General features: G+C 37.2%; 1 protein-coding gene and 1 long non-coding RNA gene across 4 annotated transcripts; both read right to left on the reverse strand.

The window, feature by feature from the left end:
- Window positions 1–8,468: 8,468 nt before the first annotated feature.
- ALB (albumin) lies at window positions 8,469–105,466 on the reverse strand. Of its 3 annotated transcripts, XM_036414129.2 has the most exons (15): window positions 24,791–24,944; window positions 24,118–24,175; window positions 23,140–23,272; window positions 22,444–22,655; window positions 21,500–21,632; window positions 20,203–20,300; window positions 18,154–18,283; window positions 17,269–17,483; window positions 15,998–16,130; window positions 14,800–14,897; window positions 12,935–13,073; window positions 11,917–12,140; window positions 10,426–10,558; window positions 9,728–9,795; window positions 8,469–8,502 (listed from the first exon to the last, which is right to left on the reverse strand). In XM_036414129.2, exons 1-14 carry the CDS (start codon window positions 24,867–24,869, stop codon window positions 9,754–9,756), a joined length of 1,827 nt encoding a protein of 608 aa, XP_036270022.1. In that variant the 5' UTR covers window positions 24,870–24,944; the 3' UTR covers window positions 8,469–8,502; window positions 9,728–9,753. The 3 variants fall into 3 exon arrangements, with proteins under 3 accessions (XP_036270022.1, XP_045427758.1, XP_045427760.1); XM_045571802.1 differs by lacking the exons at window positions 24,118–24,175; window positions 24,791–24,944 and adding an exon at window positions 105,390–105,466; XM_045571804.1 differs by lacking the exons at window positions 15,998–16,130; window positions 17,269–17,483 and having other exon boundaries at window positions 18,223–18,283; window positions 24,791–24,943.
- Window positions 82,995–84,431, reverse strand: LOC123651230. The gene is made up of 2 exons (XR_006739789.1): window positions 84,360–84,431; window positions 82,995–83,144 (listed from the first exon to the last, which is right to left on the reverse strand). It is a non-coding gene; the product is annotated as an uncharacterized LOC123651230 (long non-coding RNA).
- Window positions 105,467–144,179: the final 38,713 nt, after the last annotated feature.

The following is a 144,179-nucleotide window of genomic DNA, read 5'->3' on the forward strand; positions in this document are numbered from 1 at the left end:
TTAATTCCTTTCAAATTGAAAAAATGAATGAGATTATAAAAAAAGAGACTAGATTTTGTATGAAATTCAACTAAATCCATCAATTCATTAAAAAATATTAATTGAATGCCTATCACATGCCATGCTCTGGACACAATGACCAGCTCAGGCTTTCTCAAGAATCCATTGATTAATTATTATGTTGCTGTTTCGCTCAAAAATCCTTTTCACCTGATTCATATGCCAATAAGGTCCATTTTTAAGTATTTGGACAAAATAAATCAGAATCTTTTGGCATTGGGACCTAGTATTTTCTAAAACTTCACAGTTGATTCATTATTCTATAGTTAATATTTAAAAATCAAATCAGCTTTGGTAGGGAATAAGTAGGATACATTCATAAGATGGAATAATATGCAGCCAAAAATACTTTTGTGGAATAATATTCAATGATATGGAAATATGCTCAAGGCTGGATAATCCAATTTCATCATTCATCAAAAGATTTGAGGGGACTGCTGTCTGCTGGTATGCTGAAGCGTCCTCTAGAGGAAATAATGAACAACACAAACAAACCCAGAGAAAGAGAACCCGCGATCAGACTCTCAAACCTCAGAGGGAAAATAAGGGGGGATGGGGGTAAGGGGAAGAGATCAACCAAAGGACTTGTGTGCATACATATGGGCCTAGCCAGTGGCCATGGACAATGGGGGGGGGGGATGTGGGGGGCATATCTAGGGAGGGGTTTGGGATAGGACAATTATGTGAGACCATAATCAATTAAAAAAAAAGGAATATAAAAATAAATAAATAAATAAATAAATAAATAAATAAATAAAAAGGGTCTCATTGGGTTAAAAAAAAGATTTGAGGGGAGATACTTAAAAAGCTTGGCAAATAATATGAATTTATAAAATTTTTATTATTTCAATATTATAGATATAGATATAAATAGACACATAATTATAAATATTATGTGCACATTAAGCTAGAGGTGTATTGTAACAGTCACCAGTATCATTCATCAGGATGCTAATAAGACTAAACCAGGAATAACAGCTTTACTGTCAGTCCAGGTTTGTTTGGTTTTCTTGGATCTTTCCTCTGATATTGTGCTGGTCTTGTGTCTTCCTTTAATCTCCTTCCATGTTCTCACTCACCAAGCTGACCTCTGCCATTTTTCACCATATGACCAGAATGGCAGTGCAGTGCCATGGTTAAACATGTGGGCTCAGAACCAGGTCTGAATTACCATGTCACTTATTGCTGCATGACTTTGGATGAGTTATTTAAATTTCTCTGGGTTTATTTTATCATCTATAAAATAAGGACAGTAATGGACCTCCTTCATAAAGGACTGAGGATTAAATAAATTAATAATCATAAGTGGCTCAGAAGAGGGCCTTGCGCAGAGTAGCACATCGTAGATGGGAGCTTCACTTATTCATTCAACAAGAGCATGACGTCTGCACACCCAGCACTGAAATTTGATTAGAATCATCAGTAACAAGAAGCAGGCACCATCACACTCTTGCTACATTTAGCATCTCATGGGAGAAACAGATAGTATATCAGCAGTTATAAAACAGTGTGATGGATGCAATGATAAGAAGAGTGAAAAAAAGAAACACCTGACATTTTCAGAGCGTGTCAGGTAAGTCTTCCTGGAGTAAGTAACATTGTCCTGGACATCAGAACAAAAGGGAGGGAAACATGTCCAGGCAAATGTAGAAAATCGTGGAAATATCCCCTTGTGAGGGCAAGCCTGGTGTATATAAAGAACTGAAAACATGTATTTTCAATTAAGTACAAAGTTTAAAGATGAGGAAATTTATTCCATAAAGGGCATTTTCTGTAAAGCTGGCAGGGGCCACATCTCGAAGACCTTTTAAATCAAATTTACACCTAATCCTAAGATAATAGAATACCACAAAAGGAAGCCAATAAAAAAATCACATGTGTGCTTTAAGGCCATCTCTTTTGATATAGAGGGGCACAAGATTGTGCTAAGGATATAAGTTAGGAAGTTTTTGCTATAATGATCCAGTAAGTGGCCTGGATGAGAGTAGTGCTAATGGGAAATGAGGTCTGTGGATGAAGTTAAGTGGTATGAATGAGATAAAATCAAAAGAACTTACTGAATACGTGCTGTTTTGGATATAGGTATTGAACGCAAGATAGAGTGACCATATTACTCAAACAGAACTGGTTTGTGTCTATTGACTTAGAGTAATTATTAAGCAGAACATCCTGGTTTGTGTGTTGAAGTATCCTGAAGACCTTGAAGTTGAGAAGGTGACCAGCAGTTAAGTAGTGATTCTTACCCTCTCTCCCAAGATTGAGGCTGGAGATGGAGGTTCAGGAATCATCATCTTGGAGAAGGTTATTACAGCCATGTGATTAAGAAGAGAGAGTGATTGTAGAGAACGTGGTCACCCGAAGGATCACCAAATTTTAAGAGATGGCAATTTTAAAAGAAGAGCTTCGAACCAGAGTTTTTCTACTAACTGCAAACAAACTTTGATCTATATATCATTGCTCAAAGTTCGATCTAAGTACATAGTGCACATCAAATGTTTTTCCATTGCCTGAATTCTGAGTCTGTTTATTTTTTCTTAAATACATGCAACTGCTCAGAAGCAGCAAAGCATAGTAAACTGGACTTTGGTGTCAGACAGATTCTAATTCTGGCTTTGTCAATTATTATTCATTTAACATTAGGCAAATAATTTAATCACTCTGATTCTTAGTTTTCTCATATATATAATGAAAATGATATTTCACCTAAAGTTGTTTTTTTTTTTTTTATGTATAGATGAAGTGATCCCTTTAAAGTATCTGCTACTTAGGAGACAATTTAAAAATATAACGCTTGCTTTCGTGATTAGCATTGTATTCATGATAAATATTATATCTACTCTTCTTCACAGCAAGTAAGCTATGCATGTGACTGCTAGAAAATGACTTCTCTTCAAACAATATTGAACTACATATTCTTTCTGGGATCCATTTTGTTAGTTGTTTGTTGGCTTGAATGGTTGGTTGTTTTTCCATGGTACTTCTCATTTAGCCTTACCTCGGTCATTTGCAAGCTTATGCAATTCTTCCTAGATAGGTGACTTGTTGGATTCAAGGATTCATCTTTGTGAGTCCCGTGGTACCTAGCACAATGTCTGGCACAAAGAAGAACCTTTATCATAGAAAATGAATAGATTGTTGTGGTCAGGATCACTAATTGTGCCACTAATTCATATTATACAAATACCCTATTCACCACAGAGCATTATTGAAATCTTTTTTCCTCCTCTGCATTTATAATTTTCTCTGACATTCAGGGTATAGAGGCCCTGGGACAGATCTCAGAAGAGGACAGTGGTGGAAGAAGTCTTGTCACAAGTTGTAGAGCTTGAAACAAACTCTATCAATTAGATATAATTCACATTCTAGTAGGATGAAAGTACCCAGAGTTTTCCAGCCCAATAGGGTCTTCTTGACCCTTTAGATTTAGTACCTTTTCCTCCATCCTGATCCCATATATGAAGAACAACTAGAATTACCACCACCATCCTCCCTAGATTTCTAAGAATTCAAGAGTCATGGAGGACTGCTTGCCTTTATCCTTGATAACTCTGGCTCTTATTTCCTGGTACTGCTAAAGTTTATCTTTACCTATGCTTTATAGTCCCTCCTATACATACATACTCCTTCTTCTTTGTCCTGAACCGTTCATTGGTTACCTCTCAATCGCTTTTTCAAAGAACCCCAACACTAGTTTGTAGCAAGGAACTTGAAATCAGACATGAAAAGGCTTTCATTTTACATCAACACCACCTGATTTTTCTTCTCATGTTGAGCCCTAACCAACCTCCTTTCTTTATCTCTCCCCCTCCTTCTTTCTTACCTTTTCTCATCTAGCCTTGGCTTCTACATTCCCTTTCTACATTAATGATGTCCTCGGAATTTATGCAACACCAGTATGGGCCAATATGAATTACACCAATTTGGTAATTAAGATTTTGAATAATGAGTAGAGAAGCAACAATTACTTGTTTATTGTCCAATGTGTGCACATGAAGATTCTTCCTATGGCACCATATCTTCCTGTTCAGGTTCAGATACTATCTGAAGTTGGTACTACCTTCTTTATTGTCAAGTGCATCTCATTCCTGGCTAATTTTAAATATGCTATCTCAAGAAAAAGGTAGCAATGCTATCATTCCTTGAAGATTGTTTGCATTGAAACAAATAAATATTCTTGCCTCAATAGTACTCTTTTACTATATATTTAATACCTGTTTCATCATTATTCATAATGATACATCCTCCCTCACATCAGCATGAATTCTAGCTCCCAAGAACTCCTTTAATGATCACTGTGTTTCATTGATGATAACCACAAATGCAAAGTCATCTTAAATTTACTATTATGCCTTTCTTAGCACAAATACATCTTCCAACACTTATTTCTTCCTGAACTCTTAGACCATAATGACTTCATTTTTAGAATGTGATCTCTGTCCATGTTAACTGCATCCCAAACTTCCATATACAGGGAAGATATGTGAGGGGCTGTGGTTAAGCAAGAAGAGTGACCCATTCCTATGAGGCATGTTTGGAAGAGCTCAATACCAACCCAGCACAAAATAACTACACTGACAAAGGAGAGAGAGGACTTCAACTGGAAGGGCCCAGGGGCATTACAGAGCAATGCTCTCCAAAGCCCTCAAAAGTAATAGACATGCCACCATGAAAACTGCATGACACTTGATGTGAACTTTGTGAAGGACTTGCAGTATCCATCCTGGTTGCCAATAAGCAGCGTGCACCCAGGGAGCACACTGGGTAAAGATACCTGCCACCTTTGTGTACTGTAGACAGAGACTATACCACTGATACAGACAGGAAAGAGCTGCCCACACACTCAGATCATCCCAAAGTTCAGTCAACAGCACAGAATCCAAGCTCACCTTGTGTCCAATGTGAATGATTTATCCAAAACTCACTGGTCTAAATCTCATCCAAGAAGAGGAAATATTGGGCTGCCCCAAGAAACTTTGAAAAATGATCTTTTGTTTTGACTGGAAAATATAATGCTAAAGATAAAAGGAAGTATACATAAATACTGTGCTCTAGTTATAAATTTGTTTCTCATAGAGGTATGAGTCAACAGTTCTGAAATTCCTTCACTTGTATCTTGGAGTTGAACAATAAGGAAATGGATGGTAGATAGGGGAGCCAAGTTTTTCACTGTCAGAGGAAGTTATAAATAAACCAAAAGAGAAGACAAATAAACTCTGTGATTCTGGAGCAGAGTCAGAGATATCAGTATGCATTCATATTTATCAAGATTGATAGTCAGACAGATGTAGACGTAAAAAAATATATAAGTATGTGTACATGCATGGGTTAGTGTACAAACCTACATTTTTAGCTGTCCCCTGAAACAGTCTAGAAGCAATGTTAACCCATTAGCAATGACTATACCCCGTGCTCAAAACTTTGTTCCTAATACCACTCTGTAGTAAACAGAATCAAAGCTCCCTGAAGAAATGGCAGTCTGAAGGAGGGAAAATGCAAGATGAGCCTGGAGATTTTTGTAGTGCCAGAAAGTTAAGATGTGTTCAAAAATAAAGTTCAGGGGCACATCAAAGGGACACAAGGAGCCTATTTGATAACCCCCAAAAGCCAAAGCTAGAATAATTTAAGTCACAAAATTCAATAATATAGTATTGTATTATAACCTAAAGTGTAAAATAAATACAATTGAGTTCATGGTAGTATAAAAAAGTGAATAAATAAATATAAGAAGTGACCATTTTTTTTACAAAAGAATTTTGAATATATATGTCAATATTTATCCTTCCAAGAGCTTCATGTTCTCTCCCACTCTCTTCTACTGTGACTAAATTTAGTGACTTGCTTCCAAAAATAGATATGGAAAGGGAAAAGTAATAATTGTACAGTGTAGAAAACTGGCAATCTCTACTGTAACAAAGTGCTCAATCTTAAAATTCCTGGTGATAAATCTTGTGGATATTATGTACCTCCTGTTGAGAAATGAGAACAATTCACACACACACACACATACACACACACACACACACAGAATCATATCTGAGTGTCTGCACTATCTGGTTGCCCAATCTCCCATATCGTGTAGCAAAAGACATACAGTGAGAGCCAGACAGCAGATGATGCACTTTCCAAGTTGCTGTCTCAGAACCAGGGAAGGCACTGGGCTCCTGGACCACTCTTAGGCTCCAGTGTTTAGGAAATTTGGGGAATTTGCCTGACCATGAATAAATTGGGGGAAGCTGGGCTCCAGGAGTCCACACTTTGGAATGTTTTTTCCAAAAGTTTTAAATACCCATTTGGTGACTGGACTGCAAGACATCCAGGTAAGAGTGCTGAGACCTAGTCCTGTATGGGTCCAGTTATGTGGAAACACCTTCCTCAAAATCTTCTATGTCTGCCTCTGAGACCCTAAACAAGCCACTCCATCTCCATTTCTCCCCTCCCAGGCTCTCTTCCCCCTTTGAGATGATTCTAACAGATGGGGAAATTATTTGATACAATCAGTATGAGGCCAAAGTGGAGTTGGGTGTGAATGGGGGAAGGTGTGGATTGTAACATTCCAGATAAACAAGGAGCTTTTCATTTTAACTTGGTACCAAAATCATTTGCAAAAATCATACTTAAACTAAAACTATAAGTATTATTATTAAGGACAAAATAAATAAGTTGTGGAGTAGCATGTACAGTATGAAAAGAATTCTATAAAAATAAAAACTATACAAAGTAACAAGACTATAAAGGACTTTTAAGTATGTAAATTTGTAGACAACAGTCTGATATTCTTGACTATTTCTTGGACCAGGGAAAAGGAGCCCAATATTGAATATAACATCTTGATTTAAAATATATATATGTTTACTCTGGTTTCTCTTCAGATTGCATAAATCTTTCGCCTTTTAAAATATATATATACTTGAGTAATATGCAAATTAACCACCATTCCGCTCAAACCATGCCCACCAGCCAATCAGAGCGAGTATGCAAATTAATCCCAACCAAGATGGCTGTAGCCACAGAGAGCAGTTGAGAGGCTTGGGTTTCAATAGAGGAAGCCAAGCTTTCCACACACTCTGGCCAGCCTAGGCCTCCACTCAAGGCTACAAAGTTTCAATTATAGAAGGTAAATAAATTCCAGATACCAGAGTCTCTGCTTGGGTCACTGGGAGCATGGCCAGCATGCAAACCACCACAGGCCCCTCACCCAGGCCACCTCACACCACAAGGGAACCCCCACCCTGATCCGGGACACCCTTCAGGGCAAACCAGCTGGCCCTCATCCATGTACCAGGCCTCTTTCCTATCTAATAAAAGAGTAATATGCAGATTGACCATCACTCCAACACACAATATGGCTGCCCCCATGTGGTCAAAGATCCTGCCCCTATGTGGACACAAGATGGCCACGACAAAATGGCCAGCAGGGGAGGGCAGTTGGAAGGCACCAGGCCTGCAAGGGAGGGCAGTTGAGAGGGACCAGGTATGTAAGGGATGGCAGTTGGAGGTGATCAACCCTGTAGGGGAGGGCAGTTAGGGGTGGCCAGGCTGGCAGAGGAGGGAAGTTGGAGGCAAACAGGCTAGTAGGGGAGTGGTTAGAGGTGATCAGGCTGGCAGTCAGAAGTGGTTAGGGGCAATCAGGAAGGCAGGCAGGTGAGTAGTTGGGAGTCAGCAGTCCTGGATTGTGAGAGGGATATCCGGTGGGATCAGGTCTAAACGGGCAGTTTAACATCCCTCGAGGAGTCCCAGATTGGAGAGGGTGCAGGCTGGGCTGAGAGACACCCCCCCCCCCAATACTTCTTCAATTAGTATTCCTTAATCACATCACATGCACTTTTCTCCAGATCTCCTAATTCCCTCTTCCACTAATGCTTCTACAAACTTGTTAAGTTTCTTATACTCTTTATGTATTCTCATCCTAGGCTGTTACATTTATTTTAGGGTCAGGGTTTATTTCCCAAATAAATTAACTATTTTTACAATGATCTGTAGCTTTATTGCCTCACATTGCTTAGAGGGCTCTAGTAGTAAGGGAATGCCATGTTTCATATATCATACTGGACCACAATCTTTACTCTTTTATTCAAAATTATAATAATGCTAAGATATTACTTTCAATGTTCATAATCCTTAACTAAGAAGAGTATTAATGTTCCCTTTAACTAATTAACTCCTTAGGAATTGGAAGTCCTCCTATGAAGTGGGGGACACAGAGGAGATTTTCACGGAACCCACAAAATGTTCAAGATGGCAACTATTCTTCGAAAAATAACAGTCCTGAGCCATTGTATTAAGTTTTTTTTTATTTTTGTTAATTGCATCACAGAGAAGGAGGAAAAATATTTAAAGACATGTATGTACTTTAGATAGACTGTTGGTTTTATACCAAAGGAAAGGAAAAAACAGATGAATAAGCTTTGGGTCTTCGTTTCTCTTTCTTTCTCTTAGGATAAGCTGAAAAATAAAAGGACAATATAAATACCGTTTGTAAAATGGCTTGTGTTTTTCAAATCTATCTCAATAAATATCAAATAGCTTAATTTCCAATTTTCACCAACGAAAATAAGTCAAGCTTGCCCTCAACCCATGGCAGCTGAATTCTTCTGCTGAGCTAGGGGAGCAGACACCCCACCAGGTATTGTAAAGTCCTCTCTTCATCACTGATGACTTCATACTTATTCAAAGTCACAAACTTTCATAATCCTCCATCCTTTACCTAACAGCTGTTTCTTACCTACACTAATTACAAACACACAAGGTGTCTTCTCCAAGTTAATTGCCATTTGGGACTGAAACAAACCACATTTTGAAACAACCAAATTTGCAGAGACAGGAAGGTCTTCCTTGTCTGAATGCACAATATGTAGGTTTTATCATGTGGCAAAGAGTAAGTTAAAGTCCAATTAGTGGAATAAGCATCAAGGTCAGTTTGGAAAATATAGAAGGAATTAATGCTCAGAAAAATGTTGCACAACTTGTTTTTCATGTAAAAGAGAAGTTTTATATATAATTTCTTTTAATTTTCCTCAACATATTACAACCAAAATTGGATAAAACATGTTTATGGTCAAACATCTAAATTTTAAAGTGGGCCTTTTTGTCCTAAGAAGAGAAAGTCTATTAAAACTCAGCATGTTGACACATGGAAACTTAGTAGCAGATTATGTACTATTAAGTAGGAATTCACATAACAGATTTCTCATATTCTCCAATGACATGAATTTGCTATTGAGCTATTAAGTTGAACTTTGTGAAATCATTGTCATTCAACTTTTTTTAACCTTCAAAAATGCATGTCATCTTGCCTAATAGCTGAAGTCATCCACTCTGAGTCATTGCTGAGTTGAATGGCTCTGTCTACTGTGTCACACTAGGTCAGAACAGGACAGTGATTAACTGTCAAGCTCTGGTTTCAATTTTTAATTGTAGCTCCACCTCTCAGAGGCTGGGTGATCCATGAGTTAACTACTTAGTCTATGCTTTGATCTGTAATTTCATTTTGCCATCTGAAATATTGGAATTATAATGGAACTCAATCCAGAAAACTATTGTGAGAATTAAATAAGTTAATATATACAAAGGCCTTAAAACAGTGATTGGCACTAGTCCATACGGCTCTTAGCTATTATAATATTAACTATTATAATTAATTTTTTAAAGAAAATCCAGAGAATATTACCTGAGATGTTTGTGAGTGTGTTGTTTTTAGGCCAAGGCAGCTTGACTTGAAGCAACAAGTTTTGGACCCTGAATACAGAGAAATGAGAGGTTTGGGGGAAGTATTAGCATCACTATTAAGATAAATGAATATTTATACAGCCATTGATGATTACAAAATAATTTTCCATGTTTCATACCCTTTAATACCAACTTAGTACTAGAATCTCTAGGAGAAAACTATGAACACTCATTGTACCCAAAGCAATAAAAACATTACACTCAAGTTGTAAAGAAAAAATAGTAAGTGACTCAGACATTTAAATATAAACTTTCCACCCGCCTGAGAAATCAAGCACTCAGATTCAACCCAATTGCAAACCAATACTTTTAAAGAAAATGCTTAAACGAAGGTTTTGTTTTAACTACGTCTTTACCCAAAAGATTTCAAAACTTCTGAATATTTCTATTTGAATTCATATGTGACCCAACTTTGGAAACAGAACAAATGCTATAAATATCTAATAATATGCTTCAAGTTAGCAGGAGATTTTTTTAAAAGAATTAATTTAAGTCATTTTTTTTCCAGACAACTGTATATAGAAGAAAAATTTGGAGCCCCAATGTATATGTGTCTTCAGATGCAGTCTCCTGAGCCCTAGCCTGACCAAGCAGCAATAAAGGGCACTGTGCATATTAAAATGAAGACGACTTCCGCACCTCCTCTGCAAAGCAGGCTTCTTTGTCAGCAGCTGTACAGCACTTCTGGAAGAAGGTTGTGAATTCTCCCATAACAGTCTTCAGTTGTTCATCAGTTGCTTTGGGTTTGTGTTTCAACAGCTCCACAAGTGCACTGCATTTAAACAAAATGAAAACAGAACAGGGAAATGGTTACTCACATGAGAAAAATGTAGATGCTGAAGACATTAGTACTGTTGTTTGAGATCATAAGTCTTAAAGCCAGGCAACTCTGAGCTTGAGGCCCAGGCTTATCACTATAAAAATTCAATATTCTCATTTCCACAAGGAGAAGAACAAAATCTACTTTTATGGTGTTGATGCTAGGTTCAAATAAAATCATCAAAGTAAATTGTTTAACATCTGTTGTATCAATAAATCTCTTTTCAGTTAAATCTCTAGAAATGATTATGTTATTACATTTAGAAAGTATTCAGATTTTTAAATGTGTGCCGTGTTGAAGTTTATAGCAATTTAAGAGCTAAAAACGATCCTTCAAAGCTTAATTATTTGGACTCCATTTAAAAGTTTTTAATCAAAACCTGGCCAGCATGGCCCAGTGGTTGGAGCATCAACCCATGGTTCGATTCCTGGCCAGGGCACATGCCTGTTGTGGGCTTGATTCCCAATGTGGGGTGTGCAGGGGCAGCTGATCAATGACTCTCTCACCATTGTTGTTCTTGTCTCCCTATCTCTTCCTCTCTGAAATCAACTTAAAATTTTTAATAAGTTTTTAATTCAAGAATCTATCATTTTGGTCTTTAATTGGCCCATTCAAAATGAATATGCAGAGGCCATGGGAAACAAGACTATCCAATTCATTGAAGCTGGTGGTTCTCTTTCATTGACGTCTGCAGAGATAATAGTACTAGAGAATCGTGTGAGCACAAGTTTTGCAATATTCCTCTTAAGTCTGTGGCCATGATCAGAACCCACCAGACATGACAGCAACTGTGCTTTGCCTATCTAACCCCTAGTGACAGAAGCAGAGTCATGCTTCAGAACTCGCATTTCTAGATGTCTTTCACCTAAATTCCATTCTCAAAAGTCACATGTTGGAGGTTTACCTTGCCTGTGGGTTGCCATAGAACAAACTTCAAATAATCACTTATGCCTAGAAATAAATTCTTCTAAGACTTCTACTAACTAATTTGCTATCTTCACAATGAATCAATTAATTGTTCAGCTTTTTCTACTGGACTTGTCCTAAGATGTTAATCTTATTACTTGGGCAGCCTTTTTCCACATAACTATTCTGAATGATTTCTACAGAAATTTATAATATAATTTTGTTGTTATTGTTTACTTTGGTAAGAGAACAAAAACCTATCCATTTTAATTTTGACAGTTTTATCACCTTAAGAAGGCAAATACTTAAGTTCTTTTTTCTAAGGAATTTAATACTACTTAAGAATATTTTGCAGTTTCCCCTATTAAGATTACAAGCACGTGTAGGAATGAAATGTTTCTCACGTTTGTTTCTTGACTTGTTGCTCAGGCTCGGGAAGTGCGCATACATTGGCATGGAAGGTGAATGTTTCAGCGTTAAATTCTTTGGGAGTAAAGGTTTCATCAGCTTCCAGTGCAGAAAAGCATGGCCGTCTGCCCACCAATGACTCTGTGCAGCATTTGGTTACTTTGTCACTCACTGGTGCTTTCTCGTGTGACACGCACAACCAGTTCAAGACCACGGACAGCTGAAGAACAGGGAGTAGAGCAGAAATTCAAAAGGAGCATAATGAAAAGTTTTCCATGAACTCCTACTTTCCAATAGACCAAAAGAAGTGTTGTATTTTAACTAGCAACACTGAATGCAAGATTCATCTCACTTGGAATATAATGAATAAAATAATCTGATGATCAAAATAGATCTTCTAGGGAACAGACTGATGAATCTCAGAGGCAAATCGGGGAAAGAGGACCAGGAAGAGATTTGCATAACCTATGGACACAGAGAATAGTGAGGTGAAGGCCTGGGGAGGGGGCAGAAGTAGAAAGGAGGGGGTGAGTGGGGGAAGCAGGGAAACATCTGTAATATTTTCAGCAATAAGGATAATTTTTTAATAAAGTCTTTTCTCTTTTAGATGTCTACATTTGCAGAATAATCCATGACTACATTTGAGAAAATAATTCATTAAAATAATTTGAGGTGATTCCTAAGACATGTGCAGGAGTGGGAGAAAGCAGTCTTATACTGATACATTAAAGGGAAGACCTCCCAAAAGTAAAAATTTTTAAATGCTAGGATGAAGCATTAAATACTCATGGATTTTTTTTTTCAGAATAATTTATCATCTTCAGGATCTTGTCTCAATCCTCATTCTGATGGTCAGGATGATATAGAGAACCAAGTTCTACTCACACAGACACACACAGACACACACACACACACACACACACACACACATTAGTTCACTCCTGCTTCTGAAAGTTAACGTTATAAAGGCAAAATTCATCATTATTGACTTATTATATATTTTAAAGGACTCACATAGTCTTCAGCACAACCCATTCTTTTCACTTCTGGAAGCTTGCAGCAGTGACTGCCCACTCTGCCTAGTTTTCTTGAGACATCCACAAGAGTTGGAGTTGACACTTGGGGTAATTTCTTCGTGTAACGAACTAAGAGCCTGTAACAAAAGACTGTGTTTTCAACCAGGCAAGAAGCTATTTTTCCTAACATAGTAGGTGAAGCAAAGAACAATTAGACAAAATCAATTACAATTATTTTCCATTCATAAAATCATCTCTATCTTTTGTTTTGTGAAGTAGAATGGGGGGAAGACCTTGTTCTAAGCAACTAGGCAAGCCTAACTTTGAATTCCAGCTGTGCTGCTTAATTTTAGGAAAGTCACTTAGCTTACTAAAATTCAGTGACATTAATTCGTTTATTAATTGCTTCTTTCTTCCAATGAAATCTACTGAGAGTTTAATATGCAGGGGTGGGCTGAAGTAGATTTATAGTTGCTCATATAGAAAAAGACATGCATGCCGAAACCGGTTTGGCTCAGTGGTAGAGAGTCAGTCTGAGGACTGAAAGGTCCCAGGTTAGATTCCAGTCAAGGGCATTTACCTTGGTTGCAGGCACATACCCAGTAGGGGGTGTGCAAGAGGCAGCTGATCGATGTTTCTCTCTCATCGACGTTTCTAGCTCTCTAACTCTCTCCCTTCCTCTCTGAAAAAAATCAATAAAATATATATATTTTTTAAAAAGACATGCAGGTTAGGATTATTACTACAGCTTTATTAACTCTGTGTTTAGCTTACTCACAACTGTCATGCTACTTTGAATAGCAGCACTGTGCTAAATTAGAAAGATATGGATGAGTTCTCTCGTCTATAAAAAAGAGGATATGTGCCTGACTCAGTAGGAATGGTGCAAGGATTAAAAGACATAAAGTATGCCATCAACCTGGCGTAAGATCTAGCAGGTAACAACCATTTATTAGGAATTCCAACTACCATTGAAAGGCAATGTATGGCTGTAATCTACTCAAGGGAAGAGACTTGTTAATTATTGCTATCCCTAGCATCCACAGTTAGAAGAGTGTTGACAATGATCAGTAAATATCTAGCTAATAGTGTGTTCCTGTTTGTCTTTAGCTCCACAAGTAAGGCTCTATTAGATCAGGATATTATTCATCAACTTATATATTACAATACTTCTTGAGTCACTGCTATTCAAGTCCAACTATTTGCTATTCTGGAAAAGCATTGCAGTTGTTGTTTTGTTTTGTTCTGTTTTTTGTCCATAAATTCTTCCTTAACTTTCAGAGGGCATCCTCAGTTCCTATAGCAAAATATTTAGTATTTTCCTTCCCAGTCTCAAGAGGCTAATTTTTTAAACTGAACTCAAATATAGGTCTCTTCAACCCACCAACTATTTTATCTCTCACTCTCCAGTCTTTCTTTATGGAGAGGAGTTATAAATATATACTGTATTTTCATGGTTATGAGTTCTATGACAGGTGAGATATATATATAGTCTTAAAAATTATAAATTGATCTCACTTATATGTGGAGTCTAGTAAACAAAATAAACTGATGAATAAAATAGATCCAGAGACCTGGAAACATGGAACAGACTAACGAATCACAGAGGGCATGGGTGGGGGGCAAGAAGTGATTAACCAAAGAACATATATTCATATATGCATAACCCATAAACACAGACAATAGTGTGGTGAAGGCCTTGGGAGAGGGGAGTGATTCGAAGGGGTAAAATGGGGGTGAGGGGAAGGAAGAGGGGACAACTCTAAGACTCAACAATAAAGATAAATTTTTATAAAATAAATAAAAATTTAAAAACCTACAAATTGATCAAGAATGACATAAGTCAAAAACAAAAATACATACGCATTTTGGAAGCCATACTCTCCAAGGTTTTCAAAGAGTTCACAATTTTTTGTGACTAATTCCTTTGGCTCATCCACAAGTGGCTTCAGTTCATCAAACTAAAAAATAAAAGAATTGTGTTTAAAGGTTTCACCAATGGACCAGATGCAGGATGTTTTTTGCCCCTATAGGTAGACTGAGAGGTTTTTTGAATGTTTCTTCCCAAAGTCATGTAAATAAACCTTTGATACCAAACCTGTTACAGTATATCCACACTACATAGTATAGGTGATTAAGAATATTCAAGCTCTGGAGTGAGACTGCTGGTTTTTTAAGCAAGGTCATCTGACTCCTTTTCTAGTTGTGGAACTTTACTTCTAATCACCAAGTTTTAGGAACCTCACCTCTAAAATGGGGATGAAGATGGTACCAACCCAGAGAATGCTCTATAAAAACCACCTGAGCTAATGAAATTGCAATAGTTCTTGGAACATAGTAGAAGCTCAATAAATTATAGCTATGATTATAAGCACTATTATTTTTAAGCCATCTCTCCAGTTGGACCCTAAGCTCTCTGAAATAAGAGATTTTATCTTGGGCATGGAATCCAGCCATGGTGCCTGGCATATAGCAGGTTCTTGGTAAAGGAAAAAAAAAATTGGGAACCACTCCACATGTTGAAAATGCTAAATATTCTAAACCTGCTAAAAATCCCATGTTAGCATAGCAAAATATATTAAAAGTCCTCGAGAACTGATTTTCTCAACTTACTAAATTTCTTGTAAGGCCATTCCTAAACCTTCTCAAAAAGATTTTAAAATATTCTAACTGAATAGATTTCACAATCTTCCTTAAGATACTAATTTTTAATACTAGATAAATCTTGAAATCAAGTTAATTATCTTTATATCTAAGTTATATCACTTTAAATTAACATTTACATTTCCTTTATCTTATTTTGTTCTATGAAAAAGAGAAAAGATGTGGTCAATATTTTTGACATTAGAGCTTGCTCTTTTCTGAGCCTTGTTTTTATATAAATAGACTACTCTAGTTTTTATTAACTAGTCTATTGAGGCCATTTCCCCTAAAATGCTTAAGAGCACAAAATTGAAATTATCTCCAGAGAATATCTCAATTGCATTATAAAATATATTGCTTTCTGGCATTATTTTTCTCTCTTATTATTGGAATCGCCAAAGAACTTTGAGAAACCTACCACTTTGGAAAGGCATGTATGAGAATCATCGGTGGCACAGCACTTCTCCAATGTAGCTTCATATCCCTTGACAAGTCTCAGTATCAATGAGACAGCATAGTCAGGATGCCTTTTTGAGTACTCATTCAAAAACCTAATTAAGATGAAAATAAAATAGACTTAGTTGAACAAATATGCAAGAAAAATCACCTAACTAACAAGCATTACTCATACCCCAAAGGTTCAATTTGACCAAACCCATCAATAAAGCTTGGCGGCTAGGGGCTAGGGTTCAGACTTACATTCAAATCCTTACTCTAACACTTATTTTACTATATCACCTTCGGCAACTGATTAAAACTTTCAGAACCTTAGTTCCCTCTTCTTTAGAATGGAGATAATAATAGGACATATCTCAGAAGGTGGATTGTGAGAAACACAGGTCATAATGTGTGCATAATACACACTGGTGCATATGAAATGTTTGATCAATGATACCTGTTATTATGTTTCTTTTGTTTACTTTGGACTTCATCTCAGAAAGGTTCAAATAGATGATAGATAGATAGATAGATAGATAGATAGATAGATAGATAGATATTCTTAAATTTTTAGTTTCCTCTATGTAGGAGTGAAATCTTGAAGGGCACATAATTTTGTAAAATATTATTTAGTACACAGAATGCTATTGTAATCCAACAATAAAATTCAAAAGTTTATCACCACTTACTGACTATAAATAATCATTTATTTTATCATTTAATTGTATGCTGCCTTGCCATCTACTGAACATCTGGTCTTTACTCGCAAATTAAAGTGCCTCTTAGCAGACTCCATACTTCTTTTTATACACCTATTCTGCTGAAAGGTAGATACAGAGCTATGAAGATGTATGACTTGTATTTATCCATATATGTCATGCTAAAGTTCAAGAAATACTCTTTAAATAAATAAGCTAATACTATGTATATAATTTATATATACACAAAATGTTTCTACAGTTATTGCCAGAAATATTCATAAGGAGCAAAGAATGGGGGAGGGTGTGGTAATAGAAAATTTTACTTTCTCCTCTTTTCTATTGATTGAAATTTTTGCCATGAGCAGATATTATTTTATGAATATTTTAAAAACCAATTGATTTTTTCCAAAACTTTTAAAGACTCAGAGAAGGAAGGATAAAGTAGCACTGCAGGCAACAATTGTAACAACTCCAAAGAAAAGCCTAGAACTGTTTTCTAAATCCTCAGAGCCTATAAAAGCTATGAAAGGATCCTTCTTTATCCACTTACGTGCCCAGGAAGACATCTTTGTTATCCTTATAATTTTTGCAAAGTTCCTTATCTTCAACAAAATCAGCATTTAATGGGGCCAAGTCATCAGGCAATTTATCATTTTCCATATCAGCAATGCATTGGGATTTGTCCAACACAGGTTTATCACAGCATGCGTTCAGGTTTTTGGAGAATAAATTTTTGTTTTCACACATATACGTGGCAAGATTTGCCTATAAGCAAGTTGATGAAAATTGTTCAAATTAAATTGACATCCCTATGCTTCCTCTCCAGACTTTTATTATGTTGGGAGAACATGTCCACCGTATTCTAAGGCCATGTACATACCAACCTGCCTTCTATGAACATTTTCAGTCTATGCTCAGAAATCTGGAGACTCAGAACTACGAAAATATTTCCACTTGTTTAAAAGCTAGTCAATAACAATATTTATTAAATCTATATTTCTACTGTTAAGGCACTTAAGTTTCAAAATTAAAACCCAATAGTAGAGGGCTGGGTGAAAAATATGTAGAGATGAAGAAATACAAATTTCTTCAGTTACAGAATAGTCACATGTCCCAAAAATTTTTCTTTGTAAACTACTTTTGCAGCTGTGCTACTTCAGTTTAAACTTTTGTTCTCAGAATATGACTGAAAGGAATTAGAAATTACTGAATGTATTTATCAGATCATTTTGTGAGTGGGATAGCCATGTATATAAATAAATAAATAAATAAATAAATAAATAAATAAATAACATGCCACAAGGCAGGAAAAGAATTGAGCATATTAGACATAGAAGATAATTTCAGTTTATTGTTAGTGATCAACAATTATACTAAGCAAATTCATTGTACCCACTGACGCATGTTACTAAAGAGAATGCTGAGGATTTCTTACCCTGTCATCTGCACATTCAAGCATGTCACCTGCGCAGCATTCCTTGTGGACTTTGGTAAGATCAGACACCACTTTGGAAAGGTCCATAAAATCAGCACCGGGAAATTTCTGGCTCAGGCGAGCAACGGACCTAAAAAGAAAATTCACCCATCACAATTTATTAAAGTCCAATATTTTATGTGAAAGCACTACGAAAATAGTACTTTTAAGAAAAAAATTTAGGACAAAATGAAATATAGAAATAATTTATAAAATTCATTCATTCTCATTTTAGTGCTATTTCTAAATCAAATTGTTATCTTAGGGCAAAATGTTTCTTTAGGGCAGAATTCTCTACTCTAAATAAGTTTGTGTGGTGGGCAGAAAAATGTCAGCGATTCATAAAATCAGAAATCAAAGAGGCATCCTGAAAGAGGTGACATATGAGAGCATCAGGTTTGGAGCCCATATCTGACTTCCAGGTCTAACTATATTGCTTAATATCAGTGTGATCCTCAAGTAGTTACTTAGATTCTCTGAGCTTTAGCCCTGAAGAGACACACAGCATGCTGCATCAGAGGATTGTGGTGAGAATTAGATTAGATGATGAATAGGAAAGCATTTTATAAACTGGAAAGGGTCACACAAACTCCAGTTGTCTTTGTTACCAATAAAAAGCCTTCTTGCTGAGTTCCAAAGTACACAGAGAAAAGAAAGGTTAATTTTCAAGATTAGAGAGTCTAACGTATTTTTACCAAGAAATTGATCCAGCACAGTCTCTAAGCCTGATGACAAGATGTGAAATGGCTAATAACCACAAGCTTTCACAAATCATTTCAGACTTGCCTAAATCTGATAAAAGATACTTCGCCAAAACCAGTCACAGCCTGTTTAATTGTGCATTGTTTCACATTGGATGATTTTGTTTAATTATTGTAGATGATAGAGGTGACAAGCAAAGATAGTACAAATTATGGTTTCTAAAAACCTTGCAAAATGTCTGTTATTCTATCTTCTGTTCATGTTGATTAGCTGTTGATAGGCAAACTAGGAATTGGGATGAGAGTAGGAAGGGGGTTCTTGGCTTTTAGAATCAGCTAAGTAATATAAAAATAGAAGTCCAGGCAAAAGCAATAAATTAAGTATGGAGCTAAAACTATAAGAAAATGAGAAGTGATCTTGTGGCTGAATTAATTATCACAACTTAAAAAACAAGCAGATAGTTTCAGATAATTGCAAGGGGCTAGAGGAGACAAAATTAAACAACAACCCTGACTATGACAGTATAAAAATCATGGACCATTAGAATAAAATCCCTATTAAAAATGTGAAGGGATTAAGTACAAAATGGTAGTATCAAAATAATCATGGGGACATAAAGTACAGTTTAGGGAATATAGTCAACAATATTCTAATAACTAAAGATGGGTACAAGTTTTATTGGGATGGTCACTTACTTAAGTTATAATATCTAATCACTGGAGTACATATAAAACTAATATAATATTGTATTAGTATGAACTATAATTGAAAAGTAAAAATTATTTTTTAAAAAGAGTAAGACCTCTTGTCTTTAGAAGTAAATGGGAGTTTAAATAACTATCATAGAATTACCCAAAAAAATCATCTAATTTTTTTTACTACTTTGAAAACATATAACAAAAATAATGATGAATTGTCAATTATGCTCTGATTTTTCACTTCTGTTAAATTTCTGACTTTTAGATAACAAGAAGGATATACATGAAAGTACTGCGTAAAAACTTATACAAATGTTCCCTGGCTCAGTTAGTTGGAGCATTATCCCATGCCCCAAAGATTTTCTGATTACTGATCAGGTCACATAACTAGGTAGCAGGTGTCTTCTCTGATTGGGAAAGCACTGATCTAAGTTTCTCTCTAACATCGATCTCTCTCTCTCTCTCTCCCTCTCTTGCTTAAAAAAAAAATCAATAAAAACATATCCTCACGTGAAGATTAAGGAAAAAAACTCATATGAAAGTACAATTTTGTCAACTGAACCATCATCATTTACATCATTACAAAATGCAAAAACTAAATTTTAAATACCATGCTTTGAAAGCTCTGTCACCGAATTTCTGAAGACTGGAGCACTTTAGTCTCTGTCGGGCACCTGAAACCACTACTTTTTCCTTCAAGGCATCCAACTACAAAAAGAAATAATTTTGGAAATATATTTTAAAACTCTATATAAAGCACCCCTTCATAAGTTCAGATAAGACTTTAACAAATTAAGTTTTAAAGACATATTGTACGCTTAAACTCCCAAGTATTCACCATTGGCAAATAATTAATTTGCTGTGCGGTGAGAGGAAAAATCAGTCCAGTCATAATGGATGCCCCTAGGTAGTGAACAACCCACTTGGGGGCATGCCCAGAGAAAAGGGAACTGAAGAGAATGGTAGAAGAACAAAGTATACTAACATCCCAGGGAATATGATTTTATTGATTTCTTAATTTTGCATAAATCCATTTCAATCCCTCTTTCACCAACTCTCACATCAATAAACTGCCTAGAAAAGATGATGAGCACATAATAAAAATTTATGGAATGAATGAAACAAGCCAAGCTTGTAGAAGCAGTGAAATTCTCCACTTTGAATTCCCTCTACAATAGGAAAGACTCATGAAAAGATAAACAGAAACTGTGGCCCTTTGCTGTGCAATTTTACAAATGAGTTTATCCTATATAATAAAAGGCTAATATGCAAATTGACCGAACAGCAGAATGACTGGTCACTATGACCCACACTGACCACCAGGAGAGTAGATGCTCAACGCAGGAGCTGCCCCTGGTGTTCATTGCTCTCCCACAGGAGGAGCACCGCTCAGCCTGAAGTTGGGCCCCAGGATGGCAAGTGCAACAGCAGTAGCGTGGCGGGGAAACTCTCCTGCCTCTGCTACAGCACTAAGGATGTCTGACTGCTGGCTTAAGCCCACTTCCCATGGGGAGTGGGCCTAAGCTGTCAGTTGGGCATCCCCCAAAGGCTCTTGGACTGCAAGAGGGCACGTCCCAATGGACACCCTCCCCTTCCCCAACCCCAAAGTGCATGAATTTCATGCACCAGACCTCTAGTTTCACTATAAAAAGAAGAGGGTATTTAGACACATACACAGTGGTTCTCTATGAGATCTGCTGGGTAAAACTTAGAAGGAGGAATGAGAATGTCATCAACCTTCAATGCGGGTGAAAAATCTTTGGGGTGAATAAAGTAAGGAAGGCTTTCTTTTTTTTAACCAAGAAAAGAAGGTTATATCAGAGACTTAGGTACCCTTCATCTAGCCATAAAGTGTCCCAAATCTGAGGTTTGAGTCTTAACTGGCTCTTCTGTTCTGCTGTGCATACCTCTGGTCCCAGGCAGGCAGCTTTATCAGCCTTTGAGCAGCAGCCTTTCAAAACTTCTTTGTATTCTTTAGCAAAGTAAAGGAGCTCTGGGCCATAGAAGAAAGGATGTCTCCTGGCAACTTCATATAAGTACCTATAATTTTAAAGAAGAAGAAAAGGCAGTCATTTTTTCTGTAGCAGACAGTATTACAGGGGCAATTATTATCAACAATTTCCCTAGAAATTCCAAAACTCAAAGACATCTAACATCAATTAAACCAATTTGCCTTTGTCATAATTTAAGTCAATAAAAAGATTAAACTTATATGCACATGTATAAAGTAAAATTAAGTTAATTCAGACAATAAGCAAAGTTAATTCTGGCAATAACTAAATGAAGTTAGTTCATAATTTTTAATGTGGACACCCCTAAGTAATGAACAACCATCATGCGGGCATTGCCAGGGAAAAGGGAACTGTTAATGTTTTCCATACAGATCATATCCTGTTTCAATTAATTCCAATAGATAATTGATCAAATTTTTTATTGTGTAGAATTTTGTAGCAGTAAGTAGTATTTCTTTGAATTTGTCATTAGAACAAAAGCTTCTAAGTCTTAATATTGAAATTATTTTTATAGTAGTTGTTATAAGGAGACTTGACCTATTTTATAATTTTTAATGTTGAAGCACAAATATCTGATTCCTGCCCTGGGTGGGTGGCCCAGTTGGTTGGAGCATCCTCTCCTACACCAAAGTTGGAGGGGGAGGGCGGGGGGAGAAGGGAAGGGGCGGAAACACGTTTTGATTCTGTAGGCAACCAATCAATGTCTCTCTCTTTCTCCCTTTCTCTCTCTCTCTCTCTCTCTCTCTCTCTCTCTCTCTCTCTCTCTCTCTCTCTCTCTCTCTCTCCCTAATCAATAAAAATATACCCTCTGATAAGGATTAAAAAATCTGATTACTTACTTTCCCAAAAACATCTGTTCGTTTTGCTCATAGGCGGTGCACATTGCTTCGGGATCTGGTCTCTCCAATGCAGACAGGTTCAGGTTATCATCTTTGTGTTTCAGGAAGCATTCGTTTCTCTCAGGTTCTTGTTTCTCACAGCAGTCAGCCATGTCACCATAGGTGCCCCGAAGAGATGCGACCGTACACAATTTATCTCCGAAAAGCGTGTGCTAAATGGAAGAGAGAGGCTTCAAATTGCTAGGCAGTGTTTTCTTTTCTTTACACCCAAAGAACAGTATTAAAAATGTTATATTCTGGTAAATCTTGGTGAGGATATGATATTACAACTCACTTTTTTCCTCAGGTATAGAGAGGTTCCCCTGACTTAATAATCTATGTGTAATTTTTTAAGAAGTAATTATCACACTGTTAGTTACAGTGGATAAAATAGAAGGGACATTAGAGAAGAAAGTGTATTTAAATCCATTATAATCACTGTGTGTGACCTCAATAAAGAAAAGCTTTAGAACTATAGGCATAGCTAGGATGTCTCTCTCATAGAAGAAATGATGGCTCTATCCATTTGTGAGTGTTGCTTGCAAATATGGTCATTTAATAATAATAGAGAAAGCCAAAATGGGGTGTTTTCCCTTTGTAGTGCTCAGGGTTACTTAAAATAAGAAGAAATAATACTCAAAACTACAATGTACTTACCAGGGACTTGCCACAATTTTCAGCTGACTCATCGGCAACACAAGTTTTTGCAAACGCGGTTACTTCATTTGCTAACTTTACATGCTCTTCAAATGGGCATTTCTGGAGATACTGGGCAAAGGTGACCAGCACCCTGAAACATAGGACATAAAAAAATTGGTATAATAAAACTTTAATATAAAATAGGTTGCTAGGCTAGAGAACAAATGTGCTATATTTTTTGCCTCTTCCTATTATCCTGAGAGACTATTCACATCAGCAATCATCTGAGGTCTAAACTGGTATATGTGGTTTTTTAAGCAAAGAAGATATGTGTTTCCACCATATTTAAGTATATAAGTGAGCAGATGACCACATACAGAGCAAGCAAGCAACATGCATTCTAAATAGGTATAATTGTTAAGATGAGGGGCATTGCATAGGCCCTTGTACTATTTAAAACAAAAAGCAAAAATCATACATACATCTCCTTTAATCAGGCTATAGAATGAAATTGGCCTTTAAAAAATAAACTATTTTCTCGTTCTTTACTAGATTAAAAACATATTAAAATGCTCTCTAGAAATGACATCTATTTGCTAGGTAAAGGAATCTGAGAGTGTTCTGGGAAAGGAACCATATTTTAAAGTCTTTCCCCTCAATCAAGCTTATGTAAGAGTTCCAGAGCTACTACACTTCCCCATACAGTAGCCACCAGCCATGTGTAACTATATAGTTAAATTAATTAAAATTGCATACAACTAAAACTTTTGATTCTCAGTTGCACTTGCCAAGTTCAAAGTTCTCAACAACAATGTGTGACCAGTGGCTAGCACATTGGTCAATACTGATATGGAATATCGTCATGAATGCAGAAAATTCTACTAAACAGTACTGTTCGAGCATCTGGACTCTGATGACAGGGGAATGTAAAAACTTCAGAATAATAACCAATCCTATTAGACACATTAAATTTGGCTCTTCAATATTATAACTTACAGGCCTCTGAAATTTTCTTCTCCTAAATCCTTGAACCGATGAGCAACTTCACTCTTGTCTGTGGGGGGGGGGGGGGAGATTTGTTTAAATACTGAAGAAAACAACTGGTTATGATATGACTTTTTATGTTTCTCTCCATTTGACTTAGTATTCATTTGCTCGAAAATATTGGGATGACAGTGAACTATTTCTTCTGCTTTTAAATAAGAGATGTTCAATCGCCAATGATACTATTTGAAAAATCATTAAATATTTATAGCTTTATATTCAAAGTTGGATAAGATATAATGCTACTGAGAGGACCGTATGAAGGAAAAAATATAAACACAAATTTTATTCATGAGGCTATCAACACAGGTTGTGTTGTTTTAATGCATTAAGGTGCAATAATAAAGGCTTTGACAATTTCGAGTTATGAATTCTATCTTCAACTGAAGTTTAAGTCCCTCCATGTCCCATCGTATGCAAAGGGAAAAGACAGTCACTAAACAATCCCCACCTTTTTCACTTAGGATAACTTTCTAAAAGTTCACAAATGCAAAATATCGTCACAATCTAGAAATTAGTGCTAAAGGAAAGCTTACTTCTTTATAGATGCAAAGTTTCCCGAAACTTTCTTTTACTGGTAAAATGAAATAAATTTGAACAATGAAAAAAAAAATAGAATTCTTACGTGCATCTCGACGAAACACACCCCTGGAGTAGGCAGAGCTGAAAAGAAAGAGAACACAAATGAAGGTTATCCCCTTCATTGTGCCAAAGGCTTGTGGGGTTGAAGGGAAAGGTAGGATGAATGGAGAGAAATTAGCACTAATATACTTCTTTAACCGATCATTGTAGATTATTAACTAGACTCATCTTTGTATTTCATTGGCTCCCAACTGATTACAAAATTCATAATGTTCTTGCCAAAAAATTGTTTGACTAAATCCCTTGCGTATGTTTGCCATCTGGACCTGTTTGCTCCACAAAGACCTTGTCAGTTCATTCAAGTTATGTAAAATATCTTATCAAATTTTACCTAAGAGTTTAAACAATCTGTACCTGTCATTCATGACCATGTTCTTTGTCTGTGATTTACCATTTGAACATTTTAGTTTTTAATATTTGCAAAAATTTAGCCAAACCAATGACTCAGTATGGGAATAAGACATACTAAAAGAGCTAAGCTCTGAACCATATATATTACAAATTCATTATTCATTTTCATAATGAATAATGGAAACAGACTTGCCCTTTATGTCACAGATGAATGGAAATAAAAGAATGTCTGCCTATGAACTTATTTCCATTGGAGAAATCTTAAATTAGAATAGAAAACTATTCTAATTTTCTAAATAGAGAAAATGATTCCTTTTGGAGGATAAATTATGCCAGCTTTTCTTTAGCTTTTGAGAAAGAGTAAGTACCTTTGACTTGAAGTTGATGTCAAAAATAGTGTTATTTTTTAATGCATTTCCAGGAAAGACTTGATCAAACAGGAAATTCTTATAATTCAGTATAATCCTATTAATAAAGATGGAATTTGCAAATTGACCATCAATTCTCTACAAAGATGGCAGCTCCCACAGCCAATAAAGAGGGAATATGCAAATTGGCACAACAAAGATGGCAGTGGTCAGGATGGGACACTTGTGTCATCGCCATGGTGACAATGCAGGTGTTCCATCCCACCCCTGCTGTGCTGGGCCTCTGGGCAGCACACAGGGAGCTACAGGAGCTGCAGGGCCAGAGCAATGCAGAAGACAGCAGTCAGAGCAAAATCTCAGGTCCTGGGTGCCAGAGGGAAACCAGTGCCTGCAGCCAGGGGAAGGAAGCCCTATTCTTGCATTGGGCCTCTAGTTGTATTACTAATGCTCAAAATTAGCCTTTGTCATGCACACCTATACTTTGTACATATGTTTCATTTAATAAATTAAAAGAATAATATTTGTTTCTCCACCTACTTTGCACTGTAATATCATATTGTATTACAATAATAAAGAGGGGAAATCAGGCCCTAACTGGTTTGGCTCAGTGAATAGAGGATCAGCCTGTGGACTGAAGGGTCCCAGGTACAATTCCAGTCAAGGGCAGATACCTTGGTTGTGAGCACATCCCCATTATGGAGGTGTGCAGGAGGCAGTTGATCGATGTTTCTCTCTCATCAATGTTTCCAACTCTCTCCCTCTCCCTTCCTCTCTGTAAAAAAATCAATAAAATATATATTTTTAAAAAGAGGAAAAACCAAAAAAAAGTCATTCATGATTTTAGAAGCTGATGATGGATTTTCCTATGTTCCGTGAAGATCCCATAGTTCTCAAACATAAAAATCAAAACTCTTGAATCTTTCCCTGCATACCAATAAGGTGTATTCCTTGTGCATATCATTATTAAAGATTAATAAATGGTTATAAAGTTAAAATGTTTTATTCTTAATACTATCTTCATGCTTAAAAATCTATCTTAATTAATAAGAAATGCTTTAACATTTGCATTTTGTGAACTTCTAAAGTAAGAATTCAAACATTTTTTCTACTGGGCAAATGTATTCTATACTGAGAAGAATAAAAAAATAAATGTTAGTGATTTATAGATACACTGTTCTTCAAGCTTTTGATTTTTATAAAGTATTACATATAGTAGTACATATATCTCCTTTTGTTTTCCCCTTTGACCTTCCTCCTGTCGCCCCTACCCACTGTCGCATGCCCTCATTCCACACCCCCAGTGTCTTGTGTCCATTGGTGTGCTTATATGCATGCATACAAGTCCTTTAGTTGATCTCTCTCCCCCACCCCCGCAACACTCCCAGGCCTTCCTGCTATAAATTGACAGTCTGTTCAGTGCTTTACTGCCTCTGTATCTATATTTTTATTCATTAGGTTATAATGTTCTTTATTTTCCAAAAATGAGTGAGATCATGTAGTATTTTTCTTTCATTGCCTGGCTTATTTTACTTAACGTAATGCTCTCCAGGTCCATCCATGCTGCTGCAAATGGTAATAATTCATTCTTTTTTATATTAGTGTAGTATTCCATTGTGTAGATGTACCATAGTTTTCTAATCCACTCATCTGTTGATGGGCATTTAGGCTATTTCCAAATCTTAGCTACAGTGAATTGTGATGCTCTGAACATAGGGGTGCATATATCCTTTCTGATTAGTGTTTCTAGTTCCTTGGGATATATTCCTAGAAGTGGGATCACTGGGACAAATGGGAGTTCCATTTTTAGGTTTTTGAGGAAACTCCATGCTGTTCTCCACAGTGGCTGCACCAGTCTGCATTCCCACCAGCAGTGCATGGGGGTTCCTTTTTCTCAGCATCCTGGCCCACACTTGTGGTTTGTTGATTTGTTGATAATAGCCATTCTGACAGGTGTGAGATGGTACCACATTGTTGTTTTGATTTGCAACTCTCAGATAATTAGTGACTTTGAGTATGTTTCCATATGTCTCTTGGTCTTCCTTCTCTCTTCTTTTAAAAAGATTATATTTAGGTCCGTTGCCCATTTTTTTATTGGATCATTTATCTTCCTTTTATTGAGTTGTATAAATTCCCTGTAGATGTTGGAGATTAAACCTGTTCTTCAAGCTTTTAAATTCTTATGTTAACCAAGGACTCTGGCATGAGAATAAATGCATATATTTTAACCAAGAGTTATAAACATGGCTTACAGAATCTAGTTTTTAAGTAAGTAGGAAATGAGCTCCAGTGATTTTTAAATGTTTTCCATTTTATGGGAAAATAGTTAAGAAAATTGCTTCTTATGGAAAGAATAGTAGTGCACTGATCATTTAGAAGAGAAAAAAAATGCCTAATTGAAATATAAATATAACTTGGAATTAAACCTGAGTTTTTAACCCTTTGTCCTTTGTTTTCCATTCATTTTGACAGGATGAAATTGGCATAGTATTGAAGCAGATGAAATATCTCTTTGGACCAGTCCCCCACTTCTTTGTATTGCGAATCATAACCTTAAACCTGCACTCTCCTACTACCATGGGATTCCTGAAGCTTCTCAGCAAGTCCTTCAAACCAGGTTCCTCTCCAACTGGCCATCTTCTTGGTTCAGCCTTTATGTGGTCCCCTTCTATGATAGACTACTACTTCTGAGTCACCTTCTCTTAGGAAAAAGTGAAACATATGCATAGAATGTGACAGCAATATCTAGCAATAGCTAGTGTTTTAATAGACAACCTCTCAACTCAAAAGTCTTTAGAAAATAGCAGAAACTGGTTTGGCTCAATGGATAGAGTGTTGGCTTGGGGACTGAAGGGACCTGGGTTTGATTCTGGTCAAGGGCATGTACCTTGGTTGTGGGCATATCCCCAGTAGGGGGTGTGCAAGAGGCAGCTGATCGATGACTCTCTCTCATTGATGCTTCTCTCTATCTCTCTCCCTTACTCTCTATACAAAATCAATATATTTTTTAAAAAGTCTTTAGGAAATAGGGGAAATTTGATTTCATTTGGCGAGAAAAATAAAAACATGGAAATCTTTCCTTAACATTCTCCCTACTGTACTATAGATATATGCAGATCTTACCTATCCATGAAGGGCCTGGGCTGTTTAAAAAAAAAAAAAAAAAAAAAAACAGAAGGTAGAAAAACAAAAAACTATTAAGCATTAAACTAACCAATTGAACATGGTAAGAGATTTAATATTTACTTGTGAAAATACATTTCTCATTAAAAAAAAAAAAAGTTTAAAAATGAATTGTTCAGCCGAGACCGGTTTGGCTCAGCGGTAGAGCATCGGTCTGCAGACTGACGGGTCCCAGGTTCGATTCCGGTCAGGGGCATGTACGTTGGTTATGGGCACATCCCCAGTGTGGGGTGTGCAGGAGGCAGCTGGTCGATGTTTCTCTCTCATCGACGTTTCTGGCTCTCTATCTCTCTACCTTCCTCTCTGTAAAAAATCAATAAAATATATTTTTTTAAATGAATTGTTCAAAATGTATGGAATGTGCATAAACATATCTCATGCAAATTAAAAATTATGATGTAATCTAAATATCAATGTTTCTCTCATCACCCTCCATAAGTCATCCCCCATCCCAATATTTCTTGCATTAGTAAGAAATAAAAAATATGCTGAAGATCTGAATATCCCCTAGCAGGAGGCTCCCATTTCTGCCTTTTCTCATGTTCACTGGGCCTCTGGGATTTACATCTAACTCCTCTCAAATATATTAACCATTTACTTCAAATTTATCTCAGCTCTTAATCTGCAGCTTAATGCAACTCCATGTCAATTTCTAGCTCCAAACTCAAACATGCAGATCTGTATATACCTCCACAGCAATAGTATATTTTTAAGTATATTTTTACCGATTTCAGAGAGAAAGGGGTGGGGAGAGAGAGAGAAATAAACATCATTGATGAGAGAGAATCATTGATCGGCTACCTCCTGCACACCCCCTACTGGGGATGGAGCCTGCAACCAGAGCTTGTGCCCTTGACTTGAATCCAACCTGGGACCGCTCAGTCTGCAGACAGATGTGCTAGCCACTTGCCAAACCGGCTAGGAATGAATTGAATTATTTGTAAGGATTTTCTATCTTGAACAGCCTATGCTTCCCTATTCCCATGTTACAGTCTTTTGAAATGAGAAAAGGACCTGGCTGGTAGAATAACTATAAAGATACCCCCTGCTTTTCAACAGTTCACATTTCCCCACTTGGCTCTTACAAAAACAAAACAAAAAAACAAACAAACAAACAAAAAAACTACGTTAGTACCTGGTTTGTTTGTTTGTTTGTTTTTCATTATTATTTTAACATATCACTCTGATATGTTTTCATTGATTTTAGAGAGAGAGGGAAGGAAAAAGAGAGAGAGAAAATAATCAGTTGCCTCCTGTATGCACCCGATCTCGGGTATAGAACCTGCAACTTAGGTATGAGCCTTAATCAGGAATCGAACCCACAACCTTTATATGTAGGGGAAGATGCTCCAACCAACTGAGCAACCCGAGCAGGGCAGTATCTGGGGTTTATAACAAAAAGAAATCTTTAAAGGATTTTTACTTTTACAACAAAAATTATGAAAACTGAAACGGCGGTCAGCATGTTTTGCAGGGAGCCCTTATACAGGTAGCACATACCCCAGCAAAGAGAGGGGCCCTTCAGCTCCTTCCTCAGGAACTGCACTCAGCATCTCAGCATCAAGTCTCACCACTTTGAACTGTGTCTGTGAGCATCTGTGCTTTATCCAGACTTATTTTGTGCATCCGTTAGCAAGATGTGTCCTAAGGTAACAGAAAAGCCTAAGAGAGCTAATAGGGGTGTTTTGTTTAGCTTACAACTGAGTATAATTAAGCATTTCAATCCTAGTGAGCAAAGTAAATACTGCATGTGTTGAATTTGGGGTCTGAGATCACTCAAGAATTTCTTCCATACAAATTATGGTAATTGCTTCTTTGCTTTACACTATTTCAGCTTACAAAAGATTTTGTAAGAAATATTTACTTCTGAATAGCAAGGAGAAACCTGTATCAAGTCAGGGAATTGATAACCAAATTTGAGAATTTGTTCATTGCTGAGCTGCCCAATGGATCCTTAGGCATTATTCTCTACCTAGTTCAGGTTAACATTTTTTTTTAATAAAAAAGTAATTTAAACTTCTAAACTACATAAACAAAATGGCACTTTCCCAAATTCTTTCATTGTTTTTCCAATAAAAAATATGACTAATGCCCAGAATCCATGCTTTATATAAGTTAACAGAAAAAACAGCATATTCTATAAACATATAAATTGAAATTAATGCTAGTAACTCCTTTCCATAATGATAGCTACAGATCAAAGATAAATATACTTCTGAGAATTTAATAGTTCTTAGTTTATTCTTTTTCAATATTTTCCTGAATATAATTAAATAGACTTATTACCTTAAATGAGTTTAATTTAAAGTTACAAAATTTAACTTTTAAAACCTCTTGTCAAATAATAAAAGTTGCCTGCCAGCGTGGCTCAGTGGTTGAACATTGACCTATGGTCACGATTTGATTCCCTGTCTGAGGTGCATGTTAGAGGCAGCCAATCAATGATTCTCCCTCATTATTGATATTTCTATCTGTCTCTCCCTCTCTCTTCCTCTCTGAAATCAATTAAAAATATATTTAAAAGCAATAAAAGTTGTGTAGCTAAAATATCCCTCTGTTAAACTTCAGTGGAACTAGTTTAGAAAGTTTTCATTAGAAGATAATATTTTTTCTCCTGATGTCTTCTAAATTAAAATTTACTTGATATTTTTTAATCTTCCAGTGCCAGTCTTCAGCTGAAAATTCTCTGTCCTGCCACCCAGCTGAGCCTTGGAATGTAATTCTTAAAATTCCTGTCAGTTTTTCAGGAACCTATGTAGGGGCTAACATCAAGAAATGAATTATTTTATTCAAAAAATTTATAACTTCAAGAAATATATCAAATAAATAATTGACTTGTGTTTTGTGTTTTTAAAATTCACCTCTAGCAAAATTATGATAAGCTATATAAGTAAATATTTTCAAAATAATTTTTAAATATTATTACTTCATATATGAGCATTAAGTTTTTAAATTAGTTTTCCATTATATAGACATTGAAAAGAACAAAATTCTATTAGAGTAATATTTATAGCTTTGAAGGTTTTGTTGGCAAAAAAAAAGCTCATTTAATAATGTGATGCCAAAATAATGAATTCAAACAACAGAAAGAAGTCATTTCAATGGCATGATGTTAATAATGGCACTCTCTTTCCAAATGCTTCTGATTCACAATTGTGAGATATTCAGTGTATTTAACAACAATAGTTTAAATTACTAGATTAAATATACAAAATTGCTATTTCTCTTCCATTTTTATTATTATATTTACATTAGACAGTTATGCATCCATTAAAATTATATAAATTCCTCTTCACTATTTAAAAGTAAATAATGGTTATTGATGAGTCCAAATGTCTCTCGGCTGTCACATGGGAAAATAGTCAAAAATACATATCAAGAATGATGAGATCCAAAAGCAAATATTGTCTTGGCATCAACAAACTCACTATTTATTTAAGAACACCGGTGTTCTTGCTGACAAGGCACAATCCAGCAAACAGTGTTTTATGTTTATTTTAAGTAGCACCATGTAGTTTTCATTCATGCTCAAAGTTTATTGAGTTCCCACTAAATGCCAACCATTTGCTAGGCTGTGAGGAGTACAAAAGTTTAATGAGACACAGTCTCTGACTTCAGTGAGCCAACAATCTATTAAGAAGATGGACAGATAAAATGATAATTCTAATGCAATAAAATAAGTTACCATGCATGTAGAATACAAGGTTTCCTGGAGTGGTAAAGAAGTAATAGTGGAGAAGCTCTAAATCCAAGGGCAATCTAATGCATAAATAAAATATGTAGGCTCTAAACTCTGTAGTTACCTATGCAATTCAACCAATGGTAAAACTTCAAATTTGCATTCTTTATATTCATTTTTGCTTGTGAAGGAACATTGACTGAAGAAGTGGTATGAATAGGGGAAGTACACATATGACCATGTGTAATTTCTAAATATTTGACAAAAGACCAAAAACAGAAAGGAAAAAGGCCTCATTTAAAAGACAATGGGGAGATCCAAGATGGCTGCGCCCAGGTGAACACCTAGCCGCAGCCGCACACAACAATTTCAATAAAATACAACTAAAATATAAAACGGACATTGCGCAGAACTACGGGAAGGTTGACTGACTGGAAATTCTACAGCGAGAAGCAAGGAGAAAACCAGAAGGAGGTGCGGAGGAGCTGGAAAAGCCCAAGGTACGGAGACGTGGTGTGCGGAGAGGACGGAGCCGGAGAGGAGGGAGGCAGAGTGCCTGGCGGGCGTTCCCTAGCGGAAAGGAGATAAAACTCCGACTGTGCTGGGCCCCTGACTGCTCTGAACCCAAGTTCTAGGCCAGACCCCGGGGACTCAGGCTCAGCCATAGGGAGCCGGGCTGTAAGGCGGAACCCCGGGGAAAGGCGAAAGGAGGTCCCGGAGGCGCGCACACTGCGCAGAGAAGGGACGGTCAGCTGTGCCGCGGGATTGCCCTGTCGGGAAGGAGACTGGGGCTCCAGACTGCTCTGAACGCCACCTCCAACTCCACTTCCAACTGAACTAAACCCCAATTCCGGGCTCATTGTGGGAGAGCATAGACTGTTTGGCAGCAGGCAAAAATCGAGGGCACCTTTCTCTCAGAGGCGCCGGCAGAGAGCACTGAAGGACCCACATAGGGCAGGGCTGACGGAAGCCAAAGCTGCAGGCTCCACCCTGAAACCCCGTCCCATCTGTAACTGTGAAATGCGACAACAAAATAGATCACAAACAAAAGAAATGGAGGACAAAAAGCGTCTGGATATAGAGTTCAAATCTACGCTTATAAGGTTTTTCAAGAATTTCCTAGAAAAGATGGATAAGACCTATGAGGACATGAAAAGAGATCAACTAGAATTAATAAGGAGTCAACAAGAAATGATAAGGGATCAACAAGAAATGATAAGGGATCAATAAGAAATGATAAGAGATCAACAAGAAATAAAGAATACATTGTCTGAAATAAAAAAATATTTTACTGAGTCCTAAAAACAGAAGGGAAGATCGCAAGAATCAAGTCAAAGATTTGGAACATAAAGAGCCAGAAGACACTCCTCCACAGAAGCTAGAAGGCAAGAGAATCCAGAAAATTGAAGATAATGTAAGAAACCTCTGGGACAACTTCAAGCGAACCAACATCAGAATTATGGGGGTCCCAGAAGATGAGAGAGCAAGATATCGAAAACATACTGAAAGAAATAGTGACAGAAAACTTCCCCCACCTGGTGAAAAAATTAGACTTACAAGTCCAGGAAGCACACAGAACTCCAAACAAAAGGAATCCAAATAGGACCACACCGAGACACATCATTATTAAAATTCCAAGAGCAAAAGACAAAGAGAGAATATTAAAAGAAGCAAGAGCAAAGAAGGTTGTAACCTATAAAGAAGCACCTATACGATTGTCAGCTGACTTCTCAACAGAAACCATGCAGGCCAGAAGGGAATGGCAAGAAATATTCAAGGTGATGAATAGCAAGAACCTACAGCCAAAAATAATCTACCCAGCAAAGCTATCACTCAGAATCGAAGGCCAGATAAAGAGCTTCACTAATAAAAAAAAAAAGCTAAAGGAGTTCATCACCGCCAAACCAGAATTATATGAATTGCTGAAGGGGGTTCTTTCAGAAGAGAAAGTAAACAAAGATAAAAATTATGAACAACAAATACGTAACTATCAACAAGTGAATCTAAAAACCAAGGAAATTAAAAAAATCTGATGAACAATATTAACTGTTGAATATAATAGAATCAGAGGTATGGAAGGGGAGTGAACTGATAATTCTTGAGGAAAAGGGGAGAGGGGGGTGTGGGAAGAGACTGAACATAAACTGTGCACCTATGGATGAGGACAATGGGGAGAGGGGAAAGGGCAGAGGATGGGGTGGGAACCTGGTGGAGGAGAGCAATGGTGGGGGGGGAGGGGAAGGAACATTTGTAATAATATGAACAATAAAAACTTATTAAAAAAATAATAAATAAATAAAGCTGACCCCCCCCCCAAAAAAAAAAAGACAATGGTACTTCCTGTAGGAGTAAGAAATAAAGCTGGCAGGCAGAAAAGAAAAGCAAAATGTTCAGTTATTTATATTTTTAGGCAAAGCTAAGAATGGGGATTGTCATTTTAATATTACAAGCCCCAAAGAAAGATATTTGCCCTTGTAGAAAACTACCAAATTTCCATAGGGCTTATCTAAGGTGATTGACCAAGCTGGTAGATCACTCAGTTATACTAGTAAGTGATGAAACAGTATTCCTGATTTAGGCTGCATTTCTTTGTAATACTGTGGTCTTAGTAGTCTGAAAATGCTTCCTGGTTACATGACTTTTAAACTGAGAATTTTTTAAATGGGCATGAGTAATGAGGGAAGAGAATAGCCTTCCTGTCACAGGGGACAACATGTACAAATGCTTAAAGTAAGAAAAAGCATTAAAAAGAAATATTAGACAAAGAGATGAAGGGAAGAAGAGCATGACATGAAACATGATAATAATAAATAAATGGCATTGCACATCATCTTAGCTATATTAAATATTTTGGTCTTTATTCTAAAAACAATGTGAAGTTCAATGTCTTTAATTAGCTCAATAATATCTGATTTGGGGTTCAGAAAGTTATCTGGCTCCAATGTGGTGAAGAGATTTTATAGGGCCAGAGTATATATAGGAAGATTAGATAGAGTAGGGGTGTCGAACTCCATCAGAGAAGGAGCCAAAATCTAAAATCCAGCCTAAATCGCGGCCCGAATGGTTTACTGAACAGTCATAAACTGTCATTGTGATGGAAACGCAGTGGAGTGCAGTGATGACAGCGTTGTGCGGGCCACATTGCAAGGCCTGGTGGGACGGATTTGGCCCGCGGGCCTTGTGTTTGACACATGTGAGATAGAGCACTAATGCAATAGTTCTAGCAAGAGATGGTGAAATTTTGAGCTACATCGATGGTGTAGAAAAGAAGAGAAATGGACAGATTGGAGAGATACTAGGAATGGTACCAAACATAGACCCAGACAAGAGAGCAGAGCTTCTTCCCATGCTTTACAAGGCACTCTCTGGCATCTTCCAGGTATGCTCTATCCCAGAGGGCAAAAAGTCCACAAATACAAGGGTATATGCCCACTAAAACTTGTCTTCCTCCTTTTCTTGACCATGATTCAGGCACCGTGATCCTGGAAGTTCCTGTTCAAATAGCCTTTAAATTTCTTCTTGGGCCTGATAAGCACGCCTTCCATGTGCAGGCCATATCACTGATATATGTACCCCTAGGCCTGAGAAGAGACCAAGAGGCAACTGTTTGGAAGAGCTAGGACACGAGAGATTGTTTCCACATACACCTAAAGGAGGCCCTTTCATAGTACATGATGGAGCCCATGGTAACCAGAGAGACGAGATGGGCCAGGGGTGGGGGCTGGATCTCCCCCATGAAATAAAATTAGTAGTACTCGATGGGCTAAAAAATGGGTGCTAAGAAAAGTAGAGATGATTTCTAGCCTTCTGCCTTGTATAATTCAATGGTTGTGGTATGACAAAAACCAGAGCTACATAGAAAGATCATTAGCATGATTTAGACATGTTTGCTTGTAAGAATCTTTGACACCTTTGAGACATCTAAGAAGAAATGTCATATTGTTAGTTATAGACACACAATCTAGAGGTCAGAGGTAAAGCCAAAGAATATTATCTATTATCTCTTCCAAGAAATTTGATGAGCATGGGGCAACTGAAGGGAGTTTAGAATCAATGAACACTTTTCCTTGTGAGCAGATAGAAGGAAGTATGAAGGGTTCTACTAATGGTGGCTTCTATGTTCTCTGTAAAGTGTATGATGGAACACTAAGAAAGAAGACTTGGAGTTGAATGTTTGAGGAAACTGGAAAAAAATAAATATTTACTTGCAAAGTGAGGGCAAGCAGTGAGCAGAGACATTGTCATGGGCTAAACTAAAAAGTCAGAAAACACTCTCTGTGGCACTCACCTTCTTCTCCAGCCTTTCACTGCCCTCAGCATACCTCAAACCCACATCTTAGACTCACCCCAGCACTATTCTTCTCTCAGGTGCCCCAAGCTCACCACTAGGACCTGCTTTAATTCTATGTGCTCCTCTCTGCACACCCCGTGCCAGAACTGTCATTTCTAAATTTGCAGGCAAAGACAAGTAGGTGTTACTCTGTTTCCTACAGAAACAACACCTAACCTCCATAGAAAAAGGGGCAATTTAGAAAGGACTGCTGATCTGACAGTGAATCCCTAATGAGTGGGATCTCAGACATAAGAAACTGAAGAGAAAAATCGGAGGCATTTGTTCTAAGGTTCTTCAATCTCACCAAGTAGGTCGCTGGGGCAGAGGTTAAAGACCCTTGTAAATAACCATTAGGGCCTGAACTTTGATGCTTGAACCTTGTAATCTCTATTTGATTGGTAAGGAACATTTTCTCTCTTCTTTTTTTGGATCATTGTGGTTGTTAGATAAATGTTTACTCTGAAATGTTACAATTTATGTCCCACATCCTCAAAATAATAATATTCTTGAAGATATAAACCATTCTTTCACTAGATCCATTGAATGGCTTGGATATAGGAGCCATTCTAAACTTCAATTGACTGCCAGCTTAGTTTGACTGATCAAGAGGTAACTACGGCCATGAGCAACTTGATATTGTGTGTCCTTCCATATTTTTCTTTTCTCATTAAAATGAAGTCTGGGAATTCGTTTAGTTAGAAAAATAAAGTGGAGGTAAGGGGACTAACAGAAACTGACTTCCTTCAATCCTGACCAACTAAAGAGACTAGAAAGCATTCTAGCCTTTGGGCATTTGCGGTTTACAATGCTATGTATCCCAACAGCCACATCCATTGCCCAAAATTGCCCAAAATGCTGCTCAGTTCTTAGCAAGGGCCATATGGCTGGCACTTCTTTGCTCTCCCCATCTCAATTCAAGTCCCAAACCAATATTAATTCCTATTTATATTCTTTTATATTCAGGTTGAGTGAGTAAGCAAAAGAAGTGTTTAAAGAGATAAAACATGAAAATTTTTTCAATGACTCAACCACTTAAGTGAAGCACATTCACCTGTAGAGAAAATTACTCATGGCCACTAACCACGTAGGTACAATTTCTTCCTCTTCAGCCAAATCAAACTGGCAACTACAATAGCCTAAATCAGTCCATTTAAAGGTTATTATTTGGTTCATTCTGAGTATACTTTAAAACTATGAGCATATTCCTAGGAAGTATCCAATATGGAATGTGTCTTCAGAGATGGGAAGGAGAGAGTATGGTTAACATTACTTTACTCAATAGGAAAAATCTGGTGAAAATATACATCAACACAGACATCCTTATTTTCAAACTAAAACGTGTTTTTATAGGAAAAAATAATTATTAGATTACATGCTATTTCTTTCTAATGGTTTCCATACCCTGGAGTATGTCTAGTTTATTCATGTGTTGGAATCTCTCTGTAGCTATGATCATCTAGAAAAAGTTTCTATATCCTGTTAATATAAACTTATTTTCTTATGCCATATGACACAATCTAAAATATATATTAGCCTTGACTCTTATTTTCAGAAATCTCAAGCTCTTTATTTATAGAAATTTCTAAAACAAGCTCCTTGTTTCCAAAAAATCTCTAAAGCACACCTACAACAGTAAGATCCCAATTTTCAAGTATTTTTTATCAGTTTTTAATCAGTATCATGAAATAAATTTAGTGTCTTATGACAAGTACATTTTTATTAGCAAAATAAAATGAATAGAATTGATCAGAGCACATTGAGTATAATAGTGTAAGTATCACCCTGGCCAGTTTGGCTCAGTTGAATGGGTGTTGTCTCATGCACAAAAGGTTGCTGGTCTGATTCCTGGTTAGGGCACAAGCCCTGGTTGCAGATTTGATCTTTGGAAGGGGCATGCAGAAGGCAGTTGGTCAAAGTCTCTCTCTATATATAGATAGATAGATAGATAGATAGATAGATAGATAGATAGAATGTAAAAATAAATGCAGGAATGGTCTCAATAGCAAAACCTTCTTTCTCATTCACATAAAAGTTCCCTTCATTAAGTGGGTAATATTCATGGTGAGACTTTTGAAAATTTCCAAAATATAAGACAACACTAAAGGTGAGAAGACTCTACATGATACTATAAGGCCATCTCCATGTTTCTCAGCATGCCAAGTTCATTTCCAAAACAAAAGTCTCTCTTTATTAGGTTGTCTCCTACCATGAAGACTCCCTCCTATTTTCAACCTATCTAAACCCTCCTCTTCTTCGGAACACACCTCAGAATCTTCTCTCGCCCAGGCTTACCTTCTCCTCACTCACTTCCAATATCTCTGCTACTTTGTTTTAGTTCTTCGTCAGATCTCTTGGATTTTAGGGTTGTAAAGTACCCAGCTCTGTCAAATTTAGGATTATTGTAAGGGATCTTACACATTCCTGCAATATAGTAGGAGCTCCATAAATGTAAGTTGAATAGACAAGTGAATGAATAAACAAACAGATCAACAGTATCCAGCCTGGAGTTCATCAACTCCTTGATAGCCATGAAAGCATAATGAAAGTCTGTGAGCTTATTGTTAATATTTCAAAAATAATAACCATAGAAATTTTTCATTTAGTCATGATGAGGCTATTAACACTCAAGTGCCTTTATATTAGCTTAGAACTATATCAACTCTACTAGGTGTGTCAGGAGGAAAATGACAAACATTTATAAAGTTATTTAATAAACATTTATAAAGTACTTAAATGTGTCAATCCCTGTTCTCAGCAGTGCTCTGCATTAGCTCATTTACTCCTCAAAACAACCTTATGGGGGCAGCACTGTTATTATCTCTATTTTACAACTGAGGAAACTGAGGTTAAGGTAAAGTAACTGAAATTATAATTTGGCCAAGGTCAGTAGTGAGCAATAAAGCAACAATTAAGAACTCAGGCAGCAATTTCCTTATATTAAAATATATATATTAGCATTGTCAGTGGAAATATTTTTTCTTGTATTTGAGCTGCAGAACATAACATGAGGATGGACCCTCTTTGTCTTATGCTTTATTCTTTGTTCTCCTGAAGTAATATCTCCAAGTGTCCTAGAGACCTTGCTTTTTCCCTCCCTGTAACAATCCAGAGGCTACAGCAGCAAGAGAGATAGTTGGTAGAGATGGCAGTACAAGCTGGAGAGGAAAATAGACACTGGCAGCCAGGTTAGGAATGAGGCACTAAAACATCCATGAATATTTCAAATTTCACATAATCTGACAATAAATGAAATCAGAATCCACTCATTTACATTATTTTTTCTAGTGTTTAAAGGAGTCAAAGTTTTAAAATATTTTAACTGTCAATGGTTTACTTTGCCACGTCTAGAAGACATGTAGCAAGCACACTCTTTCATAACTTTAAAAGCAAAGTCCTTCTAAGGCACACAAAGACCTGCTGTTCCTCGGAAGATGTGGTGTGAGTTTGTTTTCAGTTTAGTTGTACTAATAATTGCCCTTTCAAGCTAAGTAAATTAGACGAAATATCCATGGAATTTGTTTGAAGACAGATGGGCTCTCAGATACAAAACTGCTGTGTTAAGCAGAGGCAGAGTGGACTATAATGTACATATAAATGCAAACCTCGTGAAAGTAGCCACCCAAAAAAAACAAGGTATTCGTGGTTCTGAGCACTATTTATATAATAATTTTCTCATGAGATATGCAGCCACTCCATAGAACTGCTACTGCATATTTTTTATTCATTCATTCATTTTTTAATGAATATAAAGTGTCTTTCATGTTTATAGTATCTATAGTAGATACCATATAAGGCATTATCATTCATTAAGAGCAATGATTCAGAAACAGACTTCCCAAGTTTAAACACCAGCCCCATCACCAGCTATATAGAATTGGGCAAGTTAATTCAATTTTTGTCCCTTGGTTTTCTCTCCTCCATATTAGAAATAATGTTATTTATTGGGGTCACTCTGAGGATTAAGTTAATTCATGAACAAGTGATGGCATATATTAACACTCACTGAATTTTAGCTGGCATTGTCATTATTACCATGAGAAAAAAGCAGGCTGGAATCAGCATAGGCTCTTTCCTCAAAAATGTTCAAATGAAATTGCACCAATAGGCACAGATGTAAGAGCACTTAACCAAGAAGGCAAAATAGCACATGGCTAACTGCAGACTGGCCTGTATAGTCTCTAAAGTTGTCCACATAGGGAGGGCTGGAGAGATCTCTGTTGGGCAGGGTGGTCACAGGTGCAACTTAATCAGTATCTTAGAATATCAGTATGACATGGACATTCTCCTATCATCATTATTCAGACCAACTCAGTGTTAATAAACTAGAACTAAATTTTAGGACTGGAAAGATTATTAGAGATAATTGGTTCCATGCCCTTTGCTTAAAGACAAGAATATAAAGGTCAATTAGCCAATCCATCAGCACTTATTTTTTGATAACCTACTATGTGCCAGCCTCCATTCTGTAGGTGCCAGAGATTCAGTAATGAGCAAAATATGCCTAACCCTTGACCTCATGCAGCTGATATTCCAGTGGAAAAGACAACAAATAAATAAGTGAATGTAAATAAACATCTAATTTAATGTACTGTTAAGTTGAAGATAATAAAATCAAGTACTATTAGAGAATGTGACTAGTAAAAGGCAGTAGCTTTCTAAAAGGGTGTCAAAGAAGGCCTGTTTGAGAAAGTGGCATTTCAGTTGAGATCTGAATGATGACAAGGAGACAGGCATATGAGATTGGGGCAGAGAGCAAAGGTCATTTGAAGTAAAAATAAGTCCAACGGCTCTAAGAAGGGATGAGAAGGCCAGGGTGGCAATAGTGCAATGAACAGGGGAAAATAGAAAAAGATGAGATCCAGAGGGAGGCAGAAACTGAGCTCTAGGGATCTCAAGAAGGAGATTGAAATTTATTCTTAAGTAGCAGCATGACAAGATCTAATTCAAACTTTAGAAAGACACTGATGTAACATACCACAGTGGGCAAGAGTGGAGGTAGGAAATCCAGTAGAGTGTGGCAGTGGCAACAACCCAGGCAAGAAATGTTGGTAGTTTAAACTAAGATTATCGCAAAGGAAATGGTTACCAATGGTCAGATTCTGAATATATAGTACTGTCAGCTTTACTGATAAATTAAATGTGATATATGAGGAGGAAAAAGGATGCAATAGTGACTCTTGGGTTTTGAGCTATGCTGGAGCCATTTATGGGTAGGGATACAGGAGAGGAAGGTGAGGAATGATATACCAGATTTAAGGAAGATAATTAGTAGGTCTGTTTGGCCTTATTATGTTTAAAATATGTCAGACATCTGGTAGAAATGTCATGTTGTTCAATCCATGAATCTAAAATTCAGGGGAGTGGTTCTAGCTATGAGTAAAAAATTGAAAAACTAGATCACATAGATATATTTAAACATTGGTGTGTTTAAAGCCCTGGATTTAAATGATATTATCTGATCACTTCAGAAGAGATTGTAGACAGAGAATAAATGGATGCCAAGGACAGAACTACAACATATAGGGAGGGTCTTGATGGTGGAGGAAGAGCCACAGAAACCTATTGGCAAGGAGAAGCTATGAAGTAAGAGGAAAACCAAGAGTGTCTGTGTTGTAGAAGTCTAAGAAAATAACAATAAAGTTATGTTGCTGGTTAGTAGTAGATAGGACTGCTAACTGTATATGTATCTTAAACACAGCAGAGGCTTATCAGAGGCCTTAAGTTTCTAGTTATTTTATTTCTGTATTACCACCAGTACTTAGTAGAGCTAAATATATGGCAAGTATATGGATAGAACTCATTAAGTAATTACTATGATTAGTTATATATGTATGTGACACATGAAAACCAAAGTAAGGGTAATAAATTTCTATATTTACTATAGTCCCACTGACTTGCAAGTGGATATTTCTGTGTGATATTACTTGGTTATCCTCATGAGCAATAATTGCTTAATCATATCACACTCTCTAAATTTGTGACTCAATACCTATCCTGTTGACCACATCTATATATCTTGACCCTAAGATTTAAATAATCTTGTGCAAAGAATGAAATAGGTTAATAGTTGTGCTTAATTTGGATAAATAGTTCATTCAAAATCTTTCTTGAGAATATACATTGTAGCAGAAACAATTTTGGACCTTTATCAAATGCACAACATTGTGAATATGCACAGTAATGTCTCCCAAAGATTTTATAAATTAAAAAGCCATGAAATCTATAATACAAGACATTAGGCCATGACTTGCTAAATACAGGTGCAAGCAATAAGCAATTTTATGCATTCATAGTACTTCTAAATTTTAATATGTAGAGATAGCCAACCTCTTAAACTTTATAACCACCCGTAACCACAGTTAATTATTTTTCCATACAAAAAAAGCATCTTGAAGAAATTTTCAGCATATTAAAGAATGAATTCACTAAAAATGTTTAAACAATAATATCAGACCATCCACCACATTCAAGGCCATTGACTCAATATTTTATACTTTAACCCTTTACCACAGATAATTTGCAAAACACAGGAAGACAGCAAATACTTTACAACTCTAATCAACAAAGAGTGAACTATGTCCATGGAAAAGTATACTTTGGGCAAATGAATTACAGAAAGTCCACACAGAGAATGACCTCCCTGGATGTGGAGAGAAAGAGAAATGCTGAATCCTGCAGATTTTGTTATCAGTCTGGGAGACCTCATGGGCAGAAATTCAACAAATAAGTCCCACTTTCATATTCAGATAGAGAAGCCACTAAGCTCACAGTCTGCCTGAATGTGATCCTCCTTCCACACAGGTTTACCTCTTGCCATTTGCCAGGTTTTGCCATTAAACAGTTACTTAACTTCTGTATGCCTCAATTATAAATTGGGAACATGAGTTTGTTTTAAGGAATCAGTGATTTCATACATATGACTGGATAGTACCAGGCACATAGTAAATATAAAATAAATGTTGGTTATTATATCTACTTTAGTGTTATTATATGTTGTAAGAACACAAGTAAATGTATGTGTGGTACTTATGGTGGAGGGCAGGGGTGAGGAGAGATTAACCAGGGAATGTATATGCAAATATGCATAGCCCATGGACAATAGTGTGGTGAAGTCCTTGGAAGGGGCCCGTGCAGATTGGAGGGGGTCATGGGGGAAAATACTTTCAACAATAAATATAAATTTTATAAAAATACAATGAAAAAAACAAGCAAACAAATTGGAATGAAGAATCCAAGAAATTCAAAAAACAGAATATACTTTAGGTAAAGAGAGAATACACATGCCCACTTACTTATATCCAGTTCTTCATGACACTTGCGCTGGTAACTCCAGAAAGTATCAATATTTGCAAGACTAACCTGTACACTCTCTAAAGAACCTTTACATTTCCCCTGTAATTAAAATCTTTTAATGATACAGTTAAAAGCTGCCAAAATTAACCTGGAATCCCTAAAGGGAAAAAAATGTCAAAAAAAAACTCTAGAAGTTTTTATTTTATTTTATATCTGCACAATAAGCACCTAGAATAGTAATGAGCACCTAGCAGAATTCTGATATAAGGAGTCAGTTCTGAATTCTGCCACTAATGTGCTATGACCTTGGATTGAATTACATCTCTATCTCAGTTTTATAGCTCCTACTGTAAGAAATAATAGTTACTATGTATTATTCATAAGTTTCCTCTGGTGTTAAGCACTATTTAAATTTTTTAAGTGAATTAAGGCTCACAGTTAAATGGTCCCTTTTTATCATTTTCCAAAACATCACAGGAAAGATACTTTCTCTAAAGATCTTTACCTTCCATTTTAATTCAACAATAAAGAATGATTTAGGACCTCCTTCTTTAGATGAGAATTCCCAATTTTTTTGGAATTGACAGTACAGTCCATGGATATTTACCAAATGAACTTAAGATGACCTGTCCCCACAAACTAAAATACCAGGATCTTTGTGATGGGGTAACATTTCTTGATCTAGTAAATTATCTTTCTTCAGAAAATGTTGCATTGAGTAATTAGTCCATTCTGTGCTAACTGCTTTGGAGAAAAAATGTAAAATTAAGGAAAGCATGAACAAAGGGTTCCTTTTTATCTTTGCTTCTAAAACTTAAACTCTTAGAGGAGCTGACGGTATTCCTAAGATAGACAAACATTTTGGGAGAAATACTTGGGGGAGATCAGAGGATATGAGAAGAGACTAGAGTAATCCCAGAGACTGAGAGTTAGACATGGAGGGAGTAATAAGATATGGTTCCTGGAGGTCAGAGAGGAAGGCTTGTCTGACAGACTCTCTTTTTCTTATATAGCATAGGAAAGGTTAAAAAAAAATTATCTTGTCGGGGGGTAGCATGTTCTATTCCAGGAAGGGCTGTGGGAGGGGGCAAGACCCCAGGAAAGAAATTATTGTGGCATGTCTTTTTTTATATATATTTTATTGATTTTTTACAGAGAGTAAGGGATAGGAATAGAGAACTAAAAACATCGGTGAGAGAGAAACATCAACCACCTGCCTCCTGCACACTCCCTACCGGGGTTGTGCCTGCAACCAAAGTACATGTCCTTGACTGGAATCGAACCTGGGACCCTTCAGTCCACATGCTGACACTCTATCCACTGAGCCAAACCAGTTTCAGCTGTGGCATGTCTTAAGAAGCCCCAACCTTGGCAGGTTTATAGAGATAGAGAGAAGCAATGAAATTATTCCAATATTCCCAAGCTTGGTATAGGAGAAAAAGAGAATTTGAACAGAACTGAAGGGTTGCCAATAAGATGGACGGGCATCTCATAGGCAAGCTACATGAAGAAAGAACAGAGGGCCAGCTGGGCAGTAATTCACATCTTGGCAGATAACTATATAAACAACTAAGAGGCGAATGGACCCTTCACCCCACAGGTTGACAACCATGTCATGTCTTAGCCAACTCAGAGAAAGCAAGGAGACCCCAAATTGATGAAGATGAAAATGAACTGAATTTGATTTACAAAATTTAAGGAAAGTTGCATTCTTACATAACTGCTTTATATACAAAACATACATATACACACGCACCTACATGTATTGATATATAAGTATATTCAAACTAATTTTGCTTTGAAAATGTATCTATGTTCTACCAAATTTTTGGCAAACCCAGGAGTTTCATAAATGCTTAATATAGTATATCAAGACCCAGAATAGCATATATGTGAAAATAATGATTTAAATAAATTATTCAGGTTCATTTCCTCTATTATTTATAAATTAAACAATTCTATGAGAATAATGCATATTTAAGTATTTTCAGAAGAAATAAGATTTAAGTGCCATTTTCAAAGTTCACTCATTTTGGTTTCATCATCAGTATCTCACAATGAACATTTGTTCAATTTCTAGCCACAATATTATATATATGCTCATATTTAATGAATACATATGAAATTTACCTTATTTTATTTTTATTTTTATTTTATTTTTATTTTATTTTTCCATCACCATTTTATCAATAAATGTTATAGTGATTGTCTTTAAACAATGAAAACTATTTCTGATTAAATCATGTCTCTCTTTTTATTTCACTGTTTTATTCATAGAATTTAATTATATGCCAGCAAGTAATGTAAAGAAATATTAAGATCATCTTGATATATATTATGCTCTTTGAAGTAATCATTGTTTTATTCAATCCTTCCACAAATGTTTACTGAGTGTAGGTGATTGACTGACATATGGTAAAGCACAATAAATATTTGTAGTGGATGAAAGAATAAGTGAGTGACTGACTCCACATCTTTATATCTTCAAGAGACAAGTCTCCAGGAGATTAGGCTGGGTAGCATCAGTAAGTGGAAATGAGCCTTTACTCCCAAAAAGAAGCACTTAAAAAGAACTTATGAGAGACCAGTCCCTGTTGAAAGCACTTGACACATTTGCAAGCATTTAATCCTCACAGCTGAGCCAGGTACTATTATTATGCCCACTTAACAGATGAAGATCTTGAAGTATCAGGTTAAGTAGATTAATTTATTTAAGGGTGCTCTTAACCACTCCACAGAGCTGCATACCTAAGGATCATGGGACCCACCGATTATTTCAGACTCACAGAACTCCCCCAGGTTCCCTACACCTTAGCCAAGGTCGGGGGCAGGGTTGGCCGTATGTGGGCTGTTGACCATATGAGTGCTAGAAGGAAGTGTGACTCAAAACTCCTGCTGCAAATTTGACTTAACTGTGCTTAAAAGTAAATTGTCCTTGGGGGAAAAAAAATTATCATCTTGAAATTCCACTCAACATTTTAATGATATTTGCTGCTTAATTGAAAATGGGGTTCTCATGAGGAAGCAGATCTCTTTTCCTGCCTTCTTATTATTATCTGAATTTTTATTCTGCCTTTTTAAAAATTTATCTTCATTTGTTGAAAATATTACAGATGCCCCTCCATTTTCCCTAGTGACCCCTTCTACGCTGATTCCTGCCCTCTCCCCAGGTCTTTAACCTCTCCCCAGGCCTCACCCCACTACTGTGTCCATGGGTTATGATATATGCACATAAATTCTTTGGTTATTCTCTTCCCACCACACCCCCTCTTCCCTCTGAGATTCCTCAGTCTGTTCCATGTCTCTGGATCTATTTTGTTCCTCAGTTTAGTCTGCCTTTTGAAGGCTACCTGGCTCCTCACTCTTAATTACAAAACAACTCTCACTCTTGACTGTGGGCTCCTGGAGAACTGAGACCCTCCATCTTGATTCTTACTCTATCCCCAGTGAATAGAATACTGGGCTTTCAATAAGTATTTGTTAAATGAGTGAGTAGATATACAACAATGTTTGATGAATTAATTGTAGAACAGGTAAATTTATTTTTAGAAAACAAAGCCATTTTCTTCTGTTTTCTCTTCTGCTAGAAAAACAAATAAATTTATTAGAGAGCAATATTATTCCCATTATTTTTTTTTCAAAGTAGATGCTTGAAAAGTTAGGAGCCAGACGTGGAGTCGAAGATGATAGGGTTTGGGGGGAAGGGAGATAAGGAAAGGAAGGATCGTTACAGAGTTTTTATTTATTTTTTATTTTTTTATTGATTTCAGAGAGGAAGGAAGAGGGAGAGATAGAAACATCAATGATGAGAGAGAATTATTGATGGACTGCATATTGCATGCCCCCTAGTAAGGATTGAGCCCACAACCCAGCTCAATCAAACCCAGGACTCTTCAGTCCACAGGCTGGCGCTCTATCCACTGAGCCAAACTGGCTAGAATCCCAGTATATTTTTTGTTGTTAATCCTCACCAGACGATATTTTTCACATCGATTTTAGAGAGAGTGGAAGGGAGGGGGACAGAGAGAGAGAAACATCAATATGAGAGAGACACCCCCACAATATGACTGGCCCCGCATGTACCCATTGTCCGAGGGAGAAATTAAACCCATTACCCTTCAGTTCGAGTGCCAACATTCTAACCACTAAGCAACACTGGCTAGGGCTAGCCCTAGTATTTTATTAATCAATTTACTGCTTGCAGAACCAAATTATTTTATCCCTATATATGGCAAACCACCACCTGAATTTTATGAAATAAATTTATTTTTTATTAAGGTATAGTTGGCTTCTAATATGATCATTTCAGGAATACAACATAGTGATTTGACATTTATATATCTTGTTGTGTGATCACCATATTAAGTCTAGTAAATATCTGTCACCGAGCAAAGTTATCACATTATTATTGACTATATTCCCCTTTACCTCTTTCACCCATCTCTCCACCTCCCTCCCCTCTGGCTACCATAAATTTGTTCCTTATTTCTAAATCTGTTTTCATTTGTTTTGTTGTTTATGGGGGGGGGGGGGGGGGGCGTGTTCAATATATTTCACTTAGCATAATGCCCTATAAGTCCATCTGTGTTTTGGCAGATGGTAAGATCTCATTCTTTTTATGTCTAAATAATTTTCCATTGCATATATGTACTACCTCTTCTTTAGGCGTTCATCTATTGATGGACATATAGGTAGTTTCCATATTCTGGCTATTGTAAATAATGATGCAATGAATGTAGAGGCACATATCTCTTTTCCAATTAGTGTTTTTATTTTCTATAGATAAATACCCAGAAGTGGAAATGCTGGGTCATATGGTAGTTCTATTTTTAGTTTTGTGAAGACTCTCTGTACTGTTTTCCATAATGTCTACACGAATTTGCAGTCCCACCAGCAGTGGACTAGGGTACTCTTTCCTCCACATCCTTCCCAGCACTTGTCAAATGTTGGGTTTTTCCATAATAGCCATTCTAACTATTTAAGTGGTATCTTATTGTGTCTTCAATTGCATTTTCCTAATGATTAGTGATGTTGAGTATCTTTTCATAGAACTGTTGGCTGTCTGTCTGTATTCTTTGGAGAACTGTTTCTTCATGTCCTCTGTCCATGTATTAATTGGATTATTGTGTGTGTGTGTGTGTGTGTGTGTGTGTGTTATTGAGTTATATGTGTTCCTTATATGTTTTGGATATCAACCCCTTATCATTTATCTTTTGTAAATATCTTCTCTCATTTATTAGTTTATCTCTTCATTCTGTTGATGGTTTTCTTCTATGTGCAGAAGCTTTTTAGTTTGATATACTTTCATATGTTTACTTTTGCTGTTGTATCCCTTGCCTGAGGAAATATTAAGACTGATGTCAAATAATTTGCTATCCATGTCTTCTAAGATTTTATGGTTTGATGTCTTACATTTAAATCTTTAATCCATTTTAGTTTAGCTTGTAGATGGTGTAAGAGAGTGGTCCAGTTTTAATTTTTGCATGTGTCTATCCAGTTTTCCTAGAGCTACTTGGTAAAGGGACCATCTTTTCTCCATTTGATACTTTTGCTCTTTTTTCTTAGATTAATTGGCCATATAAGTGAGGGTTTATTTCTGTGCTCTGTACTATTGTTCCAAATTTATTTTTATTTAATTTAATTCTATTCAATATTGTCTTTGGCTAAAACCATAACTGTATATGATTTATTTTTTGTATATTTTAAAGCTTGCCATTTAAACCCACAAATAAAAAAGAAATCATTTGTTAAACCATAAGTATTTATTTGTATAGTTCAAAGTGTAATCCACATAATTTAATTGAATAGGCCCTAGTCTTTTATTCTAGGATCAAATAATGATTACAATAAAAATTTATAACAGTATAATGTAATATCTTGTATAATGTTAAATATAATTCTTCCAACAGCAGTTGGAGACTATGAGAATAATCAAAAGAGAACAAACTTGACTAAGGTTGAAATGTGAATGAGTGGTAGAGCCAAAACAAAATCCCTGGTTCTTCTAAGTTTGAGATCTAGTTGCTTTTCATTATCATACTTTTCATTTAAAATACCTAAACAGAGAATTTCTGAAAGAAGAGAAAGATTTACCTACAACTAACACAAATATATCAAGAAAAAAACATAACTTATTCTTGTGGCAGATGAAAGAATAAAATCAGAAGATAACAATTGGGTTTTGGTTATGCCTTATAAAGTAGAAAGGCAAGTTTGTTTGTTTAGAAACATTAAAAGACCATTGAGAAGCATTCAAATTAAAACTGGGAAAAGGCCCTAGTCAGTTTGGTTCAGTGGATAGAGTGTAAGTCTTTGGACTGAAAGGTCCCAGGTTCAGTTCCTAATCAGGACACTTGCCTGGGTTGTGGGCTTGATCCCTAGTAGGGGGTATGCAAGAGGCAGCTGATCAATGATTGTTTGTCTCTCATCACTGATATTTCTATCTCTCTCTCCCTCTCTCTCTGAAATCAGTAAAAATGTTTTTTTAAATGATATAAATGAACTTTAAGTTTGATATAAATGAACTTTAAGAGATACTCACTGAGTAAATGAGTTTTAAGAAGGTTTAACCTCAACCATATACATTGATATGTTTCCAAGGTAAGATTCATCTTTGTTAGCCAGTGAGATTTTAGTTAAAAGTGATCTCTCTAGTTTATAGAACAAAATCAGGTCTATTTATGTTTTAGCACTTAGAAACTGAACACACAAAAATGCCTGAGTTTGGCAATCAAGTCCAAGCCTAATCCTGTTATAGGCACAAAGACCTATAACTGTGTTAGGCCACCTGCCACTGAATTGAGTAAATTGAATTAAAATTAAACTCTAAATATAACAATTTAAAATGGCAAGGCATGGGGAAAAGCCAGTTTATAATCACTCAGCTATAAGAACCAAGTAATCTATAGTGGAATATGATTACCTGAACCTAGAGGAAAAAATTAATAATTTATATGTGAATGATGGAGCTCAGATGAATAAATTTGTACTTTACTGAGAGTCAAGGTTACCATGTTCCTCTAAACAAATTCTAAAGCCCACGCATGGTAACCTTTGAAATTTTAACAGCGCATCACCAGGCTTGCACTGATTGCTTCAGTTTGCTTGCCACTGGTCATAGAACTTTGAACTGGCCATTTTTGTTTGGAAAACTTAGAGATAATGTATCTCTTTAAGTTGAACAAACCCTTGGATATACCCACCTGCCTTTTAATGAGCTTTGTTCCCTACCTATGAACAGAAATTTTCATTGATAAGAGATAGTCAAATAAATCTAATATTCCTTGGGCTGAATAAAAACACTTGTATTTTCTATATTTTCTTTCACCCACACTGTATATGAAAAGATGTCAATGCCTCTCTGTTTTATTCTTCAGGACTATGGGATCTGGAATTACACCTATTTGAAATTAATCTTAAAAAATCTTATTAAAATGTAAATATTATAAAATTTATCTTTTGCTTTGTAATATTCTTTTTTTAATTTCTTTATTGATTAAGGTATTACATGTGTCTCCTTATCCTCCCCATTATACCTTCCATCCCTCCCCCCACTCATGCCTTCACCTCCCTGTTGTCTGTGCCCATTGGTTAGGTTTATATGCATGCATACAAGTCTTTTGGTTGAACTCTCCTCCTTACCCCCACCCTTCCCTACCTTCCCTCTATAATATTCTTTATTGAAATACAGAGGAGTTCATAAGTAAATTTCTGGTAGTGTAATTCTATCTTTCTATTAATTTTTATGAAAACATCAGACACATTTTATAGGTAAAAATATGATCACTTGATAAACTAAAGCCATAGTAATATATTATCTAATTCCATATCTAGCTATAACAAAGTTTAAATAATCTAATTAAATAAATTAAATTAATTTCCCATAAGCATTGATAATAATGTTCAGAATATTTATTCTATTATTGGCCAATAATTTCTTCTTTGCATTAAAAATACTAAAGAGAAAATAAAGAAACAGGTTAAATTCTGACACTATTCATTTGGGGTTTTTTTACTGAGGTTTTATTGAGATGTGCTTTTTATTTGTTTTTGTTTTTTCTGAAGCAGCTGCTTTTAATTGGCTGGCACAAGACAGCAGGGCTCTCAGCTAGGAGCCATGAGGCTTCTGCTTTTTGTCGAAGTTTTTGTATAGCTTCAGTCTTTTTTAGAAGTGGGTGGAGGATAGAATAAATTCTAATAGTAACAATGCAGACGTTGACTTATTCCAAGCCCCAAGATAATGGTGTGGTCAATCATAGGATAATTCAGGGTCAATCATAGGATAATTCTTAGTGCCCTTTCATTTCCTAAATTTTAACTCAGTCACGAGCAAAGATATGATATAAAATAGAAGGTCCAGCCTGTACATTCATTTGATATAGGGCAAGAATGTGACAAGCCCATAGCATGTCAAGAGCAGAAATTCAGTGGGAGGTCCTCAATTTTAACATAAACTACATTAAAATACATTGTTCAAACACACATGTATTCATGTTGTTTGCCCTGCAGTAGTGTTCGGAAAGTATTTGAATTTGCATGTTATCGGGTGGAGCACCCTGTCCATTTACTAGAGGAAGTCACTCCCCATGTTTTACATTGAGCCTATTTTGGACATTTGTGTCACTCCTGCCTGGTCTTGGCAGACAGTTGATTTTCTAATCTTGGTTTCAAACTGATGGACATTCCATCAGAGTAAAGATAACCTGAGAAAGATCCTGTTTTATCAAGACAACTTGAGAAATTGTTTGTTTTAAAATCTGGAAACATTTATAATTTTATAATGCCCCAATTAGAAAAATAAATAACAGCCAACAAAGGGAGTGTCTGGAACCGTAGAGTTCTACAACTTTCACTCCTGCTGTGGAAAAGATGTCCTGGAAATACAGGACTAAGTGTAAGAGAATGCAAAACTGAAAAATCCTTAAGCCTCCCCACTCCTGCAAAGCAAACGAACCAACCTATAGAGCTCAGTTCTTAACTAGAATATTCAGCTGATCTTGTTGTGAGATTCTATCACCAGAAAAGTGTGCCATAGCCTTGGGCCCTGCATGCATAATTACCTAATAACTCATTTCCCTGTTCAATTTACTCCAAATAACTTCATCTCAACCACAGCTCTGACACTGCAACTCAAGTATTCAACCTCGAAGAAACACATTTCCTATATATTTCATGCATATGAAAGGATTCAGTCAATGACATTTATTTGCCCCTGTTATGTTTATCTCCATAAAAGTATATTACCTAGTTCCATATTTGCTTAACTGCTGCAACACTTGTTTTAAATCTCCTAACCAATGGCTGCTTTGCCTTCTATTGATTCTGTCAGAAATCATTTCCTTCTTTCAGTCTATTTATTCTCTCATTTCTATTTTGTTTAAATGTATTAATGTGTATACACATTTCAAACCATAAGTAATCTTGTACATTACTCCTACAAATACTGTTCCACAGCATAATGTGCAATCACTATTCTGCTCAAATATTTATAGACTTTTTTCTCTATAAAATAAAATCCAAACTAAAAATATACTAGGCTCTGATACATAAAGGAAAGCAGCACCTCTTCAATCTAGAAATGAGAGTCTTAGAATTGGTATCATTTGACCAACTTAGGATTTTTTAAAATGCAGGATCTTTTAAGGCATTCAAAAGTCAACAGATTGGTGAATACAAAATACCAAAGGAGACAATTACACATAATTTGTGTCCAATAAGCACTTGCGAATGAACTGGAGATCTAGGTTTCAAGGGCATGGAAGTATATAGAAGGTAAGAAATAGGCTTGGGGTTAAAAGGTTGGGGATACAAACATGTCTGCTGGATATAAGGAGGAAATAGTGAACTGAGAGTTGGCATGACCTAATTGGAGGTAAAAGAAGTAATATTCATTAAAATCTGGATGCCAATAATGACCCCGGAGGATCTCTTAGGGACAGAGAGAAGAGAACCTTAGAATGAGAGAATACAATTACCTGCAGCAAACTGTTAGAAATAAAGTCAATTTACTGAATGTGAGAAGGCAGGGTCAGGATCAATAGACATAGATATGAAAATATGGACATATTTAATGAGAATAATATTTTTTAATGTTTTTTACGTCTTTGTATATGGTCTCCCTATTCAATGCCCTCAGGAGGATTAAAAATGTTATAGCTGGAATGCAAAGAAAAGGAGCTGTTAATATTCATCCATTATTATAGGATTTTTAAGTAACAATGAGTCAAATATTTTTACACTTTAATATTGTTCATCCACATATCTAAACATGAATGGTCTCAAGCTACATTGTTTTTTGTTTGTTTGTTTGTTTTTGTTTGTTTGTTTTGCTTTGATAAACTTTAGATAGAGAAAATGGGATTAAGAGACATTCCATTCTACCTCAGAATAAAATGGAGAGCTTTTCCAGAGGAAGGCTACAGGGGCAAGAGAAAAGAGAAGAGGATGAATACAGAACCAGTGTCACTCTGAGATCTATTTTCCCAACAAGGAAAATAAGATTTGAAATGTGGAGAAGGAAGCAAAAGCAGTTCTGCTGTTTCCAACAAGAGCCCTTAGAAAGAAGCCTCCCTCACACAGTATCCATGAGGCACTAAGAGGACGCCCTCGCATAGAAGAATGAACGCACCTGCATAATGACAGGGACTTTTTTATATGATCTACAACACTGTGTCTTGATAATGTCTAATATAGTTTTACCTAAATGAATGAAAGTTATGTACGCTATGCTCATAGGCCCAACTCATTTGAAGTTGGTGGTAAGACAACCTTATTTGATTAATTCATCAGCCATTTTATCTGAGTGTAGCCAAATATGCTCCTCATGGAGCTTTATGTTAGTTACAGGTGATGGACATTACCATTTTCTCCCCTGTGTGGAAAGTACATGAACCTTGTGGAATAGGAAAATTAAATGTAGGAATACTAAAGAAAAGACTGCAGAGTACCATACAGTAGTAAAATTTAAACATTCACAAGCGTGGCAGAATTGGAAAGTTAAATACTAATCTTTCATTTTTACCTTAGCTCCAAAACAGAAAGGAAATAGAGTCTTGAACTGTGACCATCATTTGGATGGTGCTTCTTGGACTATCTTGAGATAACTGTCCTTGGACTACCTTGAGATAACAACCTTATGTTCTCAAAAGGACTCAAAAAAATAATAGAGTCTTGGAGGGAAGGGAGATGAGATCAACCATAGGACTTGTATGCATACATATAAGCATAACCAATGGACACAGACAGTAGAGGTGTGGTGACATATGCTGGGAGCAGGGGTGGCTGGGAAAAAAGTCAATGGGGTGGGGAGAAAACATGTAATACTTTCAACAATAAAGAATTTCTTTTTTTTTTTTTTTAAAGGACTCAGAGAAGCACAACCCAGTAAGGGATAACAGCCCCTTTGGCAATATTTAATCAGTAAGTCTATTGTCATTTGGAAAAGTAATCTAGAATGTTTATAATGTGTTTTATTCCAGAGAAATCACCCACTCATGTTTGTCTACAATGTGTCCTACCACAAAATTTTACTGCGCCTACAAAGAGCCTATTGATTCAGGCCATGAAATACTAACCATGGGACTAGTGCTCACATATTATCAAGACAGAGATCATTTTCCCAACAGAAAAGAAAAAAAAACAAAAACAAAAACACTGGAAAAGGCACCCATTCCTTCTATTTTTCCAATACTTATTCCCAATATCTCATCACTCTGAACAAAGTGCTATGTCTCCTTTATTTCAAACACCATTTACGTGTTAAGGAAAACCAGAGACCCAACATGGAATCACTTGTGCTAATGTTCATGGCATCCAACCTAAGAGTAGTTTCAGTCATTCTGGAATTGGCTGGTCAGTACCAATGGTCAAATGAGCACTCTCCATCCCCCAAAAGGAAGCTGAGGCAAACTGCTTGTCAAGACCCCAACTTTACCAGGGAAGGTAACTTCTGAACAATCCTATCTTTTGTTTTGCTAACAATTTTCTTGTCAAGCCCAGTTTCTGCCTATAAAAGCCTCTTACATATTACAGCTTCTCAGGGCACTTCTCTGCTTACTAGTTGGGATGCTGCCTGATTCATGAATCATTCAGTCAAGCCAATTAGATCTTCTAATTGACTCCATTAAATTTTTGTTCTTTAGCAGGCATTTAATTCAAGACAAGCTATAAAAGTTACTAACTTTTGAAAAATATAAATCTCCTTTTTCTCACTTGCATGGAGAGAATTTCCTCTCTATGACCTTTAATTACTTCTAAGTTTGATATTCAATAGGATTTTAAAATATCTGGCCTTGCGGAAAAGAGTGTAAATGTAAAATAACCAATATCATTTGCCATTCTGACGCCATTGGATGAATGTGAACCAGAGTAACATGTGTGGTCCTATTGCTACTCTAGTGGAATGGGTTTCAATCTTTTATGAGTCTACAATCATCCAGGGGGTAATAGAATAATTCTTAATGAATTATATTCTTTCAGCAACATTTCACACAAGAATGATTTAATGCTTATTTTAACATGATCTTCAATGCCGAAATGCATTAGTGCATCAATTCAGTGGAATACCATGCCCTGTACAAGGAAATAAAAAAGCTCTTGTATACACATATCAGTGTTCTCTGAGGTATATATTTTAGGGAAAAAATATAAAGTGTATAGAAAAGGAAAATAAGAACAGAGTGTATAATATGCTACCACTTAAGGAGTCGTTCCAAGATGGCTGACAGGTAAACACCTAGCGGCAGCCCCACACAACAATTTCAATAAAATACAACTAAAATATAAAATGGACATTACCCAGAACTACAGGAAAGTTGACTGACTGGAAATTCTACAATGAGAAGCAAGGAGAAAACCAGAAGGAAGTGCGGAGGAGCTGTAAAAGCCTGAGGTACGGAGACACTTGGCACACGCAGAGAGGACAGAGCTGGAGAGGAGGGAGGCTGAGTGCCTAGCGGGAGGAGATAAAAGCTCCGACTGTGCTGGACCCCAGTTCCGACTGCTCTGAATCCCAGTTCTAGGCCAGACCCCAGGGACCCAGGCTCAAACAGAGGGGACTGGGCTGTAAGGCGGAACCCCAGGGGAGCAGCAAAGGGAGGTCCCTATGGCGTGCACATTGCACTCAGAGAAGGGACAGTTAGCTGTGCCAGGGGACTGCCCTGGCGGGATGGAGACAGGGGCTCCAGTCTGCTCTGAACGCCACCTCCAACTCCACTTCCAACTGAACTAAACCCCAATACCGGGCTCATTGGGGGAGAGCTTAGACTGTTTGGTAGCAGGTGAAAATCGAGGGCACCTTTCTCTCAGAGGCACTTGCAACGAGTACTGAAGCACCCGCATAGGACGGGGCTCAAGGAAGCCAAAGCTGTAGGTTCCACCCTGAAACCCCGCCCCATCCAAACAGAACACAGAGACTTTTAAGGTTACCAACTCAAGAAAGCTGAGAAAATGCCGAGACAAAATAGATCACAAAAGAAATGGAGGACAAAAAGCGACTGGATATAGAGTTCAAATCTATGCTTATAAGGTTTTTCAAGAATTTCCTAGAAAAGATGGATAAGACCTATGAGGATATGAAAAGGGATCAACTAGAATTAATAAGGAATCAACAAGAAATGATAAGGGATCAACAAGAAATAAAGAATACATTGACTGAAATAAAAAATATTATACAGAGTCCTAAAAACAGAAGGGAAGATCGCAAGAATCAAGTCAAAGAGGTGAAACATAAAGAGCCAGAAGACACTCCTCCGCAGAAGCTAGAAAACAAGAGAATCCAGAAAATTGAAGATAATGTAAGAAACCTCTGGGACAACTTCAAGCGAACCAACATCAGAATTATGGGGGTCCCAGAAGATGAGAGAGAGCAAGATATCGAAAACATACTGAAAGAAATAGTGACAGAAAACTTCCCCCACCTGGTGAAAGAATTAGACTTACAAGTCCAGGAAGCACACAGAACTCCAAACAAAAGGAATCCAAATAGGACCACACCAAGACACATCATAATTAAAATTCCAAGAGCAAAAGACAAAGAGAGAATATTAAAAGCAGCAAGAGCAAAGAAGGTAGTTACCTATAAAGGAGCACCTATACGATTGTCAGCTGATTTCTCAACAGAAACCATGCAGGCCAGATGGGAATGGCAAGAAATATTCAAGGTGATGAATAGTAAGAACCTACAGCCAGACATAATCTATCCAGCAAAGCTAACACTCAGAATCAAAGGTCAGATAAAGAGCTTCACTAATAAAAAAAAGCTAAAGGAGTTCATCACCACCAAACCAGAATTATATGAATTGCTGAAGGGGGTTCTTTCAGAAGAGAAAGTAAATAAAGATGAAAATTATGAACAACAAATATGTAACTATCAACAAGTGATTCTAAAAACCAAGGAAATTAAAAAAAAAATCTGATGAACAATATTAACTGTTGAACATAATAGTATCAGAGGTATGGAAGGGGAGTGAACTGACAATTCTTGGGGGAAAGGGGAGAAGGGGATGTAGGAAGAGACTGAACATAAACTGTGCACCTATGGATGGGGACAATGGGGGGCTGGGAAAGGGCAGAAGGTGGGGTGGGAACCTGATGGAGGAGAGCAATGGAGGGGAAGGGGGGAAAGGAACATTTGTATAAATAAATAAATAAATAAATAAATAAATAAATAAATACTCAAAAAAATATGCTACCACTTCAGTTTTTAAAAGGGGTGCATTAACATATATAAGTGTTGAATAATTTACCATAAAATAATCTGAATTGATTTGAACAATATGCTAGAAAATGTTAACACTGGTTGGCTCCTGGGGGAGGAGCTGGTTGCCTATGGAACAGTTATAGAATAAATCATTTTTATTAAATACTCACTTATGCCTCTGTAAAAATTTGAATCATATTAATGTACAATCTATTAAAATAATTGCGATTAGAATTGAACAAATATTTTAAATGATTAAAATTAAAATTGATCAAATATTTAAGATATGAAGTAGTCTTTTGTGAATCTTAGAACTGGCAAATTTTTTACGTCATCCTATTAATCCTAGAGATGTTAAATGATGTCTGAAATCACATATTTCAGAAGTCTTTTCATTTAGTTGACAGGAGAAAATGTTTATGTGTTATATCCCTTATATATAACATGTATATACATAATTGTGTGTATTGTACATATATAAAAAATTTTTAATAATGTTTTATATCCAATTTAGAGACTTTTTATCTTTATTGTTCAGATTATTGCAGATGTTCTCTTTTTTCCCCACCATAGCTCCCCTCCACCTGGTTCCTACTCTACCCAGGATCCTCACTCCCCCACTGTCCTCATCCTTAAGTGTAAGATCTTTGTCCAATCTCTTCCCCAACCTTTCACACCCCCTTCCCTCTGAGAATTATCAGTCCACTCCCTTTTTATTATATTCATAAGTTTATTCTGTTCTTCAGATTTTTTTATTCCTTTGATTTATAGACTCACTTGTTGATAAACAGGTATTTGTTGTCTATAAATTTTTACCTTTACGTTTTTCTTCTTCCTCCTCTTCTTAAAGAATACCTTCAGCCTTTTATATAATACTGGTTTGATGGTGAAGAACTCCTTTAGCTATTTCTTGTCTGTGGAGTTCTTTATCTGATCTTCAATTCTAAATGATAGCTTTGCTGGGTATAGTAAACTTAGTTGTAATTTCTTGCTATTCACCACTTTGTACATTTCTTTTTTTTTTTAATATATTTTATTGATTTTTTTTACAGAGAGGAAGGGAGAGAGAGAGCTAGAAACGTCGATGAGAGAGAAACATCGACCAGCTGCCTCTTGCACACCCCCTACTGGGGATGTGCCTGCAACCAAGGTACATGCCCTTGACCGGAATTGAACCTGGGACCTTTCAGTCCACAGACCGACACTCCACCAATGAGCCAAACAGGTTTCAGCCACTTTGTACATTTCTTGCCACTCTCTTCTGGCCTGCATAGTTTCTGTTGAGAAATCAGCTGATAGTCATATGAGTACTCCCTTGTACATAACTGTCTGTTTTTCTCTTGTTGCTTTTAAGATTCTCTATTTGTCTTTTGTCCTTGGCATTTTAATTATTATGTGTCTTAGTGTGGTCCTCTTTGTATTCCCCTTGTTTGGGGTTCTCTGCACTTCCTGGACTTGTAAGTTTATTTCTTTCACAAGGGAGGGGAAGTTTTCTTTCATTATTTCTTCAAATAATTTTTCAATATCTTGCTCTCTCTCTTCTTCAGGCACCCCCATAATTTGGATGTTGGTATGCTTGAAGTTGTCCAGAGGCTCAACTATCTTCAAATTTTGGATTCTTTTTTTTTTTTTTTTTGCTCTTTGAAGGTTGGGTGTTTATTGCTTCTTTGTATTTTAAGTCTTTGACTTGATTCTTGGGATCCTCTACTCTACTGTCTATCTCTGTATATTATTCTTTATTTCAGTCAGTGTATGCTTAATTTTTTACTGGTCCTTTTACTTTTTTTTTTTTTTTTTTTTTTTTTTTTTTTTGCATTCTCACTAAGATCCTTGAAGGTCTAAGTTCCTCGGATGCTTCTAGAAGATTCCTGAGTAACCTTATAACCATGGTTTTGAACTATATCAAGTATTTTGCTTTCATCCATTACTTTAATTTGTAACATGTTTCTTTGTCTCTGCATTTTGGCTGCTTCCCTGTGTTTATTCCTCTCTATTGGGTAGCTGCTAAGTCTCCTTGAGTTAATAGAGTGGCCTCGTGTGGTAGATGTCCTGTAGGGCCCAGTGGCTCACCTCCCCAATCACCTGAGGTGGACACTCTTGGTGCACCACTTTGTGGGCTGTCTTATTGTAGTTAAGTCTTGATTGCTGTTAGTATCATTGGGAGGAATTGACATCCACGGCAATTGGCTGTGAGGACCAGCTGTGTCTACAATGGAAGAGCTTCTGTGGAAGGACTTGCTTCAGTGGGGCTTTGGTGCTCACTTAGTCTGCTCCTTTAGTGTGTCACTTATTGATGTGAAGAATTATAATCTGGTATGGTCTCACACTGACCACTGGGTACACTGGCCCTGGGGTCTCCATGGAGGTGCAAAGTCAGCCACTGCCTGTGGCCACCTAATAGGAGCTACAGAGAGATCTGCAGATTTCTCCTCTTTGTATCGTGTTTGGAAAGGCCCAGCTGTGAAGCAAGGCAGACTGCTGCTGCAGGCCTGACCCAGCTGCTGTCAGTTTGACAGGTTTTAGACTGAGACAGGATAGGCTATTTATATGTAAAAGCTGCTATGCACAGCTTGGTGGAATTGTAAACTGGGAGGGGTAGGATCTCAGGAAATCACCAGGGCAGAGCAAACAGCAATGGCTGCCAGTCAGCCCTGCACTAGAGAGATCCTGGTGCAGGAACAATGACTGCTGCAAGCACCTCCATCTGAAAGAAAGCCACCCTCACGTTTCTGTCCCAATGCCAGACAATCCAATTTCTCCCTGTGTGTGTCTGAGTCCTTCCAAGTCTTGCCCAAAACTGGAGTTCAGAGCAAGCAGGAACTTGTATCTCCCTCCCCATTAGATAAGCAGCCCACCCAGCTGCCAGCCTCTTCCATGCCTCCACACCTCTTACCAGTCTCAATGTGCTTTCTTCATTACCACTTGTAGAACTTCCACTCAGCCAGCTTTCCCACAGTTCTGGATGAGAGCTGTTCTGTCTTTTAGTACAGCAAGTACAGGTGTTTACCTATACTGCCATCTTAGCTGTCTCCCAAGTTAGAGACTTTGAAGAAAATGAAAACATTAACTTTTATGGCCAGTGCACTTCATTTTTATACAAATCTATTGATAAGTAAAATCCTCTCTGTGCATATATTTGGGTTTCTTGAAAATGTCAATGCTTAGGAAGGCTGGAACTTAGCAATTATATTTTTCTAAAATTCATTACCTAATATATCCAAGCACATAAAATTCTATGTAAAAGATTCATTCCGTTCTTTTGCTCTACCAGCAAGGTAGGCAATTTCAAATTGATTCCATCCTGTCCTCTTTGGATCAAGGAAAAGATTTGTCTTCAAATCACTATCAGTTCTTAAAATGGCTAAAGTTTTCACCCTTTGGGGATATGTACATTACAAAACAGTCAGGAAGAATATTATCTGATGGGGAGTTGAGTAAACTTTGAAGTTACAGAGGATGTCAACCCAAACTGATAAATGATCATAACTAAAATAATAAAGTCCATATATGACAAACCTACAGCCAACATTATACTCAATGAGGAAAAAAACAAACAATTTCCTCTACGAATGGGAATAAGAAGGGATGTCTGCTTTCACCACTCAAATTCAACAGCATACTGGAAGTCCTAGCCATAGTGATCAGACAAGAAGAAGAAATAAAAGGCATCCAAATTGGAAAGAAGGAAGTAAAACTGTCATTATTCACAGATGACATAATATTGTACATAGAAAAAACTCTAAAGACTCCACCAAAACAAAAAAAACTACTCAATTTAATAAATTAATTTGGCAATGTAGCAGGAAACAAAATCAACGCCCAGAAATCAATGATATTTTTATACACCAAGAATGATTTCTCAGAAAAAGAAACTAAGCAGGCAACCACATTTACCACTGCAACAAAAAACTAAGATACTTAGAAATAAGATTAACCAAGGAGGTAAAAACTTGTACTCAGAAAACTATAGGACATTGAAAAAAGAGATAGAGGAAGATACATAAACAAGTGGAAGAATATACCATGTTTATGGATTGGTAGAATCAACATCATTAAAATGTCCATACTACCCAAAGCAATCTGTAGATTCTATGCAATCCCTATTAAAATACCAAAGGTATAGTGTACAGATCTAGAACAAACACTCCAAAAATTTATATGGAACCAAAAAAGACCCCAAAAGCTGCAGCAATCCTGAGAGAGAACAAAGTTGGAGAGATCACAATACCAGATATCATTATACTAAAAAGCCACTGTATTCAAAGCAGCCTGATTGACCCAAGCCATTATGCTCAATTAATATTTGACAAAGGAGGCAAGAGCATACAATGGAGTCAAGACAGTCCCTTTAATAAATGGTGCTGGGAAAATTGGACAGACACATGCAGAAAGAAATTAATACCTTCTGCCAAATGTCTAGTCTCACAAACTCAATTAAATGGGCCTGTCATCCATTCAGTTGTGCTGGCCAAAACTCTAGTTGTTATCTTTTACTCCAGTTTCTGATTTTGTTTATTTGGGTCCTCTCTCTTTGTTTCTTGATGAATCTGGCTAATGGCTCATCTATTTGTTTATTTTTTCTAAGAACCAACTTGTGGTTTCATTAACATTTTGTGTTAGTTTTGTTTGTTTGTTTTAGTCTTTATGTCTTTTATTTCTGCTCTGAGTTTTATTATTTTCTTCCTTCTACTTGCTCTGGGCTTTGCTTATTGTTATCTTTCTGATTCTTTAGGTTGTAGGGGGTTAGGTAGTTTATTAGAAGTTTTTATTGTTTTTTGAGGTATGCCTGTAGTGCTTAGAACTTCCCTCAGAGGACTGCTTTCAGTGTGTCTCATAGATTTTATGCTGTTATGTGTTCATTTTCATTTGTTTTCAGGACTTTTTAAACTTATTTCTTGATCTCATTGGTAACCCATTCATTCTTTGATAACATGCTATTTAGCCTATCTTTGTTTTAATGTCTTGGAGTTTTTTTTACTGTAGTTGATTTCTAATTTCATGCCATTGTGATCCAAGATGCTTATATGATTTCAACCTTCTTGAACCTGTAGAGAGACTTTTGATGCTACTTTGATGGGTACATGTGCAAAGTTATGTCCTCTGTATCAGTCTTTCAGTATTGTGCTGTGGCCTTCGTTGTCTCTTCCAATGGCCTTCATTTGGAGGTCTATTTTATTATATATGAGTATTGCTACTTCAACTTTTCCTTTTTATTTCCATTTTCCTGGAAAATGTTTTCCATCACTTCACTTTTATTCTGTGTGAGTCTTTTTTTCTGAGGTAGGTCTCTTTTAGACAGTAAAAAAAAAAAATGGGTCATGTTTTCTTATTCATTCAGCTATCCTATGTCTTTCGATTGGAGCTTTTAAACCATTTACATTTAAAGTTATTATTGATAGGTAATTATTTTTTGCCATTCCTACTCTTTATACCTCTGTACTTCTCTTTCTCTATATTTCTTCTTCTTACAACAATCCCTTTAGCAATTTTTGCTGGGCTGGTTTGGTGAGAATAAAAAATATTATGTTCATAGCAGTACAATTTATAATAACTAAGATTTGGAAATAGCCTAAGTGCCCATCAGCGAATAAGTGGGTTAAAAAACTGTGGTACATTTACACAATGGTATACTACACTGCTATAAAATAGAAGGAACTGCCAAAACCGGTTTGGCTCAGTAGATAGAATGTCAGCCTGAGGACTGAAAGGTCCCCGGGTTCGATTCCAGTCAAGAGCATATACCTTGGTTGCCTTGGGTGCCGGCACTTCCCCAGTGGGGCATTTGCAGGAGGCAGCTGATCGATGTTTCTCTCTCATCGATGTTTCTAACTCCCTATCCTTTTCTCTTCCTCTGTAAAAAAAATCAATAAAGTATTTTTTTTTAAAGAAGGAACTTATACCATTTGAACAGCATAGATGGACCTAGAGAGCATTATGCCAAGTAAAGTAAGCCAGTAGGGGAAAGATAAATACCACATGATCTCACTCATAGTGGGATGTAATTAACAACATAAACTGATGAACAAAAATAGATCCAGAGAGAAAGAAACACTGAACAGACTGTCCAGTCTCAGAGGAAAGGCAGGGGAAAAGGGGATAGGAGATCAACCAAAGAACTTGTATGCATGCATATTGGCATGACCAATGGACATGGACACTGGGGCTGTAGGGGCTTGTCCTGGAGGTGGGAGTGGCAGGGGGATCAATTGGGGGAGAAAGGAGATATACATAATACTTTAAACAATAAAAAAAAATAACTTTTAAGTAATCAACTTATAATTGACTCACATTTAAACAAAAGTATTTGGAAATTTACTTTTTCCTCTTGAATTTTTTCACTTGAAAATATAATTCTCATTATATTATTAACTAAAAGAAATTCTAAATGGCAATTGTGTACTGTAAGTATAATTGTCCACAAGTTTTTAGTGGACATATGGGGAAAAGTGTAAATTAGAAAGCAAAATAGTGATGAGATTACATTTCTAAAGTTGAACCAGAGTTTTTCTCCCTCTGAAGTTTCCAGATATTCTATAATGTAACTATAGCACTTCTACAGAGAAATAGTATTTGAAAAATATAAAAATGTGAATTTTAAGGGCTTTCTTAATATAATTTGCTACTCTGTTTTTATTTCATCTGGTGTCTCTCCAAATTACAAAAGATTTCCAATGTTTACTATTACACAGTGTACAACAAGAGTTCCAGGTGGCTTCTTCCAACAAAGTTAAAGGAACCTTGCTTCTATCAAACACACTCCATGAAATATTTTTAAAGATAAATTATGTGAATATTATATTTTGACAGAGAAACCGAACACTTTAGAATACGTAACTCTTTTTTTTTTAATATATTTTTATTGATTTCAAAGAGGGAGAGATAACGAGAGATAGAAACATCAATGATGAGAGAGAATCATTGATCAGCTGCCTCCTGCACACCCCCATCTGGGGATCATTCCGTAATCTGGGCATGTGCCCTGACTAAGAATCAAACCGAAACCTCCTGGTACCTGGATTGATGTTCAACAACTGAGCCATGCTGGCTGGGCGCGAATGCATAAATCTCTTGTTTGCTTTTGGGGACATGCGGGAAGATTCTATAACACTATTCAAATAGTGGTGGGGTGCGGGAATCTGTCAAGTATGCAAAAGGTATTATTAAACAAGGAGTTAAGAAACCTGAGGTTTTTCTTATAATTTGTTTAAAATTATAGTTGACATACAATATAATATTAGTTTCAGAAGTACTACATAGTGATTAGATATTTATATGCCTTACAAAGTGATCATCACAATAAGGCTACTATCCATCTGACACCATACATAGATAAGATGTTGATTATGTTCTCTATACTGTACTCTACAAACCTGTAAATATTTTTTTCTTTTTTTGTGAGTTTTCATCTTTATTTTGCTTGAAATTGCTCTGCAATTTAACACATTTTTTAGCCTAGTTGAGACTCAGTCAGCCTCTGTAAAAACTGAAGATTATCATCGGGCTCTTTCATACTGCAGCACTTGTAGGCAGACAACGTTAGACTGCATTACTGTCATTTTAACACTATTGGCTGAGAACCAAAATTCAAAGGCTAATGAAATGGTAATTCTAGAAAGTTCCTGATTGGCAGCAATTCCCAAGCTTAATGGAAACCAGCGTTTCAGAGAAAAACAGTAAAGTTAGTGATGAAGTGGTAAGAAGAAAGAAAATACCACAAAGTACTAAGGATACTCAAAAGAAAGGCATGGACTTCTTCAGAAACATTAGCTTTAATTACCCAAAAGGTGCACATTAATTACCTATTAGTAAACTATGTTGGGCCAGATAATCCCTCTAAGGATTTGCAAATTAATTTTATAAAATTCATGTATTTGTATTAATCTTTTATTTAAAAATTTATTTAAAAAAATAATAAATAATGCCTCAGAGATTTTCTTGAGTCACTTAGAGTATTATTTTTAAAATCAAATGTTGTTGCCACTGTCACCAGGTGAAGAATCAGGATTGTCTTGGAAATTAGGGAGACTCCTGTAATTCTTTTACTAAAATTATACCTTAATGGTGTTTACATTGGTGTGCTCTATCTATTTCCAGCAATACTTGTGCAGGTAGGCTTTTGGCTCATAGATGCCAGTCCTGTTTACAAAGCTCTTTGGCCTGTCTTAAGTGCTCATAACATATTTGTGGAAAGGAACTGACCAATTATATAGGTCTTTGATTGACTTATTGTATAAGCTTGGGCAAAGAAAGCTACTCAGTTTTGACAGAGCCCAAGGCTCCAGGAGAATTGCTGTACCTTCTTGCAGATAATTATTTAGATGTTTAAAACATTTCAAGCAGTACATAAATTATAAGGCAAGAAATATACAAAGCAATGTAATTCACATTTAAAGAGAAGAAATATGGTGAACATTTTTTCTTTGATTTTTAGAAATCAGAAATCCCTCAGGGTGACTATAACCCATGCACTTAAGATATAAAAATGTTTTTTCCCCAATTTTTAGGTACCTAAAAAAGAACTTAAAGGTGAAGACATTACACATCTAAAGAGACTGTTTTTGCCTTGCCCTTGTGCACCATTAAGCAACTCAAATTACTTTATCAGCCAGCCAATATCGCAAACACCTGTCATTTCCTTAGTGTTTATCCAAATATTTGTGGGGTTTTTTTTCCATGTAATGTCACTGCATGGTCATGGAGGCCTTTGAACATTAAGTTCTTCTACCTTTGGACTTCAGGAAATTAATAGATGATAGGTATTTCTACAATGTTTTATATGAGAAAAAATATCTTCCATAGAGGTTGGATCTGTGTGATTATAAGAAGAAGCTAAGATTCATTGAGGACTTATCTTGTGCCCAGAACTGACTTTTACAGAATAATTCACTTTAACCCTCACATCAAATAAGGGAATTGACATTTGGAGAACTTAGATAACTTACCCTAGGCTACAGACCTAGCTGTAAAGTAAACAGGATACAAACCCACATCAGATTTAAGCACCTGTTTCTTAGCCTTCACCATGCTGTAGTGAAAGAGCAGTTCATTATATCTTGCAGCAAATGCAGGATTTCAAATATGCAATGTATACTGAGAAAGACTTGGATGTCATAACCTTTCCAATTCTTCTATACGTAACCATTACATTACCTGTGCCTATAGCCAGGTAATACAATGGTTACATATAGAAAACAGAGGAGAGGAAAGATAAAAAAATAAATAAATAAGTTTTGTATATTTGGAAAATAAAGCTAAATTCCAAAAATACATTTGTTTGGGGGCCATATTAGTTGGTTCTTAAACAATTGTCTCTCATGTTGAAATACATTATTCTTTTCTGCTTTTTATAAAAACTAAGATTAGGACTACAAAAATTGCATTTATTCTCTGTCAATTAATTCCTGTTAAAATCTGTAGTGGGGAAAGGAGACTTTAGAAGGCAGAAGGGAGACTTATAAATATGAAAAACAAAAAATGTAGATAAGAGCAGAAGTTGGTGAAATAAAAAAAGATAAAACAGAAAAATTCATTACACACAAAATATGGGTCCTTTAAAAATATTAATAAAATTTTCAAACCTCTGGCACAATTGACCAAGAAAAAAAAGAGAAAGCAAAAGAAATTTGAATTACAAAAGAAAACACATAGCCAAAGTTACAACAGAGATAAAAAGAAATAATAGCATTGGGGGTTTCTGTTTTCAGCATGCCAGACTAGATTATTTAGATCTTAAAAATCTACAAAACTCTAATGCCAATGGAAAATGGACTATAAACAAAGAAAATAGTGAGATAATAAGTACATATCATAGTAAATTTTATACATATACTAGTAGGAGGATAGTACAATGTATCTTGGGGGAAGCTGGGACTCAGACATCTTAAAAGAGGTACTACAGATGCTCATATTTCTAAGGCAGTGAAATACAGCTAGTACTGGGAAGATGAAAAGAAGGTGAAAACTGGAACTAATTGCTGTTGCAAGGGAAAAGGCCACTGATAAAGCTAAGTTGACATGACAGCCAGCTAACAGGAAGCAGAAAGCAAAACCAGAATATGTAAAAAATGCATCATTCACAGGGATAGTCAAAACATGTGACATTGGTGTATAGTAGTGTACAATCTTTCTGAAGACAATGTGGCGATATGGATCCAGAACCATAAAAATGTTCATTCCATTTGACATAGTAATCCACACTTTGTAGCTTATCCAAAAATAGGATTTAGAGATGCAGCCAAACATTTATGTTCATGGAAGCTCATGACAGTATTAAGATTTACATATATGCATAATAACTACATGTTTAAACATGTCCTATGCAGATAAGTTCTCCTTTTCACCCTAATTCTTTCAGTAGTTATAATAACTAAATATTACATACATAGAATGTCTTTACTTCAGCTCCTTATTAAGCAATTCCAAAACCACTAAAATGTTACCAAAAAAATTAGTAAGGAAATTAAAATCTTGTGGTCATCCCAAATGCAAAAGAACAAAAATAGTCCAGAGATTGGTCCAGCAATTTGTAAAATATATACTGCTGATCTCAATATTAAGCAAGCATAATAAAAAATTAAAAAAAGAATTAATACAGTGGGGGGAAAATCAATAAAATTCAATGTAGATGAATTTGTATACAAAAGTATGTTGCATTTCTGTATACTAAGAATGAATTATCAGAAATGAAAAATTAAGAAAACAATATGATAATAATTATATTTTTTTAAAAAAACTGTAGAATAAATGTAACCAAAGAGGTAAAAGATATGTACACTGAAAACTATAAGCCAATGATGAAATTAAATAAAAAAGTACAAATAAATTCAAAGATATTCTGTTTATGAATTGGAAAAGTAAATATTGTTCAAATGTCCATATTAACCAAAGCAATCTGCACATTTAATGCAGGTCCTATCATTATTCCAATGATGTTTTTCACAGAAATAGAAAAAAAAAAAGTTGTATAACTCTCATAGAACCACAAAAACAGCAAATAGCCAACGGAATTTTGAGAAGAAAAAACCAAGCTGGAGACATCACTCTCCTTTATTTCAAACTATATATTATAATACAACTATAGTAATCAGAAGCTATGGGATTAGCATAAGAACAGACACTAAATCAGTGTAACAGAGTAGTGGACCCAGAGAGAAACCCAAACATTTATGATCAATTATTTTATGACAAAGGAACCAAAAATACACAATGGGAGAGAGGCAGTCTCTTCAAGAAATGGTGTCAGGAGAGAGATTCCAAAATGGTGGCAAAGTAAGTGAAAGCTACACTGACACTCTCCCAGACCAAACTGGAATTACAATTTAAATAAAGAAAAAACATCCTGAATAATCAACTGAAGTCTAGCTGGAGAGAAACCTGATAGCCAAGGAAGAAAAGTAGAGACCACAGAGGCTGTTAAGAAGTGCTGAGTTGCAAAAGAGCTGGCCAGACTCCCTCAGGCAGCAGCTGAAGTTCCAGAGGGATATCTCAGCTGTGTGTGTGTGTGTGTGTGTGTGTGTGTGTGTGTGTGTGTGTGTGTGTTGGGGGGGGGGGGGGAGAGAAAGGAGGGAGGAGAAGAAAGGAGGGGAGTTCACACTGATAACTTTGCTGTCTAAACCCAAAGCTGGACTTCTAAGCCCAGAGAATCAGAACTGAAAAAAGGTGCCCACACAACATCTGGTTGTGAAAGCAATAGAGTTGCTATCTGCTAGGGAGAGAGGTTGGAAATACAGAAACTCTCTTAAAGGCAGGAACTCTCTTAAAGGACCAATGCACAAAGTTTTGTATGCAGCCACTCACTCTGGTAGAGGGAGGGCAGTTTAGACTAAATCATACAGCATGACCAGGGATGCAAAGATGGTACAATGTTCTCAAATTATGGGTTACATCACATAAACAAATTGGAAGACAGAAATCACATGATGATTTCAGATAATGCAGAAAAAGTACTTGACAAAATCCAGCACTCATTTTTGGGGGGAAAAAACTCTCAGCAAAGTGGGAATAGAGAGATCATACCTCAAAATAATAAAGGCATATATTACAAACCTACAGCCAACATTATACTCAATGGACAAAAACTAAAACAATATATTTTAAGAATGGGAACAAGAGAGTAATGTCTGCTTTCATTGCTCTTATTCAACATAGCACTGGAAGTCCTAGTCATAGTGATCAGACAAGAAGAAGAAATAAAAGGCATTCAAATTGGAAAGGAGGAAATAAAACTGTCATTGTTCACAGATGACATAATATTGTACATAGAAAAACCTTAAAGACTTCACCAAAAAAAAATTACTCAATTTAATAAATGAATTTGGCAATGTAGGAGGAAACAAAATCAACACCCAGAACAATGGTATTTTTATACACCAAGAATGAATTCTCAGAAAGAGAAACTAAACAAGCAATCACATTTACCATTGCAACAAAAAAATAAGATATTTAGGAATAAGCTTAACCAAGGAGGTAAAAGACTTGTACTCAGAAAACTATAGGACATTGAAAAAAGAGATAGAGGAAGATATAAACAAGTGGAAGAATATACCATGTTCATGAATTGGTAGAATTAACATCATTAAAATGTTCCAAAGCAATCCATAAATTCAATGTAATTCCTATAAAAATACCAATGACATAGTATTCAGATCTATAACAAATACTCCAAAAATTTATATGGAACCATATAAAGATCCCAGAGAGCTGCAGCAATCTTGAGAAAGAAGAACAAAGTTGAAGGGGTCATAATACCAGATATCAAGTTATACTATAATGCCACTGTACTCAAAACAGCCTGATACTAACACAAGAACAGGCATATATACCAATGGAACAGAACAGAGAAATTGACCCAAGCCATTATACTCCATTAATATTTGACAAAGAAGGCAAGAGCATACAATGGAGTCAAGACAGTCTTTCCAATAAATGGTGCTGGGGAAATTGGAGAGATACATACCAAAAAAGAAGAAAGAAAGAAAGAAAGAAAGAGAGAGAGAGAGAAAGAGAGAGAGAGAGAGAGAGAGAGAGAGAGAGAGAGAAAGGAAGGAAGGAAGGAAGGAAGGAAGGAAGGAAGGAAGGAAGGAAGGAAGGAAGAAAGAAAGGAAGGAAGGAAGGAAGGAAGGAAGGAAGGAAGGAAGGAAGGAAGGAAGGAAGGAAGGAAGGAAGGAAAGAAAGGAGGGAGGGAGGGAGGGAGGAAAGAAAGAAAAGAAGAAAGAAAGGAAGAAAGAAAGAAACTAGACCACCAATCTACACCAAACATAAGAATAAACTCAAAATGGGAAGGAAAAAAAAAAAAACCAACCATCAACAAAACGGAAAGGGAGCCCACTGTATGGGAAAACATATTTGGCATTGATACATCTGATAAAGGGTTAATATCCAAAATATATAAAGAACTCATACAACTTAACAAAAGGAAGACAAATAATCCAATTTAAAAATGGGCAAAGGATCTAAATAGACACTTCATCTAGCCTGCCTCTAGTAGACCTAGAAATGACCATGGGACATATGAAAAATGCTCAGTCACTGATCATCAGAGAGATTCAAATTAAAATGACAATGAGGTATCACCTCACAGTTTGTCAGAATCGCTATCATCAACAAATTAACAAATGACAAGTTCTGGGAGGACCTGGAAAAAAAGGAAACCCTAGTACACTTCTGGTGGGAATGGAGCTATTATGGAAAGCAGCCTGAATTTCTTCAAAAAATTAAATATGGAATTTCCATTTGACCCAATGATCCTACTTCTAGGAATATATCTAAAGAAATCCAAAACACCAATCATAAAGAATATATGCTCTCCTATGATCATAGCAGAGCAATTTATAATGGTTAAGATCTGGAAACAGTGCAAGCACCCATCAGTAGAATGAGTGAATAAAAATAAAAAAAAATCTATGGTGCATTTATACCATGGAATACAATCTATTGTACCAAATGGTAGAAAATATTTCCAAACCATATATCTGACAAATATATAAGAATTCATATGGCTCAATAGCAAAAAAATAAATAAATGAAAACAAATGCAAATCAAAACCACTATAAAATAGCACTCCACACCTGTTAGAATGTCTATGATCAAAAGACAAGAACTAACAAATGCTGGTAAGATTGTGGAGAAAATGCAACTCTGTGAATTGTTAGAAATGTAAATTGGTGCCATCACTGCAGAAGACAATATGGAAGTGCCTCAAGAAATTAAAAATAGAACTACAATATGATTTAGCAATTCTACTTCTATGTATTTTTGTGATTATAATGAAAAGACTAACTCTAAAAGACATCTTCACCCCTATGTTCACTGTAGCATTATTTAAAATAACACAGATAGAAAGCAACCTACATGTCCATCAATGGATGAGTGGATAAAGAATGTGATATATGTAATACCATGGAATATTATTCATCCATAAAAATGAAAGACAATCTTGCCATTTATGACAACATGAATGGACTTTGGAGGCAATTGTGCTAATTGAAATAAGTCAAAGAAATATAAGTACCATAAAATCTCAACTATCTGTGGAATCTAAAAAAAATAAAATAAGAACCAGCTCATGAATGCAAAGAACAGATTGGTGGTTGCCAGAGAGGGTGGGAGAAGTGAACATAATGACTGAAGAGAGTTAAAAATTACAAACTTCCACATATAATGTTATGGAGATACAATATATAGCATAATGACTAGAGTAGTAAGAAAATATTATATAATTAAAATTTTCTAAGAGTAGATTTTAAAAGTTCTCATCACAATAAAAAAAGTATTGGAACTATGTATGTAGAGATGAATGTTAACTGGAATTATTGTGGTGATTATTTCATAGTATCGATATATACAAATATAAAATCACTATGTCACACACCTAAAACAACCATATCTTATTAAAAATTTGACTTAACAAAAGAATAACTACATATCTACTGAATTAAAACAGGAGTTAAGACAGTAGAAATTGGAAAAGAAGAAAAAGAAAACCCATAGAAACAATCTACTATAGATCTTCGAAGAATTAAATAAATATGAAAAAAGAAGCTACAGATAATTTAAGGAGTCTACCCAAATCACCTGTTCTAGGAAGCCTTCCGGACAATCTGTAAACTGGAAAGTCTGCCTCTGAGCTATCATTGTCCCTGTTCCTTCTTAGAACCCAATGGACTACAAACTGTGGCTCACGAACCACATGCAGCTCTTTGGCTCCTTGAGTTTGGCTCTTCCACAAAATACCACGGCCTGGGCGAGACTATTTTGAAGAAGTGACGTTAGAAGAAGTTTAAGTTTTAAAACTTTGTCTCTCAAAAGAAATTTCAATCATTGTACTGTTGATATTTGGCTCTGTTGACTAATGAGTTTGCCGACCATTGCTATAACCCATTGTGCTTACAGTACTGCATAAAGTGATGGCTAATTTATTTCTCTTATCCCCTTCCTAAGGTGTGATCCTTGAATCTATGGCACAGTAGGCTGATCTTTGTGAACTGTATCAACTGAATCCCTTGCCCTCGAGATTCCATGGTGTCTTGTCAATGGTAACCTTTGGTGGCAGATGGGGATGGTAAGAGAATGAGGTGAGAACAGGAATTTCCCAGCTCACCATCTGCTGCTCACCACAGAAAGGCTGTCTCTGTCTGCAGAAATTCAGCTCTGATCAAGCTGTCTTCTCCCTACAGCTACCTTCTCTGAGTTTCCCAATCTGTTCCCTCTCCTTGCTTCTTGAGGCCTAGTAGGCTTACTACGGCCTCATTTTGCTAGCCCTAGGATCGTTTGCTTTTCTAAACACTTCCCACACCTCCATAAGGAGTCCTTTCTCAAGTTGCCTACTTAGAGATGGTTTCTCATTCTTTCCAGGTCCCAGACTAGTCAAAAGCCTTAATTCACAATTATGCATAAGATCTTTCTTAAAAATTTATCTTTATTGTTAAAAGTATTACAGATGTCCCATTTTATTCCACATTGATCCCCTCCACCCCACACACAGGCCTTCACCACACTATTGTCTATTTCCATGTGTGATGCATATATGCATATAAGTTCTTTAATTAATCTCTCCCCATCCACCACTGTCTTCCCTAGTAGATTTTCCTGTCTGTCCCATGATTCTATATCTCTGGATCTCTTTTGTTCATCAGTTTATTTTTTTTTTCATTTGATTCCACATATAAGTGAGATCATGTGATACTTGACTTTCTCTGACTGGTTTATTTCACTTAGCATGATACTCTCCAGATCCTTCCATGCTGTCTCAAAGAGTAAGGGAGCCTTCATTTTTATAACATCATAGTGTCCCACATTGTAAGTGTGCCATAATTATGCATAAGATCTTGAATAAGGCACAAATTTTTCTTTGACAGAAAATGTCATCTTACACTTCATGAAGGGAACTATTACGTAGCATTCTGGTCATTCCCTAACAGATCAGAAGATGATTCAAGAAATAGTAAACACCCATGGATAAATAAATAAAAATAATTGGTATGTAAATAGACTAAAATAATTGGACTTGTAGATTCTATTTATTCCCTCACAGTCAGCACTTTACATATACTTCAGTCCTCATATTCTTGCCACATGGAGGTGGTCACAGAAGGCTTATAAAAGGAAGTGATGTCTGTGTTGACACAGAATGGAGAAGCAGGAATCATCCACAAAGATGGAAGGACAAAGAAAATCCTAGGTAGAATGCTGTCATACACAATAAAGCAGATGCAAGAGAGCCAGTTGCATTTTAGGAACCTCAGACACTTCAGTAATGAAGAAAAAGGGAAGATTGGAGGTAGATAGAGCAGGATTTTATTCCAAAGACCATGTGGAGCCACTATTTATACCTAGAAATGTCATTATTTAATCATTGTCTTGGGCATGTGTATGGAGCAGCAGTGAAAAGATGACTGTTATAAAGATTAAAATAAATAATGAAGGTAACTAATGAGTGTACTATTACATACTTTCAGACACTGGTTCTTATTTTTCTTAGGTTGTTGCTATATGATGTTTTTCCCCCCTGCTCTATGGTACTAGTCCACTTTCTGAAGCCCACATGTGCCCAGTTACTGTTCTGACTGTCAGGCAGACTTCTAGTGTTCAGACCAATCATATCTCTTGAAGTGGTGTATCCTTTGACTAATGGATTGCTCTATGTCACTCACTGGGACAAGAGTGCCACCTTGTGTTCACAATCACCAACTGTTTTTTTTTTGTTTTGTTTTTTTTCACTTGAGCTACTTTGGGATGAGGCCACTGACATTTCCCTTCAGGAGTAACTTGAAAGAGAAAATTGCTAACAAATGTTTTGCCAAATACAACAGAAAGGGAACCCAGACCCTTTTTCAGTATAAACTCAGTGCTGCTGCCTAGGTTTAGCAGATTGGTTGCTACAGGCTGGAAAATACTTACCCTACATCCTCTGAACTCTTGCTATTATTGCTTTTAACAGATGTACCAGTATTTTAAGCTTAAATTTAAAAATTATTATCTAGGACTTAAATAGGTTAAGTACAGTCCTACCCTGCAGTCTCTCATAAAGGCTCATCTTAAAAATGACTTCTGAGAAGGGAATCTGGAGGTTGTTTGAAAGTGCATTCCTTGATGTCTGCAAAGGAGGCTGTAAGCCTTTGCAGACAGACCAACTATTTAAACTACTTTAAAATAATTATTGCAGAAAGAAATTTCTTTAAATCCCTGGAGAAGGATCAGGACAAATTCTTTCTGCCTCCTCCTCCCCACACATTTCCACAGACAATTTTGCTTTACTTTCCTCATCTTCTGGCTTCCTTTTTTCTCCTATATTTGTTGAAAAAATAAGATCCTAATACCTGAAAGTCCATTGCTATTTTCTGAATCAAAGTAAAAAGTAATATACTGTTACTGCACATCTAAAAATTCCCCTGCACACACATGGTGAGCATGTGATGTAAATTACATTATGTACCCGAAAATAAAACCTATCTTTACTGAGTATTTTATATATATTACCTAACTTAATTCTCACAAAAATCTGCCAATGAAAGTTTTATTGCCCTCATTTTTAATATGGTAAACTGAATCTCAGAAAAGATTATGCCAGTTCGCATATCTATGGAGTGGAGGAATCATTCCAAATCCAATTATCTCCAACTCTAAACACCTATTCCCAAACCATTATGCTTCATTGCCTCTAACAATAAATCTCCAATTTATAAGGATACACTAGTACCAACTACCTCTTAAGTACAACCAAATATAAATTACGTGTAAATGTCAAAACTGATAAAAATTTGAAAGTAAGGTGATTATTCAAAACTTACTGAAAAGCTACAATAATTAAGACAATGGGTAGTAACATAAGGATAGACACAGAAATTAATATAATAGAATTAAGAGTCCAGAAGTAAACCTATACATCTAGGGTCAACTGATTTTAGGCAAGAGTGCAAAAACCATTCAATGGAGAAAGAAGAATAGAATCAACAAATAGTGCTGGGACAAGTGAATAATCACATTCAAAATGATGATGTTGAACCCGTACTTCACCCCATATGAAAAATTAACTCAAATGAACTAAAGACCTAAATGTAAGAGAAAAACTTTAAACTCTTACAAAGAATATGAACATAAATCTTTCTGACCTCAGATTAGAAAATGGTTTCTTAGATATTTTAAAAGTACAGCATCAAAACAAAAATATGGTTACAAAGAATATGAACATAAATAATAAATAATAATAAAATAATAAAAAGACAAATAACCCAACTTCATTTTTTTTAAACTTTTTTTTTCAGAGAGGAAGGAAGAGGAAGAGAGTTAGAAATATCAATCAGCTGCCTCCTGCACACCCCCCACTGGGGATCAAGCCCAAACCAAGATACATGCCCCTGACTGGAACCGAACCCAGTACCCTTCAGTCTGTAGGCTGACGCTCCATCCACTAAGCCAAACCAATCATGGCATAACCCAACTTTAAATGAGCAAAAGACATGGAAATACCTGGAGAGTATTATGCTAAGCAAAATGAGCCAATCAGAGAAAGACAAATATCACACAATCTCATTTATATGTAGAATCTAATGATTAGCAAAATAGATACAGGGACATGGAAGCTTAGAACAGACTAACAAATTTCAGAGGGAAGGGGGAAAGGCTGGAAGAGATGAACCAAAGAACTTATACATGCATATATTCATAACCCATGAACATAAATAATAGTGTGGTAAAGGCCTGGGGGAGTGTGGGAAAGGACTGGAGGGGTTCAGTGGGAGGAGAAGGTAATATCTGTAATTCTTTCAAAACTAAAGATAAATTAAAAATAATCCTACCTAATAAAGAGGGGATATGATAATTGAACCTCACACCATCACAAAGATGGAAGCTCCCACAGCCAATAAGGAGGGAATATGCTAATTGACTGTCACACCCCCAAAGATGGCTGCACCCATAGCCACAAGATGACAGCACCCAGTTCCCTCAGCCCCAGGGACAGCAGGCCCAAAGCTCAGGCAAGCTTTGGATGGCAGCTGCCCAGCCGCCCAGCACCACCGAGGCTCAGGTAACCAGGGCTGGCCAAGGCAGTTAGGGGCAATCAGGCTGGCAGGGGAGTGGTAGGGAGTGATCAGGCCTGCAGGCAGAAGCAGTTAGGGGCAGTCAGGAAGGGAGGCAGGCAAGCAGTTGGGAGCCAGCAGTCCTGGATTGTGAGAGGGATGTTCGACTGCCCTTGAGGGGTCGCAGATTGGAGACGGTACAGACTGGGCTGAGGGACACTCCCACACACACTGTGCATGAATTTTGTGCACCGGGACTCTAGTATAGATAATAAAAATCCCAGTCTCTTGGGGATTTATAGCACTTAGAACAACAAAAATGTTCTTATTCTATTTGTCAACCGTGGTTACTGTGTGCTCCATAGTCCCTTCTCTTCATGATCTTGGTACAAAGTAGCCCTTTTGTGGAACTTTGTCACTGTTGTGTCAGAGGGAAAAGAGAAAGAGAAGGACATAGGATGTCTCTTCTTAGAACTTCTGGCCAGAAATGGCATATAACTTCCACTTACACTCCCGTGGCCAATGCATGTAACCTGGCAACATCTGACATCACTGAGCTGGGAGGTATAACCTTCCCCCAGGAAGGACACTGTGAATCACATGGCTAAGCCTGGCATCACAGGATGGGGAATCAGCAAATATGTAAGAATAATAGTCTACCATCATGGCAAATAACAGAATCTGAATGAGACCTTAGAGATCATCTCAATCATCTCATTCAAGCCCACCTGCGGGGGAGAAGTCAGAGGTCTAGAAAGGAAAACTTATTTACTCAGAGTTATATAACTTATTAGGGTTGAATTTCTGATAAAGAGTTCCCTCTCCCTCTTCATGATAGAATTTACCTTTTTACATGAAAAACCTATAAATGAAAAAGCAATAGAGTAAAGCAACTTAACTATGAATCTGCACAAAAGAAAAGTAGATGCCAAGAGTAACTATTTCAACCAGCAAATTCAAATGTATGTTATTAATGATGAATATCATTTGTATTCAATAGAATGCTTGAAAATAAGCAAAATTATTCATAGTTATTTGGAGAAATATTAACAAACAGGTCTTGATTTGTTGTTTTGATGATAGATTTAAGAAAATTACGAAGTATTAATAATGCAGAATATATTGTGGTTCTGAGACATCAGTCTGAGCTCATATTTAGCCAGATGGATAGACAGATAGATGGATACAGAAATAATTACAGGTGTGTCTATCTACATGGCTTAGTATACATACAAATCTACATTTTTTTAGTTGTTCTGTGACCATCTAGAAGCAGTGATACCCCATTAGCAGTGAGCACACCCATGCTTAGACCTTTGTTCCTAATACCACTCTGTAGTAAACAGAACCAGAGCTCCCTGAAGAAGTGTTAGTGTCTAGGTCTGAGGGAGGGAAAATGCAAGATGATGCTGGAGATTTTTGTAGTGCCAGAAAGTTAAGATGTGTTCAAAAAACCAAGTTCAGAGACACATCAAAGAAGCCTATGTAAGAACCCTCAAAAGCCACAACCAGAATAATTTAAGTCACAAAAAATCAATAGTGTAGCATTGAATTATAACCCAAAGTTTAAAATAATACACATGAGTTCATAGTGGTATTAATAAGTTCATAAGGAAATAAAGAAATGACAAATCTTTTTTTACAAAAGAAGTCTGGATTTATGTCAGTACTGCTCTTTCCAGGAGCTTCAATCTTCCCTTGCCAGAAACCAATTCCAGCATGTCAGTGAAGCAGGAATTTTAGGGGGATATAGGCAAACAGAGATTTTTGGAATTGGGGTCCATGGGAAAAGCATGGAGCTACAGACTGGGAGAAGGTAATTTCCATAACACAAGGAAGCCAGGAACAGTCACATCTCCATAAGATAAGAGAACTAGAAGTACTCGGGATAGGTTTACATTTACAAAATAAAGAGAAGGAAGCCCTTCATTCAGAAGAAAGCCCTTCATTCAGATGGAAATGAAGCCCTTCATTCAGAAGGAAGAAGAGGGAGAACTTCACAGGTCAAAGGAGAATATTGACCAATCAAAGGAGATATCAGGCACCAGGATCTTTATAAGTCATAGGGAAAAGAATCCAGTGGAACTATTCCCCCTCCCCACATGAGAGTCTGTACTTGTTCTTCAACAAATCTCCATCTTTGCTATACCACTTTCTGTCCTTGGATTCATTCTTTGATTCCTACAGACAAAGAATCCGGGATGCAGTCCAAAAATTCGGTACTATCAACAGGGCTGAATCATCTGGGACAGCTAAAAAGCATCTCCCCCAAACCTGAATAGGATAATTGATTGCTGCCAGACAGCTCAGGGCATCTTAAATCTGAATGTTATTGCCTCCTATTGGCCAAACACCTGAACAGCTGTAGGCTATTCCCCAAACTGACAATGCTTCTGTGAATCTTACCCTTTGAAGTGTACGTCTCCACCTTGCCTTAGGACAAATTATGTTAATAAATAGCACAGGGTCCTTAGACATGGGGTAGTTTTCAGTTCCTTTAGCTGAAGCTCTTCTGACCCCCAATGCCTTTCAAAATTATTTTTCATCCTTGGACTCCTTCTTAATCATCTATGCCAGCGTTCTTCAACCACTGTTCTGCGGCACACTAGTGTGCCGCGAGATGTTGCCTGGTGTGCCGTAGGTGCAGACAAGACAAGAATTTTATAATTTTTCACTATTTTGTTTACTTAATATTTCATAATAAAGTAATTATAAAATACTTTCTTTGTGTTTATTTGATTCCTATTCAAAAGAATTACTTTATATATAGTCAATATAGGCACAGAGTTAAATTTTTTAACATTTTCTAATGGTGGTGTGCCTCGTGATTTTTTTCATGAAACAAGTGTGCCTTTGCCCAAAAAGGTTGAAAAACACTGATCTATGCATCAGCTCCTTTCTCCAGATTGCAGCACCCTTTGTAAGGCTGAGACAAGAATCCTGGCAATCCCTCACTCTTAGTGTGAGCTAGATATAGTGACTTGCTTCCAAAAACAGATATGGAAAGGGAACACACACACGTACAAACACATCAGTGTGTCTGCACTATCTGGTTGCCCAATCTTCCATACTGTGCAACAAAAGGCATACCAATGAGGGTCAGCCAGACACATGATGTACTTTCCAAGCTGCTGTCTCAGAACCAGGGAGAGCACTGGGCTCCTGGACCACTCTTAGGCTCCAGTGTTCAGGAAATTTGGGGAATTTGTCTGACCATGAATAAATTGGGGGAAGCTGGGCTCCAGGAGTCCACACTTCAGAATGCCTTTTTTCAAAAGTTTTAAGTCCCCATTTGGTGATTGAACTGCAAGACATCCAGGCAAGGGTACTCAGACCTAGTCCTGTGTGGGTCCAGTTATGTGTAAACACCTTCCTCAAAATCTTCTGTCTGCCTCTGAGTCCCTAAAAAAGCCACTCCATCTCCATTTCTCCCCTCTCATGCTCTCTTCCTTCTTTGTGAGATTGCAACAGATGGGGGAAGTATTTGACACAATCAGCATGAGGCCAAAGTGGGGTTGGGTGTGGATGGGGGAGGGTGTGGATTGTAGCATTCCAGATACAAAGGGAGCCTTTTGTCTTAAGTTGGTACCAAAACATTTTGCAAGCACCATACTTAAAACAATAAAGCATAATTATTAAGGACAAAATAAACAGGTTGTGGAATAGCATGTACCGTATGAAACCAATACTATAAAAATAAAAAATGTACAAAGTATCAAGGCTATAAATGGCTCTTAAATCTTTAAATTCATAGACAATGGTCTGATATCAGTGAATATCTCTGGAACCAGGGAAAAGACGTCCAATATCAATTATTTTTAGGGTTATAGAAGGAAGAACACATGAGGCCAAAGTGGTAAGGGATTATAAATTTATTAGTTCATCTGGATACAAGGTGGGCTGAGCCCCAAAATGGCACCAGCCCCCAAAGATGGCGAGTCAGAGACTTTTAGAGGACTCTTGGCAGGTTTTATCTGGGCAGAGAATTCTCTGTGCAGGCCCAGATTCTGGGAAAGTCCAGAGGGGAGAGATAATGGTCTTAGCAAATGGAATGTGGTCTAAGCAAGTGGAATGTCCCTTGTGAAGCGGCCTAAAGGTCAGTTCCCAGGGGAAGGATACTGATTCAATTATTTAATCAAACTTTACAAGTATAACATCTAATTTTTACAAGAAAACATTATCCTCCAACTCTTATACTTTCTCTATTCAATATACCTTAATCAAGCCTTACTGTGCTTTTGTCCAGATCTAGTTCCTTCTTCCACTAATGCTTTTACAGACTTATTAAGTTTACTACACTCTTCATGTATTCTCATCCTAGACTGTCAAATTTCTTGTAGGATCAGTGTTTTCTTCTCCATTCAATTAACTATCCTTACAATCATCTCTGTCTTCTTTGTACCTCACATTGCTTAGAGAGTTCTAGTAGTAAAGAAATGCCATGTTTCATATACCCTACCTGTACCACAATCTTTACTCTTTTTCAAAATTATAATAATGCTAAAATATTACTTTCAATGTTCATTATCCTCAACTCAGAAGAGTATTAATGTTTCTTTTACTCTATTATCCCAATGGGAATTAGAAGTCCTCCTATGAAGTGGGGGGAAAGAGAACAGCGACACTTTCACAGAACCTACAAAAGTTTCAGAATGGCAACCATTCTTTGAAATATAACAGTACAAAAACAAAAACAAAAGCAAAAACATAAATAATTAAAAGGAAATGAGGATAAAAGAAAAATAATATCCTGAACCATAATATTAGATTTTTACTTAGTTACATCACAGAGAAAGAAGGCAAAATATTTTAAAAACTTATGTTCTTTAGAGAGGCTGTTGGTTTTATAACAAATAAAAGGAGAAACAGTTGAATAAGCTTTGGGTCTTCATTTCTCTTTCCTTCTCTCGGGGTAAACTGAAAAAGAAAAGGACAAATACAATTCCATTAATAAAATGGCATTTAAATCTATCTAAATGAATGTCAAATAGCTTAGACTGTCTTTCTGCAATTTCCAGTTTTCACCAATGAAAATAATTCAAGCTTGCCCTCGCCCCATGGCAGCTGAGTTCTGCTGCTGCACTAAGGGAGCAGACACCCTACGAGGTATTGTAAAGTCCTCTCTTCATCGCTGATATCATGTTACTCCTCAGGCTTCAAAGTCAGAAGCTTCCAACATCACTCCTCAGGGTCAATTCCTAAACACCTATCTCTTACCTTCGTTAATTACAAATCAACAAGGTGTCTTCTTCAAGTCAGACCTCTAGGAGGAAAATCTTACCATTTAGGGCTGAAACAAGCCACAATCTAAAACAACCAATTTGCAGAGACAGGAAGTTCTTCCTTTTCTGAATGCACAATGTGTGGCATTTTCATGTGGCAAGAGTAAGTTAAAGTCCAGTTAGTGGAATAAGCAGCACGGTCAGTTTGGAAAATATGAATGGAATTCAAGCTAAAATTTACTAGACAGCTCGTTTTAAGAAAAAGTTTCTTAATATTTCTCCAAAATATTGCAACCAAAATGGATGAAACATGTTTAAATTTTAAAGTGGGTCTTTTTGTCCTAAGTAGAGAAATTCTATTAAAATTAAGCATGTTGACACACCGGAAACTTAGTAGCAAATTATTGACTATTAAGTAGGAGTTCACATAGCAGATTTCTCATATTCTCCGATGACATGATTTGGTATTGAACTATTATTTTGAACCTTGTGAAATCATTGCCATTTAACTTTTTTTAACCTTCAGAAATTCATATTGTCCAGCCTAATAGCTGAAGTAATCCGCTGTGAGTCATTGCTGAGTTGAATGGCTCTGTCTACTGTGTCACTAGGTCAGAACAGGACAGTGATTAACTATCAAGCTGTGGTTTCAATTTAAATCGTGGCTCCACCTCTCAGAATCTGGATGTTCCTTGGCCTATGGTCAATCTGTGCTTTGATCTGAAATATGGGAATAATAATAGAATTTAACTCAGACAACTACTGTGAAAATTAAATAAGTTAATATATAAAAAGACCTTAAAACAGTGATCGATGCTAGTCCACATGACTCTTAGCTATTTTAATATTAACTAATATAATTAGTAGGGTTTTGTTTTTGTTTTTTTTAAGAAAATCCAGAGGATATTACCTGAAATACTTGTGATTTTGTTGACTTTAGGCTAAAATTGCCTGGCATAAGCAACAAGTTTTGGACCCTGGATACAAAGAAATGAGAGAATTGGGAGAGGTAGTAGCATCATTATTAGGATAAATGAACATTTATACAACCATTGGATGATTACAAAGTAATTTTCCATGCTTCACATCCTTTAATTCCAGCTTAATACTAGAATCTCTAGAAGGAAACTTAATGGCAACCTTTGCACCCAAATAAATAAAAGCATTATTGTCCAGTCATAGGAGAAAACAGTAATTGAGTTAGACATTTAAATATAAATTCCTCCACTTGCTTATGAAATCAAGCACACAGATTCACCCAAATTGCAAACCAGTACTTTTAAATAAAATGCTTAAATAAATTAAGGTTTTGGTTTAATGATGACTCTACCAAAAGATTTCAGAACTTCTGAATATTTCAACTGTATTCATAAATGGCTCAACTTTAGAATAGAACAAATACTAAAAACGTTTAATAATATGCTTCAGTTCAGCAGGAGAAAAAAGCATTTTTTCTTAAGTTAATTTAAGTCATTTTTTTCAGACAACTATCCTATATAATAAAAACCTAATAGGCTAAGTGCCGGTTATTTAGTCAGCTGTTCACCCAATCAAAGTGTAATATGCTAATGATATGCTAAGGCCACTCAACCGCTGGATATGATTTGCATTGACCACTATGGGACAGACAGGGAACCAGTCGACCAGTCGCTATGATGTGCACAGACCACAAGGTGGCAGATGCTCCAACTGGTAGGTGAGCTTGCTGCTGGGGGTCCAGCTGATCAGGACTGAAAGAGACAGGCCGTACACGCCCTGGAGCTCTTCCACAGTCCCTCCCCAACTGGCCAACCTCCCACATCCCTCCCCAGCCCCAATCATGCACCAATGGGATCCCTTGGCCTGGCCTGCACCCTCTCAAAATCCAGGACCCCTCAGGGGATGTCAGAGAGCCAGTTTCAGCCCAACCCAACAGGCCAGGAGAGGGATCCCACTAGAGTACAATTCATGCATGGAGCCTCTAGTATGTAGAATAAGATTCCTGGGCCCCATGTGCAGAGTGTCCTTCAGATACAGAGTCCCCTGAGCCTTAGCTTGAACAGGCCACAACAAAAGACACTGTATATTAAAATGAAGATGACTCTAGCACCTCATCAGCAAAGCAGGTTTCTTTGTCATTAGCTGTGCAGCACTTCTGTATAAGAGCTGAGAATTTTTCCATAACAGTCTTCAGTTGTTCCTCAGTGGCTTTGGGCTTGTGTTTCAATAGCTCTGCAATGGCACTGCAATCAAATGAAACCAAAACAAAACAGGGAAGAGGTTACTCACATAAAGAAAATGAAGATGGTAAAGGCAGTAGTACTATTGTTTGAGATCATAATCCTTGGAGGCAGGCAACTGTGAGCCTGAGGCACAGGCTTACCACTATAAAATTCAATATTCTCATTTCCATCAGGAAGAGAATAAAATCTACCTTCGTGAAGTTGGTGGAAGTCTCAAATAAAATCATCAATGAAAATTGCTCAATATCTATAGTATCAGTAAATCAATAAACTCTTCTCAAATAAATGTCTGGAAATCATTAAGCCATTGCATTTAAGTAGTATTCAGTTTATAGCGATGTGAGAACTAAAAATTATTCTTAGCAGCTTAATTACCTTAGACTATATTTATTTAAAGTTTTGAATCCAAGATTCTATATTTTTGGTCTTTAGTTGGTCTATTCAAAATGAATATGCAGGGGATAGGGGAAATAAGACTATCCAAACTCATGGGAGCCAGAGGTTCTCTTTTATTGATGTCTGCACAGATAATAGTGCTAGAGTGTGCTATGAGCACAGTAAGTTTTGCAATATTCCTCTTAAGTCTATGGCCACATGACAGCAACTTTATATGCAATATCTAACCACTTGTGACAGTGACAGTCACATCTCAGAATTCACACTTCTACACGTATTTCATCCAAATGTCATTCTCAAAAGTTATATCACATAGGTTTGCCAAATCATAATACAAACTTAAACTCATTTATGCCTAGAAATAAATTTTTCTAAGAGTTTGCCTAACTTTTTCTTACCTCACAAATGAATCAGTTAATTGTTCAGCTTTTTCTATTGTACCTGTCTTAAGATATTATTCTATTACTAGAGGCCTGGTGCAAGAAATTCAATCAGGGGGGATGGTCCCTCAGCCCAGTCTACACCCTCTCCAATCCGGGACTCCTCAGGGGATTTCTGACTGCCGGTTTAGGCCTGATCCAGAAGGACATCCCTCTCACAATCCGGGGCCACTAGCTCCTAACCACTCACCTGCCTGCCTGATCACCCCTAACTGGTCTACCTTCCTGCCTGATCTCCCCTAACTGCTTCTGCCTTGGCCACCACCCCCATGACTTTGTCCAGAAGGATGCCCAGAAGATGTCCAGTCTATCTGGTCTAATTATCATATTACTCTTTTATTATTATAGTATAGATAGCCTTTATCCTCAAGATTATTCTGAATAATTTTAGGCAAATTTATAGTACAGGTTTATTTGTTATTGTTTGCTTGTTTTGCTAAGAAAACAAAAGCTATTCTTTTTTTATTACATGTTTATCACCTTAACAAGGAAAATACTTAAATACTATTTTCTAAGGAATTTAATCACTACTTCAGAAAAAGTTATCATTCCATTGACAGCTCTCCCTATCAAGGTTACAAACATATTCAGTAATGAGACGCCACTCACATTTGTTTCAAAACTTGTTGCTCAAACTTGGTACGTGTACATACAAATGCATGGAGGCTTAATGTTCCAGCATTGAATTGTTTTGGAATGTAGGTTTCATCATCTTTCAGAGCAGAAAAGCATGGCCGTCTGTCCAAGAATGACTCTGAGCAGCATATGGTCACTCTGGTATTCACAGGTGTCCGCTCATATGCCGTGCAAAACACATTCAGGGCAATGGACAGCTAAAGAACAGGATGTCCAGCAGAAATTTAAAAGAAGCATAATGAAAGTTTTCTTGAACTCCTACTTTCCCATGAACCAAAAAGAGTCTTGTGTTTTAACTAGAAACTCTGAACACAAGATAGACTTGAGGGAATGATTTGCTTACTACAAGTCTTACGGGATGTTTAAAAGTTTTTTCTATTACAGATATATCTATATTTGCATAATAATCCATTCAATAAAGTAATTTGAGGTGATTCCTAAGGTATGTGTTGGAATGGGGTGAAAGCAGTCTTCCAAAAAGTACAAAAATTTTAATGCCAGATTAAAACGTTAAAAATTCATGGAATTTTTTCAGAACAATTTATCAACTTCAGGATCTTGTCTCAATCTTCATTCTGATGGTCAGGATAATGTAGGCAACCAAGTTCTACACACACACACATACACATACACACACACACACACATGCACACGTTAGTTCACTCTTGCTTCTGAAAGTAATCTTTCTAAATATCTCAAGACCAAAGTTCATCATTATTGACTTATTATATTTCAGCTTAACAATAACCCACAACCTGCAGACCAACTCGACTTATTACGTTTCAAAAGACTCACATAGTCTTCAGCACAAGCTGTTCTTTGTGATTCAGGAAGGATACAACACTTGCTGCCCATGCTTGCGAGGTTTGTTGAAAAATACACAAGAGTTGGAGTTGACAATTGGGGTATTTTCTTGGTGTAACAAATTAAGAGCCTGTAACAAAACAGTCTAGTGTTTTCAGCCGGGCATAAAACTACTTTTTCTAACATAGTAGGTGAAGCAGAAAACAGACAAAATCAAGTATAATAATTTTCCATTCATAAAATTATCTCCATCTTTAGGTTATTTGGGAGAAAGTTGGGGAGACCTCATCTTAAGCAAATAGGTAAGCCTAAATTTGAATTGCACCTGTTCTGTGTAGTTTTAGGAAAGTTACTTAACTTACTATAATTCAGTGACATTAATATATTTATTAATTGCTTTTTTCTTTCAATAAAACTTACAGAGAGTTTAAGATGCAGGGGTAGTCTAAAGTAGATTTAAAGTTGTGCATATGGAAAAAGATATGCAGGTTATGATTACATTAACTTTTTTAACACTGTTTAACATACTCACAACTATATTCCTACTATTGCTCTCCCTTGTATATCAGCACTGTGCTAAATTAGAAAGATATGGATGAGTTTTCTAATCTATAAAATGGGAAGAAATATACCTGATTCAATAGGAATGGTGCAGGGATTAAATTAAAAGACATAAAGTATGCCATTTATCTGGTATGATGACTAGCATGTAATAATTCTTTATTAAGAATTCCAACCACCATTGAAAGTCGATATGTCTACTCAAGGGAAGAGACTTGTTAATTGTTATTATCCCTAGCACCACAGTTAGAAGAGTGTTTATATATGTAAGTTGAACAGTAAATGTCTATTTAATAATCTTTCCCTACTGTCTTTACTTCCACAGATAAGGCTCTACTAAATCAACATATTATTCTTTCAACTCATGTATTGCAGTACTTCTTGATGCACTGTCACTTAAGTCTAACTATTTGCTATTTCAAAAAAGCATTGCTGTCTTTTGTTTGTTCATAGCTATTTCTTAACCTTCAAAGGGAATCTTCGGTTCCTATATCAAAAGATTTAGTATTTTCCTTCCCAGTCTCAAGAGGCTAATTTTTTAAACTGAACTCAAATAAAAGTTTCTTCAACCCATCAACTATTTTATTCTCCAGTCTTTCTTATAGAGAGAGATTAGAAATATAGCCTGTATTTTCAAATATATCCTGTATTTTCATATAATATATGGCAGGTAGTGATATATTTATATATACACATGGCAGGTAATGATATATATGTGTATGTATGTATGTATGTATGTGTGTGTGTGTGTATATATATACAGTATATATGTGTGTGTATATATATATATATATATATATATATATATATATATATACACACACACACACTAATAAAAGGGTAATATGCTAATTAGACCTGACATCTTCCAGACATTTTTCTGGACCAGTGCTTCTCAACCTTTCTGATGCCGCGACCCTTTAAAACAGTTCCTCATGTTATGGTGACTCCCAACTATAAAATTATTTTCACTGCTACTTCATAACTATAATTTTGCTACTGTTATGAATCATAATGTAAATATCTGTGTTTTCCAATGGTCTCAGGCTCTACAGCAGCAGTTCTCAACCTGTGGGTCGTGACCCAAAGGTTGAGACCCATTAACAGAGTCGCCTAAGACCATTGGAAAACACACATATTTACATTACAATTCATAACAGTAGCAAAATTACAGTTATGAAATAGCAATGAAGAGAGAGAGAGAGAGAGAGAGACAGAGAGAGAGAGAGAGAAAGAGAGACAGAGAGAGACAGAGAGACAGAGATATTTAAAAATTACAAAGTGATCAAGAAAAATATTAGTCAAAAACAAAAATACGCACGCATCTTGGTAGCCATACTCTCCCATGTTTTTGAAAGTTTCACAATCTTTTTTTACAAATTCATGTGGTTCATCCACAAGAGGCTGAAGTTCATACAACTAAAAGAAAAGAATTTAGTTTACGAGGTTTTACTCAGGGATCAGATGTAGGCTGTTTTTTACCTGTATAGGCCAAATAAGAGCCTTTTTCCCTTCTGCCCAAAGTCATGTAAATAAACCTTTGATGCCAAGCCTATTATATAATACATCCACACTGCATAGTATAAGTGATTAAGAATATTCAGGCTCTGTAAGCTGCAGCCCTGCAGGTTGCTTGTTATAAAGAATATTCAGGCTCAGGAGTGTATTTGAGCCAGGTAAGCTGAATCCTTTTCTAGTTATAGAAAACTCTAAGATGGAAATGAAGATGGTTCCTCACCTCATGGAATGTTCTGTGAAAACGACCTGAACTAATGAAATTTCAACAGCTCTTGGAACACAATAAAAGCTCAATACATTATAGCTATAATTGTAAGTATTATGGTTATTATAAAGCCATATCTCTAGTTGGATCCAGACATCTCTGAAATAACAGTTTTTTCCTTGATCATGGGATCCATCATGGTACCTGGCATATAGCAGATTCTTGGTAAAGGAAAGAAGTTTGGAGATCACTCCATATATTCAAAGTGCTAAATATCCTAAACCTGCTGAAATCCCATTTTAACATAGTTAAATATAATGGCAAAATCCTCCAGAATAGATTTTATCTCCTTACTTAATTTCTTATAGAATCATTCCTAAACCTTCTCAAAAAGATTTGAAAATATTTTAAATAAGTAGATTTTACAACCTTCCTTAAGATGCTAATTCTTGATATTTGATAAATCTTAAAATCAGGTTAATTTTCTTCATATATACGTTATATCACTTTCAGTTAACATTTACATTTACTTCATCTTATTTTGTTCCCAAACGTTTAAAAAAAAATAAAAACAAAACATTGTCAAGATTTTGTGAAATTAGAGATTGTTCTCTTCAAATCATTTTTCTCTGGACTATTCTAGGTTTTATTGTTTTATTAACCATTCTATCAAGACCATTCCCCCCTAAGATGCTTAAGAGTACAAAATTGAAATTATCTCAAGAGAATGTCTCAGTTGTATTATATGCATTTTTCATTCTGGTATTATGTTTCTTTCTTATCATTGGAATCACCAATCAAATATCTGTATTTTATTTTTCCTTTGGGAAACCTACCACTTTGTTATAGCATGTCTGATCATCATGGGTGTCACAGCACTCCTCCATTATAGTGCGATGTTTCTTGGCAAGTCTCAGTATTAATGAGACAGAGAATTCAGGATACCTTCTTGAGTACGCATGTAGATACCTAATTAAGATGAAAATAAAATAGACTTAGTTGGACAAAGAAGAAAGAAAAATTACCTAACTAACTATAAGAGAAACACATATCCCAAAGGTCTCAATTTAACCAAACCCATGCAATAAAGCTTGGTGACTAAGGGCTTGGGGTTCAGAGTTAACCTTGCTCTAACACTTCTTTTACTAAACCACCTTGGGCAATTTTTTTAAACTATCAGCACCTTAGTGCCCTCCTCTTCACATTTCCATTTGCATGGAAAAAAATGTTTTCCATTTCTTCACTTTCAGTCTGTGTGAATATTTTGTTCAGAGGTGAGTCTCTTGTAGGCAGCATATATATGGGTCATGTTTTCTTATCCATTCAGCTATTCTATGTTTTTTGATTGGAGCATTTATTCCATTTCCATTTAAGGTTATTATTGATAGGTACTTATTTAATGCCATTTTTTTTTCATCTATATTTATGTTCCTCGCTCCCTGTCTCTATTTATTTTCCTTTTAAAGTACTTGCTTTAACATTTATTGCCATGGTGGTTTGGTGGTCATGTACTCCTGTAGCCTTTTTTGTTTAGGATATTCTTTATTTCTCCTTCAATTTTAAATGATACTTTTACTGGATATAACAGTCTTGTCTTCAGATCCCTGATTTCCATTACTTTGAATTCTGCATGCCAATCTCTTCTGGCCTGAAGTGTTTTTGTTGAGAAACCAGCTGACATTCTAATGGGTACCCCCTTGTTAGGTACCTTTCTGTCTCTCTCTTGCTGCCATTAAATTTCTTTGTCTTTAATGTTTGTCATTTTTATTATGGTTTGTCTTGGACTGGGTCTCTTTGGGTTCATCTTGATTGAACTTTTTTATGCTTCCTGAACTTGAGTGGCTTTTCCCTTCACCAGATCAGGAAATTTTTCTGTCATTGTTTCATTAAGCAACTTCTCTATGACTTGCTCACTTTCTTCTCCTTCTAGATACCCTCTGATGCAGATGCTAAGTTTCATGATATGCCTTAAATTATCCTCCTGCTTTTTAAGTTTTTTTTTTTTCTTCTTGTTTCTCTAATTGGGTGTGTTTTTCCTACCTTATTTTTTAAGTCACTGATTTGATCTTCTGCCTCAATTAATCTACTTTTGATCCTTTCCTGTGTATTCTTGATGTCAGAGATGTTATTCTTCATTTCCAACCTATTCTTATTTATGGTTTCTATTTCTTATTTCATGCTGATGTAGTTCCCACTACGTTTCTTGACATTCTATGCCTCACAGTCTACATGGAGTGGCCTTATATAGTATTTTGTGGGACCCAGTGGTGCAGTCTCTTAGATCTCCTAGGCTGGAAGCTCTAGGAATGTCTTTTGTGTAAGTTATTTGGGTTATTCTGTTGTAATTGGGTCTTGAATGTTGTTCCATTCATGGGATGAATCTCCCTTCAGGCTGGCTGACTGTGAGGTTCACCCCAGACTACCTCATGTGAGCTGTTGTGAAGGTGCTGGCAGAACAAAACAAAACAAAAACATATACAAGAACAACAACAAAATTAACCACACAAAAAAAAAAAGAAAAGACAAAGGAAGAAGTACTGTAGGAAGGAGAATAGAGAACAATAATAAAAGAAAATAGCATGTGGGGAAATGGGAAGAAAAAGGAGTGTGAAAGAGCAGATATGAAAGAAAGAAAATCCTATATACTAAAAGGGTAATATGCAAATCTACTGAATGGCAGAACAACTGGTTCCTATGATGTGCACTGACCACCAGGGGGAAGAAGCTCAATGCAGGAGCTGCCCCTCCCCCCCGGTGGTCAGTGAGGTCCCACAGTGGGAGCACCACTCACCCACAAGTCAGACTGATTGGCTGGCAAGCCCAGTGGCCCACCTCTGCAGCAGAGTTAAGGATGTCCAACTGACCTTGGGGAATGAGCCTAAGCATCAATTGGACATAATCCCTGAGGGCTCTTGAACTGCAAAAGGGCACAGGCTGGGCTGAGAGACTGCCCCCTCCCCAAGTGCACAAATGTCATACACTGGGCCTCTAGTAATAAAGAATAGAGGAAGGAAAAGGGTATAAAAGAGGAAGAAAATAATTATGAAAAGGAAAATATAGGAGAAAGCACATAGACAAAAAATTAGAAAAAGAAACATGAAAAAGCAGAACAAAAGAAATAGCATAAGAAAAGAGAAGGGAAAAATTAGATTTAAGAAAGAAAAAGGAGAGACTAAAATAATAACAACTCAATAAAGGAGGAAGATTAAAAAGAAAAAAACTAAAGTGGCATTCATCTCAGCAGAGTTAGGGCCTCCTGGGAGCGGCCTTTGGATCCTGCTCTTCTGATAACTGAGGCTAACTATTTTGTCTGCCAATTCTGCACTTCCTGGGAGAGAGTTACCACTGTCAGAAACTGTCCTGCTTTGGCTCTCGGCAGCCTGTTTGAAGCTTCAAGCAATCCACCATTTGTGTCTTTCTCCACAGGACTTGGCTGCTCCTGGGAGGGGCCAAGCTGCATTCTAAGGTGGGTTTGTTAGCAACACGTGGCCCAGTGATGGGTCAGTAAACTTCCCCAGGTTCTCCAGGCTCCACCTCTGCCTGCGTTCACCTGCCAGCCAGCTCTCAATCTTAATCACTCAAGAGTCTGGTTCTAAACAGGACTTAGTGGACTCAGGAGTCTAGATCTGTGTCATCCATGAGGGGGAGGTGTTGCTCGGATTTCAGGGAAAGTGGTGACTTGTTTCCCTGTCTCAGAACTGCTCTTCTGAGAGAGTCCCGGAATATTTCCCCGCCCTCAGCTGGGCAGAGATCCTCATATGCAGTCTAGTGGGATCAGCTGGGAACCTGGAGTTTATATCAGCTCTCCCATGTGGGGGAAGCACCAGTCAGGTTCCTGGTGTAGTCGGACAGTTGGCCCAACCCCCAATTCAGTCACTGTTGCTTCCTGCGACTGTTCAAACCCATAGGCTTGGCCTCTGCTGCTTTCTCCTCTGAAAAGAGCACGATGCATGGTGTGGCAGGCAGGGGTCCTGAGGATGGGTGGGCTGTAGCCCCTAGGGTGGGGTATTTTCCTTTTCCTGAGCTGTGGCTTCTGAAAGGGGCCAGCACAACTCATGAAAAATAGCTGTTCGGTTTGGGGAGTGGTGAGACAGCATACAGGTCTCCCAGCTGCCTCTTATCCAAGTCTCCTTTCAATGCTTCCGACCCCAGCTTCTCCTAAGGCACCTCAAGTCCCCATTGCCCTTCCTCCACCAAAGCCCCAGATGAGTGGCTGCAAACAAAAATCCTGTGCTCTAGGTTTGTTGTTTGTTGTTTGTTTTAAATCATATTTATCTCCCACCAGCTCCAGACTCCTTGGCAGCCAGAAGCCCTTGTCACCTTTCTTGGCTGAATGTTACATGGGCCAGCTGTGGTGCTCTGAGCTGTGCAGCCAAGCCTGGGTGTCAGGCTTGGGTGTCGAAGTTTGAGGAGAAGACGAAGACGAAGACAAAGATGAAGACAAAGAGGAGGAGGAGGAGGAGGAGGAGGAGGAGGAGGAGGAGGAGGAGGAGGAGGAAGAGGAGGGGAGGAGGAGGAGGAGGAAGAGGAGGAGGAGGAAGAAGAAGGAGGAGGAGGAGAAGGAAGAGGAGGAAGAGGAGAAGGAGGAAGAGGAGGAGGAGGAGGAGGAGGAGGAGGAGGAGGAGGAGGAGAAAAAGAAGTCACTTCCAGAGACTAGATTTTAGAAGGACAAGAAGGGAAGCAGGGGATTGGTTTGGAGGCAGTTAGTGTCCAGGCAAGAGGTGATGGTGGCTTCGCCTGAGGTGGTGGCAGTGAGTGTGGAGAGAGGTAACAACCTCCTGTAGTCAAGAGCTCCCTCCTCAGTCTCAGCCTGCCACCTGTGGGAGCAGGGTCAGCCCCTTTCATGACCGCACCCTTCCAGCTAGTCTTCTGTTCTTCCTTGAACCTCAGTTGGACCTCAGTTGGTAATTCCCAGTGAATGGTTCCCAATTTAGTTGTATTTCTAGTCTGGCCCTGGGAGGAGGTACAAGGAAGGTGTGCCTATTAGGCCACCATCTTTTCCCTACATGGCCGGCTAAGTTGTAGATGAAAGCAGGCAGGGCACTCAGTGCAGCTGGATCACAGATTACCTGCACTGCCACATGTCTCAGTTCCCACCTCTTTAGAATGGAGAGAAATATATATCTATCTATCTCATAAGGTGGATTGTAAGAAACACAGGACATGATTTATGCATAACACATACAATCTGGCACATATTAAATGTTTAACAAATGACTCCTGTTATTACGTATATTTTGTTTGATTTAGACCACTTCAAAAGAAGTTCTGATAGATAAATAGGTAGATGATAGATAGATAGATAGATAATACATAGATAGATGATAGAAATAGAAAGATGATAGATAGATATATAATAGATAATCTTAAATTTTAATTTTCCTCTCTATATGAGTAAAATCTTGAAGGGTACACAATTTTATAAAATATTATTTAGTTCACAGAATACTATTATAATCCAACAATATAAATTCAAGGTTTCTCACCACTTACTGACTGTAAATAATCATTTATTTTATCATTTAATTGTATGCTGCCTTGCCATGCTATCGAACTTCTGCTCTTCATAAACAAATATGAAGCCCCTGGTATCAGACTTCATATTTATCTTTATACTTCTATGCTGCTATCTGACAGATACAAAGATATAAAGATGTATGACTTATATTCACCCATGTATGTCATGGTAAGTTCAAGAGATACTCTTTGAATGAATCAATGAATATAGTACTCTGTATATAATTTATTTATATGCAAAATGTTTTTAGTCATATTTGCAGAAATATGTCAGAGGAGTAAAGAATGAGGCGATGATAGAAACTTCTACTTATTACTTTGTACTCTCCTCAATTGATTGAGTTTTTGCTATGATCAGGTATAATTTTATGAATATACTTAAAAACTAATTAATTTTTCAAAAACAAAATGTCAAGGCTCAGAGAGGGAAGGATAAAGTAGCACTGAGGCAACAATTGTAACAACTCCAAAGAAAAGCCTAGAATTGTTCCTAAATCTTCAGAGTCTATAAAAGCTATGAAAGGATCATTCTTCATACACTTACTTGTCTAAGAAATCAACTTTTGCCGCCTTATAGTACGTGCAAACGTCCTCATTTTCAACAAAATCAGTAATTTGTGGGGCCTGCAAAGGAACCTTATTATCACCTGCCATCTCCGCAAGACAGTAGAATTTTTCCAACACAGGCTTATCACAGCAATCCGTCAAAAGAGTGGTGATTGCTGCTCGATTTTCACACATATACTTGGCAACATTCGCCTACAAGCAAGTTGATAAAAATCGTTCAATGTAAATTGACACCGTTATACTTTCTCTCCAGACTTCTATTAGGTTGGGAGAACACGTCCACTGTATTCTAAGACCATGTACATACCAACCTGTCTTCTATGAACATTTTCAGTCTATGTTCCTAAGTCTGTAGATTTAGATAGAACTACTAAGATATTTCCACTTGATTAAAAACTTTATTAATTTTATATTTCTACTGTGAAGGCATTTAAGTTTTAAGTTAACACTCAGCAATAGAGCAATAGCTGGTTTTGCTCAGTGGCTCTCAGGGGTCTTCAAACTACGGCCCGCGGGCCACATGCGGCCCGCAGAGGAGTCTGATCCGGCCCGCCAGGTTTTTTGGGCAGTGAGCGCAGCCGAGGTGTTACAGTAGGAATTAGTAGTTCATATAGTCCGGCCCTCCAGCTCTCTGAGGGACCGTGATCTGGCCCCCACTTTAAAAAGTTTGAGGACCCCTGGCGCTAGAGCATCAACCCATGGACTCAAAGAACTGAGATTCAGTTCCAGTCAGGGGCACATCCCTGAAGGCCACATGCTCCATTCCTGGCACTGGTTGGGGCTCATGAGGGAAGAAACCAATCAATGTGTCTCCCCTTCAACTCTCTCTAAAAAATCAATGGAAGCCCTAACCAGTTTGGCTCAGTGGACAGAGCATCGCCCTGTGGACTGAAGGGTCAAAGGTCTGATTCCAGTCAAGGGCATGTACCTCAGTTGCGGGCACATCCCCAATGGGGGTTGTGCAGAAGGCAGCTGATCAATGTTTCTCTCTTATCAATGTTTCTAACTCTCTATCCCTCTCCCTTCCTCTCTGCTAAAAAATCAATAAAATATATTTTAATCAATGAAAAAATATCCTTAGATGAGGATTAAAAACAAAACAGAAAAAAACAGCCCTAGCTGATTTGGCTCAGTGGATAGAGCATTGGCCTATGGGCTGAAGGGTCCTAATTGATTCCTGTCAAGGGCACATGCCTGGATTGCAGGCTTGATCCCCAGTAGGGGGCGTGCAGGAGGCAGACAATCAATTATTCTCTCTCATCATTGATGTTTCTATCTCCCTTCCTCTGTGAAATTAATAAAAATATTTAAAAAAAAACAAAAACACAGCAATAGGTGCTGGGAGGAAAAGATGAAAGGATTAAGAAGTACAAATTTGTAGTTACAGAATAGTCACAGAGGTGTAAATAACAGCATAGGGACTATTAGTATCCTAAGGACTATGTGTAGGAAACATCAAGGGGGTGCTTTGTACACAATGTTCTAACAATGATGCTGTATAGCTGAAACTAATACAGAATATCATTTTTTTTAAATATGTTTGCTTTCTACTTTTTAGAGAGAGAGGAAGGGAGAGGAGGGATAGATAGAAACATCAACGAGAGAGAAACATGAATCAGCTGCTTCCTGCACACCTCCCACTGGGGATCAAGCCTGCAACCAGGGCAAGTGCCTAACCAGGAATCAAACCAGTTACCTCTTGGTTCCTGGGCTGACTTCAACCCCTGAGCCACACTGACTGGGCCAGAGTAATATTAAATATAAACTGTAATAGTAAAATTAAATGTAAAATATAAACTGTAATATATATTCTATATAATAAAAGGCTAATATGCAAATCGACCTAACAGCTGAATGACCGACTGGTCGCTATGATGTGCATTGACCTCCAAGGGGCTGATGCTGAATGCAAGAGCTGCCCTCTTGTGGTCAATGCACTCCCACAGGGGGAGCTCCCGTCCAGCCAAAAGTCAGGCTCATGGCTGAGAAGCACAGCAGTGGTGTCAGCAGCCTCTCCTAACTCCACAGCAGTGCTAAGGACCCCTGGGGGATGTCCACCTGCCGACTTAGGCCCGCTCCCAAGGGGTCCTATACTGCAAGAGGGCACAGGCCGGGCTGAGGGACCCCTGCACCAATGTCATTCACCAGACCTCTAGTGTGTGTGTGTGTGTGTGTGTGTGTGTGTGTGTTATTTCAAGTATTGTTTTTCCAAATATTCCACATTTTGAAACCAAATAACTAAATAAAGTGTAAGGGATTTTTGGAAAATTAGTCAAAAGCATAGTCACAGGCCCTACTTACACATGTAAAATATCTGCCTTAAATTTTCCAGAAAGTGTTCTGAGAGATTAGGATTCTGATATTTGATCATGTATTTATATTTTGGGGAAAAAAGAGATATCATGCTAAATATTTGTATATTAAGAGAGAATATACAGAGAAAAATTACAAAATTCCCAAAAATGTCTTCAGGCACCAGCTCTTCTCCAACTCTACCCACATCCCCAAAAATTTTTCTTAGGAAACTACCTTTGCAGCTGTCCTATTTCAGTTTAAGCCTTTGTTCTCAGGTAGATTATGACTGAAAGGGATTACAAATTGGTGAATGTATCAGACCATTTTGTGAGTGGGATAGCCAAGTTCACAGAAATACAAATAAATAACCTACCACAAGGCAGGGAAAGAATTGAGTATATTAGACATAAAAGACAATTTCAATTCCTGTCAGCTATCACCAATTATACTAAACCAATTCATTGCACCCACTGCGCATGTTACCAAAGCAAAGTCACCAAAGAGAATACACGAGCATTCCTTACCCTGTCGTCTGCACATTCAAGCATGTCACTTTCACAGCATTCCTCGTGGACTTTGGTCAAATTTGTTGCCAAATTAGAAATCGTCACAAAGTCAGCAAAGGGAAATTTCTGGCTCAGGCGAACTACAAACCTAAAAAGAAAATTCTCCTATTCCAATTTGTTAACATCCAATATTTTATGAGAAAGCACTAGGAAAATACTTCTTATAGTAAGAAAATTCAGAGTAAAATGAAATATAGAAGTAATTCGTAAAATTATCCCTTCTTATTTTATTGCTAGTTCTAAGCCAAATTATCCTAGGGCAAAATGTCTCCTTAGGGCAGAATTATCCATTGTAAGAGTGTGTGGGGATAGAAAGAAGTCAGTGATTCATAAAACCAGAAATCAAAGAGGCATTCTGAAAGAGGTGACATCTGAGAAGCATCAGGTTTGGAGCCCATATCTGACTTCCAGATCTGACTTTACTGCTCATTAGCAGTATGATCCCCAGATAGTTACTTAGAGTCTCTGAGCTTTAGCCCTGGAAAGAAGGACACAGCATGCTGCATCAAAGCATTGTGGTGAGAATTAGATTAGATGATGCATAGGAAAGCATTTTATAAACTGGAAAGAACCACACAAACTTCAGTTGTCTTTGTTATCAATAAAAAGCTTCCTTCCTGAGTTCCAAAGCACACTGAGAAAATGAATTTCATAACTTTTCAAAATTAAGAAGTTTAACATATTTTTACCATGAAATTGATCCAGAAAAGTCTCTATGCCCAATGACAAGATATTAAAGGCTAATATCCACAAGCTTTCACAAATCATTTCAGACTTGTCTAATTCTGATAACCAGTCACAGCCTGTTTAAATGTTTATTGTTTCACCTTGGGGTGGTTTTGTTTAACTATTTGCTTGATTTTGTTGTGTAGATGACAGAGGTGAGAGTCAAAGATAGTTCAAATGATGGTTTCTGGACATCTTGCAACATATGTCATTTCATTTTATCCTTCTTCATGTTGATTAATTGTTAACTAGCAAGTAAATTGGGGATGAGAAGGGGTTTCTTGACTCAGATGTTGAAGGATATTCCTAGAATGAGGCAAATTATTGATATATAAAAATAGCAGTCCAGAAAAAAAAATAAAAATAAAAAACACAAGAAATTAAGAACAGAGTTAGAGCTATGAGAAAATGAGAAGTAACTTTGATGGCCCAATTTAGTTATCAGAACATAAAAAACAAGCAGACAGTTTTATACAATTTCAGGGGGATCGAGGACAATAAAATAAAATAATAAACCCTGACTACAATTGTATAAAAATCATGGACCAATAGAATAAGATCCCTAGTCTTTATAATAAGCAGGAGTTTAAATACCTGGTCTAGAATGACAAAAAATATATTCTCTAAATTTTTTTATTACCATGAAAAAATACGATTAAAGAAATGACAAATTGTCATTTGTGCTCTGATTTTCCACTTCTGTCAAATATCTACCTTTCAGATTACCAAAAAGATATATGCGAAAGCATTGTGTAAAAACTCATAAAAATGTACCATTCTGTCAACAGAACCCTCACCCTTACATCATTATAAAGTACAAATCTAATTTTGAAATACCATTCTATTAAAGCACTTTCTCCTCTATTTTGGAGCATGGAGCACTTGAATTTCTCTATGAAAGCTGCACTCTCTATTTTTTCTTGGATGGCATCCATCTGCAGAAAGAAATAATTTTAAAAACAATTTTTAAATTAGACAATAGGAGGAAAGAAGAGAGAAAAAAAAACACATGAACTTGGACAAAGTGTGGTGATTATGGAGGGTACAAAGTGGGGTGGAGGTAGAGGTGGAGGAGGGTATAGGGGGATGAATAGTGGTGGAAAAAATAAAATAGAAAAATCTTCTACATGAAACACTCCTTCGTAAGTTCAGATGAGACTATGACAAAGTATATTTTAAAGATGTGCTATACACCCAAGCATTCACCATTGTCAAATAATTAATTTGCTGTGTAATGAGAGGAAAAATCAGTCTGATCATAGTGGATGCCCCTAGGTAGTGAACAACCCGCTTGGGGGCATGGCCAGAGAAAAGGGAACTGAAGAGAATGGAGGAAGAACAGAGTACACTAACATCCCAGGGAACATAATTTTTTACTGATTGCTTAATTTTCATAAATCCATTTCAATCCCCCCCTTCACCAGCTCTCACATCAATAAACTGCCTCGAAAAGACGATGAGTACACAATAAAAATTTATGGAATGAATAAATAAACCCAGGTTTCTAGAAGCAGTGAAATTCTCCACTTAGAATTCCCTCCCCAACAGGAAAGGTTCACGAAAAGATAAACAAAAAACTGTGGCCCTCTGCTCTGCATTTTTACAAATGAGTTTCTGTACCTCACTCTAAAAGACAAGGTTATTTAGATACATACACAGTGGTTCTCTGTGAGGTTCACGGGGTTAAAACTTAGGAGGAGGAATGAAGATGCCATAGGCCTTCAAAGAGGGTGAAGAATCTTTGGGTTGGGTAAGAGTAAAGAAGACTTTTTAAAGGTAAAGAAGTTTATGCCAGAGACTGAAGGGCCCTACATAAGATGTCCCAAATCTGAGGTTTGAGTCTGAACTGGCTCTTCTGTTCTTCTGCTGGGCATACCTTTGGGCCCAGGCAGGCAGCTTTGTCAGCAGCTTTGCAGCATTCTGTTAAAGCTTCTTTATATTGTTGGATAGAGTAAAGGAGCTCTGGGCCATAAAAGTAAGGATTTCTCCTGGCAATTTCATATGAGCGCCTACATTTTTAAAAAGAAGAACAGGCAGTCATTGTTCTGTAGCAGACAGGATTATAGAAATAATTATTATCAACAATTTCCCTAGGAACTCCAAAATCCAAAGACATCAAACTTACCAACTGAACTCTATTTGGACATGACCTTGCCTTTGTTATTTTTTTAAATCAATAAAAAGGTTAAATATATATGCATATAAAGTATACACACACACGCACACATAAAATAGTTAAATATTGGTGATAGAAGATTACTGGCTAAAATGAAGGTTATTCTGACAATCTTCATAATATTTTAATAGGTGTTAATGTTTTTCAGACAGATAATATCCTGTTTCAATGAATTCCAACAGATCACTGATCAATATTTATTGTGTAAAATTTTATAGCATTAAACTAGAGGCCCAATGCACAAAAGTCATGCAAGAGCAGGCCTTCCTTCCCTCCGGCTGTGGGCACTGGCTTCCCTCTGGCACCCGAGGGAACCCCGTTTCTCTCGCAGCCCCAACTTCATCTGGAAGGTCATCTGGAAGGTCATCCAGAAGGTTACCATCTTACACTTTTATTATTATAGATTGTATTTCTTTCAATTTGTCTTGAGAATGAAAGCTTTTAAGTCTTACTGTTGAAAATATTTGTATAGTAATTGTTATAATGAGTCTTAACCTATTTCAAAACTTTTCATGTGGAAGCATAAACATCTGATTACTTACGTTTCTAACAACGTCTTTTCATCTGCCTTAAAGGCAGTGCACATTGCCTTAGAATCTATTGTCCCCATCGGAGGGATGTTTAGCACGTCACTTTTGTGTTTCACGAAGCACTGGTATCTCAAAGCTGCTTCTGCTTCACAGCACTCGGCCATTTCATCATAGTTCAGAGGAAGAGATGTCAGGGAACACATTTTGGCTGTAAATGGGGTGTCCTAAAGGGAACACAGAAGTCTTCAAATTCCTAGTCATGGTTTATTTCCTCTATTCCCAAAGAAAAGTATTTAAAAGTGTAAGATATCAGTGACCCTTGGTGAGGAAAGCGTATACAAATCTACTTTTTCCTCAGGTTTAGAAAGTCTCTCTTGATTTGACCATCTATGTGCAGTGTTTTAAGAAGTTAGCTGTCACACTGATAGTTTCAGTGGACAAAAGGACAGTCAATGATTTAAGGAATGAATGCTACTCCAATTTTTCACCTGAGGCTAACGACGAGGAACAATCATAATAAAACTCGAAGGAAAATACACCTGTAAGTAGCAGGTGAATTCACTTTAGAGAGGAAGGTGTTAGGAAAGTTTCTCATTTGATCTACTTTTTTTCTGAACAGTCCAAATTCTTAGTACATACTATTTAAAAACCCAGAAGTAATACAATTCACTACATACTAATCGTTACTACATTAAAATATGGATCTTTTTATTCTAGAAATGTGTATCTCAAAACAGATTGCATTAAATGAATTCTTTCAATCCCCATTAATTTTATTATGAAGATAATAATAATACCAAGGGAAATATATTGCTCAAGATAGAATTTATTAATTTTTTAAAAACACATTTAAAAAAATTATATTTAGAGCCATAATGCTGTGCGAAGTTAAAGTGCTGATTCCAACTTCAGGGCGAGAGACATATAAAGAAAAACAGAAGGAGATAAAGCTTCAGTTAAAAATAAAAAATGGTCTTGCCACCAGGAAAGTATGTATAGATTGAATGGTGGGAGCAACATTCCCTTCCAGATACTGAAGACCTATCTGGAAACAACAAAAGCTCAAAGACCTTTAAAACAGGTGAATGCCCCGATATTTTATTGTAAAAGTATGAATATCCCTAAAATGAGGAATATAGAGCTGTACTCTTATTTACCCAGCTAACAAAATTAGCATGCAAATCTGCCCAAGTGTTTTCTGGATATTAAAAACCATGCTACTACTATCAGCCTCTATGAAAATAATTCAAACTTCAGATTTTAAAAGAGACACTATTACAAATGACAAATTTCATTTAAATCCACTATGACCATTGTGTGTGGTCTTAATAAAGAAATGACTTAGAACTGTGGGAATAACTAGAATGTTTCTGTCATAGAAGGAATGATGGCTCTACCCATTTGTGAGTGTTGCTTACAAATATGCTCACTTAGAAATCACTGAGAAAGCCAAAATGGGATGTTTTCTCTTTGAATTGCTCAAGATTATTTAAAATAAGAGAAATAACATTCAAAATTACAATGTACTTACAAGTAACTTGCAAAAAACTGAACCTAAGTTGTCATGAGCACATACTTTTGCCAATTCGGTTACTTTATTTGTTATTTTTATAATATCATCTAATGGGTACTTCCGGAGAAATTGAGAAAAGGTAATCAGCACCCTGGAACACAGGACATGAGAAAACATGGCATAATAAAACTTTAATATAAAGTATGTTGCTATGCCAGAGAACAAATTGTGTTTTCAGGATGTGTTCTATAGTACTTTGTGCATTGCATTATTATCAGAAAGACTAGTCACATCAGCAGTTATCTTAGACCTAACCATGCATGTGTGGTTTTCTAAGCAAAGAGGACATGCATTTCCACTGTGTTTATATATATATATATATATATATATATATATATATATATATGAATAGATGAACACATACAGAGCAAGCAAGCAACATGCATTCTAAATAGGTATAATTGTTAAAATGAAGGGCATTACATAGGCCTTTGGACTATTTAAACACATACACACACACACACACACACACACACACACATCTCCTTTAATCGGACTATAGAATCAAACTGATCTTCAAGAAATAAACTATTTTCTCATTTTCTTATTTTCTTTTTTATGTTTTATTAATTTTTTCACAGAGAGTAAGGGAGAGGGATAAAGGGTTAGAAATATCGATGAGGGAGAAACATCAACCAGCTGCCTCCTGCACACCCCCTACTGGGGATGTGCCTGCAACCCAATGTACATGCCCTTGACCAGAATCGAACCTGGGACCTTTCAGTCCTCAGGCTGACGTTCTATCCACTGAGCCAAACTGGTTTCGGCTATTTTCTCATTTTCAACTGGATTAAAGAAATATTAAAATGCTCTGGAGAAACCACCGATCTATTTGCTAGATAAAGGAATTTGAATGTGTGCTGGGAAAGTCTTTCCCTCAATCAAGTTTATATAAGAATTCCAGAGCTGCTACACTTCCCCATACAGTAGCCATCACCCAGGTGTGACTATATAGTTAAATTAATTAAGATTACATACAATTGAAACTTTTGATCCTCAGTTGCACTTACCAAATTCAAAGTACTGGCCAATATAGTAGAATGGAATATAGTAGTACTAGAATGGAATATTTTCATGAAAGCAAAAAGTCCTATTGGACAGTGTTGTGCTAAAGTCTGGACTCTGATGGCAGGGGAATATAAGAACTTCAGAATAATAACTGATGCTGTTAGAAGCATTAAATTTGACTCTTCAATATTGTAACTTACAGGTCTCTGAAATATTCTTCTCCCAAATCCATATACCGACGAGCAAGCTCACGCTTGTCTGAGGGGAAAAAGAGATTTTAAATTTTGAAGAAAACCACTGGTTATGATATTACTTTTTATATTTCCCTCCATTTCACTAAGGTATTAATTTGTCCCTAAGTATTGGGCTCTGATCACTTCAGAAGATTTTAGGATGATGGTGAACAATTTCTTCTGCTTTTAAACAAATGCTTTATTCAATCACCAATAATACTATTTGAAAAATCATTAAAATTATTCAATATGTATAGCTTTTTATACAAACTTGGATAAAATCTAATGCTCTTAGTATATATTAACAGCTACGGAGAGAACAGTATGAAAGAAAACACCTGTTCTATTTATAAGACTAATAACACAGGGTGTTTTTTTTTTGGGGGGGGGGGGTGTCGTTGTTTTAATGCATCATGGTGCAATGGATAGGGCATTGGAAATTTTGAGTTATGAATTCTATTTTCAACTATCTTCGGTGAAGTTTAAGTCACCCTATGTTCTTTCATGTGCAAAAGGAAATTACAGTTACTAAACAATTCTCACCCTTATTAACTTAGGATGTTGAAAATATATTAAGATAACTTTCAATACACAATTTTATCACAGTCTAGAAATTAATGATAAAAGAAAACTTCCTTCTTTAAAGATGCAGTGTTTACTGAAATTTTCTTTTACTAGGAAAATGAAATAAATTTGAACAATAGAAAAATAAAATTCTTACGTGTATCTGGAGGAACCACACTGCTTATGGAGCTGAGAAGAAAGAAAACGCAAATGAAGGTTGCCCACTTCATCCTGCCAAGACTTACGGGGCTGAAAAAAGAGAAAAAGTAGGATGAATAGAGAGAAATTGGCACTAATATACTTCTTTAACCAATTATTGTAGATTATTAACTAGACTCAGCTTTGTATTTTAATGGCCCTCAACTGATTATAAAATTCATAATGTTCTTGCCAAGAAGTTGTTTGACTAATTCCCTTGCGTATGTTTGCCATCTGGAACTGTTTTCTCCATGAGACCTCATCAATTCATTCAAGTTATGTAAAACATCTTATCAAATTTTACCTCAGAGTTTAAAAGATCTGTGCTTTTAGGTGGGGCAATAGTAGGTTTACATTTGTGAGTACACTAATTATTGTATTTCTTTCTTTTTAATGTTCGAAGTATTACATATGTCCAATTTTTCCCCACTTTGACCCCCCTCCACCCCACCCCTGTCCCCCCAGACCTACCTATTGTCTATGTCCATGGATTATGCATAAAAGTTCTTTGGTTAATCACATGCTGTGACCCTCCCATTTCTTTCTTCCCTCTGAGATTCCTCATTCTGTTCCATGTTCCCATGTCTCTGGATCTATTTTGTTTATCCATTTATTTTGTTCGTTATATTCCACATATAAGTGGAATCATATGACACTTATTTTTCTCTGACTGGCTTATTTCACTTAGCATAATACCCTACAGATCCCTCCATGATGTCTCAAATAGTAAAAGATCTTTTTTACACCTGCATACTATTCGATTTTATAAATGTACCACAGTTCTTTTTTATCCATTCATCTATTAATGGTCACTTGGGCTGTTTCCAGATCTTAGCTATTATAAATGATGCTGCTTCTGTTCTTTCTGTTTGGTGTTTCAGGGTTCTTACAATATATTCCTAGAAGTGGGATCAATGTGTCAAATGGCAGTTCCATTTTTAATTTTTTTAATTTAAATTCTTTATTGTTTAAAGCACATGTGTCAAACACAAGGCCCGCGGGCCAAATCCGTCCCGCCAGGCCTTGCAATGTGGCCCGCACCTCGCTGTCATCACTGCACTCCGCTGCGTTTCCATCACAATGACAGTTTATGACTGTTCAGTAAACCATTCGGCCCGCGATTTAGGCTGGATTTTAGATTTTGGCCCCTTCTCTGATTGAGTTCGACACCCCTAGTTTAAAGTATTACCTAAGTCTCCTTTTTTCCCCATTGACCTCTCCCCAGCCACTCCCATCCCCCACCACATCACATGCCCTCACCTCTCTGTCTGAGTCCATTGGTTATGATCATATGCATGCATATAAGTCCTTTGGTTGATGTCTTATCCCCCTCTCTCCCCTGACTTCCCTCTTAGGTTGGATGGTCTCTTTGATGCTTCTATGTCTCTGGCTCTATTTTTGTCCATCAGTTTATGTTGTTCATTATATTCCACAATGAATGAGATGGTGTGACATTTACCTTTCTCTGATGGGCTTATTTCACTTAGCATAATGCTCTCTAGGTCCATCCATGCTGCTGCAAATGGTAAGAGTACCTTCTTTTTTACTTCAGCATTGTATTCCAATGTGTAGATATGCCACAATTTTTTAATCCACTCATCTGCTAATGGGCACTTAGGCTGTTTCCAAATCTTAGATATGGTGAATTGTGCCACTATGAACATAGGGGTGCATATATCCTTTCTGATTAGTGTTTCTAGTTTCTTGGGATATATTCCTAGAAGTAAGATCACTGGGTCAAATGGGAGTTCCATTTTTAGTTTTTTGAGGAAACTCCATACTGTTCTCCACAGTGGCTGCACCAGTCTGCATTCCCACCAGCAGTACACAAGGGTTCCTTTTTATCAGCATCCTCACCAGCACTTTGCTGATTTGTTTATGACAGCCATTTTGATAAGTGTGAGATGATACTTCATTGTTGTTTTGATTTGCACCTCTCGGATGATTAGTGACTATGAGTATGTTTTCATGTTTTTTGGCCTTTTGTATTTCCTCTTTCAAAAAGTGTCTATTTAGGTCCTTTGCCTATTTTTTTATTGGATTGTTTCTCTTCCTTTTGTTAAGTTGTGTGAGTTCCCTGTAAATGTTGGAGATTAAAACCTTACTGGAGATAAGATTAGCAAATATGTTCTCCCATGCAGTGGGCTTTCTTATTGTTTTGCTGATTGTTTCTTTTGCTGTGCAGAAGCTTTTTATTTTGATGTAATCCCATTTGTTTATTTCACTTTTAGTTTCCATTGCCTTAGGAGCATTTTTCTTCTATTAATTCTGCATACACATTGTATACTAAAGAATAAACCATGGCCAGTTTGGATCAGTGGATAGAGCGTCAGCCTGCCGATTGAAGGGTTCCAGGTTTGATTCTGGTTGGGTGCATGTACTTGGTTGTAGGCACATTCCCCAGTACTCATACTGTGCAGGAGGCAGCTAATCAATGTTTCTATCTCATCAATGTTTCTAACTTTCTATCCCTCTCCCTTTCTCTGTGTTAAAATCAATAAAAATATATTTATTTTTAATATATATAAATAAATATATGCCGGGACCGGTTTGGCTCAGTGGATAGAGCGTCGGCCTGTGGACTGAAAGGTCCCGGGTTCGATTCTGGTCAAGGGCATGTACCTTGGTTGCGGGCACATCCCCAGCGGGGGGTGTGCAAGAGGCAGCTGGTCGGTATTTCTCCCTCATCAACATTTCTAGCTCTCTATCTCTCTCCCTTCCTCTCTGTAAAAAAATCAATTAAATATATTTTTTTAATTATATATAAATATATTTAACACAGGAGAAGGAGGAGTAGGAGGAGGAGGAGGAAGAGGAGGAGGAGGAGGAGGAGGAGAAGAAGAAGAAGAAGAAGAAGAAGAAGAAGAAGAAGAAGAAGAAGAAGACGACTTCATAAATATTAGTTATTTCTAAATACTCTGTCCTTCATGCTTTTAGATTCTAATGTTACCCAAGGACTCTGATATGAGAATAAATGCATATATTTAAACCAAGAGTTATAAACATGGCTTACAAAATCTAGTTTCTAAATAAATAGGAAATGAGTTCCAATGATTTTCAAATATTTTCCATTTTATGGGAGAGTTTACAAAGTGAGATTAATGAAGAAAATTGCTTCTTACAAAAGAATAGTAGTGCACTGATTATTTAAAAAAATATCTAGCTGAAATATAAATATAACTGGGAATTAAACCTGAGTCTTTATCCCTTTTGTCCTTTGTTTTCCATTCATTTTGACAGGATGGAAATGGCATAGTATTGAAGCAGATGAAATATTTCTTTGGACCAGTCCCCCACTTCTTTGTATTCTGAATCATAACCTTAAGCCTACACTCTCCTACTACACTGAGATTCCTGAAGTTTCTCACCAAGTCATTAAAACCAGGTTCCTCTCCATATGGCCATCTTCTTGGTCCAGCCTTTATGTGGTCTCCTTCTATGAAAAACTACTACTTCTGAGTCACCTTCTCTTAAAAATAAAGTGAGCCGAAACCGGTTTGGCTCAGGGGTAGAGCATCGGTCTGCGGATTGAAAGGTCCCAGGTTCGATTCCGGTCAAGGGCATGTACATTGGTTGTGGGCACATCCCCAGTAGGGGGTGTGCAAGAGGCAGCTGGTCGATGTTTCTCTCTCATCGACATTTCTGGCTCTCTATCTCTCTCCCTTCCTCTCTGTAAAAAATCAATAAAACATATTTAAAAAATTAAAAAAAGAAATAAAGTGAAACATATGCATAAGAATGTGACAACAATTTTATATAATGTGACAACAATTTTATATAATAAAGAGGTAATATGCAAAATATCCTCACACCCTCACACAAGATTGCTGTGGTCAAAGATGGCTGTCACAAGATGGCTGGCAGGGGAGGATAGTTATGGGCAATCAGGCCAGCAGAGGAGGGCAGTTAGGGGTGACCAGGCCAGCAGGGGAGGGAAGTTGGGGGGACCAGGCCTGCAGGGAAGGGCAGATGGGGGTAACCAGGTGTGCAGGGGAAGGCAGTTGAGGGAGACCAAGCTAGCAAGGGAGGGCAGTTAGGGGTGACCTGGCCAACAGGGAAGGGCATATGGGGCAATCCTGCCAGTAGGGTAGCAGGTAAGCATCAATCAGGCTGGCAGGGGAGTGGTTAGGGGGTGATCAGGCTGGCAGGCAGGCAAGCAGTTAGGAGCTAGCAGTCCCAGATGGTGAGAGATTGTTAGGCCCAATCTCTAAACTGGCAGTTGGACATCCCCCAAGGGGTCCCAGATTGGAGAGGGTGCAGGCTGAGCTGAGAGTCATCCTCCCCCAGTGCATGAATTTCATGTACCAGGCCTCTAGTCTATATATATATATATATATATATATATATATATATATATATATATATATATATATAGCCTAAGTGACTATTTGACTGCTCGACCAGTAGCTGTGATGTGCACTAACCACAAGGGGCAGACACTCAATTCAGGAGCTGCCACCTGGAGGTCAGGGCACTCTCACAGCAGGAGCACCACTCAGCTGATCAACAGGCACCAAACACTGGGCTCATGGCTGGTGAGCACAGCTGTTGCAGCATGAGCCTCTACCACTGTGCGCCCCCCCCCCCCCCCCAATCTGGACTGGGACCAGGATCTGGACCAGTATTGGGACTGACTAAGCATGAACCTGTGGCCGCTTCTCAGTCATGAGTTCACAGGTAGGACGGGCACACGAGACCACAGTGGAGTGGCAGCAAGCCTATTGAGCGGTGACGGCAGCAGGCACAGCATGGCCGAGATGAGTGGGAGCAGCATGGCACCCATCCTGGGCTCGGGCTCCTCCCTGGCTGCCTGCCACTTTGCAAATTACTAAATTCCTCTGGGAATGTAATACTGCCAGTTTTAGCCTATCCCCGCAAGCCAGGCCGAAATCAGTGCACCAGGCCTCTAGTATCTAATAATAGCTATGCAGGGGTGTCGAACTCAATCAGAGAAGGGGCCAAAATCTAAAATCCAGCCTAAATCGCGGGCCAAATGGTTTACTGAACAGTCATAAACTGACAATGTTAACAGAAATGTGAATTTAAAATGAGTGGAACAATCTTTTCCTTAACAGTGCTGTTAACCAACTCACATGCTATCAAGCAAAACAGTAATATTGGTATCAAGCAAAACAGTAATATTGGAATGTACCTAAAATGCTCATTGTTTTGTTTTCTGGCTAGATGTCTGACACCGTTTTCCCCGGATCAATGAGTCAATGTTCGGTTTTATTTCTTGGGCTGTAGCAACCCGCAAAACAGCATGGAGGTTGTCATCGGTAATGCGTGATCTGTGCTTGTTTTTGTTCAGATTCATTATTGAAAACATCTGTTCACAAAGATAGGTGCTCCCGAACATGGAGAGAATACGGGCAGCATGAAGTCGTAGCTCTGGCATTGAGTCAGGGGGCAGTAGAGGGTAGAAGTCCTCAATTTCAAATCCTGAAACCTTGATTTCAGGCCACTGTCAGACTGAAGCTCGATTATCTCCATCTGAAGGTGATGGGGCACATTGTTGACATCAACTGTAAAAGGATTGGCAAAGATGTCAAAGCCTGAGTGCTGTGTTCTAAAGTCAGAGAAGCGCCGCTCAAATTCACTTAGTAAACGGCTAACTTTGGTAGCCAGCCGACTGCAAGGAAAAGTACCAGAAATAGTGGTTGAGATACTCAAACAAACGGGAAAGTGGGCAAGATTGTCCTGTTCCAGTTGGGACTTCCATAGTTGAAGTTTACGCTGGAATGCTGGGATCATGTCAGACATCTTCGTGATGACTTGTTTGCTTTCACTGCAGCATCATTTTTCGCTGTAGCCTTTGTAAACATTTGCTACTGTGATTGTAATTTGCCTTTTAGTTCTTTAACAATTTTATGCTTTTCTTCCAAAGTATATTTGCCATACTTAACATTATGTTTGGTGTCAAAATGACGATGTATATTGTACTCTTTCATCACCGACACTGTCTCATAACACAATATACACACTGGTTTGCCCTCTCTAAGCACAAACATGTATTCATTTTCCCATTTGTCATTAAATTGTCTGCCTTCACCATCAACTTTTCTTTTCCTGGACATTTTGGGATCAATATTGGCAGTAAAAGATGTAGTTTATTGGAAATCTGCGTTAGAAGGAAAAAGTTGAAAACTGCACAGAGATAGCTTGATTTGGCAGATGGAGTGGAGGAAAAAAAAGTCAGTCAATAAATGCCTGGCTGAGTACAGATAGCAGATTCTGTTGCGATTTTTATGCCTGCACTTTATGCCAGGAACTGGCAGCTTCTGCTGTGTATTTTTTATGCCCGCACACTCACTCTCTCCTCTGTTCTGCCACCTGCACAACCACATCGGATGCCAGACTATAGGTCTTGCCTCCTGAATCTCGCGTGACTTGTTATCTATGCGCATGCGTAATAGATAGCAAGTACAGTGGCCAGCGAGGTGGCCGGCGAGATCACAAGCCTCCTATGTCACCTCGCGTCATTGTGATGGAACGCAGCGGAGTGCAGTGATGACAGTGTGGTGCGGGCCACATTGCAAGGCCTGGTGGGCCGGATTTGGCCCGCGGGCCTTGTGTTTGACATGTGTGAGCTATAGTATTTTAACAGAGACTTTTTAGTGACAACCATTTAACCCAAAGTCTTTAGAAAACAGGGGAAATTTTATTTCATTTGGAGAGAAAAATAAAAACAGGAAAATCTTTCCTAAACATTCTCCCTACTATACTATGGACATATGCAGATCTTACCTATCATGAAGGGCCTGGGCTGTTTTAAAAAAAAAAAAATACAGAAGGTAGAAAAGTGAAAGACTGTTAAGCATCAAACTACCCAATTAAAACATGGTAAGCTATTTAATTTCTTATTTGCTTGTGCAGATACATTTTCCACCTTCTATTCTTCCTTTCCACTTTCTCTAAAAAACAATAGAGAAAAATAAAATCGAGTGGGGATTAACAAAAACAAAATAAAACAAACAAAAAAAAGAATAATGAAATCTAAAAGCAAATATTGTCATCCTGGCTGGGTGGCTCAGTTGGTTTAAGTGCAGGAATTATGCTAAAGGTGTAAGCAAAATGCCTTGTTTTCAATACACCATTATTGACTAAATAAGCAGTAAATATTTTCAATTTGTACTTTTTAACCTTTTCATAAAATTCAGTGTGTGAGTAGAGATTGTAGTGATATGTGATTACACTACTAGAATTCTGTCGTCTGTAAAAATCTTGGGAAATTGAAAATGCTAGTGAATTTTTCATTAATTTTAAAACTCCATAGAAATAGTGCTTAATTTGTTTCTTTGTAATTATTTATCTTTAATGAAATTGAAATGAAACAAAAATTTATGATATCCTATTCCATTCAATTTGCATTAGCTTTCTATTTTAATATGCCATAAGTTTTAGATATAACTTAATAAAAATGTAATTTAATAATAACTTTTGGGAAGGGGTAAAGAAGGAAAAAAGAAACGCATCATTAAAAAACATATGTCAATTGCAATATTCTTCCTAATTTCAGAAATGTTAGAATGATAAAACAAACGTTCATCTTAGAGTAGGAAATTGGTATTTTAAAGGCCATATATTGAAGCTAATATTTCATTTCCATTTTAGCGGGATCTTTTGTGCTATTACATTGAGTGTAGAGAATATAAGTTTAAATGGCCCTGTTCCTTAAAAAAATCAATAGACATTTTTGTCAGAGAAAAATCTAGTAATATAGCAACCATCACTGCTTCAAATAACAAATCTTTCTGAAGCTATCTAATATTGCCAGAATTTATCAGCTTATTTTAATACCCTAGAAATCATACATACCTTCTCTTGTACTCTATTGATTCTAAATATGCATCAAATTCATAGATCATTGTTGAATCTGATGTTCTGGTCTAAATTTAAGAAGTTTTTCAAATAAATTGTAGCAATTTTATGTTTATCATCATTATACCATAGCAAGTCTACTATGCCAACAGAGAAATTATAGAATATAATTCTACAAATATAGCTAATATATTAAAGTCATGTTTTAAAAGAATTAATTCAATTTGATTCAAAATAACGCAAAACATGGTATTCTAAGTAACTGGAACAAATAAAGAAATATGTGCTTTTAATCAAATAATTAGAGAATCTAGCCATGTAGAAATAATGTATCACACCTGTTCATCAGACCCTTGCATATGAACTATTCTTTTATAGATTGAAATATATGAGAGAATTGTCTTCTTAACTCTAAAATTTGCTAATATCACAGTAATGAGTTACTGGACAAAGCCATCCTATATAATAAAAGCCTATGTGGTCGTGACGCCCTCACGCCATAATGACTGATCACCAGGAGGCTGCATGCATAGCAGGTGCATATAGGTGGGCGGGGCTGCGTGTCTGGCTCGGAACACGCGGGTGGGCGGGGTTTGACGCTGCATGCCTGTGGGCACTGGCAGATTCTGCAGCTGCCACTGCAGGAGGAACTTACAGGTCCTAAAGCCACCATGGCGGGAGGGAGGAGGGATGCCTGGTCCTGAGTGCAGGGCCCAGGGCAGAGGTGGTTAGGCTGGGAGGTGAGTGATTAAGGGCAATCAGGCTGGCAGGTGAGTGGTTAAGGGTGACCAGAAAGGCAGGCAGGCAAGCAGTTAGGAGCCAGCAGTCCTGAATTGCGAGAGGGATGTCCGACTGTCAGTTTAGACCCAATCCCTAAACTGGCAGTTGGACATCCCTTAAGGGGTCCCGGATTGCAAGAGAGTGCAGGCTGGGCTGAAGGACCTCCTGCCCCGTGCACAAATTCCATGCACTGGGCCGCTGGTGAAAAATAAAAGCCCACAAAGCAATATTAAACTATATATGGGGCTAGCTAGACTTCCTAGGACCAGGTGATGGGCATATGGTAAAGCACAATAAATATTTGTAGTGAATGAAAGAATTAGTGAGTGACTCACTCCACATCCCAATATCCTCAAAAGACAAGTTCCCAAGAGATAAGGCTAGGTAGCATCAGTAAATGGAAACAAGTCTTTACTCCCAAAAGGAAACACAGTTAATAGAACTTATGAGAGACCAATCCATGTCCTAAGCACTTAACACATATGCAAGCATTTAATCCTCACAGCTGAGGAAGGTACTATTATTATGCCCACTTAACAGATGAAGAGATTGAAGTATCAGGTTAAACTAATTTATGGGTTGACAGCTAATAAGCAGCTGAGTCAGGATGCAAAGCCAAGAAATTTGCCTTGAGAATGAGTGCTCTCCTGCATACCTAAGAATCATGGATACCACAGACTTTATCCATATAATTAAAACATAATTTCAGACTCCTAGAACTCCTCCAGGTTCCCTACATATTAACCAAGGTCAGGGGTCTGGGCTGACCATGTGTGTTGCTCGAGCTCTGGAAAGAAATGTGACCCAAAACTCCTGCTACTGCAAATTTGCCTTAACTGTGTTTACAATTAAACTGTCCTCGAAACTCCATTCAACATTATAATGATATTTGCTGTTACAACTGAAAATGAAGTTCCCATGAAGAATTCATATCTCTTGAGCATCCTTCTTATCACAGTCTGACTTTTTATCCTGCCTCTTGAAGGCTGTCTGGCTCTTCACTCTTCATTACAAAACAACTCTCACTCTTCACTGTGGGCTCCTGGAAAACTGAGATCCTCTGTCTTGATTCTCACTCTATCCCCAGTGAGTAGAATACTGGACATTCAATAAGTATTTGTTAAATGAGTGAGTAGGTACCCAACAATGTTTGCTTAATTAATCATATAAACATGTAAAATTATTTTAAGACAACTAATCAATTATCTTATTTTCTATTCTGAAGACAAAATTAACACATTCAATACCGTATTATCCCCAGTATTTTCTTGATCAATTTACTGCTTGCAGAACCAAATTATTTGATCCCTATATATGGTAAATCATTGCCTGAATTTTATAAGTTGATTTTTATTAATGTATAGTTAATTATTATCGCTTCAGGTATACATTGTAGGGATTTGACATATATCTTGCTATGTGAACACTACACTAAGTCTAGTAACCATCTGTCACCAGGAGATGTTATCACACTATTATTAACTATATTCCCCTTTACCTCTTTCACCCATCCCTTCACTTCCCTCCCTTTTGGCAACCATAAATTTGTTCTTTGTTTCTCTAAGGCTGTTTTACTTTTGTTTCTTCCTTTGTTTTGATTTTTTTTAATTCCACATATAAGTGAAGTCATGCAATTTTTCTTTTTTCTGACTTATTTCACTTAGCATAATACCTTCTAGATCCATTCATGTTATGGCAAAAGGCAAAATTTCATTCTTTTTATTGAAAAGAGTAATATTCTATTGTATATATGCATCACATCTTCTTTATCCATTTATCTATTGATGAATACCAAGATGGCTTTCATATCCTGGCTATTGTAAATAATGCTGCAATAAACATAGATGTACACATATCTTTTCAAACTCCTGTTTTGTTTTCTACAGATAAATGCCCAGAAGTGGAAATGCTGGGTCATATACTAGTTTTATTTTTAGGTGTTTTGTTGGGTTTTTTGTTGTTGTTGTTGTTTTTTCAGGAATCTCCGTACTGTTTTTCATAATGAATGCACCATTTTGCAGTGCCACCAACAGTACATGACTAGACACTTATGTATTTTACAAAGTGATCATCGCAATAAGTCTAGTATCCACCTGACATCATACATAACAATGATATTGAATATGTTCTCTATGCTGTGCTTTGCTATTTTTTTTTTCTTTTTTCTTTTTTGTGAGTTTTAATCTCTGTTCTGCTCAAAATTGCTCTGCAATTTAGGACATTTTCCAATCTATCTGAAGTTTAGTCAGCCTCTGTAAAACCTAAAGATTATCATCAGGCTGTCTCATAGCACAATGCTGATGGGCAGACAAAATTAGAGTGCATTACTGTCATTTTAAAACCATCGGGTGTGAATCAAAATTCCAAGGCAACTGAAACTATAATTCTAGAAAGTTTCTGATTAGCAGCAATTCCATATCTGAATAAAAATTTGAGTTTAAGATAAAAATTATAAATTTAGTGATAAAGTGATAAGAAGAAAGAAAATGCCACAAAGTTCTAAAAAAAAAAAAAAAAAAGGGCATGTAGTTCTTCAGAAACATTAGCTATAATTAACAAAAAAGGTGTACATTAATTACCTATTTATAGACTATGTTGGGCCATATAATTCCTCTCTAAGAATTTGCAAATCCTATATAATAAGAAAGTATTATGCAAATTGACCATCACTCCAACACACAAGATGGCCACCTCTATGTGGTCAAAGATGGCCTGCAGGGGAGGGGAGTTGGGGGTGACCAGGCCTGCAGGGGAGGGCAGTTAGGGACAACCAGGCTGGCAAGGTAGGGCAGTTAGGGGTGACTGGGCCAGCAGGGGAGGGCAGTTGGGGGTAACCAGGCCTGCAGGGAAGGGTAGTTAGGAGCAATCAGGCTGGCAAGGAAGCAGTTAGGCATCCATCAGGCTGGCAGGGGAGTGGTTAGGGGTGATCAGGCTGGCAGAAGGCAAGTTAAGGACAATCAGGCAGGCAGGCAGGCAAGAGGCTGGGAGCCATCAGTCCCAGATTGTGAGAGGGATGTCTAACTGCCATCAGAGATCGGGCCTAAATGAGCAGTAGGACATCCCTTGAAGGGTCCCAGATTGAAGAGGATGCAGGCTGGGCTGAGGGACACACACACCCCCATCCACAAATTTCATGCACAGGGCCTCTTGTTATAAATAATCAAATATTGTTGCCACTGTAACAAGATTAAGAACCAAACTTATTTTGGAAATCAGGCAAACATCTAATATACTCCTTCATACATTTGTTTCACTGATCCCCTTAATGGAGGTTTACATTGGTATGCTCCATCTTTTCCAGCAATATATGTGCAGGTAGCCTTTTGACTCACAGATGCTGGCACTGTTTGAAAAGCTCTTTGGCCTGTTTTAGGTGTTCAGATTATATTTCTGGAATAGAACTTATCACACATAACTTTGATTGTCACTTAGTGTATAGGTTTGTTCAAAGAGAGTGACCCACTTTTCACAGCGGCTAAGTGTCCAGGAGAATTGTTATGCCTACTTGCAGATAATTATTGAAATGTCTAAAACAGTGGTTCTCAATCTTTTTAATGTCTCGACCCTTTAATACAGTTCCTCATGTTGTGGTGACCACCAACCATAAAATTATTTTTGTTACTACTTCATAAATTACAGTCTAAAACATTTCAAGTGGTACATAAATTATAAAACAAGAAATATACAAGCAATGACATTTATATAAAGCAAAAAGGAAGTACAGTAAACATTTTTCTTTGATTTTTATGAATCAAAAATTCCTCAAGGAAAATATAACCCATATACAATAGTTATAATATTAAAATATATTTTTCTCCACTTCTTAGATACTTAAGAAAGAACTTAAAAGCAAACATATTACACATCTAAAAAGACTGATTTGCATTGCCCTTGTGCACCATTAAGCAACTCGAATTGCTTTGTCAGCCAGCCAATATTTCGAACACCTGTCGCTTTCTTGGTGTTTATCCAAATATTTGTGGGTGTCGTGTTTTTTTGTTTGCTTGTTTCTGTGGGTTTTTTTTTTTTTTTTTTATGTAATGTCACTGCATGGTCATGGAAGCTTTTAAACATTAAGCTCTTCCACCTATACACTTGAAGGAATTAATACATGACAGACATTTCTGCAATGTTTTATGAAAAATAATACCTTCCATAGAGGTGGGATTTATGTGATTAGGATAAAAAGCTAGAATTTGTTGAGCACTTATCATGTGCCCAGAACTGACTTTCACAGAATTATTTCATTTTACCTCTCACAGCAGATAAGGAAATTGACACTGAGAGAAGCTAGATAACCTAACCAAGGACATGACCTAGTTGAAAAGTAAACCAAGATACAAACCCACATCTGATTTAAACACCTGTCTCTTAGCCTTCACCATGCTGTAGTGAAAGAGCAATTTATTATATCTTGCAGCAAATGCAGTGTTTCAAGAATGCTGTGTATACTGAGAGAGATGTGAATAGTATATTTTTTAAATATATTTTTTTATTTATTTCAGAGAAGAAGGGAGAGGGAGAGAGAGAGAGAGAAACATCAACAACGAGAGAGGATCATTGATCGGCTGCCTCCTGCACACTCCCTATTAGGGATCAAGCCCGAAACCCAGATATGTGCCTTTGACTGGAATTGAACCGTGACCTACTGAGCCTAACAGACAGGGCAGTAGTATATTCTTGATTGTCACTTAGTACATATGCTTGTGCAAAGAAAGCTACCCATTACTTTTTGTTGTTTGTTGTTTTTTAAATTTTATTGTTGAAAGAATACATATGTCCTATTTTTTCCCCATTGACCCTTCCTAAACTGCCCCCACCCCCTACCCAGGTTTTACCACCCTGCTGTCTGTGGTCATCAGCTATGCATATAACTGCTCTCTTCCCACCTCTCCCCCTGCCACACTCCCTTCCCTCTGAGATTTGATGGTCTGTTTCATGCTTCCATGTTTCTGGATCTATTTTGTTCATCATTTTATTTTATTCATTAGATTCCACCTAGGAGTGAGATAATGCGATTGTCTTTCTCTGATTGGCTTATTGTGCTTAGCATAATTCTCTCCAGGTTCCTTCATGCTGTGTCCCAAAGAGTAAGACACCCTTCTTTTTGACAGCTGCATAGTTGTCCATGTTGTAAATGTATCACAGCTTTTATATCCACTCAGCTGCTGATGTGCAACTGGCTGTTTCCAGATCTTACCTATTGTAATTAGTGCTGCTATAGGGGTGCACATATTCTTTCTGACTGATGTTTCGGGTTTCTTACTATGTATTCCCAGAAGTGGGATCACTGAGTCACATGAGGGATGTGGGACTGCCGGTTTAGGCCTGATCCCTCTCACAATCTGGGACTGCTGGCTCCTAACTGCTCACCTGACTGCCTGCCTGACCGCCCCTAACCACTCTGCTTTCCAGCCTGCTACCTCCCAATTGACCCCCCTCCCTCTAGCCTGATCACCCCCTACTGCCCTCCACAACCAGACTCACGGCCCCCAACTGTCCTCCCCAGGTAGCCTATGGACCCCCAACTGCCTTCCCCGTCCAGCCTCACAGCCCCCAACTGCCCTTCTCAGCTGGCCTCATGGCTCCCAACTGCCCTCTCTGGTTGGACTACCTGACAGACAACAATCCTGCTGCTTTGCACAGGAGATGTTATGTGAGTACCTTTCTCAGATGCTCTGGGATGAGAAGCCCAGGTTGGGGTTTAGACACCCAAGTTCTCAGTGGAAACCCCACACAGCTTTGATATCCTTCTGGATCTTCAGCTGCTGTCTGTGGCCCAGCTGACCCGCTCTCTCTTGCCTTCACACTTCCTACCAGTTTCTATATAGTCTCCACTTTCCATCTTTGGTTATCCAGGTTCTCTCCAGCTAGTCTTCAATTGATTATTCAGGATGATTTTGCTGTATTTTACTTGTAATTCCAGTTTGTTCTTGGGAGAGTGTCAGTGTTCTGACATATTCTGCCACCATTTTGGAACCCCTCTATCCAGTTTTTTATATAAAAATATCTTATTTCCCCAATTAGATACCTAAGTAAGAACTTAAAGCTAAGGATATTACATATCTAAATAAACTGGTTTGCATTGCCCTATTGCACCATTAAGCAACTCGAATAACTTTGTCAGCCAGCCAATATTTCAAACACCTGTCACTTTCTTGGTGTTTATCCAAATATTTGTGTGTATGGTGTGTTTTTTTGTGAGTTGTTGTTTTTTGTTTTTTGTTTTTTTTCAAGCAATGTTGCTGCATGACCATGGAAGCCTTTGAACATTAAATTCTTTCACCTTTGGACTTCAGGGAATTAACATATGATAGACATTTCTATAATGGTTTGTATGAGAAAAAAAAAATCTTCCATAGAGAGGTGGGAATTGTGGGATTAGAATAAAAAGCTAGAATTTACCGAGCACTTATCATGTGCCCAGAACTGACTTTCACAGATTATTTCATTTTAGCCCTCATAGCAGATAAGGAAATTGACACTGAGAGAAGTTAGATAACTTAACCAAGGCCATGACCTCGTTGGAAAATAAACCAAGATAGAAACCTACATCTGATTTAAGCACCTGCCTCCTAGGATTCACCATGCTATAGTGAAATAGCAATTCATTATATTTTGCTGCTAATGCAGTGCTTGAAGAATGCAGTATATATGGACACGGACTTGGATAGCATACTCTCTTTGATTGCCACCTCATACACAGGCTTGTGCAAAGAAAGCTACCCAGTTTTAACAGGGCCCAAGGCTCCAGGAGAATTGCTGTGCCTTCTTGCAGACAATGTCTAAAACATTTCAAGTGGACTGAAAGGTCCCGGGTTCGATTCCGGTCAAGGGCATGTACGTTGGCTGCGGGCACATCCCCGGTAGGGGATGTGCAGGAGGCAGCTGGTCGATGTTTCTCATCGACGTTCCTGGCTCTCTCTCTCTCTCTCTCTCTCTCTCTCTCTCTCTTCTTCTCTGTAAAAAATCAATAAAATATATTTTTAAAAATTGCATTTATTTTCTGTCAGCAAATTCCTATTAAATTCTGAGGACTTTAGAAGGGAATTTAGAAGGCAGGAGGAGGAGTAATAAATGTGAAAAATAAAATATGTAGATAAGAGCAGAAGTTGCTGAAACTGAAAAGATAAAACAAAAATTCATTACACACAAAATATGGGTCTTTAAAAATATTAATAAAATTGCCGAAACCGGTTTGGCTCAGTGGTAGAGCGTCGGTCTGCGGAGTGAAAGGTCCCGGGTTCGATTCTAATCAAGGGCATGTACCTTGGTTGTGGCCACATCCTCAGTAGTGGGTGTACAGGAGGCAGCTGGTCGATGTTTCTCTCTCATCGACCTTTCTAGCTCTCTATCTCTCTCCCTTCCTCTCTGTAAAAAATCAATAAAATATTAAAAAATAAAATAAAATAAAAATAGTAATAAAATTTTCAAACCTCTGGCTCAATTGATCAATAGAAAAAGAAAGAAAGCACAAGAAATTTGAATTAAAAAAAAAAAAGAACACATAGCCAAAGTTACAACAGAGATGAAAAGAAATAAAAGTATTGGAGGTTTCTGTTTCCAGCATAACAACCTAGATTATTTATATTTCACAAATCTATAAAACTGGAAGCCCAATAGAGAATGGGCTACAAACAAAGGAAAAAAATGTAAACTTCAAACATAAACTAATAAAAGGATAGTACAATGAATCTTTGGGGAAGCTGGTACTCAGACATCTGAGGATAGGGTACTAAAGATGCTCATATTTCTAAGCCAGAACAACAAAGCTACTTCTAGGAAGATATAAGGAAGGTGGAATCTGGAACCAATTGCTATTTGTCAGGGTAGAAGGCCATTGATAAAGCTAAGCTGACCTATCAGCCAACTAACAGGAAACAGAAAGCAAACACAAAGCATGTGACATTGGTGTATAATAGTGTACAAACTTTCTGAAGGCAATGTGGCGATATGGATTCAGAACTATAAAAATGTTCATACCATTTGACATAATAATCCATACTTTGTAGCTTAACCAAACACAAGATTTAGAGATGTGCCCAAACATTTATATTCATATATGCATATGCATATGGTTCATGAAAATATTAAAATTTACCTGCATGCATAATAACTGCATGCATAAACATGTCTTATGCAGATAAGCTTCTCTTTAAAAAAAAAAAAAAAGAATGAATAGGTATCTATTGAATTTTAAAAAGTTATGAAGGTGAAATTGGAAGAGAAATAAGAAGAAAACTTTGACACATAATTTATTATAGATCTTTGAAGGATTCAATAAGAATTAAATAAATATGAAAAAAGGAGATACAGATAATTACAATTGACCAAGGAGCCTACCCAAATCACCTCTTCTAGTAAGCCTTCCAGATAACCTGTAATCTGGGGTAGCCTGTCCCTGTTCCTTTCTATAACCCATTGTGTCAACAGTACCCCAAAAAATGATGGCGTGATCCTGGAATCTATGACACAGAAGGCTGACCTTTGTCAAATCTATCAACTGAATCCCTTGCCCTCTTGATTCCATGTGATCTGTCAATGGGAACCCCTGGTGGCAGATTGGGTTGTAGGAGAATGGGGTGAAAACAGGAATTCCCAGTTTCACCACCTGCTGGTCACCATGCAAAAGCTGCCTCTGTCTGCAGAAAGCTTCAGCACTGGTCAGGCAGTCCTCTCCCTTCAGCAACCCTCTCTACCTCCCCTTTTTTTTCTTGAGGCCTAGGAGGAGGACTATGGTCTCATTTTGCTAGCCCTAGGATAGTTTGCTTTTCTAAACACTTCCCACACCTCCATAAGCAGTACTCTTCTCACTACTTGAAAGTATCTTCTGATTTTTTCCAGGCCCCTTGACTATTCAAAGGACTTAATTCACAATTATGCAGAAGATCTTGAAAAAGGAACTAATTTTACATTTTACAGTAGGATCCTCCACTGGTTGTTTGCTTGTTTGTTTGTTTGTTTCTTTGTTTTTTAACCCAAAGATAAAGTAATAAATATCAAGAGGATCTTCTGAAGCAATGTTAATTAGCAGAGGAGGGCTAAAAAATTTATTGTGGGCAAGAGCCCATGCATTAGTGAATTACTAATGTAAACTACAGTTAGAAAACAGCAGAAAACCATCTATCAGTTATAACCCAGGAAAAACACTATTATTACCAAATTTTCCCCATAGCAATAATGAAATTTATCCTTGACATTTTAAAGAATAATAAAATATTATGAATCACTATACAATAAGTTTCTTCATTATGCTATCCATTTCTATACTCTATCCTCCCAGTGAGTACTAAGAAAGTGATTACTGAATGAAGTAATCAGAAAGATCACACACACACACACACACAAAGAAAATGTCAACTTGCACTTGCATAAAGGGGACTATTAACTAACATTCTGTTCACTACCTAACAATAAAAACATAACAGACCTGAAGATGTTTCAAGAAATAGTAAATACTCATGCATAAATAAATGAAAATGATTGTATGTAAATAGACTAAAATAATTGGACTGGTGTAACAGAAATAGATTGTATTTGCTACCACGCAGTCAGGCATTTTACATATACTTCAATCCTCACACTCTTGCCCAGAGGAGGTGGTCAAAGAAGACTTATGAGAGGAAGTGATGTCTGTGTTGGCACAGAATGGAGGAGTAAGAATCATCCACAAAGATAGGACAAAGAAAGTCCTAAGTAGAATGCTGTCATACACAATAAAGCAGATGCAGAAGATCAGGATGCATTTCAGGAACTTCAGACACCTTAGTAATGAAGAAAGAGGAAGGATTGGTAGTAGATGGAACTGGATTTTATCCTGAAGATCATGGGGAGCCACTATTTCTACCTAGAAATGTCATTATCTAATCATTGTCTTGAGCATGTGTAGGGAGCACGGTGAAAAGATGATTGTTATAAAGATTAAAATAAATAATGAAGGTAACTAATAAGTGTATTGTTACATACTTTCAAGACATTAGTTCTTATTTTTCTTAGGTTATTGCTATATGACATTTTTGCTCACCCCCTTCAACCCCCCCGCCCCTGCCCTATTGTACCAGTCCACTTTCTGAAGCCCACATATAGTCGGCTCTGTGCCCAGTTACTGTTCCTACTGTCAGGCAGACTCCAGTGTTCAAACCAACCACATCTCTTTATATATTTTTTAAATTATTTTTTTAATTGATTTTTTACAGAGAGGAAGAGAGAGAGGGATAGAGAGTTAGAAACATCCATCAGCTGCCTCTTGCACACCCCCTACTGGGGATGTGCCCACAACCAAGGTACATGCCCTTGGCCAGAATCTTGGGACCTTTCAGACCACAGGCCGATGCTATCCACTGAACCAAACCGGTTTCAGCCCAACCACACCTCTTGAAGTGGTACATCCTTTGACTAATGAATTGCTCTATATCACTTACTGGGAAAGAGCGCCACCTTGTGTTGCGTCGCTGACTGTTAACAATCACCAACTGCTTTTTTTTTTTTCTTTTCTTTTTCTTTTTTTCTTTTTTTTTCCACTTCAGCTACTTGTGGATGAGACCACCAAATTTTCCCTGCAGGAGTAACTTGGAAAAGAAAATTATTAACAAACGTGTTGCCAAATACAACATAAAGGGATCCCAGGCCCTTTTTAAACATAATAGCAGTGCTACTGCCTGAGCTTAATAGACTGGTGGCTACATGCTGGAAATGTTTAACCTATGTCCTCTGAACTCTTTAATTCATTGTATTTAACAGATTTGTGAGGTTTTTAAAAATTAAGTTTAAAATGCAACTGAAATTATGATCTAGGACTGAAATAGGTTAAGCAGAAACCTACCCTGCGGTCTCTCATAGAGGCCCATCTCAATAATGAATTCTGAGAAGGGATTCCAAGAGGTTGTTTGAAAGTGCATTCCTTGATGTCTGCAAAGGAGGCTGTAAGCCTTTGCAGACAGACCAACTATTTAAACTATTTTTGAAGAATTATTTAAGAAAGAAGTTTCCTTAAATTCCTGGAGAAGGACCATGCATGAATTCTTTCTGCCTCCTCCTCCCTACACTTTTTCACAGGCGGTTTGCTTTACTTTTCTCCAACTCTGGCTTTCTTTTTTTCACCCTCAGATTTGTTGAAAAAGGAGCCTCCAGTACCTGAAAATCTGTTGTTATTTTCTTAAGTGAAATGGAAAAATTCCTGGAAACATGCACTCTTCCAAAACAGAATCAGAGAATATGAATAGGCATATTACAACTAGTTAAGTTGAAGCAGCAATCAATAAACTCCCAACAAACAAAGTCCTAGACTGGATGGCTTCACAGGCAAATTTTACTAAACTTTCAAAGAAGAACTAACACATATCCTTCTCAAACTATTCTAAAAATTCAAGAGGAGGGAATATTTCCAAATTTATTTTACAAGGCCAGCATTATTCTAATTATAAAACAAGGCCAGCATTATTCTAATTATAAAACCAATACATGACAAAGAAAGAAAAGTATAGGCAAACTAGAGGCCTGGTGCAGAAAATTCATGCAGAAGAAGAGATGAGTCCCTCAGCCCAGCCTGCACCCTCTCCAATCTGGGATCCCTTGAGAGATGTCCAACTGCCCATTTAGGTCCAATCTCTCTCATAATCCAGGACTGCTGGCTCCCAACTGCTTGCCTGCCTGCCTGCTGATTGCTCCTAACTGCTTCTGCCTGTCAGCCTAATCACCCCCTAACTACTCCCCTGCCTGCTTGATCGATGCCTAACTGCTCTCCACTGGCCTGACTGACCTTTCTGCCCTCCCCTGCCAGCCTGATCAATGCCTAACTGCCCTCCCCTACAGACTTGGTCCCTTCCAACTGCCCTCCCCTGCAGGCCTGGTCCCTCCCAACTGCCCTCTCCTATAGGCCTTGTCCCCTGCTGGCCCCATCACCCACAACTGCCCTCCCCTGCTGGCCATCTTGTGGCAGACATCTTGTGTCCACATGAGAGCAGCCATCTTTGATCACATGGGGGTGGCCATCTTGTGTGTTGGAGTGATGGTCAATTTGCATATTACTCTTTTATTAGATAGGATATCCTTGATGAGCATAGATGCTAAAGTACTCAACAAAATATTAGCAAACCAGATCCAGCAACATATTAAAAAGGTCATACACCATGATTAAGTAGGATTTATTCCAGGATTGCAAGGTTGGTAAAATATCCACAAAACAATAAATGTGATACACCACATAAACAAAATGAAGGATGAAACCACATGATCATATCAATAAATGCAGAAAAACATTTGATGAAAGCCAGCACCTATCCTATCTAATAAAGAAGGAATATGCTAATTGACCCTCAAAACATTGCAAAGATAGCAGTGCCCACAGTCAATAAGGAAGAAATGTGCTAATTGACTGGCCTGCCCTCAAAGATGATGGTGCCCAGTCCTATCAGCCCCACTGGGGCAGCAAGCACGTGGCAAGGCAAGGCCAGCTTCCAGGTGGGCCCCGCTGCTCTGCATGCCTGTCTCCAGAGTCCTCCAGTTCCCTCAGTCCCCCAGCCACCCAGGGCTAGTCCAAAGCACAGGAAAACCTTGAATGGTGACTGCCCAGCAGCTCAGAGACTGGCCCGAGGTGCAGGCAAGTCTTTGATGGCAGCTGACCAGGACAGGTTCAAGGCAGAGACAAGCCTTGCATATCAGCCACCCAACTGCCCAGAGCCGGCCGAAAGTGCAGGCAAGCCTCAGATGGCAGCTGTCCAGCTACCAGGGTCGCCTGAGGCTCAGGTAACCAGGGCCAGTCAAAGCTTGCACTGCCAGCAGTGGCAGCAGCAGAAGTATGATGGGGCGTTACCTTTCCCTGATTGCCGGGTCACCTCCCACCCCTGAGGGCTCCCGGACTGTGAGAGGGGGCAGGCTGGGCTGAGGGAACCCCCCTCCAGTGCATGAATTTTCATGCACCAGGCCCCTAGTTTATTATATAAACTCTCAGAGAGTGGGAATAGAGGGAACATACCTCAACATAAATAAACGCTGAACATGACAAACTCATACCCAACATCATATTCAATGGGCAGAAACTGCAAGCATTTCCTTAAGATTGGGAGCAAGACACGGGTGTTCACTTCCACCACTCTTATTCAACAAAGTACTGGAAGTTCTAGCCATAGCAATCAGATAAGAAGAAATAAAAGACATCTAAATTGGAAAGGGAAAAGTATAACTGTCATTATTTGCAGATGACATCATGTATATTGTGAACTCTAAAGATTCCACCAAAACACTGCTAGAACTGATCAATGAATTCAGTTATGTAGAAGGATAGAAAATAAAGATTCAGAAATAAGTTATAATTTTAATATATATTTTTATTGTTTTCAGATAGATGAAGGGGGAGGAAGAGAGAAAGAGATAGAAGCATCAATGATGAGAATCACTGACCTGCGTGTGCCACACAGGGATCAAGCCTAAAACCCAGGCATATGCCCTGACCAGGAATCAAACCTTGACCTTCTGGTTCATATGTTGATGCTCAACCAGTGAGCCACACCAGCTGGGCTCAGTTAGATTTTTTAAAAATACATTTTTACTGATGTTAGAGAGGAAGGGAGAGGGAGGGAGAGAGAAATAGAAACAGCAATGATGAGAAAGAATTATTTATTGAATGCCTCCTGCATGACCCCCACTGAGGGATCAAGCCTGCAACCCAAGCATGTGCCTTTGACCAGAATTGAACCCAGGACCCTTCAGAATGCAAGCTGATGCTCTATCCATTGAGTCTAACTGACTACGGCTCAGTTACATTTTTATACACCAATAATGAGCTAAGGAAACTAAGAAAGGAATACCATTCACATTTGCTTAAAAATGATAAAATGAAAAGAAACCAAGATGGTGGCATAAACACCTGAACTTGCTGCCTCACACAACCACTTCAAAACTACAACTAAAAGACAAAATGGTGACATCAAGCAGAATCACAGGAAAGCTGCCTATGTGAAAATTCTACAACTAGATAGAAAGAGAAAAGCACACTGGCAACCACCACACTATTATTTGTGTTCATAAGTTTCAGTTTTATAATCCACTTATGAGTTAAATCATATAGCTCTTAGCTTTTTCTGTTTGACTTATTTCACTTCGAAAAATATTCTCAAGGCCTATCCATGTTATTATAAATTATGCTATTTCATCCTTTCTTATGGCTGTGCAGTACTCCGTTGTGTATATATACCACATCTTTTTAATCCAGTCCTCTATCTTAAGGCACTTTAGCTGTTTCCAGTGTGTATATATTACCACATCTTCTTAATCCAGTTCTCAATCATAGGGCACTTTGGTTGTTCCCAACTCTTGGCCACTGTGAATAATGCTGTAATGACATATATCTTTGCATATAAATGATTCCGAGTTTTTGGATATATACCCAGGAGTGGGGTTGTTGAATCATATGATAGCTCTATTTTTAATTTTTTGAGGAACCAGCAGCCTGCTTTTCGTAGTGATTGTACCAGTCTACATTCCCACCAGCAGTGAATGAGGGTTCCCTTTTTTCTACAACCTCTCTAACACTTGTTGTTGCTTGTGGTCATTATCAATATATTATTGATAATAACAGGTGTGAGTGGGTATCTCATTGTAGTTTTAATATGCATTTCCCTGATTGCCAGTGAGGTTGGACACCTTTTCATATATCTATTGGCTATTTGTATGTCTTCTTGGGAGAGGAGTATTTTCAGGTCTTCTGCCCACTTTTTGTTTGGATTGTTTATTTGTTTGGTGTTGAGTTTTATGAATTCCTTATATATTTTGGAAATTGAACCTTTGTCGCATCATAACTACTGTTTGCAAATATCATCTCCCATCTGGTTGGCTGCCTGTTTTATTTTGTTGTCCATTTCTTTTGCTGTGCAGAAGCTCTTCACTGATATAGGCCCATTCATTTATTTTTGCCTTTACTTCCCTTGCCTTTGGGGTCAAGTCCATAAAATGTTCTCTACCACCCAGGTCCATAAGTTTGGTACCTATATATATTTTTTCTATGTAACTTATAGTTTGGGGTCTTATGTTTAAGTCTTTGATCCATTTTGAAATAATTTTTGTACATGGGGACAAACTGCAATCCAGTTTCACTCATTTGCCTGTGGCTTTCCAGTTTTCCCAGCACCATTTATTGAAGAGACTATCTTTTTACAATGTGCATTTCTGGATCCTTTGCCAAAAATTATTTGTCCATATACATGTGGTTTTATAGCTAGGCTTTCTATTCTGTTCCATTAATCTGTGTATCTGTTTCTCTGCTAATACCATGCTGTTTTGATTATAATAGCTCTGTAGTTTACTTTGAGGTCAAGTAGTGTGATACCTTCAGCATTGTTCTCTCTCTTTTTTTTTTTTCAGGATTGCTTTGGCTATTTTTGGTCTTTTATAATTCCATATGAATCTATAGATTTCTCATTCTATTTCTTTAAAAAAAATGACATTGGGATTTTGATGAGGATTGCATTAAATCTGTATATAGCTTTGGGTAAAATGGCCATTTTAATTGTGTTGATTCTTCCAATCCATGAACATGGAATATTTTTCCATTTTGTTGTGTCTTTTCCAATTTCTTTTATAATAATGTTTTGTAATTTTCAGTATATAGGTCTACCACATTCTTTGTTAAGTTTATTCCTATGTATTTTATCCTTTTGGTTGAGATTGCAAAAGGAATTGTTTTCTCCATTTCTTTTTCTGAAGTTTTGTTGTTGGTATACAGGAGGGCAATGGATTTTTTGCACATTGATTTTGATCCTACAACTTGACTATATTTGCTTATTGTTTTCAGTAATTTTCCAGTAGAGTCCTTTTGTTCTTATTTTTCTTTTTATTGTTTAAAATATTACATCTATTAGTACATATATCTTCTTTTTTTTCCCCATTGACCTTCCCTCAGCCTCCCTTACCCCCTGTCGTATGCCGTCATTGAAAGTGAAGTTGCATATATACCATAATTTTTCCCTTTTGAGTGCATCTTCATTTTCCTTTGCCTGTTCATACATGTCCTTCTTCCCCTTGTATATTTTTTTGTCACAAATTATCCCTATTTATGCTATGAGTTTTTGGCAATCCTACTGGTAGTGTTACAACCTTATGTTCTTTGTTCCAGGTAGAATAACTCCCTTGAGTATTTCCTGCAGTGGAAGTTTTCTAGTGATTAAATCCTTTGGCTTCTGTATGTCTGGAAATGTTCTTATTTCTCCTTCATGTTTAAATGATAATTTTGCTGGATATAATATGTAAGGCTGGTAATTTCTCTCTTTCAAACATTTGAATATTTGGTTCCACTCTCTTCTGGCTTATAGAATTTCTGCTGAGAAGTCATGTGAAATTCTGATGGGTTTTCTTTTGTAGGTCACTTCCTTCTTTCCCCTGGATGCTTAGAGGATTTTTTTTTCTTTGTCACTAATTTTTGACAGCTTCATTTCCAAATGACTTGAAGAAGGCTTCTTTGGATTGAGGTAACTAGGTGTTCTGTTTTCTTCTTAGATTCGAGGATATAGTTCTTCCCATAGATTTTGGAAGTTCTCATCAACTATTTGTTTAAATAGACTCTCCATTCCATTCTCTCTCTCTTCCTCCTCCACTATGCCAATAATCCTGATTTTTATTTTATTTTATGAAATCAGGTAGGTCTCGTATGGCTATTTTGTATTTCTTTATTCTCAGGTCTCTCTCTTCTTCTCTCTCCATCATTTCTTGATTCGTATTTTCAATATCACTAGTTTTTTCCTCTAACTGGTTGGTTCTGTTTTCTATGCTCATCAGCTCACTATTTATTTTTTTAATTGCCTGCTTCATTTCCATGGACTTATGCTATATTATTTTTTAAAATTTAAATTGCTTCGGAGAAATAGTCATTTTGTTCATTGATTTGTTTTCTGAGTGCACTGAATTGTCTGTCAGTATTTTCTCACATCTCATTGAGTATTTTCAGAACTGCAATCTTGAAATCTCTGTCACTCAACTGCATAATTTCATGTGCTCTAGCCTTTTTTCTGGTGATTTTTTTCATTTTCTTTCTGGTCATCGTTGTTTTGGTTGTTTATGGCATGCACTGTTCTTTGTTTTCTCATTTATTGCTGAGGAGGTCTTTCTACTCTGTTCCAGTAGATGGCGCTAAATTTGCAAGATTTTTTTTTTTTTAAATCCTCTGTTTTGAGCCTTTGGGGCTTCCTTAAGGCTGTACCACCTCTGCCGCTTGGGGTTGCGGTTTGTTTTCCTCTCATGGTAATGGCAACCCCTGACCTCCCAGGGTCCAGTCCAAGCACCCCTCCTGGGATTCAATCACAGGAGGAAACTGTGTTTCTACTATAACAGCCCTTGGCCCACAGATAATACACTCCTGTAGCCAACTCCAAGGGCAGTGGGAGGTGGGCGGAGACATTTGGGAGTCTAATCAGTGGCAGGGCTCTGGGATTTCTTTGCTTTGCCTGAAAGCCTGCAGCCATGCCCAGCCATGGGGAGGAACTCTGTAGGGAGGGTGTCTGCTGACTCCCAGCTCACACATGCAACTCAGACCCCATGCACAATGTGCCCCCATTGTTCAGACACTCATTGTTTGTGTGTGCAACCACACGATGCCACCACTCCAGTGGCAACTCCAACAGCGAGCCACTTGCCGGGTTAGCTCTCTGTCCATCCCGACCATTCCTCCAGCTTCCCCACCAGCTGAGTAAAGTGCCCCTAACTGCTGCTGCCAGTTCCCAGCTGCTGCCCTGTAGCCCTGTTCAACTTCCCTCCCTTCGTGTCTCCCTGCTTATTCCAAGAAGCCCACCTTAGCTTTTCCAATGGGAAGATCTCTCAGGTGTGCATCTGTGTTGAGCAGGGACTTCTCTGTTGAATTATAGGTGGCTATTTGGTTGAAATGTTAGGGGGAGAGGATAACACATACCCTTGAGTCGCCATTCCTCTGACATCCCTCCTGTCATTGTCTTTTAATGTGAACCATTGTCTAGATTTGAAGATAATTAAAACCATTCCCAGATACACATTAGAGATCAAATTCTGATAAGAATACTCATGTAGGTAAAATTCAGCTAAATCTTCAATTGTATTATTCCTTTTTATTGGTCTATCAGGCTCAGATTCCCTTATCATATGAATTGGTCAGATTTTTTTTTAGCTAGTTTTCAATCTTATGCCTAAGTTAAAATTTTGAGAGAGTCATTCATTTGTTTTTGTTGTGTGTGTGTATTGTTGTTGTTGTTTTTAACTGTCCAGCATATTTAGAAGCAACACTCCCAGCTCACTCCTGGTGCTCATCTATATCAGTCAGCATTTTTAGTTAGAAACAAAGATAACAAAGATCATTCAATTTAAGCAAAATATGAAATAATTAAAAGAATTTTGGATAGCTCACAGAATCTTTAGGAAGCCTAGTCAATTAGAGACACGGCTTTGCACCAAAATCACACCATAGTATTGGTCAGGTGAGAACCAACTCTGGCTCCCACCAGGCAGCTACTGAATCCTGCACTGAAAACAAAGCTGGCTCAGAATATTAAATGACACCAATGGTATTGGCGCTGTTACTGCTACAAAGTTTAATCTTGTTGCAATAACCTACAGAGCTCTCCAGAGCTCCTCTTATCTGATGCACTGACTGGAAATTCTAAGGACAGAGCCAAGGTTAATGTGTCCACATCCTGGGTGAAAGGGAAGCTGAGAAGCATTTGACCTTTTCGGTGTTTAATTATGGACAGAAGCCTCTGCCTCCCACCATGTTTATAAAATGGGAAGTCTCCAAAACATAGGAAGGCAAATTAGCTGAAGAGCAGCCAGAATGAATGACAAATGTCAACTATGATTAAAGTTACATGTACTATATGTACTCTATGATCCACAAATTCTGCCTCTAGAACTTCTAAAGAAATTGTCACACATGTACAAGATAGGAATAAGTATGCTTTTCAAAGTGTTGTATGTAATAACAAAAATGTGGAGAACTCAAATGCCACTGGTAGAAGATTAGACAAATATGTTGTGATATCTTAATATCATGTCATTTTTTTTTATTCAGGTCTTGAGAAATGCGGGGGCCTGATGCAGCAGGGATCTTCCTTTTCCGGGTCCCGCACAGAAAGAGAGATGAACGAACCGTTCTAAGTGGAGGTGGCCAGGAATTGAGAAATAATAGAAATAAAGAGAGAAGGCACAGAGATAGATTTTAAGCTGGGAACTGGGTGGGCCGCCATCCTGTCTGCTGGAGAGGCAGGAAGATGACAGTCTGTCCCAGTGCATTTATTTTATACCGCCAATACCAGGAAGTAACACCAACTTATTTGCATTCTTAAGAAGGCCCTAGCATGCCTGGATTTACATATCTAGTCCTGCCCCTGCAGACACCTGGGCTGATATGAAGGCCAAGCTGACAACATGTCCGCCATTTGGGGGAAACATGTTCCCAGGGCGTGGCTCTGCCTACACCATGAGTTCAGCTGATGATAATTAAGGAAAATTGCCCATCTGCCTTCCCAGGTGGCCCTCTACAGAGAAACTACAGTGTCAGACACAATGCCAAGTGCTGTCGTCAAAGACTAGTATGAAATGGAGAGAGGGTTACAAATAAAAATCTTTTAAAGACTGCCTTTGAAATGCTCCCAATGCAGCAGGATAGACACATAAGTATATCAATAGCACATCAATAGTATACGAAAGCTCAAGTGAAATTATGTATATGATGCTGCGAAGGTGCACCTGGAAGAATATAACTCCCTGCATTAATGGAAGAGGCATCACGAAGAAAAAGATACCCATGTAAGTTAGGCCTAAAATATGTAAAAAAGAATAAGATGAAATGGAGGAGAGGTTAATTCCAGACAGTACAAATTTTATTTATGAAGTCACTAAAGCTTGTTCTAGTACAGTGTTTTTCTGGAAAGTGCTTTAAAAACATTTGTCACACTTGATGTTAAACAAATAGTGCTTCATATCAGTAGTGTGGCATTAGGGAAAACCTCCAGGATGAAATTTTAAGTTTCACAAGATCTTATCTTCAACTGCAAACTAATGTAAAACATAATGTGAACAGATAGAATAAGAATATAATTACTCCAATTCCTGTTCTTAGCTATATTACATCATTGGAAAAGTTCCCTACAAATAAAGCAATTATCATTTGGCCAACCAAAGATAAATAATTTCTTCACAGAAAACCAACCAATGAGAAAATTGATGCAAAAAATCTCAACAAGCCGAAACTGGTTTGGCTCAGTGAATAGAGTGTCAGCCTGTGGACTGAAAGGTCCCGGGTTCGATTCCGGTCAAAGGCATGTACCTTGGTTGCTGGCCATCCTCAGTAGGGGGTGTGCAAGAGGCAGCTGATCAATGACTCTCTCTCATCGATGTTTCTGACTCTTTGTCCCTCTCTCTTCCTCTCTGTAAAAAATCAACAAAATATATATATTTTTTAAAAATCTTAACAAATTAGGTACAGAAGGAATGTATCTCAACATAATAAAAACTATATGACAAGCTGCAGCTAACATACTCAGTGGTGAAAAGCTAAATGCTTTTCTTCTAAGACCAGAAAAAAAAGACAAGAGGTTGGTAAAAGGGTACAAACTTTCAACTATAATATTAACAAATCGTGAAGATAGATATAATGTAAAATATGGTGACTCTAGTTTATAACACTGAATTGTATAGTTGGAATATGCTAAGAGAGTGAAATGGAAATGTCCTCACCAAAAGAATGATTAAGTAATGGATGTGTTAATTAACTAAATGAGGGGAATCCTTTCACAATGTGTACATTTATCAATCCACCATGACGTATACTTTTAAGTATCTTATGATCTTATTTGTCAATTGAACCTCAATAAAGCTAAATTTTTAAATAAAAATAAAGTTGAGTTACTTTTCCACTTTAAGTAATAAAACCTTGAAAATGATGCCATCTAGTGGCATCAAACTTCCAAAAAAATAGCCAGTAAATTAGTCAGCCTTTCCTAGGAAAAGTTTCCTCAGCGGTTTCAAATAAACAAATGTTACACTGTGCCTCTGTTTTAAGAGAAAGCACTCTGCATGTACCCTGCTGGGTTTTAAAATTTGGTTTCATCATTTACTAGCTGACTGACCGTAGGCAGGTTGCTCAATCTCTGTAAAATTCACATGAAAATAGTAGCTACCTCTCAGAGTTGTTAAAATTAATGAAAAAAATTCATATAAAGTTGTGTGGCACAGTATTGGGCTCATAGTATACACCCAATAAGTAGTAATTATTACATTACTTGATGGAGGAAAGTTCTGTCAGTGAGACCGAAGTTGGAATGATAGGTCACTTAAACTATGCTACTTTATATTTTCAATTCTGGTTAAAGTAGTATACTTTTTTCTTAAATCAGAAGAAATGTTGTATTAGAATATACTTGTTATCTAGAGAGTAGCTATTAATGACTGGGATTGTCTTATTTTGACAGATCCCCGAGTTAAGCTGTGATTATGATTTACTATCAAAAGATTTATAAAATATGATTTACTCTTGATTTGGTATATTGACTATAATATAATATAAATCTTGCTATGAGAGCACAAATGAAAGTGGTGGAAAGAAATCTTCACTATTTAGTTTTTTAAAAATCTAGGCCTCTATTCTATGCAATCAGCTCTAAAACTGCCTGTTCTGAAGGTAAGAGTGGTATTGGTTCTATTTATGACATCCTTTGAGCTACAGCATTGCTATGACTTATTTTACAGTCCTTAAAACTTATTTTAACTTGATCTCACCTGTCCAATGAAGCATAAGTAGTGTGATATTTAAAATACTAGAGGTCCGGTGCACAAAACTCATGCATGGGGGGGAGGGTGGTTGAGGGGGTCTCTTCAGCCCAGCCTGCACTCTCTCCAATCCAGAACCCTTTGGGGGATGTCCGACTGCCAGTTTCAGCCCGATCCCAGGGATTAGGCTGAAACAGGCAGTCAGACATTCTTGGGACTGCTAGCCCCTAACTGTTCACCTGCCTGCCTGCCTGCCTGATCAACCCTGACTGCTTCTTTTGTCAGCCTGATCACCCGTGACCACCTCTGCCTGCCAGCCTGATCTCCCCTAACTGTCCCCATCCACCGGCCTGGTCACCCCTAACTGCTTCCCCCTGCCAGCCTAGGTGCCCCTTAGGTCCCCCCCCCCCCGACTAGCCTGGTTGCCACAATTGCCCCCCTGCTGATCTGGTTGCCCCTCACTGCCCCCCCTGACAACCTGGTTGCCCCCAACTGCCTTCCCCCTCCCCCACCAGCCTTGTCACCCCACACAGCCTGCTGGTCAGTCATTTGGTCCTCCCTCCCTAACCCTCCTGCTGGCCTGGTCACCCCATACAGCCTGCTGTTCAGTTGTTACTGTGAGGGCATCATGACCAATTTGAATATTACCCTTTTATTTGTATAGATGTTTGATTAAAAAAAAATGTCTCCTAAAATCTGGAAGAACATGATGATAAAATGTCCAATGACAGCACTATTGAGAATATACATCTAGGCAACCAGAAATATTCACAGTATTTTTGGAAGAGATTAACCACAGTATTTTTTAGTGGACAGGAAATAGTCTGAGGATAGAGGAAGCATATCACAAGATTGTCATAAACACCACTTCTTAAATATTTTTATCAAAAACTTGGGTGAATAAAGCATGCTTTAAGCTACAGAAAACTCTGAATAGATTGATGTGGTAGGCAGCCTCTAAGACAATCTCAAAGATTTCTGCTTTCTAGTATTATCCTCTCCCTTGTGTGTGAACTGGTCCTAATGACTCAATTCTAATGAATATAATACAGCAAAAGTGATGGGATTCACTTCTGAAATTAGGTTACAAAGAGACTATGAGTTTCATTCTGCATGTTCTTTTTTGCTCTCTCATGCTAAGGCAAAGTCATGCCCTGGATTCCTGATCCATTGATCATAATGTAAGATACTATTGTTTGGTATTTTAAGTATCTAGGTTGTGGGATAATATGTTATATAGCAAATGATAACCAATACAGTTGATCAGGGGTCAGCACACTACAGCCTGTGGGCCAAATCTGGTCTCAGGGCTGCCAATGTACAGTCCTTGAACTAAGAATGGTCTTTACACTCAAAAGAGTTTTTTGTTTTAAATAAATAAAAAGTGTAACTTTTTTTTTTTAAAAAGTGTAACATGTAACAAAGACGTATGGCCCACACAGCCTAAAATATTCAGTATATAGGCTTTTAAAAATATATATATTTTTTATTGACTTCAGAGAGAAAGGAAGAGGGAGAGAAAGAGATAGAAACATAAATGATGAGAATCATCAATGGGCTGCGTGAAGGATTGAGCCTGCAATCAGGGCTTGTTTTTTAAAAATTGAACCTATGACCTCCTGGTTCATAGGTCAACACTCAACCACTGAGCCACACCAGCTGAACACAGTATCTAGCTTTTTATAGAAAAAGTTTGCCAACCCATGCAGGAAATAATATAACCAATAAGAGAATCAAGACTCAAAATTGCCTTAACTGATTACAATTTTAAAAAGTGATGTAAATGATATAAAATTTGGCAATCATTAATAAAAAAGTTCTGCCCTGAAGTTCAAAAATGCAATCTCAGAATATAGGATAATGATCATGTGAAAAAAATTAAAGGGTTTTATGGATCCCAGGCTCAAAAATAACTAAAATATTATGTGAGTGCTTTAAAAAGAACTAATATAATCTAAGATTGCATTAACATTAATATAAATTCAATTCATGGAGAAATATAACTTCAAGAGTACATGCATTAGACCATGTTTTAAAATGGACCATTTTAAAACTATCTATAGCCCTAGCTGGTTTGGCTCAGTGGATAGTGTCCGCCTGAAGATTGAAGGGTCCCGAGTTCATTCCCAGTCATGCACATGCCTGGGTTGCAGGCTCGATCCTCAGTAGGGGGCATTCAGGAGGCAACCAATTGATTCTTTTTCAGCATTGATGTATCTGTCTCTCTTTCCCTCTTCTTTCCTCCCTGAAGTCAATAAAAATATTTTTAAAATAATAATAAAATAAAAATAAAAACTGTCTATAGACAATCGGAAAGGCTTTTGTTTATTTCAGTAAAAAAGGTTTTTTAATGTATTTCCTTAACCAATTGAAAGATTTTTTAAAAAAATAACATTATTTTTGGAACCACAAGTATCCAAAGCTATGTGTTTTGTCTGTATTAATCTCTCCATTTTTAAAAAATATATTTTATTGATTTTGTACAGAGAGGAAGGGAGAGAGATAGAGAATTAGAAACATCGATGAGAGAGAGTGATCGATTAGCTGCCTCTTGCACACCCCATGCTGAGGATGTGCCCACAATCAAGGTACATGCCCTTGACCGGAATCGAACCCGGGACCCTTCAGTCCCCAAGCCAAACTGGTTTCGGCTAATCTCTCCATTTTTTTAATGTAATTCTTCCTCTGATGCCTACTTGATTTTATAACATGTTTATGTTTTTCTAAATTCATGTAGAAACAAAGGTCAAATAATTTTAAATTAACTCTTAAGTTCACATTTATCCATTCTATGAATGAGAAGCATAGAGACTAATCAAGTGTTTCTACATATTTGAGTTGAAAATGTTTTTGAATCGAAATAGATTCAAGACTTAAATGTAAGACTCAAAACCATAAAAGTCCTAGAAGAAAACATAGGCAGGGAAATCTCAAACATTTCTTCTGATATATGTCCTGGGGCAAAGGAAACAAAAATAAATAAATAAACAGATATTAGTACATCAAACTAAGAAGTTTTTGCACAGCAAAAGGAACCAACAAAATGGAAAGACAACCCACTGGATGGGAGGATATATTTACCAATGATACATCTTAAAAGGATTTAATATCCAAAATTTATAAAATTCAACATTAAAAAAAAACAATCCAATTTAAAAATGGTCAAGAGATCTGAATAGATATGCTCCAAAAAGAATATGTGGATGGCCAACAGACATATGAAAAGATGCTCAACATCACTAATTATCAGAGAAATGTAAATTAAACCCGCAATCAGATACCACACCTCACATCTATCAAAATGGCTATTATCAATAAGTCAACAAGTATTGTTGAAGATGTGGAGAAAAGGCAACCCTCATGCCCTGTTGCTAGAAACACAGATTGGTGTAGCCATGTGGAAAGCAGTATGCAATTACCTCAAAAGATGTAAAATGTAACTGCCTTATCACCCAGTGATTATAATTCTAGGAATTTATCTATCTAAAGAAACCCAAAATACTAATTTAAAAGATTATATGCACCCCTATGTTATTTACAATAGCCAAGATTTGGAAGTAGTCCAAGTGTCCATCAGTAGATGAGTGGACAAAAAAGTTGTGGTACATTTACACAATGGAATACCACTTAGCTATAAAAAAGAAGGAAATCTTACTTTTTGTGGCAGCGTGGATGGACCTGAGGAGTATTATGCTAAGTGAACTAAGCCAATCAGAGAAAGACAAGTATCATATGATTTTACTTATATATGCAATTTAATGAACAAAATGAACTAACAAGCAAAATAGTGGCAAACTCATAGATACAGAATGACAACTATCAGAGGAATGGATGGGGAGGTAGGGACTGGGTGAAAAAGGTGAAAGGATTAAGCAAAAACAAACAAAAAATACCTTATAGATCCAGGCAATAGTATGGTGATTACCAGAGGGAAGGAGGATTAGGAAGGCAAAAGAGGGTAAAGGGGAAATAAATGGTGATGGAAGGAGACTTGACTTGGAATGGTGACATACAATACAATATGCAAATGATTATATAATTGTACACCTGAAGCCTATATAATTTCATTAACTAATGTCACCCCAAGAAATTAAATGTAACTAAATAAAAACACAATCAGCTTTATGCATTCCTTATGTACTATAAAATCTACTTTGTCATGGTTTTTCTAGAAAACTACTACAGTTTATTTTACCTTTTTAGTCCATGATTTCTTATTGTTTACTGTTATCTCTGAGAAATTGTTGATTGTGGTAAGCTGTGACTGACAGCTCCAATGGCTTCTTCAGCTTCCACACCAGCCAGGGGACATATAATCAGTGAGTAGCAATGTTAAGAATAGCTTTGGGGGAGGAGGTGACCCAGGAAAAGTCAATTGGGGGGGGGGGGGGAGAAGGAGACTCGTGTAATACTTTAAACAATAAAGAATTTAAATTTTTAAAAAAAAAGAATAGCTTTGATGCTAAACCCTGGTAAGCAGAACTGTGGTGACATTGACAAAATTTCTCTTGGGGAGAGTATTTCCTCAACTGGAGAGAAAAGTGACTGCTCTTTTCATACTCTAAAATGAGGTGCAGACTTTCAATAAGCTGATTCAGTGATGAAAAGACAGAAGCGAGATCAAAATAAATGAGGAACACAAAGGAAAGGAGAGAATCGGAGCAATAACACTTCTGCTCATATTGAATCATTATTTGAATGAAACTGCCTAAATACTTAAGATAAATTTAAATTTCAAACTTACATTTGTGTAATGCTCACATTTGACTGTATTTTGTATAAATCCAATACTGATAGCCCTCAACAATAAACTTCATTTAACATTTAAATAATAGATTGTGATACTCTATACAATAAACTTTTAACTGCTAAGGGTATAGATGGGAATCATCATTATGAAAAGCTTCTTAATTATGAAGGTCTTCTAATAATTTACTAATGAAGTAAACTAGTAACTTAATCTACTTGCTAGAAAAGAAATTATAAGCATACTATATATAGTCAGCCTTCCTATTTGTTTATTTTAAAGTAATTTGCCAGGAATTATTCAAAATATTCAATATATTTAGAAGATGACTAAATGCTCAATATACTTTCACTTGTGTAAGAATTAGAAAGCCACATGTCCAGAAAATATTCTTTTTTATATGAAGTATATAGTTATATGCCTATTGGACCTTAATTTTGAATTTGAGTTTTCTGTTACCATGTATTGGTCAACAAGAAATGAAAATGCCTATAGAATTAGTATTTTTTAATATGTATTATAATTTAATTATTATTAAGCTAGAGGTCCGGTGCATGAAATTCGTGCACTGGGACGGGGGAGGGGGGGGTGTCCCTTAGCCCAATCTGCACCCTCTCCAATCTGCTGGGACCCCTCATATGATGTCTAACTGCCTGTGGGATTGGGCATAAATGGGCAGTCAGACATCAGTCTCACAATCCAGGACTGCTGGCTCCCAACCTCTCACCTGCCTACCAACCTGATCACCCCTAACCACTCCCCTGCTAGCTTGATCAACACCTAACTGCTCCCCTGCCGGCCCAATGGCCCCCAAATGCCCTCCCCTGCCAGCCTGATAGTCCCCAAATGCCCTCCCCTGCAGGCCCATCGCCCAAATGCCCTCTCACCCAGTCCTGCACAGTCCCACCCCACCAGCCAACTTTTAATTAATTTACTTTCAATGTGCAGGAATCCTTGCACTGGGCCTCTAGTAATAAATAATTATGTAGAGCTAGTTTTCCTCTCCAGTATTGTTTAGGAGATTCATCAACCATCCTTACTAATGAATAAATCCCTTCAGCCTCACATTGCACCATATACAACATAAAGGTGCCCCTGAGAGAAGCAACTCAATGACAAAAATCAAAATTACTTCCTTTGTGAATTTTGATTGAGACTCATATTCAAAATTCGTGTCTGTCTTCTTTGTTCAGGATGTTTTAATATGTAAGACCTGTCTCTCACAACTGCAGTAGCACAGGCATCAATTTCAGTTGTTCCAGAGAATTACTGCCTATCTTTCTGAAATGCTCTCCACAAAGGGATTTCTAGATGCTCCTTGACTTATGATGGGATTACATCCTGATAAACCGGTTATAAGTTGAAAATATAGTAAGTAAAAAATGCATTTAATACACCTACCCTAATGGATATCATAGTTTAGCCTAACCTACCTGAAATGTGCTCAGAATACAATGCCCATAAAAGGACACAATGTCCATAAAACACTGGCAACATGGTACACTGTGTGCTGCAAGAATTTTTAAAACATGCAATACCTGACTATTGGGGCATTGACTGACCTCTTTCCCTTTAGATTGTCAAATTAAACAATGACAACTGCTGCCTGGCTGGTGTGGCTCAGAGGTTGAGCATTGACCTATGAACCTATCAGGGCATAGGTCCTGGTTGTGGGCTCAGCCACCAGTGAGTGGAGTGCAGGAGTTAGCTGATCAATGATTCTCTCTCATCATTGATGTTTCTATATCTCTCTCCCTTTCCCTTCCTCTCTGAAAGTAATATATATATATATATATATATATATATATATATATATATATATATAGTATAATATATGTATAATATATATATTATATATATATATGTGTGTGTGTGTGTGTGTGTGTGTGTGTGTGTGTGTGTAACAGATAACACAACAATAGCTGTCTAGTATGACTGAATGGAAATTATACCTATTTTTTGTAAGATTGGCAAAAAAATATAAATTTTTTTGGTGTGTCGTAGAATTTTAGTAATTAGTTTATGTGTGCCAAGAGATGCAAAAGGTTGAAAATCACTGCTGTATAAGGTAGGTTGTTTACCCTTGTGACCACATAAAGTAGCTAATTGGGAGATGTGTCTTGCTGCCATTACCCAGCATCATGAGAAAGTATCATAGCTCTATATATCTAAATTAAAATTTTGAAGTACAGTTTCTACTGAATGCCATGACTTTTGCACCATCCTAAGTAAAAAAAAAGTGTAAGTTACCATCATAAATCAGGGACCATTTATAGTTAGACTGAGTATTCCTGGGTTTCCTTTTCGAAGTACAAATCATATCATATTATATTATGTATTACATTATATTTTTGGTCACTTAATTATTTTGCATTGTGATTTGCATCTCAACAGTCTAAGGGTATTCTAAAACTAATAATTATACATATTAAAATAATTTAAAATTATATTCGTCATAGTATAATAAATATTCTCTGTTACATACATCAGCTATCAAACTCTGCAAATACAAAAATAAAGGAGAGAAGAGAAGAGAAATAGAGTTATAGTCATATAACTTTTTGTAGCACATAAATTAAGGCATAAATTGTATTTCTGATATTATTTGTAAATGACTGCTGTTTTCACTTCCAAGATACCAGCCTTTCCATCATTCCTGAGAATAAATACTATCCTATGTTTCAATCACATTTAGACATTCTGTAAGGTATGATTTTTTATATCTTCCAACCCTTATATTCCAAAATTCTAAAAACAGGAATGTATATTTTATATATACACTGCCCAGGGCAACAAAGAAAGCCTTTCAACTATGCAGACAAGTATTTTCCTGTTAGTCTGGTTTCATCTGTTTCACTAAAACTTTTATGTGTATTTCTAGATTGTCATAATGTTCATCAGTGGTGTATGGGAAAATGGAAAGCAAA

The sequence above is a fragment of the Pipistrellus kuhlii genome, unplaced genomic scaffold (genome assembly GCF_014108245.1).
Source record: "Pipistrellus kuhlii isolate mPipKuh1 unplaced genomic scaffold, mPipKuh1.p scaffold_m20_p_1, whole genome shotgun sequence".
Classification (NCBI taxonomy): domain Eukaryota; kingdom Metazoa; phylum Chordata; class Mammalia; order Chiroptera; family Vespertilionidae; genus Pipistrellus; species Pipistrellus kuhlii.

Coding starts and splice junctions, on each gene's coding strand:
- ALB (XM_036414129.2), bottom strand. CDS start 24,869: ATGAAGGGGATAACCTTCATTTGTGTTCTCTTTCTTTTCAGCTCTGCC. Junction 18,284..20,202: donor GACAGAGCTTTCAAAGCATG/GTATTTAAAATT, acceptor TTTTCTTTTTAG/GTCCGTTGCTCGCCTGAGCC. Junction 12,141..12,934: donor TGGGTTGTGCTGAAGACTAT/GTGAGTCCTTTA, acceptor CCTGTTCTTCAG/CTGTCCGTGGTCTTGAACTG.